At 38.4% G+C, this 144,179-nt stretch overlaps 2 protein-coding genes across 3 annotated transcripts; one reads left to right on the forward strand and one right to left on the reverse strand.

Moving 5' to 3' along the window:
- The first annotated feature begins 11,536 nt into the window (after nucleotides 1-11,536).
- On the forward strand, nucleotides 11,537-93,300 carry CAMK4 (calcium/calmodulin dependent protein kinase IV). Of its 2 annotated transcripts, XM_081316236.1 has the most exons (12): nucleotides 11,537-11,766; nucleotides 54,402-54,480; nucleotides 60,592-60,645; nucleotides 62,530-62,592; nucleotides 63,218-63,300; nucleotides 66,851-66,923; nucleotides 83,355-83,445; nucleotides 84,401-84,475; nucleotides 86,833-86,908; nucleotides 89,749-89,875; nucleotides 90,918-91,070; nucleotides 93,037-93,300. In XM_081316236.1, the coding sequence occupies exons 1-12, from the start codon at nucleotides 11,555-11,557 to the stop codon at nucleotides 93,229-93,231; spliced, it is 1,281 nt and encodes a 426-aa protein (XP_081172362.1). In that variant the 5' UTR covers nucleotides 11,537-11,554; the 3' UTR covers nucleotides 93,232-93,300. The 2 variants fall into 2 exon arrangements, with proteins under 2 accessions (XP_081172362.1, XP_081172363.1); XM_081316237.1 differs by lacking the exon at nucleotides 60,592-60,645.
- Nucleotides 93,301-105,808: 12,508 nt separating this feature from the next.
- On the reverse strand, nucleotides 105,809-119,012 carry STARD4 (StAR related lipid transfer domain containing 4). Its single transcript, XM_081317846.1, has 6 exons — nucleotides 118,855-119,012; nucleotides 115,142-115,258; nucleotides 114,430-114,479; nucleotides 112,803-112,929; nucleotides 111,379-111,493; nucleotides 105,809-110,087 (listed from the first exon to the last, which is right to left on the reverse strand). Exons 2-6 carry the CDS (start codon nucleotides 115,244-115,246, stop codon nucleotides 109,861-109,863), a joined length of 624 nt encoding a protein of 207 aa, XP_081173972.1. The 5' UTR covers nucleotides 115,247-115,258; nucleotides 118,855-119,012; the 3' UTR covers nucleotides 105,809-109,860.
- Nucleotides 119,013-144,179: the final 25,167 nt, after the last annotated feature.

The raw sequence follows: 144,179 nt of genomic DNA on the forward strand, positions 1-144,179 counted from the left end.
CAGTACATATTTGTAACTTTAAAGTGCTCGTTTATCACATTAACAATGGAAAGTATTTCTTCCACTCTTCAAGGTGCTGCCCTGAAGGAAAGAGCCTTGAGGGTGGCACCTGGAAGATAAGACTTCTGAATGGTCTTGTTTTGACTGTGACCTTACCTTGACAGGGAAGCAGACTTTGTTGAGGAAAAACTAGTACTGTCTATAGTTGCAGAGAAGCGCATATATTGGGTATATATTGGAATCTAAAATTTTGCGGGTGTTTTGAAGGGGGGCTATTTTCTCTCTCCACAAACTAATTAAGACTTAATCTGGGAACCCAGGCATGCTCTGCACACTGCAAAAGCATCTCCATACAGGATGGGATTCAGATAGATTTTTCAGATAGGATGTTATGATTCAGCTCACCAGGGGCCCCCAAATCCCCGATGCAGCTTATATTAACCAAGTGTATCTGCCAAGAAGTGTTTATTGTGGCACCATCCTATTTGCACAATCTTAGAAAAAGTGTCTCTTAAAATGAGTAAGGGGTAGTTCTTGTAAAAAAATTAGGCCAACAAAATGTACATATGTTCAATTCATTCCCTAAAGTGTTTTATAGGATAAGTGCAAACAAAATTACTCATATTTACTCCCTGGCACCCTAAACACAACACATCCCCACATATCCAAACAATTTGTAGAGTTTCCCTGGCTTCCAGCCTTACACTAACTCAAGGTTTGTGGGGAAAAGATTGGTCTTGACACCTTTTCAGAAACTTTGTAGGCTGCAAGAATAGCCTTCAGGGATGAGAGGAAGAGCAGCAACAAAGCTAGTGGCCAGGTAAAAGAAATCAGGCTAGGGTAGAAATAAAATGTGAGAAAATGCCTTAGACTTTCCATCCTAATTCTCACAAATATAAAGGGGGAGGGGGAGGAAGAGAATTCAGATTTACAAGATTGTTATTGTAACGATATAATAATGATACTAATATTGACAGCTTTGGTTTTCTAATCTGCTGAACCTCAAAGGACTGACAGAAGGCCAGGAGGGTGGGGATCTCAGGAGGATGTTCCACAGGGCGGAGGGAATTACCAAGATGAGGTGCTGTCTATTCAGCATTCAGATTCTTTCATCACATTTAAATCTTCACTAATCCTCTTGGTCTTTAAACACATATCTGATGGAAACCAGATATATCTGCCATGGTTATGCATAAATAGAAATATTTGAACCACATGCATATATAATTTTATATTTAAAAAGTTCTCTTCTGATCTTATGAGCAGTATGTATTCCTCAAATTCAGGCCGTTTTCCCCATGTTTTGCCAATAAGTCAACATATTCATGTCATTGCACTGAAGAAACTCATAAGACAGCTATATTGGTGACATAGTAGAACCATTTAAATAGGTATGAGATTCAAAATTCTAGCAGTGCATTACAGGCTCTGGTCTTAGAACTACAAATATACTGCAATACTGTTAAGCTACAGTAGCTTACATTAGCTATATATCCTAATTAGCTATGCTAGCTACATACAATAAAGAGTACCACTAGGAGGCCTAAACAGCCCCAGGTTCAGCCGAGCTTGAAAGGCCTCAGCTACCAAAACTGAAACTGATTACAAGTTTAGTATAATAAATGTCATCTTACTGTTTCTAGATGTATGGCAATTTTTCTTTTTAAATGCAGAAAAATGCATGTTGCAGAAATTTAAAAACAAAAATTAGAAATTGAAGATGAGAAACTCCCAAGATGGACAACTTTCTTGCTGGGCCACATTTTGAAGTGGAAATGGTAGGGAATCCTATTTGGAACAACAAAAGAGAAATTAGTTACACTGCATATGTTGTCATCCCTCTTGGAAACAGATTCAGAGGATGGGAGAACTTTGGATCATGTGGCTTTTAATTTTTCTCACCTTTCCATTCCTAAGACTTCCTTTTTGCTCTTTGTGAAATTGGGACAGAATTGTTGGACAGACAAGGATTAGGAGGATTTCTTCACTAAACGTCTGGTAGGTTTAAAGGGTAGACATTCTGCTCTAACCTTTGAGAGAGCGTGCCAGCTTTTGACAGCTCTACTAGGATTTTAGTCTTAGGGTATGACTAGCTTTAAAGTTTATAGTGTATTTCCAATTAGTTATTTTGTCACAAACTTATATCCTTGAACGCAAGACCATGAATCTTCATAACAGTATAGATTGATGGACATCTAACATTCCATAATAATAATAATAATAATAATAATAATAATAATAATAATAATAATAATAATAACTCCAGCTGCCTGCAATTATTGCAGGTTCGCATCCCACCAGGCTCAAGGTTGACTCAGCCTTCCATCCTTCCGAGGTAGGTAAAATGAGGACCCAGATTGTTGGGGGCAATAAGCTGACTTTGTAATAATGCTGCTTGGGGGGGGGGCGAAAGCCCTAATAAGCAGGCATATACATAGAATGAAGGCTATTGCTAAGCACATTTGATTTGTGCTTAGATTGTAAGCCGCCCTGAGTCTTCGGAGAAGGGCGGGATATAAATGGGATTAAAATAAAAAATAAATAAATAAATATAATAATAATAATAATAATAATAATAATAATAATAATAGCTGTATGAAAAAACATCATCTGAAATAGAATCGCTGCTCAACACTGTCCATATATATAGCCAAGATATTGCAATGGAGTTTGGCTTGAACAAATATGCCACACTTACTATCAAAAAAGGAAAAATAGTGAAAATTGAAAGAATCAAGATGCCCCATGAAAATAACATTAAGAGTCTGGATGAGGAAAATTACTACAAATACTTGGGTATCCTTCAAGCTGACAACATCAAGCACACTGAAGTCAAGAAAAAGATTAGAGGTGAATACATCAAGAGAAGTGAAGATCTTAAAGTCCAAACTCAATGGAGGAAATACCATGAAGGCAATCAACACCTGGGCAATTCCAGTCATTAGATAAACAGCTGGAATAGTGAACTGGACTCAAGCAGAACTAAAAGCAATGGATAGGAAGACCAGAAAAATAATGATAATGAATCATGCCCTTCATCCACGCAGTGACATTGACAGACTCTTATCTACCAAGGCAAATAGGTGGGCGTGGAATGCTGCAAGTACATCAGATGGTTGAAGAAGAAAAGATGGCTTTGGAAGAATATCTGAAGGACAATGATGAAGATGCACTGAAATTAGTATATCAGGAAGGCTTACTGACTACTGGTCAGACCAAACTGGCCTACAAGAAAGACCAAATGAAGAACAGAATAGAGGCATGGGAAGACAAAGCACTACATGGCCAGTACATTAAAAAAAATAGCTGGGAAAGCAGATAATAACAAGACCTGGCAATGGCTAAGAGCAGAAAAGTTGAAGAAAGAGACCAAGGGACTAATTCTGGCTGCACAAGACCAAGCCTTAAGGACAAATGCATACACAGTCAAAATTGAAAAGACAGGAACAGACAGTAAGTGCCGCCTATGCAAAGAAGCTGAAGAAACAGTGGACCACTGTGCAAGCTGCTGCAAGAAGATCGCACAGACTACAAGCAGCTGCATGACAAAGTAGCAACAATGGTGCATTGAAAGATCTGCAAGAAATATCATTTGCCTGTGAACAAGAACTGGTGGTTATCATAAAATAGAGAGAGTTATAGAAAATGATAAAGTTAAACTGCTCTGGGGGTTCAGAATTCAAACAACAAGCACCTGCAACATAACACCCCGGACTTAACAATTGTTGATAAGAAAAGACAAAAAACTCTGGAAAGTGGACATGGCAGTGCCTGGAGACAGCAGAATTAGACGAGAAAGAACTGGAGTAGATAACAAAATACAAAGAGAAATAGAAAAACTGTGGCAAAGAAGCAAGGGTAGTACCAATAGTAATAGGCACCTTGGATGCAATCCCAAAACAACTGGAGCACCACTTGAACACCATTGTCATTGACAAATTCGCCATTAGTCAATTGCCAAGGGCGGCCTTACTAGGAACTGCTTCCATCCTGCAATGATATCTGTAATACCATAAAACATCCAATCTGCCTATCCCAGGTCCTTGGTAAGGACTCGATAGGTAAAGAAAAATGTCAAATCCCGTCTGAACATCTGGCTGACTGTGAATGATGATGATGATGATGATGATGATGATGGAAAGGACCTTGGAGGTCATCTAGTCCAACTCCCTGCTCAGGCAGGAAACCCTATATCATTTCAGACAAATGGCTGTCTAGTCTCTTCTTAAAAACTTCCAGTGTTGGAGCATTCACAGCTTCTGGAGGCAGGTTGTTCCACTGATTGTTTTAACTGTCAGGAAATTTCTCCTTAGTTCTAGGTTGCTTCTCTCTTTGGTTAGTTTCCATCCATTGCTTCTTGTCTTGCCTTCAGGTGCTTTGGACAATAGTTTGACCTCCTCATCTTTGTGCCAACCCCTGAGATATTGGAACACTGCTATCATGTCACCCCTTGTCCTCTTCATTAAACAAGACATACCCAATTCCAGTAACCGTTCCTTATATGTTTTAGCCTCCAGTCCACCAATCACCTTTGTTAAGAAACATTTCTCTATAGCAAATCGAATTGGATGGTGGAACCAATTACCCAAAGTGGATTTATGGCATGGAGATTCCAGTGGCTAACTTCTCTTTCTTCTTTTTGTTTAATTTATTGAACTGTGGGACTTATCTTTTTGCTTTTTCTTAAACTTGTTACATAGATTTTGATCTTGACATTGTTTAAAGAAGGAAGTCTAGATTTAATTATGCTCCATAAAACAGAACACAAAGGAAGTCTTATCCTTTAGGTTAAATGAGGTCATTCTAAAATCCCTCCTCCATAGAAGAATTATGTTAATGGCTGACATCTCAAGACAAGACATTATGTTGATGGCTGACATCTCAAAGCATCTAAGATTTTTGATATTCAGCTGGAAAAGTCCGCTATGACTTCTGATATATCATAGGCTAAGAGTGGAACTTCTAAGGAACAGTCTTTTCTGTTTAAGACAAAATTGCCATCCATGTGTAACCTTATATGGCATGATCTTGGTAAATTATACTCTTGAGATGGAATCGAATCATGAAAAAATATGCTTAGAGTTTGGCTCTAGTTGGGGGGAGGGCATTGCAATTATCTATAAACATATCTGTACATTGCATGACAATGTACTGTAAATACTTGGACAGTAACATTAAATATGTGATGAAATGAAAACTATGCAATTTGCTAAGACACATCAAGAGTTAGATAAACTAAAAACAATAATTGGGTGTTCACATGAACCAAGATTGAGGGCAACTGGATCCACAATTGAAATACGTGCAAAGGACATAGATCTACATAATACATTTTTTTATTAAAATAAAATGATGACCTGTCTTCAGGAGATGCAGACAAAGTCCATGAGAGATGTAAGTGAAGAAACTTTTCATTACATTTCATTTTCATTACATTGTTACAATAAATCCACCTTTCCCAAAATTTCATTGTATCATTTTCATTATTCACTTATGTTCATTTTTGTACTTGTATTTTAGGGGAAGTGTGTACATTAAGATTAAAGGAAGGTGTGATGAGAAATCTTTAGAACTCGTTATAGATTATCTTCTAGATCAGAGTTTCTCAACCTCAGCAAATTTAATGTGTGGACCATCTCCCAGAATTGTCTGGGAATTCAAGTCCACGCATCTTAAAGTTGCTGAGATAAACACTCAATCCTTCTAAAAGGATCAAAACTAGGAAAATGCTACACTTCTAGAACTTCTCATTGCTCTGAGAAATTAATCCTTAAAAGTTGTTACGGCTTGTTGCATTTCAGAAGACATTCATATAAGAAAAAGTTAAGCAGAAGAAAAAAGCTCAAAATCTGGATATTTACTACAAGAACTTACCTAAATAAAAGATGGCTATAGGTTTGGGTAGGTCTACCATAGTTGCAAATATTTAGTTGGCTACTAGGTGGCAGTAAAGAGATAATAAAAAATTCTTACCATCTTGTGTCCATTTGTATATTTACATTCCATGTATGGTAAGTCTAGGCTGGAGAAAATAGTCATTGATGAAATGTCTTCAAGCCAACAATTTGAATAGCTTTTCTTATCTTGCCATCTCCTTTTCCTTTTACAAAATGATTTTCTGTTTGAAAATTTGAATCTGTTAATTGTATGAGAAGTTACATTGCTCACCCCGCCTATTTCTCTCATTTTTGTCTTATTTCATTGTCATGGAAACAGCAGGATAGACATCACAAAAAGGCAATTTCCTCATAAATGATTTATCACATTGTGTAGTATTCCTCAGTTACTATTATAGTAATTATTTATCTTCGTGGTTTGAAGACACTATAAGATGTGATAAATCGCTCATGAGGAAATGGTCCAAGTCCCTGTTTGCTTGCTTCCTACACACATAGCCATTCTTTCTTTTCTACTTTGAAAAGGCAACCCATAATTTGTGATTTGTTTTACAAAAAAAGATTTGGAAACCACAATTAGTGATTTCCAATCTGATTTTCTTACTAAGTTTTGTAACCCAATTCTTTGATGATAAATAAAAACAGTCTTCATAAAATAAAGAGTGATGGACAATAGAGTGATTGGTTTCATTTCTGTTGATTAGTTTGAGTGTCTCCTGAGTTGATTAAATAATAATAATAATAATAAACCTTTATTGTACAACATGTGTAAGTAAGAGGCGAACAATATTTTTTCTGCATTGGTAATTTCTTAAATTCTTTTGATGTGATTTAATGTGATTGAAATGTTTTTCTGCCTCATTTTAATTGCTTCTAATATATTCAGAACAAAGTATATTTTTATGGTTTTTGAACATTGTTAGTCATGAAAATTTATTACATTATTTCAGAATAAAAAAGACTATCACATAATTTTATATTATTTTCCTACTTTTAAGGATCTTTTTTCCACAGTGATTTATCCTCTATATAGACCCTTTCAACCTGTTTCCCTGTTTCAGAACTGAAGAAATATCAATGGCTCTAAATAGGAGAACTGTGGAAACTCTGAAAATGATTTGAAAGAAATGCTTTGGATATTATATAAACACAGTTCCTATCTATTATTTGCTAAATTGGCTCAGGGCTGTAGGCAATGCCCCAAGTGACATGAAGCAATTATTCCAAATCATTTTAAAAGTGTGAACACTCCCACTTAAGCCTATTCTATCTCATTGTTGCAATATGAGGAATACATAAACACACAACAAAAACATTGCAGCAAACAGGATTTATTACTAACTGGAGTGCCCCAACAGAACACTTCTGACATGTCATTCACTGAATCTATGAAACATTTGCATTTAACTGATATTTTCTCTGTAGTTTCTTTACTCAGGTTTCCCTAATGCAGGGGTAGGCAACCTTGGCTCTTTTATGATTTGTGGACTTCAATACCCAGAATTCCTGAACCAGCCATGCTGACTCAGGAATTCTGGGAGTTGAAGTCCACAAGTCATAAAAGAGCCAAGGTTGCCTACCCCTGCCCTAATGGAAAGAATACAACTTTTACACACACAAAAAACCAGTCTTCATCACTTTTGCCAATTGCAGTATGGCAACCATAAGTGAATTTTGCCTGTTCAGGAACAAGAATAGTTTTCTTGAATCACAGTCTAAGTTTATGTTCTGGGTTACAATTTGGATAAAAGCTTCAGATTTAAGAAACAATTAATTAAAAAATAGATTCAAAGTAATGTCAATCAAAAGTAGAATTTGTCTTAGCATAATAACAGAGAGTATAAATTCAAGCAAAAGAAGACACAATAAAATAAAGAATAAAACAATGCAACAAAATATAGTATTGCTATTAGTTCTAACTTGGCAATATCTGTTTAACCTTGACTGAATATGGAAACTAAGTACACTTGGGTCTGTTTAGTACTTCAAAAGGGTTCCTGAAGAAAAATCCAGCTTTTTAAAATGAAGCAATGCATCACTTTTATATTATAGCCCCACAAAAATCATAAATGGATGTATCCATGAAAACACCAGAAGACAAGCTGTGCTCAAAGAAATATTTACCTTTACTCAGAACTATTCAATTAAGTATAATACTTATATGTAATTGTTCCTAATTATTTCCCATCTGAACACTTTTTTAAAAAAAATTATATTAAAAGTAGAATTGTTATAACTAATTAAGATAGTTGGCAGTTAGTTATTTAATATTTCTCTTTCATGTCACAGGAAAGAGGTAATAATACATCACCTAGCAACAGGAAGACAAAAAAGTTCAACATCTAGCAGAAAGAAGCAGTAACTGGGACAACAAGGAAAGTCATGAAAAAATAAAGAGGTAATCTCCTGAGAAACAAACACCCCACTCTTGGGAAGGAATGGGAACATTATCGTAAATATAGCAAAATATAACAAACACTTTTAATGTATAGATACATGACCTTTCCTAGGTTTCCTCAAAATGAGGTTATTTAAATACAAGGCTGTAACCAAGTGCCTCCCTTTTTAAGATTATCTGCAGGAGTTTGATGATCCTAATACATGACTCGGAATAATTAGGAAATGGGAAACATGCCCTTTCCCTAGTTAATCTTTTGAACTTTAAAGAGTTAAAATCAGAGAGCTAGCAGACCAGGAGGAAGCAATAGTGACACCACATTGCCTACTGCTATTCTATTAAGAATGTAATTTGCCCAGAAGATATTTCCATCCTCGAATATTTTGTCCATTTTTTCCAACCCAAATATGTTGCCGGCAGTGAAATGGTGAGCTGTGTTAACAGCGTTCATTAATTGTGGGATAATGGGTCAGGCAGCAGAATCTCCCACCACTTTTGTTCCCAGGGTTTCTGGTCTCTCAGCAAAGCACAATGTTGTTGACATCTGTAATGGAAGCCACATTACATTGCACTCATTTCTAGCATTGCCATTATTGTGTTCATAATCTCAGTTTCAACAGAGCTCACCACCAGGAGTGCCTGACGCTGAACTAAAGGCAAATAACCCATAAGATTTGGCCTTCATTTAGAATAAGTCTGAGTTGCCCTGAATGTAACAAATTCAGGATTTTATCATGTTCTGATACAGTTCAGCTTTATCCCTAGTTCCAACAAAAGTTAGTGTCTGAGCTTTCTCTTAAATGAATAGGGAAATACCCTAATTTAAAATGTATTCCCTAAACAATATGTGGGACGTCCACTCATCAAAAAGTTTTATTTCATCCACAAACATTTGAATTGAGGTTAGTTTCCTGCCTACAGCAGGTATTAATGAATTTTATGAACTAATTCTATGATGGCTATTAGCTACTGATAATGTAAATTTTCAACTGGTTCAGCTTGTCTTGAAGCTTTATGTTGAATTGATACAGGCATTAATGTTTCTGTTATTATTTTGACTTCACTATTAACCCCTTTTGTGTTTGTGCATGTGCTCGAGTGAGAGATTATATCCAACCTCAGCAAAATATGAATGTATTTGATAACTATAATGCAAAATGGTCTTATGCCAAAATAATCTAATGGTCCTTGTGGAACATGAAGTCATTTTATTTATTTTATTTTATTTTACCTGGAATGTAGAGTGGATACTGCCAATTAATGTTTGTAAATAAGTTTCATTAGCATAAGCATAATAATTATGAAGCTCCATGCTAGGTTTACTGGATGCCGGACAAAAGGAAGACATGTGCTCTTGTTTGTACTTATATCCTCCATCAGAAGGCATAGCCTTAAAATCGAGCATTATCTGGCTTGTTGAATATCTGGGGGGGGCATTTCAACACGGGTCATCCAAAGTTGTACTGTGATTCTGTAAATTGTTTCTTTCCCTTTTCCATCAACAGACTTGACCATTTCAATTTACATTATTTAATTTATTACTTGATTCTAGAAATCAATTTAGTCCAACCCCTTCCAATCACTCTAGATCACATGACTCATTATATGTTTCTATGGCAAAATTTGAAAAGAATGTTGAAGTCAATTCTATTTTATGGCTACTTTCTAGTTTTCAAAAATAAAGATATGTTGGAAAAATATTGTGACTGAAAAACCAGTCTTTCTGATGCTGGAAAAAGTAATTTTATATACATGTAGGCCTAGGTAGGGTTTTTTTTGGGTTGTTTTTTTTTTGCAATTTTTGTCACAGATGCCAAGAAAGTTAATCAGCTAGTTAAGTCTTTCTTCCCACCTCCCATTTATTCTCCTTTCTAATTGCCCATGTTCTCCTTTGCCTATTCAGATATCTGCTAATCCTTCTTTAGACTGAATTTAAAATTTGATGTTTGATATCAAATTTGATAGTGGACAAGATATGCCTTTAGCACTTTTTAAACAGTGCTAAAACTCCAGTGCACATATTTCTGTCTACTGCTGGTTCAATAATTAGTTCTAGAATGCCAAGCATCCTGTTGCATTTCAAGCACGAAGCAAGATGTCCCACGCTAGAACTTAAACTATGCTTAGCAGTGCGTTATAGGGAAACCTCAGTCCATCAAGGAAAGCAAGGATGTTCTCAGATTGCTTTTATTGTTGAAACAAATAACAAGGGTTCGGGAATAGTAGCACAAATGGACCATAAAATTCAAGGACCATATAGGCAGGATTAGCCTGGTTTAGAAGAAGCTAGAAACAAACTGCTGGTCTTGGTCCTTTCTCCTCTTCTCTGGCAAGGAAAACAGGACGCATTAGGACCCAGCAAAAATAGAGGTAGCACAAATTGGGTTCCCTCTCCTGGTGCCCGTGTCTTACACGCGCGCACACGTACACACACACACCCTCGGAGAGGGAGGAAAAACCGGTGCTTTGCCAAGACGGAAGCCCCCTCTGAATCCTGCCACTGGATTTGGCATCTCACAAGTCCAACCCTTCGGCACACGTTTGTCCGCGAGCAAAACTCCCTCTTGCCTCGGGTAGCAGCTTGCCCTCGCCAGGTGATTTCTGGAGTCCTTTCCGCTCTCTCCGGGCTCGGTTGCGACCATTTCTGGCCTCGGAGGTAATTTCTCCGGGCCTTCCCTTAGGGGGGGGGAGACTCCTCAGCTCGCCCCCCCATCCCATCCCATCCCACACTGTACAGCAGCGTTTTCCAACCTTAGGAACTTGAAGATGCGTGGACTTCAACTCCCAGAATTCCCCAGCCAGCTGGGGAATTCTGGGAGTTGAAGTCCACGCATCTTCAAGTTCCTAAGGTTGGAAAACGCTGCTGTACAGCACCGTCTTTTGCGCGCAGGGCGCGTTTGGAAGAGACAAGGGAGCGCGTGCCCGGGCGCGCGCACGCGCATCCGACCGAGAGCGCGCCCTCCCTGCAGCCCGAGAGGTTTGCTCGCTGGCTGCTTCTGCCGCTGCGCCCCGGCTAGAAGTTTGGCTGTCAGCTCGGCTTCCTCAGGCAGCCCGCGAGAGTTTCCTTCCTCCCCCTCACCTCTCCCGCTTCCCTCGTCAGCTCGAAGAGAGCCGGAGGCGGGGGTGGCAGCGGAGAAGCCGCCGCCGCCGCCGCCGCCGCTAGCCGCTTTGTCCTCTCGTTTCCTCGCAGCTTCTGAACAGAGCCGGCGAGTCCCGGCGGACCCCAACGCCGCCGCCGCCGCCGAGCCTCCACCGCGGCATGCTCAAAGTCACCATGCCCTCCTCCTCCTCGTCTTCGTCGCCTCCTTCTGCCTCCGCCACCCCCAGCGCCGCTGGCACGCTCGCCTCTGCCCCTACCTCGGGCCGGCTGGGAGGTGCTGCCCCCGGCTCGGCTAGCCCGGATTTTTGGATCGACGGTTCCAACAGGGACACCCTGACGGATTATTACGACCTGGAGTCGGAGCTGGGACGGTAAGGAGGCGAGGGGGTTCCGTGGGGAGGCAAAACCCGGGATCGAGCAAGCTCCTGGGATGCAGGGTGAGAGTCTGGCTGCGGGTGCCGGGATCGTTGGGCTCGCTGGCGCTAGCCAGACTTGGGTCTGCTGAAGGCGGAGGGTGTTTTTTTTACGCAGAGCGGCTGCCTAGAGCCAGGGGTCTTCAAACTTGGCCCTTTTATGACTTGTGGACTTCAACTCCCAGAATTCCTCAGCCAGCAAAGCTGGCTGAGGAATTCTGGGAGTTGAAGTCCACAAGTCATAAAAGGGCCAAGTTTGAAGACCCCTGGCCTAGACAAAACGGTGCGGCTGAGCGACCCCCCGTGCAAAAGAGAGAGAGAGGGGGGGGCGGTGGTGCAGGGCGACTGCCCCTTTGGGGGCAATGCAGGTTGGGGCGCCCCCCCCCCGAGAAGAGTGCAGGGGAGCGCGGGCGGGGGAGCACCGGTCGAGGCAGAGAGAGAGAGAGAGCGAGAGAGCGCTGTTCCGCGATGCCTTCCACATTCCTAGACAGCAGCGGAAGCGGGGTGGCGCGAATTCTAGTTTGGCTTGGAGCAGCCGTCTCCAACCGGGCGCCCTCCGGATATTTATTTATTTTATTTATTTATTTATTTAGATTTATATACCGCCCTTTCCCGAAGGACTCAGGGCGGTTTACAGGGCATTTAAAAGAAAGTCAATACAAACGTTAAAACAAATTAAAAAGCATTAAATAGAACCCTGAGAAAATTAAAACCCAGTTAAAATTAAAATTAAAAAATTCTCAGCCTGGGCCAGAGAGCTCGAAGAGCCAGGTCTTCAGGTCCCGGCGGAATGAACGGAGGTTGGGGGCAGTCCTAAGCTCCGCAGGCAGCTGGTTCCACAGGGCAGGCGCACCCACTGAGAAGGCCCTACCCCTGGGTGTTACCCGCCGGCAATCTTTAACCGGGGGCACCCTGAGGAGACCCTCCCTGTGGGAGCGCACTGGACGAAGGGAACTTGATGCTGGCAGCAGGTGTTCCCTCAAATATCCCGGACCCTTGCCATTTAGGGCTTTATAGGTCATCACCAGCACCTATGCTGAGGCTAGAACTTCCAGGATTTCCCAAACGTAGCATAGCCAAAGGCAGTAATATGGAAGGGGGTGGGGTGTGGGGTGGGGAATATGCCATTTAAATCCGATTAAAGGTCATCGGACTGGAGAAGGTGGGGGTAAGAAGAAAAAAATGATGTGGGCGTGCAGCTGTTGTGGAGGGAAGAGGGTGCAGTTGTAGAGCAACTGAGCAGACCTTGGCTTGAAAGAGATTGCACGTTGACGGAAAGGCTGCAGAAAAGGCTGTAAGAATCTTTATAAGCATCACTGTCCAAAAGGGGGATGGTTCGCTGACATCTTGTTTGCATTTGCTGGCATCGGAGAACTTGCCTGATTTGCAGAGCAATTCAGACTCGGTTGAATATCCTGGGCTGGTTCCTTTACAGTCCTCTCCAGTGCTGCTGTTGGAGATCCTTCCTTCCATTCTCCCCCTAAAACAGCGTGGGAAGAAAGGAAAAGGAGCTGAAAATGGTTCAGTTATTCTTCCCCAGTGAATGTTGCCCCTTCCTTTACATGAGTGGGCGGTAGTACTGAAAGGTGCACCATCTGTACTTGTCTAATAGGAAATGCAAATCTGCATGCTGTTTTAAAAATACATGTATATTCAAATTAGGGTAATCGACAACATTTCATCCAGTTAAACTTATTGTTTTATAAGCCAGACAACACCGAAAACTGAACCTAAGTGCAAACATATTGTGGTTGTGCCAGTAGTTGTTAGGAAAAAGGAGATAACCACTTAACACAATAAAATGAAAGAATAATAGGCTGATGTCCCCACCGCTTCAGAGAAAGGAACAGCCTAGCACTCATTATCTGGGAAGAGGCTGAGCTTCCAGCCTCATCTTCTGAAATGTAAAGAACTGTTTTGCAAATACCATCTCAAGATCTTCATGACTTAGCAGTAACAGCTGTTGAATACTTATGGCTTGACAAAATATTTTCATGCATGTTAACAGAGTGATTTTGAACATTTTGTGCTTCTAAGGCTTTTCAGATCAAAGTTTAATCAGATAAAGATGTAAAGCTGGAAACCAGATGGCTTCATTCACACACTCATGTTCCTAATAAATAATATTATTTGTTTTAAATTAAAAGTTCAATAATGCTATTGTAAAAATGAGACATATTGAACTCTGTTCTCTTCAAATTTTAATTTTTCAAAGACTACATTTTCACTTAAGTGTGGAAAACCCACAAAAGCAATAATATTTGACTTAGCTGGAAGAAACAATGAAAGAGCCAGCCTTAAATAATAGTGCACTTTTAGTATGGTAACTTCATTCAGATTTGGGAATGAGTACATGTTTATGTGAATTTTTTATAAATAACAATTTAAAAAAGAGGAATTTCAGTCGGAGCATGATCGATCTATAATATATGCTACCAGGTGTGCAAAAATAATGAAGTGAGAATGGTGAAGACTCTGAATGAAAAATAAAGTATCATGTGATAACATGTTCTAAAAAAAACTTGGAGATCTATAATATCTGGTTGGTATTAAAATCTAAGACAAAATTATTTATACTGCTCAGAGTAGTTTTAGAAGACAAAATAAGAAAATATAGGGTTAAATGATAAGAAAGCAGGAAGGATGCACTAGCAGTAAGCACTGTTCAATAATGGAACAGCCTACTTGGGGGCTAGTGAATTCTTTTCAATTAAACAGACTGACTGCCCTTCAGATATCATGTCTCCACACAGTCTTTTCTTCTATACCCAACTTCTCAAACTTCATCATTTTTTCCTCCCAGCTTCTTTGTCATCTTATTTCTCTCTTTTGGACGTGCTCCACTTTTTCAATATCCTTCCTAAGATGTGGTGCCCAGAACTGAATGCAATAATCTAGTTATGGTCTGACCGTCTAGAATAGAGAGGAATGATTAATTATTTGGGTGATGACATTATACTTTTATGCAGTGCTTTTTTTGTAAAAGAAAAAGGTGCCGGAACTCACACATGTCATACAAGCCACCTTGCCTACCCTACAAGGTTCCATCCAAAAAAGGTGCCGGAACTCCGTTCTGAGCGTTCTATGAGAAAAAAAGCCCTGCTTTTATGCAGCCTAAGACTGCATTTTCTTCTTTTATAGCTTGTATTATACTGTTGGCTCAAGTTCAGCTTGTGATCCACCAAAGTACTCAGATCTTTTTCGCATCTCCTAATACCCATTATGGTCTTCCTATCCTTTATCCATGCCTTAAATGTTTCCTGTCCAGATGTAAGATGCTCCATTTGTCCCTATTGAAATTCATTTTTCTGGGTTTTACCAGCCTATTAAAATTCTCCTGAATATTGATATTGTCTTTCAGTTGTTTGATGCCCTCTCCTCTTTTGTGTCATCAGTAGGCTGAATAATCATATTTTAATCCATTCTGCTAGTCAGGAAAATATATTATATATATTTTGAACAGCACAGGAACTAAAACTGAATCTTATAGTACATATAGTGGTACTTCCTTTCAGCTTGATAAGGATCAACTTTAGATACTCTCAGAATATAATTGCTTAATTGACTCTATCCCATAAGTGGTAACAAGGCCTAGGCTATATTTTGCCATCTTCTTTCTAGCTAAAAAAAATGAAATGAACATGTGATATAGTTAGGCAAAAATAAATTCTATTGGTATTCATGATGCTGTAAAATTAGAAATAATTTAAGAAAAAGTAAACAATGGCTTAAATAATATATAACTAAATTAGATGCGTTTGGAAAAAATTAATTCTATTTGCATTTTAGTGATGGGAAAACTGAAAATAATTTAAATCAAGGAAACAATATTGTAAACAACAATAATCTAAATTGCTGTTGCAAACCACCCAGAGTCACTTAGGTGAGATGGGCAGTATAGACATTTCATAAATAGGTAAATAAATTGGTTATACTTTATATTTTTCTGGAGATTTAATAGCTGCTGAATGGGGCTGAAGCCTTCTTTTTCCATATTAATAAAGAACTGTTACTGGTGTGTTATGATTTTTAACTTTGAGGACAAGAATTGTTTCTAACTCACTGTTATAGTAGCATAGAAATATTTTAAACATTAAAACTTTTTGAAACATATTGAAAGTTGCAGAGCATCTCATTCCTTATCAAAGGATAAGGTTTGCGAACGATTACTTAGAAAATAGTTGGCCTGTTCTCCATTTAGCAATTTATCTGCTAATTTTGTGCGATATAGGTCAACATCGTAACAAAGTGTCTTCTATTTGGGTAAGAACTGTTCCAATACATTCATATTTCTAGACAAGAAACATTATGCTGATCTTACAATTTTCAAGTGAAATTAAAATTCGATGAATGAAATTAGTAAATTCCATAGTTTAATGTTTTACATGGTCTCACCATTTAATTGTGTATATTTATAGAATTATATTAATATTTAAAGAACCCTGAGTTCTGGGAATGGCAGTAAAGAAACAACAGCATGCCGCATACATATATATATATATATCTTATGCAGCTATTCTAGAATGACATTATTTCTTGGTTCATCTTTTTTGGCAAAATGTTATAATAATACTTTCCAATTGTTGCAAGTCTAACAGAAGTTTAATTTTGAGTTTATCCTCTAGTCCAGGGGTTCCCAACCCCTGGTCTGTGAACCGGCAGCGGTCTGCGGCCTGCCAGCAACCGGTCCACACAAACAAGCGAAGCCCCATCTGTGGGATCCAGGCAGCACACAAAACACCTCCGGTCCGTGGAAAAACGTCTCTCCAAGTAACCGGTCCCTGGTGCCCAAAAGGCTGGGGACCTCTGCTCTAGTCATTCATATAGCTTATTGAAGTATAGTTGTACGTAATAGTTCAGTCTTTTGCAGCATAGCTGGGAATCCTAGAATAATAGGCCCAGCAGTTTTGGAAGATTCAAGATTATGGATGGCAATACTAGAGTTTAATGCAAAAATAAAACCTACATTAAGTTCTTCTAAATTCCCTTTTATATAACATAGCCAAGACTCTTTTACTGTTAATTTTTCAAATGAAATTTATAAGGTGAGCATATTTTCAAGATTAAACTCTTCACCAGATAGAATCATCTCTCTGTACAATTTGCTACATAACTGAGAAAAGGTAGCACAATAATTCAAGCAAGAATCAGTAATACCCTTAAAAAACTGATACATCTCTATGGTTCACAAAATGTGGTCTGGGGATTCCTGGGGATCCTGAGGCCCTTTCAGAGGGTCTGCAAAGTAAAATAAATATTTTAGAATGGCTCAATTTTTAATTTCTAATATAGTAAATATTGATAGATTTAACCTACATAAACCAAAACTTTGAGGTTTTTAAAAAAATCATTTTTAAGAATGTAAAGGACCCTAAGACCAAAATATTTGAAATCACTGGTATACATGTATGAAGACAGATAGCATTTGGGAAGACATCTCCAAAATTTACACAAAAGAAATACTTCTTTTACCTCAGAAGAACAGAGTAGCAAGCCAATATCAAAATTTAAATATCGATTGTAGGGTCTTCTGTTCAGCAGAAGCTCAAAGATTATTTGTAGTTAGCTGATTTTTGTTATATTGCTTCAGTGTAGAGAAGGTGGATTAATTGTTCTAGAGCAGGGGTGTCAAACTTGCAATGTCACGTGATGTTTTGCAATGTATCTTGACTTTTTTTCCATTGCCGGCAATGGGGTGGGTGCCATTTTGTTATGATGCACCCGGCCTGTGGGCTGGCAGTTTGACACCCCTGTTCTAAGGTTTTTCTCTTTTACACATGTCAGGTGGTGTGTGTGAACCAATCCATGTATACCTATTTGACTTTCTATGTTTGTATGTATCAGATTATAACTGATGTGATGCTTGCAGCAGTTTTCTATTCTGGGCAAGAAGAGAGTGATCTACATTGTAAATGCCAAAAGCAAATCTGTGATATCGCTGCCTGATTACATTTGGGATCATAAAGGGTTCTAACTTTTCTTCAGATGGAAAGATCCATTTTATAGACTGGTGGATATGAATAGTTTGGTGAATTTTCAGATGTTATAGCTTGCAGTGCACTCTACCAATATGGTATAAATTCGTATTTTTTATTTTTTTTTATTTTTAATTCCATTTATATCCCGCCCTTCTCCGAAGACTCAGGGCGGCTTTACAAACTTAGCAATATAGTATAAATATTGAATTAGAGTTTTGTGTTTCTTCTTTCTAGTCATGATTCAAATACATCTAGAATTTTAGTATTTCATCTAGGAATACTAGAGCTCCTTTTTCCCGACTAGTGTCCATCCATTTGTTTTTATATTAATGGTTCTTAAATTGGTGAGTGGTGGATCCACTTGAAGATTGCCAAACAATAAGAGTTTCAGTTTTTGTATGTATGAGTAATGACATTTTTGAAGACCAGGAAAGGGGTAATTGGGTCAATTTAAGAACCTTTGTTCTGGAATATCCATGTGTTATAAATATCTGATTATTGTTGAAATCCTTCCTTTAGAGCAGGGCTCTTCAAAACTGTAGACTTCAATTTCCAGAATTCCTCACGCATACATTTTGTTTATTATTCCAAGAGATAAGTAAACTTTGGCAACATTTACACACTATTTCCTAACCTAATGCTTTAAATGGGTTGCGTGTCACTTCTGGAAGACACCAGTTTAGGAAAGGTTTTTATTAATCTTGCTTCCTCTCAACAGTGAATCTCTAGTAACTGTAGTGTTGTTTTGTTTTGCTTTTTGCAAATAGAGTGTGATGTTCTTCTGGCATCATAAGAATGTCTATTTGCTGAGTAGCTTGTTTCCATATGTCAGGAACTGAGCGGCTCAAGTGTATTGTATTGGTTATCTTTAATAGACTATTTTGACATTGGAAATAGTGATATAATTGACACATACATATAAAGCTATGAATAATAACTTTATTTGCTTTCCTGGAAGATGTTGAAAACAGAAATTGACTTAATTGCATTCAGGTTTATACTCACGTTTTCCCATTCTTTTTTATAGGACAATTCTTTTCTACATTAGCAATACATTTTGCTTAATGACAAGACTTCCCTATTTTTCTACATTCCTAATATATCAATATCACTAAGCTTAGTACAGCAATACTCAAACTATTTGTGAAAGCCATGTGTTGAAGAAATTCCTACAACTGATGCAGAAGAAAACTATTTAACTAGTTTATACAGTAGATGTTTCCTAGAGCTGAATTGAGTGATATTATGCATTGTGCTATTTTATTTAGTTCAGTCTGGAGACCAATTTTTATCTTCAATAACTTGGAGATAATGGGAACTGTTCAAATGATACATCTTTGCTCAAATTCATATACTACAATATTCACTTGAAACAGACTTAAATGAGTGCTTTTGAGGTGGGGAACTGTCTGTATGCAATGTTTTTCCCCCCTAAACAGCTACATTAATTTAACTCATGGTTATGTAATTTACAATTTACATTAAGATGAACTAAATTTAAGAGGCTAATTAACAGGTATGTGTTTTGTAAAATAAGAAGGCAATAGAAAACATTTGGTATCTTAGTTACACTCTGCAGATGGTCATAATAATCATGCAGTGATCTTTTGCCTATGTGTTAAAAAGCTTTAAAAGTATGAGGTACACTAAGATATCAATCTCCCTTCTTTGTGGAGAAAATCTTAGAAAGGAATGGTTTACTGTATATTTTCTAAAGTCAAAATTCTTCCAGTGCAAGCCCTCTACTTGGTGTTCAGAAAGCTTTTAGCTTAAACTCCTCCCCGCAAAGCACCTAATTACAGATATTCAAAATAATTAGCTATCAATGCCTCTTGGTAGATTAATCCATTTCTAGTGCCACTTAAGTTGTACTTGATTATGCTCCACTACACTTTTGCTACGTTCAGTCCTGTGTGTTGTAGTTTTTCTTTGGTCTGTTACTTTGCACCTGGCAACAACATGCGTGTCATAAAGCTATGCCATATTGTTTCACATTGGCTTACAAACTGGCAGATTCTAAGTCATAAGGAGTATTGGACAGATTCAAGTCTTGAATAGAATTACACAGGAAATATTTGGAGAAGGAAGAAATTGGCTTATTGTAGAACAATTTAAAAATAATGATCAAACAGCAGCTGAGCACGTTGTTTAATATCTACCCAGAGAGGTCAAGAAATAATAAAATTGGCAGAAGCATTACTCAAAGGTATGTTGAAGTTAAGATCTGGTATATTTTCTTGCAGTAAAAATAGATGGCTGTTCAGGAACTGGGGATGCTGGAGTGATTTGAAGAGGGTTCTAAAAGTTTGGAAAACGGGGAAAAATCGGGATGCAGAAGATTTAGCAAACTGTCATCATCTGGATACACATAGTAAAATAGTAAATATTTAACAGTGTAGCATACCAGTTGGTCATTTTCTGAGCTAGGATCTAAATGGTGGCCTGAGTACCAGACTAAAGATTGGGAAGCCTGATTGCACTGTTTAGGAAGGTTTTACTATTCAGGAAGGGGTAATCCTTTCTTCCCCAATAATGAACTCACCCAAAGAAATCTCCTCTTGTTACACTGAGATCCAGTCTCAAAGTTTAAAAGTGCCACTTTCAAAATGTTGTTTTGAAAGCTGAGCATTGAACCACACAGAACTAATTAAACCAAAGCTCTGATTAATCTTATAGATGTGGCCAAAAGGATTGGTGTCCCTCCACTTTTCCCCAAAGAATCTGAATTCATTGGGAATTAAGTTGAAACTGACATAAGTAAATAGCCGTGAAGATCCCACTTTTGAAAGATAACATAAAAGTCCCTATTTTTCTTTTAATGGAGATATGGCAGTGTCTGTATTTGTCATATTAGTAAACAGGGCAAATATCCAAGAAGACAGGCCCCTGCCTCCTCCTTTAAGATTGTTTGGTTGAGAAAATTTCAAGAACTATACTGTAGCTTGTCATTCAGATTTCTGCACAAAATTTAGAAAGCTGCTGGGCAATTGGATTCAGGTAATATGCTGTACTAATATCTGTCCTATACTTCTGTGGAAAGGTTTACTATTCCTTTGCTTATGCAGATCTAACAGAGATCACTAGATTAGGGGTATTTTTCTTTCTCTTCTTCAGATATAATCTTCAGATTTGCTATAATCCCCACATTTGCATCTAACTTTATTTTTGTTACTCAGATATCAATATAAATGGATAAAAATGATTTATATATTTTTTTATTTGTGTCCTTCGCATTTATATCACTCTTATTACTCACTAGAAAGTGGGGAGCTTCATCAGTCAACATTTGAAGAGAACTGGAGCCTTAATGGATACGTAGGAGTCAAGTTGACTATGATGTTTTTTCTGATTTTATTTGCCTTGTTGTTAAAGACAACTAAATGTCACTGGATACCTTCAGAGATATATTCATGATATCATATTGGAAATATTCAAATTTTAAAAACTGTTGTATGAAAGAGTTCTCTTTCTTTATGGAAGCTACTAATGTTGTTAGAAAGATATTTTCACAGAACTTATGGAAGTATCACTCAACCTAGAGCAGAGAACCTATAGCATTTTTTGAAAAGCACCATTTATTTGTTTGTTATTTATTTGTTTATTTGTTAATATTTGTACTGTATTTATCAGAAATGGTGAATCTCCAGCCTTTAGGCTTCCCAGATACTGCAAGCTTTTTCCCATATCTTGCCTCTTTTCACCATATCCCTGTCTCCAACTCTCATAATAATAGTATGTTAGATTTGGAAGGGACCTTGGAAGTCTTCTAGTCCAACCCCCTGCTCAAGCAGGAGAACCTATGTCATTCTGGACAAAAGGCTGTCCAGTCTCTTCTTAAAAACAAAAATGGAGCACCCACATCTTCCATTAGCAGCTATGGGGGAAAAAAGAGCTTCTCTTCTTCCCACACAGCATGTAGATTTTAAAAAGTCTGATTTTAATGTGTGCAGTTTAGGAACAGGCTTTACTGTTCAGGAAGGGTAACCTCTTTCTCCCCCATTAAGAACTCATCAAAAAAAAAATCTTCCACTGCTGCATTTAGACTTTTAAAAGGCCTAGTCGTAACACAAAGAATTCTTTGACAGGGCTTATTTTCTGGAGTATTGGGATTTCCTTCCAAATTGCCTGCATGGCCATGAACCTCTTCTGGGAGCAATGGAAGTTCTCTAAAAGCTAAATTGCTGTGAGGAGCAGGGAGTGAGTGAAACTGTGAATATGAATGTGTGTGAAGAAGAGATGGAGAAGAATGGATTTGTGTTAGATAAAGGAGAGTCTGATGTCTTTGGAACTGCTTGGCTGCAGTGAGGCAGTCCTTTCTATTTGGGACAAGACCTCTCCTCTTGTAACAGTGACACGTCCACCATGCATATCTTCCCCCCACGAATTCAGCCACAATTACTGTGAAGGGTCAAGGTTATATCAGGCTGAACGTGACTCTTGCTGACTTCATGGCCACGTCTGGGTCTCTGTAGTTTTCTTGGAAACAATAAGGGAAATATAGAATAGATTAATACATCCTTTAATCTAATGATATAGGAAATTCAGAAAGGAACTCCTATTATCTTGTACTGTTGCATTAATTGAGGGAATATTGATCAGAAAAGGGGAGGGAGGATTCTCTGGATTTGGTAATCTTATTTCACAACTATAACACAATAACACTGAATTCCATTGTGAGGTGAGATGAAGTGAGATCCTAATTTACCTAATTCCCCCTCTTCACAGGACCTGGTCAGATTTTGGTGCGGGGATGTGGGGGGCGTGTCTGTCTGGCAATTGCTGGTTGATTCTTTCTTTGCAAGATGCTCAGTTACATTTCTGCAGAATCAGAATCTGGGAAATAAACAGACAGCTTCCTTGCTACCCAAATCCCATCCTAACAAGAGAAGTGGGGAGAGACGATTCTTTTCCCACTAGATCTCCAGCTGTAGAAAGCAGCTCCATGCAACATTTCAGGGAAAGAATTGGCGCCTCCTCACTTTCTTGCAATTCCTCTAAGGTGTGGCAAGAGGGAGGCCTCTCTTTTCCAGCTATCAGTAGCTCTCTGATCAAATAAAACGCCATCGTGCTGTTGAGGTCCTGGCAAGCAAAGGGACAGCCTGGCTTGATATAATCCGACTCTCCTGCCACCAGAAAGAGAATTGTCCTGGGGAAGACCCCAGTCCAAGACTGCAATATCAATCATATTAATGAAGAATTCTAGATTGGTCATACAGCAAGATTTCTTTTGGGAGAAGAAGGGAAACACTTTTAATACTAGAATAGTGAAAGGTGAAAGCTGACTTCATAGTAGGCTTGTCCGAAGACAATTAGAATAGTTACTCTATTCCATACGAAATTCTTTGTACCACGATGAATGCAGTGAAGTTGCCACCTAAATTTTATCATTCACTGGGAGAATAGAAAGTTTACCTTCTGCCATCTTTTCAGGTATTTTCTAGTCATTGTGAAAACTGATCAAACAGTTCCCATGCAAATGTATTCATTGCTTGGCTGTTGATATTTTTTAGTAGAGAACAGTACTCTGGCCCATTACAACACAAAGTAATTCTAATACGAACGTAAATAGTTGAAATGATAGTTGTTCTGTATGCATACCGAAGTTGTATATTCCTAGAAAGCAGAGCATAATTAATAGCCTGGTATATCTGGACTAAGCTTGATCCTTTAAAAAACATGGTCTGTTGAACAAACCATAGTATTCACACATACTACTATAAATTATGTGTTATCAGAATGGTTGAGTTCAGATTTCACATTAACTCAAAACCAAATAAATCATATTATTAGCAGAATCTGAAAAAAAAAACATTATTAGCATAATGTGTGAACCCAGCCACTATGCATTGATTCCGTTCCTTGATGAAAATTTTAAGATTTCACGTTTTCTTTCAAGCCATATGGAGAATGGCAGGCTTAATACAGGTATTGTACAATTACCTGGAAAAATAATATAAGCTACACCTTCCTAATTAAACTAGAATTGCAGGCTTAGAATCTGTTTTATCATTTCAGTACTGTAATGTTACCAGATATGTTGCAAAAATCCAGATGCCCAATACTATGCAGGCAGCAGCAAAGACCCTAATTCTTTGCTGCCATATAGTAGTCCTCTCCTCATGGTGAAACCAAAGGGTTCTACTAAGGCAGGGGTCTTCAGACTTGGCCTTTTTATGACTTGTGGACTTCCAACTCCCAGAATTCCTCAGCCAGCGTGCCTGGGTGAGGAATTCTGGGAGTTGAAGTTCGCAAGTCATAAGAGGACCAAGTTTGAAGACCCCTGTACTAAGGTATCACTCTGGAGGCATGGCTAGAAGGATTCTAACTTTTTTTTCTGTAGAAAAAGTTGCTGTAGCGATCTTTCCCTCTTTTGACTCTGCCCTGCTCCATAGATGCAGATATCTGCAAGTTCCAACTGTCAGTTTCTTTCAAATCTTACTGCCTTTCTCCTTTATCTTGGGAATCTCAGGAGCAGCCAACAAATTAATGGCCTGCATCATACTCTTTGGGGATTCTTCAATGTGATTTTCCAATGACATGGAACATATAAATATTTTTATAAGGCAAACCTCTGGAGCTTTCCTAGCCAGCAGTCTGTATTAGTGAATTGGTTAAGGTTTTTTAAAATTGAAAACTAAGAGGTACCATTGGTGTTATTATTAGATTTTGTAATATTTGAAAAATGGTTGCTTTGTTCCAAATATATCTCACTGATTGCTTTATTTATGGACTTGATTATATGCCTATATGTGAACACTGAAGAATGCTAAACTAGGAAAATTAAGACACTAACACAAAGGTATAAAAGTTACAACAAGGCAAAATATAATTTAAATGTGAAAGTACTGTATTCAACATGTGTGTGCATATTCACGTGTATATGTTTTTGATATGTCTCTGGTTTACTATGCACAAATTATCCTCCCAAACCAGCCTGAATTATATGTGATAGCACATACATAAATACAAATATACATAGGTATTCTTCTGTCCAATTGTGTGCAATTCTCAGAGAATGCCTAGACAAGTCCCTGCAGTTTTCTTGGTAAGGTTTTTCAGAAGTGGTTTGCCATTACCTTCTTCCCAGGGCTGAGAGAAAGTGATTGGCCCAAGGTCACTCAATTGTCTTTGTAACTAGTGTGGCACTAGAAGTCATGGTTTCTAGTTTGATGCCTTAAGTCACAGGTCGGCAACCTGCGGCTCCGGAGCCGCATGCGGCTCTTTGAGCCGTCTCTTGCGGCTCCCAGCCGCCCGGTGCGCGCGCACCTCTTCCAACGGGCAGTGGTGCGCGCGCACCTCTCCAAATGGAGAGTGGCACCGCCCGTTTGGAGAGGTGCACGCGCACCTCCCCGAATGGGCGGAGGTGCGCGCGCACCTCCCCAAACCTTTGGAGAGGTGCGCGCGTACCTCCGCGCGAATGGGCAGCGGTGCCGCTCTTTCAGGAAGCTGCCGCGGCCCGTCTGTGAAGCTGCCGAAAGCGGCAGCTTAGCAGACGGGCCGCGGCAGCTTCCTCAAAGAGCGGCGCCCCTGCCCATTCCGAGAGGTGCGCGCGCACCTCTCCGAACGACCGGAGTTGCGCGTGCACCTCCCCAAACCTTTGGGGAGGTGCGCGCGTACCTCCGCGCGAAGGGGCAGCGGTGCCGCTCTTTGAGGAAGCTGCCGCGGCCCGTCTCTGAAGCTGCCGAAAGCGGCAGCTTAGCAGACGGGCCGCGGCAGCTTCCTCAAAGAGCGGCGCCCCTGCCCATTCCGAGAGGTGCGCGCGCACCTCTCCGAACGACTGGAGTTGCGCGCGCACCTCCCCAAACCTTTGGGGAGGTGCGCGCGTACCTCCGCGCGAAGGGGCAGCGGTGCCGCTCTTTGAGGAAGCTGCCGCGGCCCGTCTCTGAAGCTGCCGAAAGCGGCAGCTTAGCAGACGGGCCGCGGCAGCTTCCTCAAAGAGCGGCGCCGCTGCCCCTTCGCACGGAGGTACGCACGCACCTCCCCAAAGGTTTGGGGAGGTGCGCGCGCAACTCCGGTCGTTCGGAGAGGTGCGCGCGCACCTCTCGGAATGGGCAGGGGCGCCTCTCTTTTTGAGGAAGCTGAGACGGGCCGCGGCAGCTTCCTCAAAGAGCGGCACCGCTGCCCATTCGCGCGGAGGTACGCGCGCACCTCCGGTCGTTCGGAGAGGTGCGCGCGCACCTCTCGGAATGGGCAGGGGCGCCGCTCTTTGAGGAAGCTGCCACGGCCCGTCTGCAAAGCTGCCGAAAGCGGCAGCTTTGCAGACGGGCCGTCGCCGTCGGGCAACCGGGAACCGGTTCCATCTCATTTTTAAAAAAATGGCAGCTGCGTGCGTCCGCGCATGCGCAAAAAACCTTTTTGCGCATGCGCGTGCATGGACACACGCACGCGGCTCCCTCTTTTTTTAATTTGTGATGGAACCGGTTCCCAGTGGCTCTTTTTCTTTTTTAGGTTGCCGACCCCTGCCTTAAGTACTACACCAAATTTGCCCTCTAACCTGTTAGAAGAAGCATAAAAGTTACATTGAAAATCACGGGACTGAGTGCTTAAAGAGGTTTGTAGGGTGAAATAGAGAGATAGAATAAAAAAATGAATAAAAATGATTCTATCATTCTAGAGCTCACAGTACCCCTAGTCTCTAGCTTGATGCTTTACCCATTACACTAAACTGTCTCTGTATATTGGTAGCACATTTGTCTTTATATATATATTGGTTGTTGCTATAATGCTGCTACCTAAAAAATTGTACCTTATGTAACTATTTAATTTAACACTTAATATAGTATTAGGATATCTGTATGAGATCTTACCCGTTTTATTTTAGAAACTGAGTTCTGTTCAACTTGATCTTAGGATCCTATGTTAAAAATTCATCAGAATAAATGCTTAGTTATTGAGAAATATGTTAACAATTATTAATACTGTTAAAAGTAGGTGCTTCAGAAGATGTGGGGCATGTTCAAAAGACTTCTTTTCAACAAAATAGCTATGGGTTTTTTGTAGAGTTTCTGAAAGCCACAAAACTGATATACCTCAAAAAGATATGGCTGCTTTATCAATTTGAAAAGAGGTACACCACAAAATCCACCTCTTAACAATTTGCAAATTATTTTTCCCCATAGATTTTGAAACTTATTTTGCAATGACAGAAGAACCAAACAATTATATTTCTCTGCTAGATCCATTGGCTGAATTTTGCTGTACCATAGCCATGACACTATTCATTGATAAGAAATTAATCTAAAATGTACTTTTGGTATTGTGAAAGATGGAACTCTTGGAATCAAATATGACTAGTCTTACTAATTAATGACATGTGTTGCTCCCTTAGATGGTTTCAAATATTGAACCATACTTTGGATGAAATTGACTCTTATGTGTAATACTTGAGGACACTGACCCAATTTCCTCCCCAGACCTTACTTTTATAGTTGGACACCTGTTTCTCCACATATATGAAAACTGTGTCTATGTCTTTATCTAAAATTCAAAGAAGGAGGACCAGTATTATAGAGCTTTTTTACATTAACCAAAACCTAATATTTGGAAACCAGTTGAAAAAAATAGAAATATATTTTCATATTTTGGATACAGATTCATAAAATACTATATGTTTTCTGACAGTTTAATGTCATAAACACTAAAAAGCTCACAGCTTTTGAAGAACATATGCCAATTACTACATCACAAATTTAGGAACTGTTATGTACTGGGCTCTTGTGAAACACCACGTGGGTTGCTGGAGCAGCTAACGGCTCTCCAGCAACCCAGACTTTAAGTCTCCTGTGCAGCAGTTGGCTATCTCCAGGCGGCAATGGTTGATTCAAAACCTATTGGCTGCCGCCATGGGGCTAGACTATATATTGCGGCTAGTTTCAGACACTTCCCCAGTACGGTTCCAGCACGAAATAAAATATGAGTTATCCTGTACTCAGCTTCGCATCTTCATTCCTGCACCAAAGAACCCGCTATTTAACAGGAACGAGCTTCAAACATCTGCCAGATAATTTTAGAAATAACTGCAGAACTCTCAAACATGATTTAAAATAGTATGGAGAAAAGATTTAGAAGTAGAAATTAAGGAGAAAGGTAAGAATGAACAGAAAGAGGCCATTACAGTCTGTCAGTGCTTCCAGCTTTGAAATCTATATAAGCAAAAAATAAAAACAAATTCTTAGCTGTAGCCATAATTAAGTCTAAGGATTTTTTTACTTTTTTTTTAAATGAAATAATCCTGTTTTTACCTAAACTGGTAGAAATTGTTCCACAAATTTTATATCTTTGGTTTTTAAAAAGACTGCTTGGGAGAAGATGGAAGACCCAAAAAGAAAACAAGGAAAACAGATACTGAATAGCAGCAACATGCGCTTGAGCCATAAGAAGTGGATTAACAAAGCATAGAAATTCACATTATGCGCCTGGAGTGGAGCTAGCAGGGCTTTTTTTCTAATAGAATGCTCAGAACAGCGTTCTGGTACCTTTTTTTGCAAAAAAAAAAAAAAGCTCCCTCGATTGGCTTTCGAAAGCCTATTGCAGGCAATCTTGGCTCTTTTTTATGACTCGTGGACTTCAACTCCCAGAAATCCTGAGCCAGCCACGCTGAGGGGAAAGAGAGAGGTTTCCAAGCTGAGCCATGCTGGCTCAGGAATTCTGGGAGTTGAAGTCCTTGAGTCATAAAAGAGCCAAGGTTGCCTACCCTGCACTAGAGGAGGACATTAACATTATTTACAAGGTTACTTCTTTTGGAACTAAACTTTTAGAATCTAAAACAGCTAATTCAAAAAAGCCAACAGGAAAGAACCTCACATTTTTCATCTGCTTCTGTCTTTTGGAAGGTAAAATTAGATAACAAAATAATCTATTTCCTATGTTAACATCTCTGTAATGAAATCAATAAAGGTAACAGGAAAGAAATGAGAAACATTTTTCTCAATGTAATATGTCTAATTTAGCTGATGCTAGAAAAAAATAGTATCTTTTGTACACTCTTGAAAACTATTTTGAATCTATAACCATCTATTACAACTAAACCACTTTAAACAATTCTTAAGAATGAAATATTCTTAATTTGGACTTTACTTTTACTGTTTGGACTGTTGTGTGTTTTGAAAAATAGATTATTTAGAATCTAGTTATGTTGCACTTCAGTCTTTAAATAATTAACCTAGTATATACATAACAACGTAGGGACGCGGTAGCTCAGTGGGTTAGGACGCTGAGCTTGTCGATCAGAAGGTCGGCAGTTTGGCGGGTCGAATCCCGAGTGCCACGTAACAGAGTGAGCACCTGTTACTCGTCCCAGCTTCTGCCAACCTAGCAGTTCGAAAGCATGTAAAAATGCAAGTAGAAAAATAGGGACCACTACGGTGGGAAGGTAAGAGCGTTCTGTGCGCCTTTGGCATCTAATCATGCCGGCCACATGACCACGGAGACGTCCTCGGACAAGCGCTGGCTCTTCGGCTTTGAAACGGAGATGAGCACCGGCCCCTAGAGTCAGAAACGACTAGCACGCATGTGTGGGGGAACCTTTACCTTTACCTTATACATAACAATATATGATGTTTTCCATGGTGAGCTTAACATCAATAACAACATTTATTAAAAAGGCTAAAATAATTTCTGGTGGTATTATCTGTACATTAAAATTTTGTTTAGTCACAATCTTTCACTTTTCACATTCTGGACAAGCAGTGGTCATGTATCCTAGCAAAAGATGTTACATATATGCATAAGTGTAGTCAGTAGCATATGCCTTTTTAAAAATATCAAACATGCAAAGAAACAAAAATAAGTCCAAAATATCTGTATTACATCCAGAAATGCCCACTTTGCAACCAATATTTCTCATCCATAACTATGGCACCCTAAGGATACCTGCATACATGCAAATGCTTCTCTGGGATCAGTAACGCAGCAGGGATTGCTTTTTCCTTCCAGTAACAGATTGCTGGGAAATACCAAACATGGCCTTGAGAATTCCAATGTTTGTTACAAATTTTTCTGGATGTGGTTGGAAAGAGGCTGTTTGGTGCCAGAGACAACTGCCACAAGGAACACAGCTCTGGGTCGGGGTTCAGAGCAGCTCCGGGTGGGGGCTCAGCACGGGCCATGGCATGGCAACTGCGGGGAGGGGAATCCCCACGGTGGCTGTGGGGAGGGGAATGTGGCTCTGAGCCGCAGGGGCGGGGGTGCAAAGGATGGGCGGCAACACCGTAGCAAGACACCGGCATCGCTCCCAGTGACAGCACCTCTGAGTTCTGGCACCTTTTTTTTTTTTAGAAAAGAAGCACTGGGAGCTACTATTTCTGTTTGCCCTTTATAAAAATAGCTCACTTTATTAATCCAAGGGAGGGCTTTCATTAGTTTAGGAGTTTCATAGACACAAATCTTTTTACAAAGAGAGCCAGCTTTTTTGCTTCTTTTTTCTGAGATGAAAAAAATCATTTAGTGGAATTTCCTACTTAAGCCCAAAGATCTGAAGATACACAATAAGATTTACAAGTCAGTGTAAGATAAGGGTGTGCTGCAGAAAGCAGACCAGTTATTAAAAGTAATTGAGTGGAGGTGGTTTTTTGAGAAGGTGGGGGCACAGTAAAGGTTTAGAAAAGATTCACTGTGAAGTGTAGCACTGTTTACTTGTCATTCAAATCATCTTACCTCTGCTAAACTTAGAAACATGCCCATAAAATCTGTTGACAATGTTCCCACACCTTTCTTTTAATAAAGATGGCTAAATAAAGGGTCTGGCCTTCTAAAGCTTCTTATATTTGAGGTAATTTCTAAGATTTATGTATTTCATTGCCAATACATATTATAGAATCTTGCAATCAAAGCCATTTGGCACTATTTGAATTTTATGACAAGAAGGAAGGTCTGGAAGGGAAAGGATTCTCATTTCTCACTGGTCAAAAATCTTTCTCTGTGGCATTAAAAAGCTGTGATTTAGATGTGGCTGACCATCTGCTGAGGATGTTAATATCGTGCAGGTTTGGATTTCTGAAAATTGGAAAAAGAAAAAAAATACTCTTCCCTTTTAATACTTCACACATGATATTCACACCACACACACACACACACACACACACACACACACAGAGAGAGAGAGAGAGAGAGAGAGAGAGAGAGAGAGAGAGAGAGAGAGAGAGAGAGAGAGAGAGAGAGAGAGGTACACACCCATGCCCTGCATTTCACAGAATGACAAATAGTGGACCATTCTGTATCAAAATTGTATATAAGATATTAAGAACTCAAGCAATTCCCTATTTTACATTTTAACTTCCAACTGATTCCCATAATATTACCTGGCTCAGTTGCCCCAACATTAAGTACATACCCATTTACTTGAAGCTATTGGACATAGATTCTTGTCCGTTTTTTGGAGGAGCCTAGCTTTTGTTTTCTTTTAGTTTCTGCAAACTTGGACAGTCCTCTCAGTTTTACTGAAATCACAACTTTAGTTTTGGATCTCCCAGTTTTAATTTAAAATTGGTTCTATTTGTCTTGATACCACAGAATCAAACACAATGGTGGGCAACTACTCTGCTTCTCTTGAGACCCGTATCTTTTTCTGAAGACCCTACCATAGTATAAAATCTCTCCTACTTCATTTGCCTCTTGAAAAGTTTATATTTATAAATTTATATTTATCTTCTTTCAGTAGCAAGCAGAGATTCTTCTGATATCCATCTTGTCTCTCTCTTGAGAATAACACCAAAGAGAGTTTAATTAAGAGTTGTCTCCTGCTGCCTTTGGTGATCTGCAGAGTATGAGCTGAGCTTGGCAAACTCTGAGATGCAATCACATAATCACAAGGTGTTTGGAAAACTGGCTGTAAGTGCAAACAGGTTGCCAAATATCTAGATTGCAATCATGTGACTGAGGAGGGACTGTGACATTTCATGACAGCTGGGAGTGTTTTACAGGCCCTAAAGCACCCTTTCTGTCCTAATTTTTTTTTATCCCATTTATATCCCGCCCTTCTCCGAAGACTCAGGGCCGCTTACAATCTAAAGCACAAATCAATGTGCTTAGCAATAGCCTTCATTCTATGTATATGCCTGCTTATTAGGGCTTTTGCCCCCCCCCCAAGCGGCATTATTACAAAGTCAGCTTATTGCCCCCAACAATCTGGGTCCTCATTTTACCTACCTCGGAAGGATGGAAGGCTGAGTCAACCTTGAGCCTGGTGGGACTCGAACCTGCACTAATTGCAGGCAGCTGGTGTTACTTAAGGAGGCATTAGCCCACTGCTCCACCAAGGCTCTTTGAATTTGAATGATTGTTAAATGATAGGTCATAAATCAAGGACTACCTGTAATTAGAAGTACTAATACTCACTTGTGTGTAGCACTCACAAATGAGGCGCACAGAATCTTTATATGTAAAAGTTCCATAATATCTATTTTACAAAGTACATCAGAAGCATCAGATATGCATTGTGATGGAGTCACTGAAGCAGTAAGTGTGAGCTTAAATGGACTCCAGAAGATGGTAGAGGACAGCAAGGCCTGGAGGAACATTGTCCATAGGGTCGCAATGGGTCGGACACGACTTCGCAGCTAACAACAACAACAAATTATAATTTTAAATATTGTTACCCACCTACAATCACCACCGTATTATGAGTGTGGGATAACAGCCATTTCTGCAAAGCAGGAATGGCTGAAGTTGTCCTTTGTTTGCTGCCAGACTACTGCATCTTCAACTTCTGTTTTCTTCCTCTGTGTTTGGAGTAGTGCTTTCTGGCTTCTGGCAGCTCAAGCTTTGCTGTCTGGTTTTCCTGCCACATTTTCCTTTCTTCTGGGCAACCCTCTGCTGTTTTTGGCTGCTGCACATAGTGGCAGGAACGCCCCCTCAGCCCTGCAATAGTATTGGGGAGGGGGGGAATTCTTGCATTATACGGCACTTGGCTTCCTAATTTCTGTTGCAGTGACTGTTTCAAAAGGTCCAATAGCAAAATATGTGATGACATTGCCTCACCTTTTTTAATCATTGCGGAAAAGAGTTTTACTATTTTCTTTTTTCTAAGAGGGCTTTTAAAGTATTGAGCAGATAAAACAGACATGGACCTTATTGTGAACAAATTTATTGTTTTGTATTTACATAGTATCTCCAAGTCAGCTTATTTTCTCTTTCTGTTACGTGAGCAGCATCTAGCTAATCCAGGGGTGTTAAATTTGCAATGTCATGTGACATGTAACGTATTGTGAGTTTTTTTCCATGGCTGACAATGGGGTGGGCGTGGTTTCAGCATGATGCATGTTTGACACCCCTAAGCTAAACCACATGGCTAGTCCCCTTTCTTTCTGGCTTCTGACATCAGAGAGGTATGGAATGTAGTAAATTGATATGTATAATCAGTGCTTTTTTTGTAAAAGAAAAAGGTGCCGGAACTCACACGTCATACAACCCGCCTTGCCTACCCTACAAGGTTCCATCCAAAAAAGGTGCCGGAACTCCGTTCTGAGCATTCTGTGAGAAAAAAAGCCCTGTGTATAATGATATCTCTACAATTTGGAGATTAAACCTTATCTGAAATACTAATGTTTCTACTATGTAAGCAGGCCTTTCTTAAGCTAGCTATCTTATCTAGCTATCTATATACTACTAAAAGTCTTGTATTTGTGTCTTTGTAGCCAGAACATTGGGCAAAATAGTATATCACAGGGGAACAGTTCTTGAATCAAGATACCTAAAACGGGCTAATTTATAGAACGTTTCCAAAATCCAGGATCCATGGCTCCCATGGCCTTTGGCCACTTCATGAAATGTCAGTCATTTCTGACCACACTTCTGTTGTGCTGTTCAGGGGAAGATGGGAAGGGCATGTCTCTGTACTCTTTCCTGCTTCTCTCTGGCCCCTTTGCCCAATCAGCTGGTCGGAAGGCCGAATGGGTGATTGGCTGCTTTGGATCCAAGGCCAAAATTTGAAATCTTTTAACAGTGGTGGGCAGCAAGGGAACAACAGGGAAGTGACTCAAATGCTAACTGGAGAGGTAGGGCTGGTTAGTGGGACTAGCGATTGATGGGTGAGCAGTCTTTCTTCCTGGAGAGAGGAGCCCTTGGAGACCTATTAAGAAGAGCAGTGGTGCAGTTTTCCTCATTGTACATGGTAAATGCAGTGATTAACTCCTTTCAGTATTTACTCATTTGGATTAAATGGAAGTTGCGGTGAAACAGTGTTAACTTTAGGTTGAAACAGAAATTAACTCGGATAACAGGAGAACTGGGTTTTTTTTAAATAAATAAAGTGGATAGCTCACAGGAAGAAATATAATATTTTTTTAAAAAAAATCAGCTACAATTTGAACTCATGATTCCCTTACATGTCAGACAAAAGTTATACTCACTGTGCTACTGGAACGCTATTATAATAGTAACTGCAGCAGAGATTAGTGAATGAAACCCTTAAAAGGCAAGAAAGGAATTTGTATTTTAAATCTGGTTGCTCAGCCTTCATATATGTGCTTTTTTTCTCTCAAGAAGCATACAGTATATATTCAATAAAACCCATGTAGAGAAAGGAAAACGATTAGCAGTTGCTTTCTAGGGGGAGGGCGTAGCAGCAGAGACATTGTAGAGTGTAAGGTCAAAGTAACCAGTCCAGAGCAATAATTTGTGGATGAGACATTCCAACCCAAACAGAATTTTCTTGTTTTTTTTATAAATTTTATTAAACAAATTTTAAATAAAAAAACAAGAATATTATTACAAAGTACTGAAAAGTGCATCAAATAGAAAAACACCAAAACATCCTAGACACCAAAAAAACAAAAACAACAACATTAGACAGGACCGGGGAGTGTAATTGAAGATCATATCCTGTTATTTGAAATAACCAATTTTTTATATTGGTCCAGTAACACCTAACCTTTGGACAAGTCCACCATTGATGGTAGAAAGTGCCCCTGGCAGAATCACATTTCCAACATTTGTCATTTGCATTGGGAAACATTTTTGAAATTTGTGCGGGAGCTAAGTACCATCTATACAACATTTTGTACATATTTTCTTTAAATGCCGTTGCTAACGTTAATTTTATATTTTTCTTCCAAATTTGTTCCCACTCTTCTAATTCTATAGTGCGACCAATATTTCTCCCCCAGGCAATCATTACGTCATTTATTGTTCCCCCTTCCATCCCATGGAACAAAAGTAGATTATAGGTCTTAGATAAAAATTTAGCATCACTTCCCCATAAAATCTTGTCTAATTCTTGTGGGATTATATTGATTCCAAATTCCTGCTTATCCCTATTAAACCTTGAGCTCATTTGAGAATACGACCACCAATCCAACTCTATACCCCCAGAATGTAACTCCTCCCTGGATTTAAGATTGCCTCTCAGATCTATGAGATCTTTATACCTATAGTTTCTGTCTGGATTGTGTAACGTTGAATAAGTTACAGCTTCCAAAGGAGTAAACCAGCCAGGTATCTTTGTATAGATCCACCCTCTCACCATACGCCAAGAGTTTATCAATACATCCCTAATATAATGATTAGAGAAAACTTTATATTGACTATCCTTCCTTGGCCAGAGATAGGCATGCCATCCCTGCGTTAAGTTATATCCTTCAATAGTTAACACCCTCCTTCTAGATAACACAACCCAGTCCCTAATCCAAGCCAAGGCAGAGGCATGGTAATACAGCTCCCAATGTGAGAGCCCCAGTCCTCCCCTTGTTTTGTGCTCCTGCAGCGTTCTTCTTTTAATACGCGGCTTTCGATTATTCCATATGAATCTACCAACTATCTGTTCTAGTTTTTTTAAAAAAATTCTTATCTAGTTTTGCAGGAGCAGTTTGGAATAGGTATAACCACTTTGGCAAAATATGAGTCTTAATCACTGCGATTCGTCCTAGCATTGAGAGTTGAATGTTTTTCCAGCTGTCTAATTTCTTCTCCATCTCAGTCATCAATTTTTGATAATTTAATTCCTTTATAGATGGACACCTTGAAGATAGCCAAATACCTAAATATTTAACTTTTTTAACTATTTGGATCCCCATCACCTCTTGTAATTGCACCTTGGATTCAGTTCCAATATTCTTTACCAAAAATTTAGTTTTATCTCGATTAATCTTTAAACCTGCTACTTCTCCAAAGGCGCTAATTTCCTCCAATAATTTAGGGCCTGATTCCAATGGGTTTTCCAAAATAAAAACTAAGTCATCAGCAAAAGCTTGAAGCTTATATTGCTGATCATTTATTTTTAATCCTTTAATATTATTATTTTGCCTAATTATAATCAATAGTGGTTCTAAAGTCAGAATAAACAGTAGAGGTGAAAGGGGGCATCCCTGTCTCGTACCTTTTTGTATATCAATTTTCCCAGTCATTTCACCATTGAATAATACTCGGGCAGATTGTGTAGTGTAAATTGTTTGTATAGCTCTTACAAAATTTGGTCCAAATCCCATTTTAATCATCTGACATATTAAAAATTCCCAACTAACCATGTCGAATGCTTTCTGAGCGTCAAGAAACATCATTGCCAACTGTTTGCTAGGGTGCATCTCATAATATTCCAACGTATTCATCACTATTCTCAAATTATCTCTTATTTGCCGATTTGGAAGAAACCCATTCTGATCTGGATGTATAAATTCTCTTAAGAAAACTTTAAGCCTGCCTGCCAGAATTGAGGAGAAAATTTTATAATCTGCATTCAATAGCGAAATGGGTCTATAATTTTTAACCAAGGTACGATCTGAATCTTCCTTTGGGATCAAAGATATATAAGCCTCTGTCCATGACATATATTTTCCCTTCACTCAAAACCTCATTAAATAAATCTTTTAAATGGCCACTAAACATTTCCAACATCTCTTTATATAATTCCGCCGGGAGTCCATCCGTTCCCGGGGTTTTCCCATTCGATTGTTTCTTAATTGCCTCCTTTATTTCCCCTTCTGAGATCTCTGAATTCGAAATTTGTTTTACATTCTCAGGAACCTCCTGTAAATCCACCCTTTCTAAGTAACTTCCAATCCTTTCTTCTAAAATTGGATCTTTCTTATACAATGCAGTAAAAAATTCCTGAATCACCTTTTTCTTTTGATCATTTGATCCCACCATATTTCCCATCCCATCCTGTAACCATTCTATTTTTCTCACGATTGCTCGCTTCCTAAGCCTATAGGACAACCATTTTCCAGCCTTGTTGGCATGTTAAAAAAAAACACTGTTTATTCCTTTGAATTTTCTCTGCTAATTCATGTTGATCCAGGAGGGAAATCTCGTGTCGCATAATATCTTTTCTCTCCCTCGCTATTACTGAGGATGGGTCTTTCTGAAGAGCCTCCTCAGCCTCTGTCAACATTCCCATCAACTCCAATTTCTTAACTCTCTCTTTCTTCCACTTATATGCCGAATACTTAATTGCTATCCCTCGAATCACTGCTTTCGCAGTGTCCCATATAATTTGAATTGGTGTATCTTCCCTTCTGTTCTCCTTAAAAAAGTATCCCATTTCCTGGTTCAACAAGTTTTTGAATTGTTCTTCTTTTAAAAGAGCTGCTCTCATTGTCCATCTATACCTCTTCTTTTCTCCTTTCCAAACCAAAACTAACGGGCTGTGATCTGCCCAGTCATTAGTCGTAATCTCTATTTCCCTAACCATCTCTTTCAATTCATGGGATGCCCATATCATATCAATTCGGGTCCATGTTTGATGCCTGGGAGAGAAATAAGTATATTGCCTCTCTTCCCTGTGAAAATCTCACCATATATCACATATACCTAATTCCTCCCTCACTTGATCCCACACCTTAGGCAATGTTCTTTTTACCCCTTTAAGTAAACGTTGCCCCAGGGTATAGTCTTTATCAACATCTACTATTGCATTGAAGTCTCCTACGATGTATATATGCTCGTATTCTAACCCTGCTATTACTTTATATAAACCTTGAAAAAAGGCACACTGATTACAATTTGGTGCATACACATTTACCAATAAGATCTTCTGAGCCAATCGAAGTTCTACCATCACTACTCTACCTTCTGTATCTGAATACACCCAGTGGGCCTCAATATTTCGCCGGACGTAAATCACTACTCCCCTTTTCTTTTGTTCTGCCAGGGACACAAAAACTTCCCCCAATTTTGGACACGCTAGTACCTTCTGTTGACTTTTAATGATATGGACTTCCTGGATACAAATTATATCATATTTTAATTTACAAAGTTTGGACCAAGTTTTTTCCCTCTTAGTAGGAGCATTAAGACCGTTAATATTGACAGAAAAAAGGCGAACCTCTTCCTGAATGTCACTGCTTCGCTGTATTCTTTATTTTTTTTGCTAACCGTGTCTCCATTTGAGGGCCCGAGCCTCCCAATTCCCCAGCATCTTCCTTATCTATACTCTTCTTTTCTTTTAATCCTCCACTTCTCCCCTTGGAATCCAATTGAACTTCTTCCTGGCTTTTGCCTTCTAACTCCTCCTCACTCTCCTGATTGAACTGAGATTCAAAAAATACATGGGCATCCTGTAAGTTATCAATACGATATCTCTTGTCCTGCCACATAAAAGCCAATCCCTCTGGAATCAGCCATCGGTAGCGAATGTCAAATTTCCTAAACTGACTTGTTAGGAAATCATATTTTTTCCTCTGATCTCTCTCTTCTTGGTAGCTGCTTAAGAATAATTACTGATCTTCCTTTAAAGGATATAGTCTTCTCTCTTGCTTTCCTTAGGACCTGCTCCCGCACTGATGTTTTATTCAGTCAGACATGTATCTCTCTCGGGAGTTTGTTTCGACGTGCATAACTAGTGTAAACCCAAAATATGTCATCTATATCCCTCAACATCTCTTGTGGGTTCACCTCAAGCACTCCAGCCAAAATCTCTGTCACAATGGTTTCCAACTGCTCCTCTCGGTCCTCTTCAATGTTTTGTAAACGTAGGAAAAAGGCAGATTTATCTAATTCAAGGGCAATTATTTCATCCTCCAGGCGTTTATTAGCTATCACCAGCCGGTGTTCCATACTTTCCACTTTTACATCTGTCTTATCCATTCTCGTTTCTACCACCTGGATCCGTTCCTCTTGACTCACTACCATTGTCTGCATTTCCTGGAGCTTCGGATGTATACTCCTTATTTCTCCCTTTAAACCTTCCATCTGGTTACCCATCTCAGCCTTCATTTCCCTCTTTAACTCCTCAAATCCTATAGCTGTAGTCTCCTGATTTCTCAACATTAAGTCTTGAAGTGACTTAAACATATCCTGAACTCCCTGTATAGATAAAGTGTCTTTATTCCCTGTCACTGTCTCATCCAGAAATTTGCGAGCTGTCAGGGGTGTAGTTGACGGGGATTGTGTGGGCACAGGCACTATGGTCTTCTTCTTGGCAAAAGTTGTTATGGTCGCCATTTCTGTTATTCTTTGGTGCTCTTCCAAAATAGCCTACACTTACTCAATCTCCAAGACTCCTCCCCAAGCACCTCGTACTCTCAATATTATCCTAATCACCCAATTTCTTCTCTAAGTTTATTAAAGTAGGGGTTAAATATGTTGTTATTATATAAGGCATAAAAAGAAAAATATAGAGAGAATATAGTAAATAGGCCCTATCAATGGCAAAAAAGAAAGAAAATAAGTAATAATATGAATAAGCCAATATTCAAAAAAAAGGGGATGTAACCCAGTTCAGTATATTTAAATTCCTTATTCTTCAAGGAAGCGTGGCAGTCCAATTCAGTTCAGTTCAGTTCCTCTTCTCTTCTCTGCTGACAAATGTTACGATGTTAAACCTCCAAGAAAGAAGCAGAAAGAAAAAAACCGATGCCAGATCAAATAGAAAAGGGGGGTCTCCAGGCTGTTATGCATTAACGAATTAACAAATCACCATCCAGATCCCAGATATTTCAAAAGGAGAAAAAAAAACACTTATCAAAATTTAAAGAAAGAGTCTGTCCATCGAAGATGAACACCAAAGAAGTAACTGGAATCCTCAAATCAGCCTGTGAGTCTCTCTAAGGCGGCTATTGTTAAAAGCTTGTATTGTTGTCTGCCGCTTTAATCAATTAAGGCTGGATAATACTTCACGCTGCTCACCTCTCAAATGATCAACAAACGAAGGGGGGGATTCTCATTCTCTTGATATTCACTCTTAACTCTGCCTGGAACGTCAGTAGCTTCCTTCTAAATTGCTGAGTCACAGCTCCAGGGCAGCCATTCTTCAGGTGCCTTCTCTCAATACCGGCACCACGGGAGGATTTCTCACTGCTAAGCAGGGATTTTGCAAGTTCCCTGCAATAATCTTCGCCTGCTGATCCCCAGCTGGCGATGGCTATGTAGAGCCGCACAGTATCGGGAAAACAAGCTGCGATCCGAAGAGATATTCCAGGACCCGCTTGTCTGCTGTGACCTCAGCCCCGGAAGTCCCCAAACAGAATTTTCTTAAACCAGGGGTCAGCAACCTGAAACAGTGAAAGAGCCACTCGGAACCGGTTCCCTCACAAAAGGAAAAACTGGGAGCCGCAAAACGTGTGTGCGCATGTGAGTACATGCGCGCATGCGCAGAACAGGGTTTGACTGAAGAGTGGAGCCAAGGCGAGATATGCACCTACCCTGCATATTTGAATTGATTGGTTGAACTTTTTTAGTCCCACTTTTTTTTTTTTGGACTGTACATGGCAGAGGACTGGGAGCCACAGGAGACGGCTGAAAGAGCCGCATGCGGCTCCGGAGCCGCGGGTTGCAGACCTGTGTCTTAAACTCTTTTGATCCAGCTAGCATCAGCATGGGGTTTTAGCACTTTCCGCTCTGTACAAGCGGTGAGACGCTCCGACCCTCTGTACTTCCCCGGAGGACCCGGGAGCGAAGGTGTGCAGCCTCCTATGCTAAGGCTGGTCTACCTGAATGCCAGGTCCGTAGCTAACAAGGCACACCTTGTTCGTGACCTAGTGGAGAGCGAGCACGCGGACCTGGCTTGCATCACGGAAACCTGGCTGGGCCAAGAGGGTGGTGTCCCTCTGGTTGACCTCTGCCCGCCAGGTTTCCAGGTGCTGCACCAGCCTCGGACCCATGGGAGGGGCGGGGGAGTGGCAGTTATCATCAGGGAATCCCTTAGCCCGCGAGAGATCACCGTCCCTCAGATGGTCGGGTGTGAGTCTCTCCTACTGAGATACGGCCCGGGGGCGCAGTTGGGCCTGCTGCTGGCATACCTACCACCTAATCGTGCAGCGGCAGCCCTGCCCGAGCTACTCGATGTCCTCTCAGGGTTGGTGGTTGAATTCCCAAGACTCATGGTCTTGGGCGACTTTAACCTACCGTCCCTGGGAGGATCGTCCGATCTGGCTCGGGAGTTCATGGCTTCCATGGCGGCCATGGACCTGTCGCAAATAATTTCTGGACCGACTCATGAGAGAGGCCACACCCCAGACTTGGTGTTCTTGTCTGGACGGTGGCGCGATGATATCGGTGGGGGTGCCACGACTGTTATGCCCCTGTCATGGACCGATCATCACCTCGTGCGGCTAGACTTCCCCTTTGCCACCCCCCGCCGTGGGTGCGCGGTGCCAACCAGATGGTACCGCCCTAGGCGCCTAATGGACCCTGATAGGTTCCAGGCAGCGCTTGGGGACGCACATGCACTCCCTGCTCACAGCTCGGCGGATGCCTTAGTGGAAGCCTGGGAAAAGGCAGCCACGGAGGCTCTGGACCGAGTTGTACCCTTGCGGCCTCTGACCCGGCGCAGATCCCAGCGAGCCCCATGGTTCACCGCGGAGCTCCGGGAGATGAAGCGTCGGAGACGGGGCCTAGAGAGCCGTTGGAGATCCAGTCGATCCGAATCCGACCGATTGCGATTAAGAATCCTCACCAGGTCTTATCTCGCTGCGATAAGGGTGGCAAAATCCAACTACTTTTCCACCCTCATCGCGTCCGCAGATAATCGCCCGGCTGCCTTGTTCAGGGTGACTCACTCCCTACTGAACCAAGAGGTGAGGGAGGAACCCTTGCAGGGTCGAGCCGAGGAATTCGGTCAATATCTGCTGGATAAAATTGCTCGGATCCGAACCGGCCTGGACTCCAACTGGGCTGAGCTGGAAGAACAAGGCATGGACAGTCTTGTCGACGTCATCTGGGAGGAATTTGATCCTGTGACTCCTAAGGAAGTGGACAGGATTATGAGGAGGTTGAGCTCCTCCACATGCTTACTGGACCCGTGCCCTTCCTGGCTGGCATATGCAGCTCGAGAGGGGACACGAGGCTGGTTCCTGGCGGTCATCTCCGCTTCTCTGAGTGAGGGTCACTTCCCCACCGCCTTGAAGGAGGCGGTGGTGAGACCTCTCCTCAAGAAGCCCACCTTGGACCCATCCTCATTGAATAACTTTCGTCCAGTCTCCAATCTTCGCTTCCTTGCGAAGGTTGTTGAGAGCGTGGTGGCGCACCAACTCCCTCAGATCCTGGATGAAGCGGTTTATCTAGACCCGTACCAATCGGGCTTCAGGCCGGGCTACAGCACGGAGACAGCATTGGTCGCTCTGATAAATGATCTCTGGAGAGCCCGGGACAGGGGCCATTCCTCTGTCCTAGTCTTATTAGACCTCTCGGCGGCTTTCGATACCATCGACCATGGTATCTTGCTGCGACGCCTCAGGGGACTGGGAGTGGGAGGCACGGTTCTGCGTTGGTTCTCCTCCTTTCTCCAGGGTCGCTCGCAGTCGGTGTTGGCAGGGGGACAGAGGTCGACCCCGAGGCCTCTCGCCTGCGGAGTCCCTCAGGGGTCGGTCCTCTCGCCTCTCCTGTTCAACATCTACATGAAACCGCTGGGCGAGATCATTCGCAGCTTTGGAGTAGGGTACCATCAGTATGCTGATGACACCCAGCTTTTCATCTCAACTCCAAACAACATCAGTGATGCCCTCGACGTGATGTCCCGCTGCCTGAAAGCGGTCCGGGAATGGATGGGGAGGAACAGGCTTCAACTGAACCCGGACAAGACTGAATGGCTGTACGTCCCGGCAAGCCAGGATACTCAGAACATCCCATCCCTTAACATCGGGGACAAGTTACTACCCCCTGTTGATAGGGCCCGCAACCTGGGTGTCCTCCTTGACTCGCAGCTCTCCCTGGAAGATCACATAGGAGCTGTGACCAAGGGGGCCTTCTCCCGGGTTCGACTAGTTCGCCAATTACGGCCTTATCTGGACCTGGATGCCTTACGTACAGTCACCCATGCTCTTGTGACCTCTCGCCTAGACTACTGTAACGCTCTCTACATGGGGCTGCCCTTGAGATCCACTCGGAAGCTTCAACTGGTGCAAAGTGCAGCGGCACGGACACTCTTGGGAGCCTCCCGATACTCCCATATCACACCTCTCCTCCGTGCGCTGCACTGGCTTCCAGTTGCCTTCCGTGTGAAGTTCAAGGTGCTAACAATGACATACAAAGCCCTACATGGCATGGGTCCGGACTACCTACGGGAGCACCTTCTGCCAATGTCAGCACCCCACCGTCCTGTGCGCTCCCACAGAGAGGACCTCCTCAGGGTGCCACCGCTCAAGGAATGTCGGCTGGTGGCCCCCAGGGGGAGGGCATTCTCAGTGGGTGCGCCAGCCCTCTGGAACAGCTTACCAACCGAAATCCGGATGGCCCCCGACCTCCGCACCTTCTGGCGCGAATTAAAAACTTACCTGTTCCAGCAGTCCGGCCTGGCCTGATAGCTCTAATTGGGGTCCCAGTTTGTATTTTACTATTGTTTTTTTCACTATTGTTCACTCTGTATGCCTACCTATTCTGTACACCGCCCCGAGTCCCTCGGGAGAAGGGCGGTTTATAAAAACAAACAAACAAACAAATAAATAAATAAATAAATAAATAAATAAATATCACAGGGGAACAGTTCTTGAATCAAGATACCTAAAACGGGCTAATTTATAGAACGTTTCCAAAATCCAGGATCCATGGCTCCCATGGCCTTTGGCCACTTCATGAAATGTCAGTCATTTCTGACCACACTTCTGTTGTGCTGTTCAGGGGAAGATGGGAAGGGCATGTCTCTGTACTCTTTCCTGCTTCTCTCTGGCCCCTTTGCCCAATCAGCTGGTCGGAAGGCCGAATGGGTGATTGGCTGCTTTGGATCCAAGGCCAAAATTTGAAATCTTTTAACAGTGGTGGGCAGCAAGGGAACAACAGGGAAGTGACTCAAATGCTAACTGGAGAGGTAGGGCTGGTTAGTGGGACTAGCGATTGATGGGTGAGCAGTCTTTCTTCCTGGAGAGAGGAGCCCTTGGAGACCTATTAAGAAGAGCAGTGGTGCAGTTTTCCTCATTGTACATGGTAAATGCAGTTTAGTTTAGTTTAGTTTTATTAAATTTTTATACCGCCCTTCTCCCGAAGGACTCAGGGCGGTGAACAGGGCATATCTTAAAACTACAAAAGTACAAAAGTTAAAAAAGAATTAAATTAAATTAAATTAAATTAAACTCCTTTCAGTATTTACTCATTTGGATTAAATGGAAGTTGCAGTGAAACAGTGTTAACTTTAGGTTGAAACAGAAATTAACTGGGATAACAGGAGAACTGATTTTTTTAAATAAATAAAGTGGATAGCTCACAGGAAGAAATATTTTTTTAAAAAAAATCTTAAGAAAACTTTAAGCCTGCCTGCCAGAATTGAGGAGAAAATTTTATAATCTGCATTCAATAGCGAAATGGGTCTATAATTTTTAACCAAGGTACGATCTGAATCTTCCTTTGGGATCAAAGATATATAAGCCTCTGTCCATGACTGGGGTATTTTCCCTTCACTCAAAACCTCATTAAATAAATCTTTTAAATGGCCACTAAACATTTCCAACATCTCTTTATATAATTCCGCCGGGAGTCCATCCGTTCCCGGGGTTTTCCCATTCGATTGTTTCTTAATTGCCTCCTTTATTTCCCCTTCTGAGATCTCTGAATTCGAAATTTGTTTTACATTCTCAGGAACCTCCTGTAAATCCACCCTTTCTAAGTAAGTTCCAATCCTTTCTTCTAAAATTGGATCTTTCTTATACAATGCAGTAAAAAATTCCTGAATCACCTTTTTCTTTTGATCATTTGATCCCACCATATTTCCCATCCCATCCTGTAACCATTCTATTTTTCTCACGATTGCTCGCTTCCTAAGCCTATAGGACAACCATTTTCCAGCCTTGTTGGCATGTTAAAAAAAAACACTGTTTATTCCTTTGAATTTTCTCTGCTAATTCATGTTGATCCAGGAGGGAAATCTCGTGTCGCATAATATCTTTTCTCTCCCTCGCTATTACTGAGGATGGGTCTTTCTGAAGAGCCTCCTCAGCCTCTGTCAACATTCCCATCAACTCCAATTTCTTAACTCTCTCTTTCTTCCACTTATATGCCGAATACTTAATTGCTATCCCTCGAATCACTGCTTTCGCAGTGTCCCATATAATTTGAATTGGTGTATCTTCCCTTCTGTTCTCCTTAAAAAAGTATCCCATTTCCTGGTTCAACAAGTTTTTGAATTGTTCTTCTTTTAAAAGAGCTGCTCTCATTGTCCATCTATACCTCTTCTTTTCTCCTTTCCAAACCAAAACTAACGGGCTGTGATCTGCCCAGTCATTAGTCGTAATCTCTATTTCCCTAACCATCTCTTTCAATTCATGGGATGCCCATATCATATCAATTCGGGTCCATGTTTGATGCCTGGGAGAGAAATAAGTATATTGCCTCTCTTCCCTGTGAAAATCTCACCATATATCACATATACCTAATTCCTCCCTCACTTGATCCCACACCTTAGGCAATGTTCTTTTTACCCCTTTAAGTAAACGTTGCCCCAGGGTATAGTCTTTATCAACATCTACTATTGCATTGAAGTCTCCTACGATGTATATATGCTCGTATTCTAACCCTGCTATTACTTTATATAAACCTTGAAAAAAGGCACACTGATTACAATTTGGTGCATACACATTTACCAATAAGATCTTCTGAGCCAATCGAAGTTCTACCATCACTACTCTACCTTCTGTATCTGAATACACCCAGTGGGCCTCAATATTTCGCCGGACGTAAATCACTACTCCCCTTTTCTTTTGTTCTGCCAGGGACACAAAAACTTCCCCCAATTTTGGACACGCTAGTACCTTCTGTTGACTTTTAATGATATGGACTTCCTGGATACAAATTATATCATATTTTAATTTACAAAGTTTGGACCAAGTTTTTTCCCTCTTAGTAGGAGCATTAAGACCGTTAATATTGACAGAAAAAAGGCGAACCTCTTCCTGAATGTCACTGCTTCGCTGTATTCTTTATTTTTTTTGCTAACCGTGTCTCCATTTGAGGGCCCGAGCCTCCCAATTCCCCAGCATCTTCCTTATCTATACTCTTCTTTTCTTTTAATCCTCCACTTCTCCCCTTGGAATCCAATTGAACTTCTTCCTGGCTTTTGCCTTCTAACTCCTCCTCACTCTCCTGATTGAACTGAGATTCAAAAAATACATGGGCATCCTGTAAGTTATCAATACGATATCTCTTGTCCTGCCACATAAAAGCCAATCCCTCTGGAATCAGCCATCGGTAGCGAATGTCAAATTTCCTAAACTGACTTGTTAGGAAATCATATTTTTTCCTCTGATCTCTCTCTTCTTGGTAGCTGCTTAAGAATAATTACTGATCTTCCTTTAAAGGATATAGTCTTCTCTCTTGCTTTCCTTAGGACCTGCTCCCGCACTGATGTTTTATTCAGTCAGACATGTATCTCTCTCGGGAGTTTGTTTCGACGTGCATAACTAGTGTAAACCCAAAATATGTCATCTATATCCCTCAACATCTCTTGTGGGTTCACCTCAAGCACTCCAGCCAAAATCTCTGTCACAATGGTTTCCAACTGCTCCTCTCGGTCCTCTTCAATGTTTTGTAAACGTAGGAAAAAGGCAGATTTATCTAATTCAAGGGCAATTATTTCATCCTCCAGGCGTTTATTAGCTATCACCAGCCGGTGTTCCATACTTTCCACTTTTACATCTGTCTTATCCATTCTCGTTTCTACCACCTGGATCCGTTCCTCTTGACTCACTACCATTGTCTGCATTTCCTGGAGCTTCGGATGTATACTCCTTATTTCTCCCTTTAAACCTTCCATCTGGTTACCCATCTCAGCCTTCATTTCCCTCTTTAACTCCTCAAATCCTATAGCTGTAGTCTCCTGATTTCTCAACATTAAGTCTTGAAGTGACTTAAACATATCCTGAACTCCCTGTATAGATAAAGTGTCTTTATTCCCTGTCACTGTCTCATCCAGAAATTTGCGAGCTGTCAGGGGTGTAGTTGACGGGGATTGTGTGGGCACAGGCACTATGGTCTTCTTCTTGGCAAAAGTTGTTATGGTCGCCATTTCTGTTATTCTTTGGTGCTCTTCCAAAATAGCCTACACTTACTCAATCTCCAAGACTCCTCCCCAAGCACCTCGTACTCTCAATATTATCCTAATCACCCAATTTCTTCTCTAAGTTTATTAAAGTAGGGGTTAAATATGTTGTTATTATATAAGGCATAAAAAGAAAAATATAGAGAGAATATAGTAAATAGGCCCTATCAATGGCAAAAAAGAAAGAAAATAAGTAATAATATGAATAAGCCAATATTCAAAAAAAGGGGATGTAACCCAGTTCAGTATATTTAAATTCCTTATTCTTCAAGGAAGCGTGGCAGTCCAATTCAGTTCAGTTCAGTTCCTCTTCTCTTCTCTGCTGACAAATGTTACGATGTTAAACCTCCAAGAAAGAAGCAGAAAGAAAAAAACCGATGCCAGATCAAATAGAAAAGGGGGGTCTCCAGGCTGTTATGCATTAACGAATTAACAAATCACCATCCAGATCCCAGATATTTCAAAAGGAGAAAAAAAAACACTTATCAAAATTTAAAGAAAGAGTCTGTCCATCGAAGATGAACACCAAAGAAGTAACTGGAATCCTCAAATCAGCCTGTGAGTCTCTCTAAGGCGGCTATTGTTAAAAGCTTGTATTGTTGTCTGCCGCTTTAATCAATTAAGGCTGGATAATACTTCACGCTGCTCACCTCTCAAATGATCAACAAACGAAGGGGGGGATTCTCATTCTCTTGATATTCACTCTTAACTCTGCCTGGAACGTCAGTAGCTTCCTTCTAAATTGCTGAGTCACAGCTCCAGGGCAGCCATTCTTCAGGTGCCTTCTCTCAATACCGGCACCACGGGAGGATTTCTCACTGCTAAGCAGGGATTTTGCAAGTTCCCTGCAATAATCTTCGCCTGCTGATCCCCAGCTGGCGATGGCTATGTAGAGCCGCACAGTATCGGGAAAACAAGCTGCGATCCGAAGAGATATTCCAGGACCCGCTTGTCTGCTGTGACCTCAGCCCCGGAAGTCCCCAAACAGAATTTTCTTAAACCAGGGGTCAGCAACCTGAAACAGTGAAAGAGCCACTCGGAACCGGTTCCCTCACAAAAGGAAAAACTGGGAGCCGCAAAACGTGTGTGCGCATGTGAGTACATGCGCGCATGCGCAGAACAGGGTTTGACTGAAGAGTGGAGCCAAGGCGAGATATGCACCTACCCTGCATATTTGAATTGATTGGTTGAACTTTTTTAGTCCCACTTTTTTTTTTTTGGACTGTACATGGCAGAGGACTGGGAGCCACAGGAGACGGCTGAAAGAGCCGCATGCGGCTCCGGAGCCGCGGGTTGCAGACCTGTGTCTTAAACTCTTTTGATCCAGCTAGCATCAGCATGGGGTTTTAGCACTTTCGGGATGCAGTGAAGAAGAGCATTTATTTTATGATCAAAAGGAATTTGCTTGCACATTAAGTGTCTCTGCTGTATATGTAAAGTCAGTTGTTTGACTTAGGATCATAGATACAGATTCCTGCCACACACTGACAATACAGTTAAGCAGTTAAAACGGTAAAATGAGCAGCATGAATATTTGTGTTTTTTTATTTCAAAAATTCTGAAAATGGATATTTAGCACAGATCACATCAGTTGTGACTTGCTTTAGGTTAATATGTCACTTAATTTCTTTATAAGTGGGAAGGGAATGTAGGGAAATAAATGGCTGTAACCTTTCTATCAAAAATGGGTTAAAATTAGCATAGTTAGCCTTCTGGAGAGGATGAAGCCTGCCAGATTTTAGTTGCAGTGTCTGTTGCATATGCTACATTTGTTGTCTGGAGGCTCAGCTAATCTCAATGTACACATGTTGTACTTTGACAATAAAGGTTTTATTATTTATTATTATTATTATTATTATTATTATTATTATTATTATTATTATTATTATTATTAATTTATTTATTTTATTATTAAGAGATACTATGCTTTATTTTATTTGCTTTGAACTATGGTGCTGGAGAAGACTCCTGCGAGTCCCTTGGACTGCAAGGAGTTCAAACCGGTCAGTCCTAGAGGAGATCAACCCTGACTGCTCTTTAGAAGGCCAGATCCTGAAGCTAAAACTCAAATACTTTGGCCACCTAATGAGAAGGAAGGACTCACTGGAGAAGAGCCTCATGCTGGGAAAGATCGAGGGCAATAGAAGAAGGGGACGACAGAGAATGAGGTGGCTGGATGGAGTCACTGAAGCAGTAGGCGTGAGCCTAGATGGACTCCAGAAGATGGTAGAGGACAGGAAGGCCTGGAGGAACGTTGTCCATGGGGTCGCTATGGGTTGGACACGACTTCGCAGCTAACAACAACAACATGCTTTATTTGGTTGATTCATTTGGAGTTTCTATAAAAATGGCACCAATGGTACGGTCACTGTTACAAAATATCACTCAGATAAAAGCCATGGAGTTTGTACAAAGGAAATCCATAAATATTTGGAGGATAGATTATCTTCTGCACAATTTGCATTAAAATAACCTATTTATATAGAGAAATACTGTAACTAATGTGTAAGTATTTATTTAGGTATAGCTGTCCCCCCACCCCCCCACCCCCCACCAAACATTTCAGTTGTAAACAGGGCTTTTTTTCTCACAGAACGCTCAGAACGGAGTTCCGGCACCTTTTTTGGATGGAACCTTGTAGGGTAGGCAAGGCGGGTTGTATGACATGTGTGAGTTCCGGCACCTTTTTCTTTTACAAAAAAAGCACTGGTTGTAAATGAAAGTAAATTCATGATAACACTCTCTGGGTAAAAACAAAACCTGCCAATCATAAAGCTACGTTATTTTCCCCTTCCTTCTTCTACTTTCCCCTTTTCGGTATGAAGAGCTAGGAACAGAAAGGTAACCATTTTTGATTGTCAGTCTGACTTTTTTTGACCACTACCTGGCCTGATATCTTTTGAATTGGAAGACTTGGACAGTTGTCTGCTATACTCTGAGCCCCATTTGAGACTTGCTGCTTTCTCTTAAAGTAGCACATTGCTTGAAAGCAGTTTTGGACTAAGATTTTGTTAAAAATAAGCCTGGTAACAGACCATCTTCATTCAATACATATGAACATCTCCTGAAAAATAACAATCATATCTCTTTAATAGAATACTACTGAATTATTTTCAGGAGGTGTTCCAATGCATTAGATTGGATTAGCAATCTACTTTTGCTACTTTCATAATGGGACACAATTCTAACACTAGGAGTTTGTACAGTTTGTAAAAAGTCATAGTTATGGTTCTATGACTATTTTTATGGCAATCATAATGTAAATTACTGCGGTCATTAAGTGAATCAAGTGGTTGTTGAGGAAATCCAGCTTCCCTGATGGAGGTTTTCCAAAAACCAGCAAAACAGGTTGCAAATCGTGATCACATGACCACAGGATGCTACAACCAATTGTAAATAAGAACCAGTTGCCAAGTGCCCGAATTGCTGGTGCCTGATGGTTTTACTGGATGACTGATTAGGAGGAATTGGAAAACTGGATGGAGCATTTGTAGAGAACTTTTCTGTGCCTATGCAGTGGTTGAGTATGTGGTTCTTTAATAACTAAAAGATTATACTTGGTACACATATTTTATTTTGCTCTGTCCTTAGTAAGATACCCATGTAGAGTATGATGATCCTTCTTAATGTTATTTCAAAAACCTTGGTAAACAAATCCAAGTGGTTCTTGGGTTATAATAATAATTGGGATCAGAATTTCTTTCACTAAGCAGTGCGGCTGTAAAGTATGATGCCACATAACTGCTTTGTTTAGCAACAACTGTAGTCCCAGTTGTCACTGTAATCCCAGGTTGTTAAACAGGAAGAGGCAGGAGTCCCAGGCAGATAGGCCAGCAGATGTTGCAGGCAAGCACTAAAGAATGTGGGGAGGTAAAACGGTGGGAACTGGAATGATTTTCTACTTCTTGCCAGCTTTCGTATTGACTTTGCTTGTGGGAAGTTGTCAGGGAACACTGGAAATCACAATCATGCTACTTTCACTTGCTGCAATGTCATCACAACTGTAAGCAGGACACCCAACTATCTAGATTCCAATCATCCATCGGCCACCAACTTGAAGACTGGTCATAAGACCACCTGGTTCAGCACCTTTGTAACTTTGAACAGTTGCTAAGCGAGTGATCATAATTTGAGGACTACCAGTATTCTTTAACTCTCCATTTTGTCAGAACTAAGCAGATATAAAATAGACTTTTTCATGCTGGCTAGAGAATCCTGGGAGTTGGAGTCTGCGTATCTGAAAGTTGTCAAGGTTGGAAAACCCTGATTTAGATCTTCCAGGCTGAACTTCATTTAGCTTTGGGTTAGTTAAAATAGTAATTAGTGGGCCTCTTTTGGGGTACAAGGGGGAATCCTCTTGTCACTCTTTGAAAAACAAAATTGATGCTTTACCTAAAATCTAAAGTAAATTTATTATCTTTTTCAGCTGAGATCGTCAAAGAATAATAGTTATAATAATAGTTGAGAATAAATGTTATTAGCCTATTTGTTCAAAAGAATAGCATTGATGTAGGAGATTTTTATTGTACAAGATTAATAAAAGGAGTTGGTACATCTGTTTTTAAATAAGTGTGTCTGTTCAATTTAGGAACTAAAATGTCATTGGGAACAGAAGCTAAATATATACTCCATTTGACATAGCATCTTAGTCCCAGTGATAATATGTCAGGGTAGTAATTTGTACTTACAGTTAAGTGGACTTGAAAGATAGGCATCTGCATGAATTTGGCAGCACTGAAGAGGTTCAGAGCCTCTTGACCTTCCCCTCTACTGATATTCAGTTTAGCTATTTGGCGAAGCAAACCCAATAATTTGCTCATTAAAAAAATAGCCCAACAACAAAAAGAACATAATTATAACCAATAAGAGATCTGCGGACTGTCCAGTATATTTGCAGAGGGCTCAGTCAACAGTAACGGCAGTTGAAGTCCACACATTGTAAACTCAGGGAATTGGCAGGTTTTTAAGTCAGTGTTCTAAATGTTTGCATGTTACAGTGAGTTTCTAGGACAAGGTTATTTCTTTGTCTCTCTTTCTCTCTCTGCAGAACAAAATGGCTTTGTTAGAGAAGTTAAGATAGAACAGAAAAGTCTGTGAAAGAAAATTTGGCATTGGACCCAAAGGCTTTTCTATAAGAAGAGGAGGTTTCCACAGAGGAAGAGGAGAAGGGTCATTTAAAAAAAACTCTTCCTTGGAAAAGAAACAAATATTTCCTATCACTGAGAATGTGGCTCTAGAGATCTAGCATTTTTGTGCATTTCATAGAAACCATGTTTATTAAGAAATGTTCTGGCTTAATGTCTATGGAGATTCTCAGTCATCCAGATCATGGTGTTGTTTTTTTACAAAGGTGATTTTCAAAAGGCAACTGAACTTTCTTGTTTTTTTCCCCTTGAAAACATTTCACTTCTCATCCAAGAAGCTTCAGTTCTGAAGAAGCTTCTTGGATGAGAAACAAAATATTTTCAAGGCAGGAGCCCTTGCATAGCAGCTGTCAGCAACTACTTAAAACAGCAATGTCTGTTCCTGTTGTTGTGTGACTGCCCTCTGCAGTTGCAGCATAGTTGCAGAATAAGAACATATTTGGATTATGAAGTTGCTGACAGCTCCTCTGCACACACCAATATGCCCTCTGAAGCACTTTTCCCTTCAAGTTAAGAGCCCTAATATCTTAGCATAATTAGCTAGGTATATCCACATACAACCAACTTCACTGTTAGTGAACTGTTATTGGCACATTTTATATAATTAATATCCAATTCATATGTGGCAGAAAGCAATTAGACCCAGACTTTATGGGGTTATATATGTTACCATTTAGGCACAAACTAGTATTGAAATACAAGCAAGGATTTGTAAAACCATAGGACTAGTTCCATAGCTTAATTCTACCAACTTTGTCCTATCAGATTCCCATATATTACAGAGGAGATTATTCTTGAACCTGGGAACAATTATAAAATTAATTTCCAGTTTGGTGTGGTAAAGCACACTTCCCTAAATATTGAAGCTGTTTCAAATGTGATATTGTTAAAACTAAAAGGAGAATTTCTTAAACAAATATAAAGTGATAATTTAAAGAATAAATATACTTTAAAGAATAAATGACAACTTTTGAAGGAGTTTATTGTATATCTTTGTCCCGAAAAATACACAAAAAACTAGTTACACCTCTTCGAAGCTTTTTTCCAGAAAAGAAAGTTTTTACTGGAAGATAAGAATCCCTGAGTAACTCTTATAGTTGCAAAGTTTCCACCATTTATAAAACTTGCAGATTGTTGATAGCAAAACAGTGCAAGTGTGACCATACATTTTTCACCTTGTATGCCTTATTTTGAATGTTATTTTCTAGGTTGTATTTGGTAGGTTATATTTAGGAAATCTTATTTAATCTGGGTGGCTGACCTGGAAGAATAAAGAATTTGAATTTGTGTATCTTTGCTCCCATCTAGTGGTCGTCTGGATTTTAATAGCTCAAATTGGATAGGCTTAAAAATAAATTATATTGTTTTAATAAGACCAGAAAAGAAAGGAGGGAAACAAAAACAAAATAAAAACAGGCTAAAAATAAATGAATTGAATCTGTTGCTTTTCTATTTCTTTGCTGCACAATCTGCTTAAAAGAGTTAAACAAGAAAAATCTCCCTTAAAACCTCTTGAGAAAAGAATTATATCTGTCAAAGACTGCCTTGAGTAAGGAAGGATTAAGTGGCTAAGAATGGAGGGAAGAATAGTTATTATAGGATGATTCTCAATAGACATTTCTGACAATTTGTTGAATGGCCCAAGTGTTATTGACTCAATCATCTCTGCTGTGAGGTCTTATTGATCATATTGTTTCTTTGAGATTTAATGTATCTCACAACTTCTTTTAAAATATTTTAATATTTAAATATTTGTTGCATTAAATCTACTTTAATAATGGGATGTTTTTCTGTTTTTTTGAAAATAGGTAAATTTCTGATTAAGAAAAAAGTTGCATTCACAGTTGCCAAGTAAAAGTCTAACAAATATTTAACAAAATCACAGTTTTTGATTCATTATTTGAGTCAAACGTGAAAATCTGAACAACGCAGGGAAAAATTACAGAAGTATGATTTCTTTTTTCCATTCAAGACTCCAAATGTCAGATTTTGAAGCAAGCATTGTTTTGAGAGAAATCTGTGCTTTGTCTGACAAATATATTACCAACTTAATAATACATCTATCTTTGTCTTTTCATTCAGGGGTGCTACATCTACTGTCTACAGGTGCAGGCAGAAAGGAACTCAAAAGCCTTTTGCTGTCAAAATCTTGAAGAAAACTGTAAGTGTAGCTGTTCCTATTCATGAGTTATTTGTTGCTGAATTTTGCTTCTGAGCAGAGCTACATTAGAATACAAATGTATTAATTTCTCACAGTCTCACCAATGTAGACCCTTAAGCTTCTTTTAATCCAAAATAATAAGGCATATGGGACATTTTATGTTGAATTCAAAACAAACTATTACCCAATAGAACATCTGCCAAACTGTTTGAAATCCACTATAATTCAAAAGAACCAAATTGAGAATTTCAGAATGTTGTGCTGAAACTCCCTGTACAATATATATATTGTACAGGAATGTTGCCAGGATGATTAGGAATGCAAATATATATATATATATATATATATATATATATATATATATATATATATATATATATATATATATATATATATATATATATATATATATATATATATATTTGCATTCCTAATCATCCTGGCAACATTCCTGTCTTCTTTCAGTTTTCACTGCTGATGCCCTTTGTGCTTTTCCCCCAAACAACTGGAACAACTGTATTTTGATCTATGCACAATAGTCCTTGACTTACAGTCAATTGCTTAGTGACCATTCAAAGTTATGAGAGACCCCCAAGAGTACTTTATGACTTTGAAGTGCTAGCATCATCCCCTCCCACCTTTTAGCAATTGGCCCACATTTATTATTTATTTATTTATTAATTCGGTTTATATACCGCCCTACTCCCAAAGGACTCAGGGCGGTTTACAAGGCAAAATTTAAAAACAATACAATATAAAATTAAAATTAAATTAAATTAAGTCTGTTTGCAGTGCATCGTAGTCACATGACCATGATTTACAATGGTTTTGCTGGACACAGATATTTCTAACAAAAAGCAGTCCATAGCGAATAACAACATCCCTTAACAACCATGGCATTTGCTTAACAACTTCTGCAAAAAAGTCATAAAAATAGGTGACCTGCTTTATGACCATCAAAACTTATGGTTGTAATTGCCTGACTCAATTTTGATTGTAAGTCGAGGACTACCTGTATGAACAAACAGCTTTGTTCTAAAGTATGGGTCTTACTGTTATGTAAGGATGGTTCAACAGATCTATTCTAAAAAACAACCTTTAAGAAAGCCTTCCTTAAACTAACATTCTCTTGATGTTTTAAGATTCCACTTCCAGGAGTCACAGCCAACATAGGTGAACCTGTCCTGACGAGGTTTCTTGGAATTTCAGATAGGATTATGTTGTAACAGCATTTAATTGTGACTATATAGTACTCATTAAATGCCTATTAAATTTAAGATTACAATCTATGATATTTGTTGCCCATGGGACCTAATCTCCCATTAAGTAGAAGGTATGCATCAGGCTTCATTATGATTAAAATCCTCTATATGGCTTATAGCCAGGGCTTTTTTTGTCATAGAACGCTCAGAACGGAGTTCCAGCACCTTTTTTGGATGGAACCTTGTAGGGTAGGCAAGGAGGGTTGTATGACATGTGTGAGTTCCGGCACCTTTTTCTTTTACAAAAAAAGCACTGCTTATAGCAATTTATGACACCATTTTCCATTAGAAAAATTCAATTTTAGAGTGACAACCAAAATGAAATAAAACAGATCTAATTCAAAACTGCCATATATTGGTTGCAAAAATGGGCATGCAATATCTTCCAGTGAATAAAATTTATGCTACCAAAAATGATGCAGCATAATATTAAAATTAGAGTTTATAAAAATTGCAAATTTAAACATTTGTAACATGATATCTCTGAAAACTAAGGCAGATGTGATAATGACAAAATGTGAAAACTAAATTAAAGAGAGCTAACTTCTGTTATATTGAATATTGTCAGATACTGTCTCTTACTCTCCTTCCCTTTAGTTGGAATTTTTAGTAGAAGAAAGGAGAATGGAGCTTTGACAATCATAGGCTGAGAAGATCAGGGTATAAACCAATGTTTTGCAAACTTGTCAAATTTAAGATGCATGGGTTTAACTCCCAGAATTCCTAGCCAGTCATATTGGTTGGGAATTTTGCAATTTGAAGTCCATGGTTGAGAAGCACTGGTGTAAATGTGTTCCTCTCAATCTTGTATCATGAGATGAAACAAATCCTTTAAGATAATTTTATCTTCCCTGTCATTCACAATCTACAATTATAAATTGGTATCTGATATCAGTAAGCAATTGGATAAAGAAAAGCTAGTTGAAAATTAATTCAAACAAAACAGGTTTTGCTGGTAAACTGAAATGCAAATCTACGAATAGGGATGCAACCTGCACTAAATGGGGTTACAATCATCGTTTGTGTTTATTTCTATATTCAGCCAGGATTTATATATGTCAACACCCAAGATTTTTGCACATCTCAGACTGCAGAGTTGTACACATTTCTAGAAAATCCTGTTAAGCCAGGATGATACGTTCCTTAATATCTCCTTTGGATCATGGCAGTTATATTATTTGACAGCTTTTGGGAAACATTGAACAATTTCAACCTATCCAATGCTATTATTGAAATTTTTGCCTCAGGCCAGCTATAGTGAGATGTAACTCCTTCATTATAGTATCATCACTGACTGGATGACTTTCCTAGCACAGTGCCCTAAATCCCACACAATTTAGGATCAGGTTTTTGAAATAATATATTTATCTTTTCAATTTTGCACACACTTAATGTCCTTTAGAATAAGCCTTTCTTCCCTCCCTCCCTCCCTCCCTCCTTCCCTCCCTCCCTCCCTCCCTCCCTCCCAACTATTGTAGACATTTTTTGTTAAGAGATCTGGCGGGTTTAACCAGACTTCAGAATTTTCTGGAAAAAATTGCTAGGGTAACTCTCTCTTGTTTTCCATGGTCTGGTAAGCAGTCTCCCTCTGGCATGTAATTTGGCTAGCTGTTGAGTACATTGTAACTGAACGTGTATTCTATTTATTGATATGCTTTTAATGGTATTTTAAATGATTTAATTATTAATTTATTTTATTTTTCTTTAGCACCATATGCATAATTTATGGTGAAAAATAGAGTAATAATTTCAGTAAATAAACTAATAAATTTCATAAAAGTAAATTGTAAATATTGTATATGAGAAAATTGCTGCATTTGTTTCCCTATACTAGGCTCTAAAGAAGACATAGATGTTTTATTCCAAATTTTACATTAGCATTTTACAGCAATCCTTACTGTGAAATTTAGGATGCAATGTTATGTTATAGCCAAGGAACTAAAAGAAATTATGCAGTGATGGTACCTAGTCTGCTTGCTAATTAAAACAAATAAACAAAAAAAAAAACCCTCTGCATTTAAATTAGTTGAAAACCTATGTGTAGACACAGAAATCACATTGATACCTCCCCAAATCAGATCTTAGGTCTGTTTCTCTTGCTTGGTTTCTTATATATACATTATAAGTATTAGCTCAGGCCCCTTTCTTTGTTACTTATCTTTTATTGTTTTTAAAAATATAATTTGAGGTTTCATCATCTGTCCATACATCATTTTATACATGAAATAAGCAACTTTTTAAAGGTGCAAAAAGTGTTTCAAGGACATTTTTGAGGGTTTCTATAATAAAATAGTAATACTGAATAGATTCTTGCAATTACCTGTAACTAAGTTTAAAGTGGTAAATCCACATAAAACAAAATTTTATACCATGCAGCATAACAATGCCCTTCATTCTAAAAACCCAAACTCTTACTTAGTTCTTCTTACTTAGATCTGCATTCCAACTGATTCAGTGGGATTCATAATTAGAAAAGTGAAGTTAATAACACTACCTCTATTTGTGAGTGGAAGAAAGAAAAAAGGTAAAATTGGAGTAACATCTTGTTTCATACAGAGGGAGGACTGAATAGGAAGCAGAAAAGCTGGTCAACTTGGACCATCTTTTCTCAGCAAGTTTCTGGTGCTAAGATTACTAATCATGTTACAAAACAGTTTGTTTCCTCTGTTTTTTTCCACTAAAGCTCTGGAATTAATCTCATTGTTATGGAAAATCCAAATGACACTGTGGAACTTTTACTTGATTCTGTGTGTATGCATGTGCGCATATACACACTTTGTCTAGAGTTTTGAAAATCAATTTAATAAAAAATTAGAGAAACAAACCAAGCAATACGATGAGAAAAAACTATGGTTCATAAGTGCTATTGCTATAACTGAAAAAGTATCTTTTGTTTAGCAACAGAAATACTGCATCTTTGAATCTCCCCTAGCTGATGACATAATCTTAAGAAACCTCACTTGATTCTGAAAATCAGATTTGAGTCAGAGTTGGTTAATACCTGGATAGGAGATTATCAAGAAATACCTGGTCTGTAGACCAGCCTGGGAATTTGAAAAGAAAATCACAGAAGAAAATTAAGGCAATTTCCATATTTTTTTTTAAAGAAAACAGCATTCAGAGAAATTGAATTTGCCTGAAAGAGTAGCAATACCTCTTTGGTTTTAAAGCCTGCTACTGGCTTATTTCATATGTGAGCCATTTCTGTGCATGTAAAAGGTCCTATAAGGTGAGATGGGTGGTTCCATCACAGCTGGACAAATTAATCATCCTCCTTTCTCTCCTTCCATCCTTCCAATAGTCAGAGTTTCGCTGTTCCAAACCGAAGCTTGGGTTAATAAAGCAAGGAAAAGTCAGCTATACAAGTAATGTTTGATTTATGACGAATTCCCCAAAAGGTACTTAGGACCTAGATTGAAGTTCCAATGGCTACTCCCCATGGTCATGTGATTGCACTGTGGAGGCTTGGCAACCAATTTGCACTTGCAGCTGTTTGCAACATCCCGTAGTCACGTGAGCATAATCTATGACTTTTTCTGCTGGAAATCAGCATTTACTTCTGATTTTCAGCAAAAAAAAAAATACCCATAGCGAGCGATGTGCACTCACAGTACATTTAAAAACCACAGTATTTGTCTAACAACCACCACATTCACTTTACAACCTCCATATCCACTTAACAGCAGCATAAAAAAGGTTGTAAAACAAGGTGTTTATGTGATAACCCACTTAATGATTGGCATGACTTACACCCAGACTAAATTATGATAGTAAGTCAAGGACTACTTGTATATACAATATAATAATTGCCTGGACTAATATAATAAGCAATAACTGAATCTAGTTTCTATTACCACTACAGTAAAGCAGAGCTTAGTAGTAATAGCATGAGTGATTATTATTTTGTTCAGAACTGAAATTGTGACTTTAAGTCCTAGTCCCTCTATTAATGAAAGGATTGTTAATACAAGATTTCATTTAAACTCCTGAGATGTTTAATAGTAGTGCCATACTTTTGCCATTTCTAAATTATAATTTCTCCTAAAACCTGAAGTTAAAGAAATGTTGAATTCAGCCTTAAGAAGCAGAAGTATGAAATGCCATTAAAAACCCAAAAACGTAAACATTTCACTTGGTAGTCAGAATGATGAAAAGCTCACTATTAAAAGCCAATTAATTCACAAGTGCATTAAGAATAAAATGGGAAATTAAATATATCTATATCTAAATATAGGGACGCAGTGGCTCAGTGGGTTAGGACGCTGAGCTTGTCGATCGGAAGGTCGGCAGTTTGGCGGGTCGAATCCCGAGTGCCGCGTAACAGAGTGAGCGCCTGTTACTCGTCCCAGCTTCTGCCAACCTAGCAGTTCGAAAGCACGTAAAAAATGCAAGTAGAAAAATAGGGACCACTACGGTGGGAAGGTAACAGCGTTCCGTGCGCCTTTGGCGTCTAGTCATGCCGGCCACATGACCACGGAGATGTCCTCGGACAAGCGCTGGCTCTTCGGCTTTGAAACGGAGATGAGCACCGGCCCCTAGAGTCGGAAACGACTAGCACGCATGTGCGGGGGAACCTTTACCTTTACCTTTATATCTAAATATAGATATTTTAATGGAAAGATGGAAAATAGATGAGAATTAGGAAAGCTTGCTTTAATAAATGTTTAATCAGGATATAATAAAACTTACCAAAGAATCATCTTAACCAAACGATGTATAACACATTCTTTTCACTGATAGCACCAGCAAAATAAGTGCCAATGTGTTCATTAGGCCAAGGTAAAAAGGAGTCCAAAAGCCATTTTCCATTATAGCACTTTGATAATGTGTAAAAAAAATGTTGTTTCAGGAGTTGCCTGCTGAAGAGCTCTGTGCAACTCTAAAGAAGTTATTTGAAGAACAGGTATTGCCTTGTTTATATCTATCATATATAATTTGGGGTAGCTATATATTTTACAATTGGAGAAGCATTGTGGCTTTATACAAGAATTGTGAAATATATTTCTCTGATTTAATATACTGATATAAGTGTAGGAATTTTGATCAATGTTTAGAGCAAATTTTGCAATCACTTTTCTTCTTATCAGTAGATGACAGAACACTCCATTCATTGCAATAAAAGATTTGCCTATGCAAGAACTTAATGCCTATATTCAGGAACACAAAGCTGCAAATCAGCTGTGCTAAAAACAGTCCTGAGCTACACCCCATTCAAGTTTTTGTTAATAAGTTACAGGTTTTGTTACTTGTTTAACTGTTATAAAGAGAACATTCACCCTCCATCTGAAATAATGGACTGTTGATTGTAATTGTGAACCATTCTTTCAGCTACGGTACAAATGCCATGGTCTTTATTTATGTAAACTCTCTGAATGGTAATGTTGCAGCAGTAGTTGGTTAGTAGATTGCAACAGGGGTTACTTGAGTTAATAATCCCAGGGCATGTTTATAGTCCATTTGTCTATGTGATTTTTTTAACAAACGTCAAGGTCTATATGATTTTTTTTAACAAACGTCAAAACTTTAACACATTTCAGTACAGCAGTAATAAGCAGATAATTATGAGCATGACTACTGTATGTAAATACAAACACGTTTATAATTTACTTGTACTCTATTTGGTGGTGATGTGTATACAGCAGAGATTATCTAAGGGAATTTGAGCTTTCTGAACAGAAACAGGCCCTGCTGTGTTTGCAAAGTATGTTGAAGGGATATGTGATTAATATTTACCAAAGTCTATGATATTGTACAGGCACAAGAGTCATTTTAAGTAAAAAGACAATCCCCAAAATGTCTGAAGTTTTAAATAATAGTTTTAAATAATCCGTTTGCCCTTTAAGCATTTATTCCTGTTCTCTTGCTTCAGTCAGTTTATTTGGATTTTGATAGCACAGAAAAGGTCTTACCTTTTCAGAAATGGCAGCCTCTTTTTCCAAAGTTCAAGTAAGTAATATATAAAATGCAGTCTTTGCTTTGCAAAGAGGCTGGCAATCCTGTGTGACATATTAATGATACCAACTACAAATCTAGCTTCCATTCACTAATCTGTACCAAAAAGAAAATCTTGATTTGTGTATACTTTGCTTTTCTCTGTTTCATGGTAAACATTGGTTTTCTTGTATACTCCCCAAATTGCCCAAAATAACTGATAAAGACTTTCTTCATTTCAGATTTAAAACCCACTTCTTGCCCCTCCCTGATTACTCCTACTATTACTTTTATTTTCATGGATTCATTGTCCATACATAGGCTTTAATGATGCAAACGAAAGTGCTTCTAACATTTTCACCATAAGTAAAGTATTAAGATTTATTTGAAAATTATCATGGATTCAATTCTGCGAATTCACAAAAGGATGCTTGATATTGTCTTGTAAACTATTCAGAGAAAGAATATTTTATCAAAATAGTTTTTCTCAAAGTTTATATGCTAACATCAATTTGGGCACTATGTGGATAAACAGTTTTTACATCAATCCTAAATGATAAATAGCATGCCTAACTTTTTTTTGTTTCTTGTATTTTAAAATTTCACTCTACTTTGAAATCTAGTGACAAATTTCAATAACATTTATCAACATTTTCCCAGATATTCCAGAGGCAGATTTACAATTTATTTATTTATTTTACTTAATTATTTTTTTACTTTTACTGTGATTGGTTCCTAAAAATATTGACCAAGAAATTTTCACTAAAACTATTAAATATGTCTAGAATGGTTACAGCAGTCAAATCATTGAAACAATTACTTCCAAAATCTTTTTTTTTCTTTTCCTTTTAACCAGGTAGATAAGAAGATTGTCCGAACAGAAATAGGTGTTCTTCTGCGACTTTCACATCCAAATATTGTAAGTTTGCAAGCCCAGATTTAAAAATGTTACCCTGCATCTTAATTTCCTACTGTGGACATATTTTCCTGTCTTGCTGCACATAAGAGGACCAAAAGAACTCTACATTCTCAAAAGTTTTTAATCTGACCATATTTACTTGTTTATTAGTCTGTTCTGGGAAGCATCAGAGTTCTTGTCCACTTAAAATTATTTCTAGTAGTCTTTCAAGATATTTCAAACACTCTGAAGAATCACTTAAGAAAATAATTTTTAGTGCATGCTTTTTTTTAAATTATGCTTTCCACTGAACCACAAATTGTGAAGTTTTTAATTAGAAAGAGAGGAGGAGAAAAATTGGGGGAAAAATAAAAATTGGAATATAATCAAACTATCAGATACTATGTAAGGTACATCTATTTATATTGTAACCTTATTGTAAATCAGGGGTCTTCAAACTTGGCCAATTTATGATTTGTAGACTTCAACTCCCAGAATTCCTCAGCCAGCATGCCTGGCTGATGAATTTTGGGAGTTGAAGTCCACAAGTCTTAAATTGGCCAAGTTTGAAGACCCCTGTTGTAAATTATATACATACAGGGAAGAAGGGGAAATAGACAATTGCTTACTTTGTTGCTTTTCTCAGATAAAATTGAAGGAGATATTTGAAACCCCCACAGAAATCAGCCTTGTCCTAGAACTGGTAACAGGAGGAGAGCTGTTCGACAGGTATGTGGGGGCTTGTGCATATTGTTGTTATATGTATTGCCCAAATATTATATAATAGAGATTCATTTGGGTTTAATTTTTTGAGAACACAGAGGCTGAAAATGCATTATTTTCTCTGTGACATGTGCTACAGTAGCTGGAATTACATTTTAACAGATCTGAAAATGCTGGTCTTCAGGTCAGTTCCAACTAGCTGGCCAGCCTCTCCATCTTTCCGCCTTTCATAATCCAGTTTAAAACATACTGGTGATACATTTGTGCTGTTTTGACTACTTTCAAATCTAAATGACAGGATACTATGAGCACAGCCAGTTTGTGTGTATGTTTGGCTTGCAAAAAGCCACTTGCTAATTAGCTTTTTCCCATTTAGCAACATTTTAGAAATGACTCTCAACCAATCAGTGCTTGTTTGCCAGTTAATCATCACATAGCTTAGCTCTTCATAGCCAGGGTTCAACACAACATTCTTTTTTAACTTTTCCAGGTGCTTCTGTGCTCACCATGGTAGCAGACCTCCATGCCCTACCAAACCCATAAGGCTGGCATGCCAGTAATTCTGCATGTGGCTGTTTTTTAGTGATTCTAAAATGCCAGCCTGAGAAGGGGAGGGCAGGGAAAGCCAAGAATTAGCTTACTAAGTCCATCTGATAGCTACTTAATTGTTTAGGTGCTTGTAGACTTAATTTTGACTCTACTTACTTGACTTATACATTTTCATTGCCTTTTTCTGTTCTTCTGTTTGTTGTTATTAATTGTGTGTGTGTGTATGTATGTATGTATGTACAGTATGTATATTAAAATCCTTTTAGTTCAGGTAGTCCTTGACTTAGCAACTGTTCAAAGTTATCACAGAATTCCCCAGGGCTACATACAACCTGAATTTGAAGTTCCAATGGCTTCCCTACCATGCATGGTCACATGATAACATTTGGGGCACTTGGCAACCAGCCTGCATTTACAGCCATTTGCAATGTCCCACAGTCCCACAATTACAATTTATGATGTTTTTTCTGCTGGAAACTGATGTTCAGTTCTGGTTTCCAGCAAAAACACCCATTGTGGACAAAGGATTCTCTTAATGATTGCAGTGTTAACTGCTGCAATAAAGGTCGTAATTGGATGTGGTCACATGGTAACCCACTAAACGGCCAGCTCAACTTATGACAATAATTAGAGGTTCAATCATGGCCATAAGTCAAGGATTACTTGTAGGTAAGGTTGGAAATCTAAATCAAGAAAGTTAACATGAATGTCTCCATGAGGTCACTAGGAGCTGAGCTGTTTGCTAGACATTGGTATTTGAACATAGATCTTTTTAATATTTATATCTTATTGTTTTACTAATCTAGGTGAAATGTTAATGTAACTAGTCCATGTAAGATATGCCATTTGCTAAACAATAATAAATAGTTACAATTCTGCATTCTTCTAAGAAAGTAGAGCCTTGTTGGCTGACTGCCATTCTCTAAATGATGACTGATAATTAAATACTAAACATTTCACAAATTATTGAAAAGACATGAACCTCGTCCCTCTGTGTCAAGGATGATTCTCAGTCATCCAGGTCATGGTTGTCCCAAAAGTGCTTTTTCAGGAGGCAACTGGACTTTCTTGTTTTTTCTTTGAAGATGTTTCGCTTCTCATCCAAGAAGCCTCTTCAGCTCTGACTGGATGGTGAGGAATGGAAAGATTTATATTCCTTTCAGACAGCTCGGCCCTCTATATAAGTCAAGTCTCCATGTTGGCTGGGGTATTACAGAGTTGAAGTCCATATATTTGAAAGTTTCCAAGGTTGAGAAACACTGCATTAGAAAAAAAAACAATTAAATTATACCACGTATCTCATATGTTCAACTATTGTGCCTTCCTAGACCCAGGGCTTTTTTTCTCATAGAACGCTCAGAACGGAGTTCCGGCACCTTTTTTGAATGGAACCTTGTAGTGTAGGCAAGGCAGGTTGTATGACATGTGTGAGTTCCGGCACCTTTTTCTTTTACAAAAAAAGCACTGCCTAGACCTATCTGATTTCATTTGTTGACCTGGCCATTAATATTTCTTAAATTGAAAGTTGGCTTCCTTGTACTGAACAATTTATCACATAAAAAAGTTCTAAGCAAAACTTGATTAATCCCTTATTTCTTGGGTATCAATAAGATAAGAAAATGAATACACGGGGAAAGATTTTGGTGACTCCCAAGATGCTTAAATGCTTCTAAAATTGCCAGCTTTCTTTTATTTTGTGTCAAATTTGGAAGCACTTTATAGTAATTGTTGAAGATTGTTATGTTATTTTAATGATAATATGATCACTAGAAATGTGCATGCTTCAAAAATTTGAAAAAAGTAGTTTTGGACCAAGTATAACGTTCAACTCTCTGCTACAGTATGGTATTCATCATTTTTCAAACTTCAGTTGAAAGCTGAAAAACATGCTGTTTTATTTAATCACTTAAGTTATGCCATTCTTAAAGAAGCCACATCTGCTGTAAGCCTGAAAAAAGTTGAACTTTTTAAATAAATAAATGCTGTTCTTGTGAGGAGTCCAAAGTACTAGTAATTGATTTATCACATTTTAATTTACATGGTAGTCTCAAAACAGGCAAATTCCTTGTAAGGTTTAACAAGGAAGTGCTATTACTAAATCACAGCTAACAGCTAGTTAATTTCTTCACTCTTCAAACCATTTACTTTGAAATAGACCCATTGATTTCAGTGTGGCTGCCCCAGAGTAGAAGGTATGAGGACAATTCTTTCAACCAACATCCTGTTCAGTGGAACGTAAACAATAAACATGCTTGGTTCTATGTTGCAAGTTTAACATGCTTGGTTCTATATTGTAAGTTTAACTGCTGCAGTACATACTCAAGCTGAAAAGCATTTTATGCAGTGACTTAGAAACTCTGACTTGCTTTTTGTGAATATAGAATATAACTTAAAAGGCTTGCGATTAAAAACCTGGTTGATTCCATCCATTCTGCCACTTCTACCAGTATGGGTTGTTGTCAGGTAAATTGTTAAATCAGGCTTAAGTTTGTCTGGAGAATTAGTCATATTGCTTTCAGCTTCCTCTAACCATCCTAGTCATATCTCTAGCCCCACTGCACCATATTGCCTCTTTCAAGGTTTCTGACAAGAGGCTGCTTTGTATGGGAAAACCACAATGCCCTTCTTTACTTTAATGGCAATTCTGTGAGTCTGATTCCACAAAATAACAATACATAAGAGTAGCTACATTAAATTTTCTAAATTATGGGTGTCATTCTCTAGACTAGACATCTTATTTTTATAGATGCTTTAAAGCATATTTTTAATATAAATTTATTTTGTTTTCAGAGTTTTTAGATTGATTTCTTGAAGCATCTTCCAAGATGCACAATGGTGCTTATGGGCCAGAGTAAAGTTGTTTTTAGTGAAGAGCATTATCCACCAAGACATGGTAGATTATATTGTTGCTTGATTATTCTGTGATTTATTTCAATAATGTTTGCCTAGAATTGTGGCTGTTCTAGAAATCCCTGAGTTTGAATGGCATATTTTTGTTTCTTTATAGAATTGTGGAAAAAGGATATTACAGCGAGCGAGATGCTGCTGATGCAGTGAAACAAATTCTGGAGGCAGTTGCTGTAAGTTTTACTAGCTTTACAGCCTCAGATTAATATTTCATTAATTGGAAAATAACGTTTTGATCAGTATAGACCACTAAATGAAAGAAAAACTTCTTGATAACAGTCCAAATTCCTATATATTTATCAATCTCAATCAGTGATCAAAAGAACATGGGAGGAGGAAGACCATGAAAAAGCATACTTATTCTACACTTCTTTCACCTCCATACTAACGTTTCTCCTCATAAAGACAAACATCTAAAATATAGAATCAATTCTTGACATAGAATGACTTTTCTTAAGCTGGGAATCTTCCAATGCTCAGAATCCCAGCAGTTGAATGATGCCTGGTTTCTGGAAGGCTGCCCTAGAGGTTCTCTGTGTTGAGGTAGCCCAGGAATGTTCCTGACAGCACCATCTAACTTCTCTGGCTACACTATCTTTAGTTAAAATAAATGCATGCAAAATAAAAGCCCTGTGGAAAATGCAAAGTACTAAAATACATGTACTACCTGCACCAGAACCTGGAAGATAATGGTAACCATGGCGTCATGTGTGTCAAAAGAAAGGCCAACCCATAACCACCCATGATGCTGCATTTTTGGGAAGTGAGGTCATGAGTGACAGAGCAGGCTCTCACAGTCTAGGAATGAGCACAATTGGTACACAATACATAGTGTAGTGGCCCTCCTTGCTATACCTGCCACCTGCTCTTTGATATCCTATCCATCATTACTAGTGCCATTTTTTGTTACTGTGGTAATAAGTGATCTTCCATTTACAGTTGCACATGGTATTGTAGACGTAGTTGTATTTCATTTCAGTTATTCTCATAAAGCAGCCTGTGACCTTTGAAAGATGCCTAATTCATCACACTTTCCAGCTTCTGGTTTTCCAGGTTCAGGAACAGGCGAGACAGGAAACAAAATATACAATTAGAATCTTCTCTCACATCAAAGCTTGATATTAATAAAGACAATAAGGGAGCAGATTAGAAGAGGCTTGGAGTCTACGAACTTATTTGGTCCCTAGAATTAACAACATAGCATCCATGTAGCCATAATGACTTAAGGAAAATGAAGGAGAAATGGGAAGAGAGGGCTGAAGCAAAATGCCAGTATGACTTTAGGATCGTTTTAATAAGATTATTTTTGTTTCAGTTCTCAATACAGTATTTGGATTATTTTATAAATGCATAATATTTGCATCATTTGTGAATTGTAATTGATCAGTGTCATTCCATTTACAGTGTGATTAAAGAATACTCTCTCATTGTTTTCCCCTGCCTTTTGTAGTCTCTGCTCCATTGAGAAACATTACAGGGATTGAAGAAGTGAGGAAAATTGCTAAAAGATTCTTCTATGTTTATACCAATAGAAAAATCCATTAGATCAAATATTCCAACAGACGGGGCAATATAAATGGAACCTAGCTCAATTAATTTTATAGAAAGTAATTCACTGAACTGCACAATATATGCCTATTTTAAACTTATATAAATATTTAGAATAAATGGAATAGTTATCCTGCCATGGAATGTCTCCAACATAAGTTTTATTCTTGATTATTTTTGTCCACTGGTTTTGACTTTCCAAATATAACAAAGATTCTAACACTCTGTCAGAAATTAGTAATTCCATTATTCCTACACTGGCATTGCCAGCAGTGAAAGTTGCTGGGATATTTCATTCAGTGACATTTGAAGGGCCATATGTTCCTCAAGTGTGTGTTCTTTGTAATGGGGATTTAATTATTGTAATTTCAGTCATAGGTAACATCCTGTTCAAACTGAGGCAGTCAGTATGCTGCTAGTCTAATCTGCTTTTTTGAAATCCAGTTTTAGTAGTTATCCATTGGGAATTTAATTTACTTCAGATAAATGAACAGTCTCTTGACAAATGTATTGCTTATATAGCCACCATTCTTGAATGGACCAGGATTTTATGTTTACTACAGGTATGCAAGGCTGAATCTCCTGATCCATTTACTCTGCATCCTGCTTCTAATGGTACTATGCCAGCTCCACTGTGATCTATTGTCACATATGAGCAGGCATCAATAAATTAATAAATTAATTTCCTTTGCATCCCTGCAAATATTATAGCTTCCTTAAGAAGTCTTTCACCCATGAAAGTGAAGAATTGTAGTTCTGAAGGTCTTCCAGTTTGATACACTTGATTTTGTAAAATCTATAAAAAAGAAAGCTTTTATATTTTCACAATGAGCTATTCAGTTCAAATCTAATATTAATGACTATACATTTTACAATTTTTCTTGTATTTTACTTCTTTTATTTGTACTTTGAGTGATTTAGAGCTATTGTATCTAGACTGAATTAAAGCTTGCTAACCACATAGAAATTCTGATTTTTAAAAATGCTAATGCTGTTACTATAGTAAGTTTTACATGCAATTCAACATCACATCATTAGCTTTATAAATTTCCAAGCTTGTGTAATAATACAAAAAAAATAAAAAATTGACAAAGAATTACAACAATTCATATATGGGTATATGTAAATCATCAGTGGAATCTAACAGCTCCATTCTACTTGAGAATTGATATTAACAAAACTGCCATATTATACTAAAATATATGGTTAAATTTCTGGCATTGAATTTCATTAGCTTAGCATTCAGACAAACAGACATCATTAGACACATAGAGAGATAAACCATATTTTCACATCATTCAAAAGAATAAGAAGAAGGAAACTAAAAGGACACTTCCTCTTTATCAGCCAATAGCCCAATTAGCCAGGATTAACATCAGACAAATAATCAGGCAGAAAACAATACTCTAATTTATTTATTAATTAAATTTATAAATCACCCATCACATTGATAACATGAGTCTGGGCAGCTTATATGAGAACCAAAATCAAGGGGATGGATGGGGGTGAGATCTTACCGTGTCAACCACCCACAACAAAGAGTGTATCCATTGGTGGCTTCAAGCTAGCAAACCAAATTGTAAGGTGGGGGCAGGTGTCATCTCACATGGCAAAATGTTCCACACAGTGGGGGCCACAATAGAAAAGGCTCTTCTCAACTTTGCCAGCTAAAATTCCTTTACAGACAGGGCCCACAGCAAGCCCCTTCTCTGGAATGAGCAGGGTAGTCTAATCTCATTGGGGTAAAATGGCTCCTCAGATACCTTGAACCCAAGCCTTAAAGGGCTTTAAAAGTGATGACCAACACCTTGAACTGGACCTGGAAACAAACTGATAACCAATGCACCTCAGCAACAGTGATATTCTGTGTACCACGGTACAGGCCTCCAGAATTGTCTTTGCCGCTGCATTCTGTACCAACTACGGCTTCTGAATACTCTTTAAGGATAGCCCCATATAGAGTATATTGCAGTAATTCTCTGTTGCAGTGGGATATATGTGTGTCTCTGTTCTCTCTGTCTAAGATTACAGGTAATCTTACAAATACAATTTACTTACAAATACAATTGGGACCAGAACGTCTATCGCTAAGTGAGGTGGTCATTAAATGAATCACACCTGATGTTATGACCTTTTTTGCTGCAGTCAATAAACAAATCTCCACGATTGTTAAGTGAATTCTGAGTAGTTGAGCAAATCCAGCTTTTCCCATTGGCTTTGCTTGTTGGAAACCATTCAAAAAGGTAACAAATGAAGATCATGTGACCCTGGGTTGCTGCAACCACTATAAATACATGCCAGTTGCCAAGTGCCTGAACTTTGAACATGTGGCTGCAGAGAAGCTGCAGTAGTTGTAAGTGTGAGGGCTGTTTATAAGTCACTTTTTTCAACGACGTTGTATAACTTCAAATGATTGCTAAACAAGTGGTCATAAATTGAGGACTACCTTACAAGGTAATTAGACTGATATTATTTATTCTTGAATTAACAAAATCATAAGCAATTCAGATTCAAAAACCATATTGCTTTTAATCAGTCTGATTTGAATTATAGCATATTCTCTATATACTTTATGGTGAATCCTTAACATGATTTACTGTGAAATCATTTCTCGCCATTAGCGGTCCTCAACTTGCTACTGTATTTTACTCAAATTCTTCTTCATTAAAATAAAATATCAGCATTAAAATATCATTTTTATCTTTGGTTCCCCGAAGACTAGATTCTGCCTCTAGGCTGCTTTTACTATAATTTATTATGTTCTTAAGGATTCCCTAATGCAGCCCTTTATGCAAATTTAAAATTATGCTTTTGTTAATGGATGCTACTTTAAAGTATAATAACTAAAATCATATTTAAATAGAGAGATTTGTGTGTTGGAAAATTAGATTCCTCCACCGTTCCATTTACAAGAGTGTTAAAAAATGTTTGTATTAATTATGAGCCCTCCTTTATACTTTTATTGTTTTCTCTTTTGATGCTGCAATTTTGTAGTCCTTGACTTATGACCATTCATTTAGCGATCATTCAAAGTTATGAATGGCACTGAAAATATGATTTATGGCTAGTTCTCACACTTATGACCATCACAGCATCTCCATGTCATGTGATCCACATTCAGGTGCTTTGCAGTTGGCATGTATTTACAACAGTTGCAGTATCCTGGGGTACGTGATCACCACTTGCAACCTTCCCAGTCATCTTCCGATAAGTAAAGTCAACGGGGAAAGCTGGATTCGCTTAACCACTGCAGTAAAAAAGATCATGAAATTGATGCAACTCACTTAACAACTAAGTAATGGAAGTGCAGTCCCAATTGTGGTCATAAGTTGAGGACAACCCATGCTAAAAACAAAACAATGGTAAAAGTATTGGGTGACCCAGGAGGGTGACTCAGATTTAAGCCTCTATTTTATAATGGAGTTCATTGAGTGACTTTGGGTCAATTTATTTTTTTTAGCCTAACTAACCTCACAAGCCTGAGGCCACAGATTTAAAATTAAAAGAAGCTCCTGTCTAAGCCTATCAGAGAAAAAGTTGGAGATAAAGACAATAAATAAATACTCTTTTAGAATATACTTCTTTGATAACCATATGGAGCAAGAGTGGAACATAAATATTTTAATTAAATACATGCTTTTCAGTGTAGCAAAAGAAACTCATCCAGTTTTACTACACTTCATCCCTTTTTAAAAACAGTTTCACTAGATTCGTGCATTTGCTATATTATAAAATGGAAAAGATGCTTTGTGAACTGATTTTTTAAAAAACCTTACCTTGTTAACAAATAATAGTAAATTATTAACCTTGTATGCCACCTGGCTCTCAGCCATTCTGGGTGGCTAAAAGACTGGTAAATCTGATAATTACATCTATTTTATTTAAAAATCGTGTAAATTTCACTTGTTCATTTGAATATGCTGTTAAAACCAGATTATCTATTTATTACAAGCACTGTTGTGCTGCTTCACACTGTTGAAAAGATATAACGCAAGAAAACAGCAGGAAGTAATAGAAATGATTATATTTCTCATCTCTGAGAACTGAGCCCCAAACCATAATGTTGTATTAGGAAGCATTAAAAGAAAAGGTGAAATAATCATAGAAAGCATTATCTAAAATAGTGTCCTGTGAAGTGAAGAGAAAAGGGAAAGCTTTGTATCTGTGGAGCTAAAGAAGTGACAGATAGTAATTTCCTCTGGGCACATCAGACATGATTCATGAAAGGAATTCATTTGCCCAGAAGAAATGCAGATGCATGTCAGTGGCAAAAAGTAGAGGTTATAGCTATAGATCAGACATGCCAAACACAAGGCCCGGGGGCCAGATCCGGCCCACGAAGTGGTTTCATGTGGCCCGCGAAGCCATCCTGGAAACAGTGAGGGAACGGCCCCCACTGCCTTGGCCCTGGCCCAGAGACCCTCAGATCTCTCCCACTGCTGCCCAGGCCCCCATAGGCACCCTTGATGCCAACGATGTAGAGCTGGCCACGCCCACCCAGTAGGCCATACGCACTCTAGCCACACCCACCCAGTAGGCCACGCCCACCCTGGCCATACCCACCCGGCCCCCTGAGGGCAACCGCAATGCTGATGCGGCCCTCAATGAAATTGAGTTTGACACCCCTGCTATAGATAAGAGAAAGACATGGAGTGGGACCACTGGTTATTAGAAGAAAAAGTGCAAAGTCAAGAACAGTGTTATGCTGTGGATTAGAATGAGGGCAAAGGAGGAAAATTTTCAGCAGTAGGAAAAGAAATCAATCTGGAAAAACATAACTACCGGGTATATATACTGAAAGAGACGTAAAAAGAAAAAAAGAGTATATGAATAGAAGTAGTGCTTGACGTGGGTGGACTGGCACATTCCCACTTATTTTCAGGAAATCATCATTCATTTTAGCCATCCCACTTCTTTCTTGTTCTACTTTGAAATTCAAGAATTTCAGCTCTATTCTTGGTCACCCCAACCAAAACCAGATACCTGGTTAAATTGGCACTGGAGAAAAAAATGGTGTCACAGGTGGACAATACATCTTGTCAGCCTGTCAGGTCTCAACTGTTGCTAATAGGAGAGAGAATAATGAGACAATTCCTGGAACAGAGGCAATGTGGATCCGAGTAGAGCAAAGAAGCACCAGATTAGAGAGAAATGAAGGAGGAATGAGAAAGAAAAGACAGGATGGAATATAAGTGAGTTTCTGTACAGAGAGAAAAAAGAAGGAAGGAAGGAGAGAAGAGCAGAAAAAGAAGGAACTAGTGGAAAGAAGGAAAGTGAAGAACAAAAAAGCTTGGTGAGAAAAGAAAGTTGCACAATGTCACCAAAGGAATATCATTCTAAAATGAAAATAGGAAAGACTTCATTCCTCTATGGGGGAGGCTTGGAAACATCTTTCAACCATAGTCCTCCAGGATCTAATTGAATCCTGCCAGAGGCTTTTGGCTGAACTCTAGGAGAGTCCTCATCAAAGAATGAAGCTAGCACTGGGACTTCCGGTGGCGGTGCGGCGCCGGAGACAGCCGTTTCGGGCTGCCCGCTGCTCAGCTGAGTTGTTTTCACCCGAAACAGCGCCGATCAGCTGTTCGGGTGGATTTGAAGCCCCCTCCTCGGGAGAAGAGGAGGGGGTGAGGCCCCAGGTAGGGGTTGAGTTCTCCGGGGCCGCCTGAGCTCAAAGCTTGGGCGGCTGAAGGATTGAACTCCCCCGTAGCCTGGGTTGCTCCCAGCTGTCCAGCGTCTCTGCTCCGGGATTTTTGGAGCAGAGCCAGGCGTTTGCGACCACCCCTGCCAGAAGGAAAGACCTTGAAATAAAAGGAGCAGGCAGAGCGGTACAGGAGGTTAAGGTGAAGAGGACTTTTATTTTTACTCTCTAGCTTAATGGACTTTATAAACTTAAAGTGAAAGTGCGCAACAAGTGAAAGTGAAAAGATGGCGGCTAAACCTCCCTCAAAAACTCTTCAGAGTGCGGGAACTTCCCCGGTGCAACAGACATCGTTGCAAGCTTTGCTTCCTCCTGCTGCACTGACATCGAAGGATTTAGAAGATGCTTTGGAAAAACAATCCCAGGTAATATCAGAAATGCTGGGTGACAAGTTGGCAAAGGTGGAGGAGAAATTGGAGAAATTGGAGGAGAGGATAGAAGAGAGGTTTAGTGCGATGAGGGTAGACATTTTGTCTACAGTGCAAAGCGTGGCTGAATGTGTGCAAAGTTTGGACGAAAAAGTGGAGGATCTGAGTCAAAAGAATGCTATATTAGAAGTAAAGGTACTGGAGAATGAAGATTTAAGGGATAGAATGGACGGAGAATTGAGTCTTGTCCAGTATCACCAGATGCAGTATGCTATTAGAATCAGGGGCTTAAAAGAGAATCCTAAAGAAGACCTAAAGCAGCTGATTTCTGAGGCTTTGGAAGAAGTATTGGGTCAGCCAGCATCTGAAATAAAGGGATGCATGGATAAAGTCTTTCGTGTAAACTCATGGATTGCTAGACAGAGAAAGCTACCTAGAGATGTGGTGGTTTATTTTACAAAGAGAGAAACCAGAGATGAAGTTATTCAAGCCGCTTATGATACTAAAGTTGTGATTGCTGACCAAGAAGTTTTGGTTTTAAAAGAAATTCCTCCAAAGATTTTAAGGAGAAGGAAGGATTTTGCATTTCTTGTGCAAGAACTTAAGCAACGTGAAATAAAGTTTAGATGGGAGATTCCTGTTGGATTGGTGGTGATGTATGAAGGTAAAAGATACCGTCTGGTTACTGTGACACAGGCACGTGACTTCTACAATAATGTTTTAAAAGCAACCCCACTATCACTTCTGGAAGCTGCAAAGGGATTTGGAGAAGGGAAATCCCAAGAGGCTGAAGGTGGACAGAAAGAGGAGAATGGTGCTGGAGGGGATCAAATTATAGCCTCGTTGGCTGTTGCTGGAGAGCAGAGGGTGACACGTGCCGCTTTAAAACGAGCAAAACAAATAATAGAGCAAGACCAACAGAAGTTTATGGAACTTTCAAAGCGTACTTACAGTGAAGCAGTGGGAGGAGCGCGGCCCAAAGAAGACAGAGGGGCTATTAAAGATGTGCTCCAACAGCTTCGGGATGCCACGCATGGCGACTAAATTTCTAACCTGGAATGTTAATGGACTAAATTCACCACAGAAGAGAAAGAAAGTTTTTCAATATTTAAAACAATTCAAGATTGATGTTATATGTTTGCAAGAAACGCATATTAGGGCTATGGACCAAAAGTATTTATCGAACTCAAGATTGGGCACGCAATTTGTTGCATCTGCGATGAATAAGAAAAATGGAGTGGTTGTTTATGTTAAAAGCGCTTTATCAGCGGAATTAATTGAAGCAGATAAGCATGGAAGATATGTTATGATAGATTTGCTGCTTGAAGGCAAAAAAACGCTTTTAGTTGGACTGTATGCTCCTAATCAACAGCAAGCTGATTTTTTTTAGTTCACTTCATACAAAGCTTACTCAATTGGATTACAAATCGTTTATTTTTATGGGGGATTGGAATGGTGTTTTGGATGTACAGATGGATAAGGCTGGTTCTTTTAAGCGCTCTCCGAGTCATGCCAGATTGCCTAAATCTTTTTTTGAAATGAAGGATGATCTGGAACTGCGAGATATTTGGCGTGACACTCACCTGCATGAAAAGGATTATACTTTTTTTTCTGATAGACATCAATCTTTTTCCAGGATTGATTTTATTTTGCTGACTAATGATTTTTTTTCTAGGATTAAGAAGGTAAAGATCTGCGCAAGAGCTATTTCTGACCATAGTCCAGTTTGGTTAGAGATCAATAAGGACAATAGAGATAGGCGCTCGTGGCGCGTAAATGAGAACTTGTTTAGAAATCAGAGAAATGTGGAAGAATGTAAACAGCGGATGAAGGACTTTTTTGAAATTAATATGAATAAGGATACTTCTATGGATATGGTTTGGGATGCTAGCAAGGCCTATATGAGAGGGGTGTTGATATATATGAATAACAAACACAGACGTACTTTGGAAGCCAGAAGGAAAGAATTGGAGAACGAAATTAGGGAAAAAGAAAAGGCCTTGATCTTGAACCCATTGGATGTGAAGGCTAAGGAGGTTATTAAGCTATTAAGAGGACAATTTGACAAATTAATGGCTGACCAAGTGGCAACCAATTTGCGGTTTGCTAGGCATAATACTTTTTGCAATGCTAATAAGCCAGGTAGATGGCTAGCTTATAGACTTAGGAAAAAGCAAAGGGCTTCTAATATAGACAAAATTGAACATAAGGGAAAGGTGGTGTTTCAACAGGATCTCATTAAGGAAGCCTTTCTGGACTTTTATTCTAAGTTATATGCTAAGGAGAAGATTAATGAAAAGGATATTGATGTATATTTGGAGAATGCTAGCATCCCGGTTTTTACGCAGGCACAAAAAGAGGAGATTAACCAATTAATAACAGAAGAAGAAATTCTTACAGCAATTAAGGAATTGAAGTTGGATAAAGCACCAGGTACGGATGGTTTGACTGCGGTTTATTACAGAAATTTACAAATGGAGTTGATAAAGCCATTAAAGGAACTGTTTCAGATAATTCAGAGAGGGGGAAAGGTGCCTCCGTCTTGGAGAACTGCTTTTATTTCTTTGATTCCGAAGGAAGATCAAGATGTTACTCAAGTAAAAAATTATAGACCGATATCACTTTTAAATACAGATTATAAGATATTTGCTAAGGTGTTGGCTAATAGACTGATGAGGGTTCTGCAACAGGTGATTCATGGGGATCAAACTGGGTTTATCAGTGGTAGGCAAATGAAAAATAATGTGAGGCATATAGTTGATGTGTTAGAGTTTTTGGAAAGGAATAACCAGATCCCTGCGGCGCTAATTTTTCTAGATGCGGAAAAAGCTTTTGATCAATTGAATTGGCAATTTTTGATGAAAGTTTTAGATAAAATGAATTTTGGTGATAAATTTTTGCAACCAATTAGGGCATTATATCAAAAACAAACTGCCCGAATAATAGTTAACAATAGCTTGACTGAAGCTTGTAATATTGAGAAGGGCACAAGGCAAGGGTGTCCGTTATCGCCTTTGTTATTTGTGTTAACATTGGAGATATTATTGGTAAAAATACGGAGTTCGGAAAGAATTAAGGGGATACAAATTAGAGATCAGGATTATAGATTGAGAGCGTTCGCAGATGATCTGGTTGTTACAGTGACCCAGCCAGAGAACTCTGTTGTGGACCTGATGGAGATAATAATGCAATATGGGAAGGTTTCTGGATTTAAAGTTAATGTACAAAAAACTAAAATTCTGCCCAAAAATATGACAGTATCGCAAAAGGCCCTTTTAGAAGGACTAACTGGATTTGAGATTGTTAAAAGGGTCAAATATTTGGGGGTGTTTTTGTCACCCTCTAATACAAAGTTATATAAAAATAACTATGAAAGATTGTGGGGAAAAATCCAAAAAGAAATGGAGAGCTGGGAAAAATTGCAATTGTCTTTGTTGGGGCGAATCGCAGCAGTGAAAATGAATGTCCTGCCTAAATTTTTATTCTTATTTCAAATGATACCGGTTCTTAAGAAAGATTCTAATCTGGAGGAATGGCAGCGAGGTATGAATAAATTTGTTTGGGCAGGGAAAAAGCCACGAGTTAAACTTAAGATTATGCAGGATACTCGTGAAAGAGGTGGTCTTAAAATGCCCAATCTTAAATTATATTATGAAGCTGCTGCGTTAGCAGGAATAAGTGATTGGATTAATTTGACACAAGAGAGATTATTAAATCTTGAGGGCCATGACTTGTTGTTTGGCTGGCATGCATATTTGTTGTATGATAAAAAGGTAGATAATGTGTTTAAAGCGCATATTTTAAGACAAGCATTGTTGAGAGTTTGGAAGAAGTACAGACATAAGTTAGGTTGTAAGATACCATTGTGGGCAATCCCAAAACACGCAATAGAAAATATAAATGTTGGTTTCAAACATGATGTGACTACGTATAAGGAGATTCTAAGTTTGGAAAGAAATGTTTGGTGTCTGAAACCGTATAGTCTCTTGCGAGATGAGAAGATTGTTCAAACTTGGTTCCAATATATTCAGCTACGGGCCAGGTGGAAAGAAGATCAGAAAACTGGTTTTACAATGACTGATGAAAATCTGATAAAGCAAATTAGAAAGCAGGGTCCAGCACATATCAAACGGATATATCTTGCATTGATAGAAATTGACTCAGAAACAGAACTTGTTAAAGATTGTATGATAAAATGGGCCCAAAACATTCAAGAAGTTATTACAATGGACACGTGGGAAAAGATCTGGGTGAGGAACGTAAAATTTACACAAGCTCAAAACTTAAGAGAGAACTTTTATAAAATGTTTTATAGTTGGCATCTAGATCCTAAAAAGCTTGCAAGTATGTATCCGAATTATCAGCCCAAGTGCTGGAGGTGTGGCGATGAAGATGCAACATATTTTCACATATGGTGGACTTGTAAAAAGGTTAAGGCCTTTTGGATAAAAATTTGGTGGAACATGCAGAAGATCTTCAAGCAAAGGATAAAGTTTTGCCCGCAATTTTTTTTGTTAGGTATAATTACAGATGCTGCGGTTGTGGACACTAAGTTGATGTTGAATTTAACTACGGCAGCAAGACTCTTAATAGGTCAATATTGGAAGAAGGAGGAACTGCCGACTATAGAAGAATGGACTTTAAAGGTTTCTGACCTGGCAGAGATGGCAAAGATTTCGGCTTATTTGAAAGATCACTCGCAAGAACGTTACATTATGGAGTGGAGAAAATGGATTGAGTATATCCAGAACAAATATGGGACTAAAAAGTTTCATGTAGCATTTGAATAAGTCTTCCTTTCTTTTCTTTTTTCTTTTTTTATATTTAGTAGTAATAGTGTTTGTAGTTATCCTATATGAGCTAGAGAGTGATAGATTTTAGAGTTTATGGTTGTTAGCATTTGGATGTTTATGAGTGTTTTTTTTTCTTTTTTATACCCTGTACTTAGCTCTGGGAAGTCGGGGGGGGGGAGGGGGGGTAGGGAGGGATGGGTATGGGAGGGGGAGGGGGGACTGTTAAAGATAAAATGTATGTTAAAACTTTTTACTAAAAAAAAAAGAATGAAGCTAGCACTGATGATGTTATCTAGTTTGGGTAATGAAACATCTGCAAGAAATAAGCAAGCTCAGAGAGCACCAAGGACCCCTCAATGAAGCTCTTTCCTAAAAATCTGTTAACTCAATTGTTATGAGGGAAGAACTAGAGCCAGGGTATTCAACCTTGGCAAATTTAAGACTAGTGGATTTCTCTCAGAATGGCTGGTTGGAGATTTCTAGGAGTTGAAGTCTTAAAGATGCCAAGTTTGGACACCCCTTGTTGTGTAGTGGGTTTTGGAGAGCAGGAAGGACGCCGAGACGATGAGTACAGCATTATTAGATGGAAGTGACTGTACTGGGGAATAGGGGTTACCTGCAGTCTTATATATACCTGGCCAGTACCTGGCCAGGTACACAACCAACCAATCAGTTTGAACCTCTGTTTCCCGCCGAAACTCATTCCCGCCAAAACAGTTACAGTTCAACGCCTCCTGGTGGTGGCTGCTATGCAAGTGCTTAAGATGTTCCATTAAGCCTAAGACATAACACCCCTGAACTAGAGTAAAGTTCCCTGGGAGGGAAGAGAAAACAATTTTGGCAATGCAGTAGGAATCATAGGAGCTTACCTGATTTTTGGTCCCCTGAGAATACAAGCAGCTGAAGATTCAGAAACTGAGATCAGGCTAATTGTCTCTTGAATAATGGCAGATGGCATGATGTGGAAATGCTGGAGGCTTGAATAGAAAAAATGTCATTTAAATGAAACAATGCACTCTATGTCTGCTCTCACTCTGTATATTTCCTGTTACATCCCAGTTGCTCAGTTTATCTCCTCACTGAAATTCTTCTAATCTGATCCTCTGGATTCCCTGGGCTATTGAATTTTTGGATGGTTGTAGCTGCTGGCTCTTCGGCTTTGAAACGGAGATGAGCACCGGCCCCTAGAGTCGGAAACGACTAGCACACATGTGCGGGGGAACCTTTACCTTTACCTTTACCTTTTAGTTTAGACCAGGGGTAGGCAACCTCAGCTCTTTTATGACTCATGGACTTCAACATAGCTGGCTCAGGAATTCTGGGAGTTGAAGTCCATGAGTCATAAAAGAGCCGAGGTTGCCTACCCCTGGCTTAGACCGTTCCTTGATATTCATCTGCCCTATGTGAATCTCATACTGGGTCACTTGCAGCAGAATAAACCAAACTTCATCCAATAAAGATTAGAAATATTAAGGAAGACAAGATTTAAACCACTGGATGTGCATCTGCACATGAAAACAATCCTTGTATTCATAAGAAGTAAAAGTTCTCTCCTACATTTATTGGACAGAGAAGTGTAACTGAATCACAGACTCAAAAGGACTGAGTTATGAGTGCATTTCTGAAATTAAAAAAAAGGACTGAGTGATGAATAATGTACATTTCTTTTTTTTTTAATTCCATTTATATTCCGCCCTTCTCCGAAGACTCAGGGCGGCTTACAAGCTTAGCAGTAGCTAAGTTAAACAACACAATTTGACAGGATTAGGAGGTCTTAGACACAAAGTTGGAAGCGTCCAGTAACTGCAGCGGTGCAGCTAGTATTGGGCACATCTTGATATATCTGTATAACATCCCTATTTTGCGAGCTGCAGTTGTAGCTGCTCTCAACGATGCTTTTATCACTCCAAAAACCCTTCTAGCCCTGAGCCTGGTTCTTTGTGGGACTGTCTGTAGCCATTTATTTTTGCTCAACCAATAAGATATAACAGCATAGGAGTTGTTCAGGTCCTGTCTTTTAAGCAGTGTCATTGCTGGGACCCAGGAAATGGGCTTTCTTTCTTGCTGTGCCTGCTCTGGGGAATGGTATTTCATAATTTGTTTAATGCTTTATTATATTTGATGGTTGTTCATTTTTATTGGGTTAAAGTTGTTCAAATTGTATGCCACCCTGAGTTATTTGTCAAGAGCCTGCCATATTAAAAAACAAACAAATATATAGCCAGAAGAAGCAAATGCTACTTGATACGAACTTGCAAGTTCTTTCAATTTCACAGACAAATGACAGAGGTCAAACTAATTACAAATTGATCAAGACATTTGGTTAGAAATAGTGAATAGTGCTAGAAAAAAATAAGCACCTGTGCAAGGCATCTCCAAGTATACAATGCAATGTCTTCAATATACATTCTGGGTGTTTGTCATTAAGCCTGATCATAATAATTGCTTCATGCTCTTTATTAGAAAATGGATATATACATATCTTTAAAATTTATAATTAAATAACTGATTTTCCTCCTTCATGGATTACTGCCTTGTCATGGCGAAGGGGCTTGCGTAATTCAATGAAGCTATGAGCATATCATCTTGCCTGATCCCATGTCCAAGTAAAATCCAGGTTCAGAAAACTAACATCTTCTCTATTTCAAGTGGAAGTCATAGCTACTTAAAGTTCTAACCTTGTACTATTTTGCACTGATAAAAAAGGAATTTAATATTGCTCTTCAATTTGCTAGCATTTGACTATTTCCTTCCATTCATTCATTCAGAGATCATAGAGAGCCAGTTTGATTTAGTGGTTAAGACACCAGGCTAGAACGCAGGGAATTGTGAGTTCTAGTCCTGCCTTAGCTGTGAAAGCCAGCTGTGTGAGTTTGGGCCAATCACTCTTTCTCTCAGGCGGGGGGGGGGGGGAGGCAATCTTGGCTCTTTTATGACTCATGGACTTCAACTCCCAGAATTCCTCAGTCAGCTATGCTGATTGAGGAATTTTGGGAGTTGAAGTCCATGAGTCATAAAAGAGCCGAGGTTGCCTACCCCTGTCTCAGGCTAACCAACCTTACAGGAATGTTATTGTGGGGAAAATAAAAGGAGGGAGGTGTGTTGGATATGTTCACCATCTTGAGTTATTTGTAAAAATAACAAAGGTTAAGGATGCAAATAAATAAATAAATAAAAATGGAGCATTTGCTAATAGCATGCTTTTTCCATAAAATATTTCATTTTTTTTCATGTAAGCAGATTTTTTATTTATATCTTAATCATAAATATTGATTATGTAACCAGGATAATGCTGATTAATTTCAAGTAATACATTCAAGTTGATTCCTTCCTTAGGGAAATTTTGATTATTTTGATCTCTCATATGGAGGCTTTCTTTTCTTTATACTTTAAAATATATCATATAGAGAACATAACAATTCGAATGAGGCACTTCCTGATTAGCTCTGTATCTGGGTGGTTAGCTTTATACCTGGATGATCCCATCTTGCTATTGCCCCTGGACAGCACACCCTATTAATTTCTAGCTCTGCAGTAGCACAGAGGGCATTGTTGCAAATATGTTTTTACAGTGGAAACCTGAGGCTTACAGACGGCCAGTTTCCGATTGTATAGCACCCTGCATTAAAACCAAATGACTGATTAAACATATCACACCAAACCACGATTTACTTAATCATGTTATGATGAATTAACTATAATGGAGTGGTACTTCATTTGTATTGACCACTCAGTTTAAAGTTCAACCCACATTTATTCACATTTTGACTGCAACTCACTGTTTTACCACACACAAAGATACATACACAAAGTACACCATTTGCACTGCATTCAACCTTGTCCACAAAAAGTTGGATCAAACAGTAACCAATTTAATCCACTTTTTTCTCAGGCCCCCTTGGGAAGGCCACAAACAAAATTTATTTACAGTTGCATCTTGATACTCATGGACTATAAACCACTGTGGTTAATGGTGATTGTTAGACTTTTTTCATTTTCTAGATGAGGTTGCAAGTTGTTTTTGATATTACAAATTACACTTTTTTAAATTTTCAGTGCATGAAATTTATCTTATTTCTTAGATTTACATTCCACTTTTCTCCAGAAGTCAAATCCATATACATAATAATACACAGTATTATGAAAATTTATTAATTGTATGAAATAACATTGCATACCCTCACTTATTCCTTCTAGTATTTACATGCCAATGGAATTGTTCACCGGGATTTGAAACCAGAAAATTTATTGTATGCAACTCCAGCTCCAGATGCACCTTTAAAAATAGGTAATTGATAATTGGTAACTTTTAGTAGCATCCTTAGCAAGTTGGTACTACTGTGAGACCTCAGAATCAGCAAACGTTAACAGACATAACCAAAGCAAAGTTTAGGGTGTACAGTAAAATAAGCTATAAACCATGACAATAGCAGATAAGTTGCACAAAACAAATTTCTAGAATAAAAAGAAGCAGGTAGAGGCAATACATGAGTTAGAAACAAAGTCACTTGGTTCATATTGCAGTCTTGTACAATTCCCGAAGAATGAAGCAAGTTAAAAATAACTATGTCTGATGAAGGACAAAGCTGCTGTTAGCCAATCAACCACTGCTTGTTCCTAATTAGGCACAGGAAGATGATATATATAAGCAGCTTGACAAAGAACTTGTTTGTATCTCAATTTTATCTTCTCCTCTAAGAGAACACTTTGTGATCACAGATCAATAAAACTTTAAAACTTCCTTCAGTTTTAGGTTTCTTGCATTTAACAAGGGAAAAGTTACTTGCTGTATTGATTTCATGTTGAAAGAATTAATTAATTAATTTCTTCTCTGTCATATTTTCATTCTGTCCCCTTTGTGCAGACAGCATTCCAGACCCAAAGTCTGATTCACAGACTACTGCATGCAACCATGATTCTTTGAAATTTGAAAATAATTATTCTTATCTCCTCTAAATTTACATTTTTTCATACAATAATAGTTTGTGTGCTTCAGACGCCTCTTTTCCCCTATATTTCAGTGCATCCTGTTTTACAGCTAGACAGTGGAACATTATTCAGTGATGATGATGTGTGTTTAAAAGACATGCAGTTGGGAAGAAAAAGGGCAACCATACAACCTGTTTTTGGTACTTTGCCACATTGAGTTGAAGGGCTTCCTACCTGATTTAGAACATTGATTTGCTATGTCTAATTCAACAATTATTTCATAAGAAATATAATTTTCTGATTTTGTTTAACAGCTGATTTTGGACTTTCCAAGATAGTTGCAGATCATGTTACCATGAAAACAGTATGTGGAACTCCAGGATATTGTGGTATGTTTCTGAATTTATCTTATTTTAGATCTGTTTTATTTGTATTCTGTTGTTTTCACTTCCTATAATTTCTAAATTTAGCAATTATCACACTAAAAACAAAAAACCCTCAGTTCATATTAAAATATATAGGTCTATATTGTATTCAAGGGCTCAGTGGGTTAGGATGCTGAGCTTGTCGATCAGAAGGTCGGCAGTTTGGCAGGTCAAATCCCGAGTACCGTGTAGCAGAGTGAGCACCTGTTACTCATCCCAGCTTCTGCCAACCTAGCAGTTCAAAAGCACGTAAAAATGCAAGTAGAAAAATAGGGACCACTACGGTGGGAAGGTAACAGCGTTCCGTGCGCCTTTGGTGTCTAGTCATGCCGGCCACATGACCACGGAGACGTCCTCGGACAAGCGCTGGCTCTTCGGCTTTGAAACGGAGATGAGCACCGGCCTCTAGAGTTGGAAACGACTAGCATGCATGTGCGGGGGAACCTTTACCTTTACCTTATATTGTATTCACTTATTCAAAGTATCATTTATATACTGAAGTCATATACTAACTATAACTCTATATGGTTAGCTATAGTATGCATGTCCCAAAGCTGCATTTTTGCTTAGAGAGACCATCCAGATGGAAGCATGAAGTTTCTGGTTAAATGTAACAGTTTGTAATACAATCAAATCTCAATTTCACAGACTTCGGTTTAGTGGATCATAGATGCAACGTTTAGATTTTTAGATCAGACTTCACCCCTTGAAATGGTCTGGATAATTGTTGTATTTTATTCCATTTGCATTGTAATACTCACATTTTCTATATTTTGCATAAATTTCTACCATATGCACAACATTCGCATGTTCATGTAAATAACAAATAAGGTGAATATAGTTTCTTGGTGTTAGAAAGAAATCTTACCAGGTCCATTTCCAAGTCAGGAATAAAGAACGCAAGAAGTCGCTTCGATCAAAGTTTATTGCAAGGGCCTAATACACAAAAATACCATGGAGGCAGCCATGGTTAGGTATTTCTCAAATGCCCCTTACATCGGAAAATGTTACCTTTTTTCATTGAAGATGTGCAAAAGAACACCTAGTAGGAATTCTAAGAAAATGCACTTAGCCAGCTGAGAACAGGCCCTTTTTGCAGTCAGGCACACTGCTGAATTGTGGGTTCTGATTATTTAGCCTTTGTCAATTAAAAATAGTAATCTCTTTGGGGCAGGGACCTTTTTTCTTAGTTGATCAAAGAGATTAAGTTTCAGACTAGGAACAATGTTCACCCAATTATAGTTTCATTGGCATTTTCTATTGCGTTTTGATCTTTGTCTAGAGCAGGGGTAGGCAACCTTGGCTCTTTTATGACTCATGGACTTCTGGGAGTTGAAGTCCATGAGTCATAAAAGAGCCGAGGTTGCCTACCCGTGCTCTAGAGTCTATTCTAATTTGTGATTTTGAAACCTTATCTTTGATTTCAGCAGGAAGACTCTAAAGTAGGAGGACTTTGACTGCCTTTTCACACTGGCTATCTGACAACACAGACATTCCTAAAAGATATACAGCTTCTCAGTCACACTGCAGGTTTAGAATCACCTTCTCCAGATCTTGTTTATCATGTCAAGATAGATTTTTCTCCAACTCGCTTTCTCTGGGAGATAAAATTCCTTTTAAAATGTCTTATTCTATGGAAGCTGGAAAACAAATGGAGTACTGTATACCATCTCCACAAACAATCCCTGATATACAGCTGGAATCTTCAGGAATCTGTAAAAACATCTAAATAAATTAAGAAGCTAAAGAACATCCATCAATTGATTTAAGGGGGAAAATATGTCTTCTGAATGAAGCTTGTTTCCCCCCCTCGTAATATTTAAATAATTGCAGTATTCATTAAAAGCATAATACAAAGAAGATACAGATAAAAGTTTCTTGAAAAGAAAATCTCTTAAGCAAATCTATTTTGAATATATTAGGAAAATCCCACGTGAAGATCAGAAATAGGTTGCTAAATAAAAAAAAATATGCCCATATTATGCAGAATCAAATTGACTAACATTCTCAAAAGTATTTGCTGGTAACTTATAATTAATTTTTGTTGTTTTAATTTTAGAACTGTTGTGTCAAAGTATCATTCCAAAACTCTATTTTTTGCAGCCTAGTTGCTAAGCACATTTGAAAGCTTTTAGTTAGTACTAAACATTACTTTCAGAAATATTTTACTTTTGCTTTCTTAAGTTCTATTTTATTGAGTTCTATTTATAAATGTTGTCATTTTGAATTTGTAGAATTATGCTTTTTTTTCTTCATGAGTTTAGACCATATATTTGATGGCTGTTATCTAGTTTTACTGACAAGGTTTTTATCATCTGCAGCACCAGAAATTCTGCGAGGGTGTGCTTATGGATCAGAAGTGGACATGTGGTCCATAGGAATAATCACCTATATCCTGTAAGTTTAGAAGACATAAGTATGGAACAGGTGGTTATTTCATTATTTTCTAATAATCAGCATTCATTAACTGTGTCAATAAGAACTAAATCAATAATTTTCTTTGCTCTGTTTTTAATGATTTGAAGGATGAAGGTCCAGGAATTATTCAAAAGCAAAAATTAGGTTTTAAAATATGGTTTGGTTTTAATTTGCTAAATTACAAGTCTTGGGGCATTGTTTTCCTTTATCTTTATGGTAGCTTGTAGTTTCATTTGAGACTACACTCTCTACACTGAGATTCATGAATGACTTTGGATTTAAATTTAGGCTACAATCTAGGTATGCTATCTCTGCTTCTCAAGAACTCTTCATAAAGCAAGATATTTCCCCTCATCACCACTCTCCCAAAATGGATATAAGAGACATGAAAATTCAAAGTAAATTGATGTTTACCTAGAGTGTAAAAAAAAAATCCAAGATGGAGAATGTGGACTGAGTGCAGAGCCATTGTTAGATGATGTGGATATGAAATTGTACTTAATATCCCATCACCATGCTTTGAAAACATAAAGGACACACATACCAATCTTTCTCTTTCTAAAAACTTCCTTCTTCTACACCTTGCTTCTTCCTTTCAAAATGGCCATTGGTAAATCAATTTTAGAATGAACTGAGAAGAAGAAGGCTACCATCATTGCTCAGTTGAGCTTTAGATGTAGAATAAGAACTCTTCTGGTGTTGAGCATAAGTCTAAGTCAGGGGTCTTCAAACTTGGCCCTTTTATGACTTGTGGACTGGCTTAGGAATTCTGGGAGTTGAAGTCCACAAGTCATAAAAGGGCCAAGTTTGAAGACCCCTGGTCTAAGTAGAGGAGTGTTTTATAGTAATTAAGCATTTTTTCATGACCCTTCCCATGCAGGAGAGTCTTCTGAAGCATTGAGACTTGCAGCTGATTACCAAGCAAGAAAAAGGTCTTTGCAAGAAGTTCTAAGATGAAATATTTTTCCTTTTTTTCTGGAAGGTTTTCCTGGCCTAATATTTTGTCAATGTTTTGTAACTTTATTTGTATTTTATATTGTTATTTTACATTCACAAATACAGACCTCCTTTTTCTCTGTCATATGTATGAATGAATGTATGTGTGTACGTACGTACCTATGCATATGGCAAAGAAAGAATAAGTAATATCAAATTCTGAAAACATCAGGAATAAAAATTGCCATTTAAATTAATGTACAGGAAACCAGCAAATACATACTATTAACTATTAATGTATTTACCTATTTATTAAATGATAGGCTGGTGCTTGCAGATTTTCAACTGACAACATAACTATAGAATTTTTAATCTAAATTCTCTTGAAATATAATTTACTATTCCAATATATTTTTGTAAATATTGATATAAAAGCAAGTGTCTTCCACATGTGTGCATGTAATTGCTTTCCTAGATGAAGACCTTGCATTAATTATTATTATTTTATAAACATAGACAAAGACCAAATTAAATTCTTGTTAAATTGCATTCTTTATTTTCAGGTCATTTTTCAAACCCATCAACATAATTTTGAAGCTTGCTTCTGTCTATTAAGGCGTTACCTCTCCCACTCAAATTTGTGTCATGTATATTTAATAAGCATTCCTTCCACTTTTTGTCCAAGTGATTAATAAAAATATTGAAGAATACAAAGCCCTGAATATACCCTACTCAATACTTCCTTTTGCTGAAAAATCATTACCAAGCCCTCTCTGAGTTCAGTTTTTAAACTAGTTATGCACCTACTTAATAATAATACCATTCAACTCACATCATGGAAAACTTTGTCAAACATTTTGCTGAAATCAAGATGTATTCTGTCTGTAGCATTTCCAAATTTTGCTATGAAAATATCCCAATAAAAATGAAATAAAGTAACCAGTGCAAGTGTTATTCTTGACAAATCCATGCTGACTTCTAATTAATATTTCATTGTTTTCAAGCTTTTTTGCAAACTAATTTGTGATCTTCTCTAGAACATTCAAAAGTAACTAGACTAGCTAGTTTATAGTTTCCTTCCTTCCTTCCTCCCAAAGGAACAGCATTTGCCTTATTTCAGTCATCAATATTTCAAATGTTTTTCATGAGCAACTTATTTAGCCAAGATAATTGAAACTTTTTCGGATTAAAGAAATCTGATGTTTATATGATAAATGATTATTTATCATGTTTATATAATAAGTTTACTCTGAATCAGCAGCTCATTTTCTTTTTTTAGGAACTTGCACCAGTCTCAGTTCAGCTGTCCTGAAACTATCTAAACTATCTGTGTATTATTGCTCAATTATCTTTCCTTGTTCCTATCTTCTGTATGTTGCCTTTCATTTAACAACAATGGCTGTTTTTACTGCTCTCCATATTTTTCCACAATAAGAAAAATAGTTGCAGATATGCTCCTAATATCTTCTTTTTTAGGAAACTACCCATCTTAAGATAATTTTCTCATTAGTTTTTTTCTGCTCCAGAGTCATTATGCTAATGTTAATAACTTCTGCTTTCTTGAAATCTATGTTCAACTTCAGTTTTTCTTAAAATCATGAATTTTACCTTTGTGTAAAGCCCAGTATGAGATTTAGAAATACATATGTACTATATTATAGAAATCATTAACTTCTACAATCACTGACTGTTCATATTGAAGAAATTTATTAACATTTCTGTATCACAATATATTATTTTTAATTTCCAAGGTAATGCACAGTACTTCAATATTTGCATATTTATTTTCTGGGCATAAATACAGTTTGTAGCAAAGAAGCTAAGGTTGACCTATATCATTCTATCTCACCAAATGTATACATTTCTTTCTCATTTGCATGCAGACTTTGTGGCTTTGAACCATTCTATGATGAAAGAGGAGATCAGTATATGTTCAAGAGGATTTTGAACTGTGAATATGATTTTGTTTCTCCCTGGTGGGATGATGTATCTCTGAATGCCAAGGATTTGGTAAGTTCAGTAAATTTTTACAGGTTTTGAGTGGTGAAGTCACCTGCTTTCAATTCCTTTTAATATTGGTGTAATTGAACATACTCCACATCCAGACTGTCAAACTGCCGGTCTGCGGCCTGGTTGCATCATGCAGAGGCTGCACCCACCCTAGCTCCGGCAATGCAAAAAAAAAGTTGTGATATGTCGCAACACGTCACATGACGCAGCGAGTTTGACACCTGTGCTCTACATAGTAAGGGAAGGAGGCATAAACCACTGCATAACTAAGAAAAGCTTGTAACCATTCTAGTAAATAACAGAGGGAAAAAATTCTTCTCTGCCTCTTGGCTTCTCAGAAGGGCTTTTATTCACATACAGAATTTACAGAATGTTACAGGGAAAAGATTTTGTAACGCTTGCTTTCAACACTCCTGTATTTTCCCACTATTTTTTCTGCCATTAATTAACGAGGAAAAGGTGGACAAATGGCCAAAGAGCTGTCTAGTTATATAATTTTGCTTCTATTGCTTGCCCCTGTAGGATTTTAAAAGAAGCCTTGAAAGAGGACAAAGGAACAAGCATCTCTGTCCTGATTTCTTCATTATGCTTGAATTTCAGAACATGCACCGATAGCTTGGGTATCATGAATATCTGTATTGCAAAATGCCATCCATTATTATGATTATAAATTAGCAGCCATAATTCATAAAGAAATATAAAGGGTAGATATATAATATCTACAGTGAAAAACAGGAATTAATATATGGTTTTAGTTTTTCACCACTGACAACTTTGAGGTTTTAAAATAAAATAATGTTTTGATTTATGAAATCATCCCAATTACCTCTGGTAGGGAAGGAAATTGAAAGTTTAAATTCTGCTTCAGCTTTGCCAGTTTATTGCAGCTAGAACTAATAGCTCGGTCATTTGTCAGAAAGATATTGATGCATAAGATCTGCTGAATACATCATTCCTTAGATTAGGGCCTATGGAAACAATAAAATAAATATTCAAGGAATTGAATGATTTTTGTTAACTTTATGTTTTTCATATTATGCAGGTTAGGAAGCTAATTGTGCTTGACCCCAAAAAACGCCTTACTACTTTCCAAGCTTTACAGCATCCTTGGGTCACAGGAAAGGCAGCCAATTTTATTCATATGGATACAGCTCAAAAGAAACTCCAAGAATTCAATGCTCGACGTAAACTGAAGGTATATATTGAGGGGGGTGTTAAATAGTTTTTTTTTAAATGGCAAGCACTAAACATTTTTAGTTTTGTAAGCATGTCATAATTTTGACTGCAATATATGTATGCATATTCCGGAAACTGAAACTGCTCGATTACATTGAGATGAACCTGACATTCAACATACCTGGATAAAAGATTCTGGCTGCAGAAGGCTTCTAAGCTATTAGGACATCCCTTTCACAGAAAATATGTTCTACAAGTTTAGGAAATATTACAGAATGAAGGAAGGAAGGTGTTATAAAGAGAGGGGAATCTTTGATATATGTACATCTATTTTCATCAGAAGACCGTTTTGCTCTGTTCAGGAAATACTCCCACTGACCAAATGTAATGCTGTATCTAGTTAATTGTTTAAACTAAAAGTAAATGTGAACCCTGTAGAAAGAAAATCACAGCTGCTGCCAGTATGTTCACATGAAATTTATTCATGTTTAAATGCCAAATGTGCCATAGCTAATAGCTTGCATATATTCACTGATTTTGTGTGCTGACAATCCTGATTTCTAATTCTTTAAGTACAATGTTTAAATTCATGCCATATAATAGCAATAGCACTTAGACATATATACCGCTTCATAGTGCTTTACAGCCCTCTCTAAGAGGTTTACAGAGAAAGCATATTGCCCCAACAATCTGATTCCTCATTTTACCAACCTGGGAAAGATGAACGGCAGAGTCAACTTTGAGCCAGTGAGAATCAAACTGTTGGCAGTTGGCAGAATTAGCCTGTAATACTGCATTCTAACCACTGCACCACCATAACTGCTTATAGCTATCATAAATCACAAAATATATTTGTCAACTCTACAAATGGCATGGCTGCAGCCATTTTCCCTATTCATTTTCGGTTGCCACATAGAATGGAGGGAGGACGGTTTGCTAATCTAAACTTTTATCCCATGGGAGCCAAGATCATTGGCTGCTCCCAAGACTGCAGGCTGGGCATTGCATAAAAAGCCCGACAAGAAGATGTATGAGGGAACGTAGTTGCTTGCATAGCCTTAAGGGTGGGATTTTTTAACTTTGTAGTGGGGAAATGTTATATGTGTCTCCAGACTTGGTTTCACTTTTGACGTGCCGATACTTTGTAACTAATAATCTTGTTCTTTGAGGAATTTCCAAGCCTCGGAGTTCTGCTTTATTCGTCTCTGTGTACTCCAGCCAGCCACTCACACGGCCCAATTCCGAATAGGCCGCAGCCTGATAGTGGGCCGCAGTGGGGATTGGGGACCCCTGGTTTACAATATGCTTATACTGTAAACCACTCAGAGAATGCTGTAAAGTGCTATGGGGTGGTATGTAAATCTAAATGCTATTGCTATTGCTATATCAGAAGCACATACAAGGATGAAGAATTCTGCCTTATCCCATCAGGATTATTTTATTATGATGTCATTGCAAAACTAGGCATGCACTGCATTGGTTGAGTTTTTGGCATAACCTTTTGGTTTGCTAATTTTTTTCACTTTTCTGGCTCTATATTTTAGTCTTGTTTATATCAGTTTGCTTAGTGGAAACAACATGCAAGAAAATGCATACATTCTCTTAGTGCATTTTAAATAACTTTACTCAAATATGCATGTGCATATCTGCATATACTATTCCGTTATATATACATTTTGTGCTTTGTATTTTCTTAAGATTTTTAAACAGCAACATTACAGAATTATTCTATATATGAGTACAGCAAATCTGAATAAAATTAATTTGTTAAACCACATCAGTTAATAAAGTTTGACCATAACTTATTTAGAATGTAAACCTAGACTTTATCACATACTATGTGCGAGAAAATCTATGATTTAGCTTCATTAAGCTAAATCATATTTGTTTGATATATGTGAATGAACTACCTTACATTCAGTGCAACCAAGCTATATCATACATGTCAAAAAATAAGATTTCTCTTTTTTCTTAAAAAAAACCAGGCTGCAGTGAAAGCTGTTGTTGCATCAACTCGACTTGGAAGTGCAAGCTGCCACAGCACCCATGAGAGCAATAAGCTCAGTGAAAACCAGCTTGTAAGCTCAGAAGATGATACAGAAGAAAAAGAGACAGCAATAAGCCACATAACTCAGGAAACGGACATTCAGGAACAAGGATCTGAAGGAGGAGACCCATAAACCTTGCAGCGTCTTCTTTTAGCAAAGACCTCCCATTTCATGCACCAGCCAAATTATCATTCAACAAGAATGAATTATGGATGACTTTGCTTTCAGGTGTAAAGTTCCAACTGTAGCCGGTGACCTGAACTTTAATGCATGTGATTGCTTCTAAAAAGCAGTAAAGTCTTTTATTGGCATGCCGTGGATAAAGTGATGTTTACAGTAATGCCAATAGGTGAAGTGGAGAATAGGAAGTACGAGCACATCTTATGAGCAACATGTATAAGTAATGTAGAATGTTTATAAGATAACATATAAAATGCAGGATGGTTATTGCTTACACAAGAAAGGCATTCTCTAGCATCATGACATTTTTCCAATATGTTTCCTTTCAAATTTGTAATTATCCAGTAGTCTCATAGGCACAAGGATCCACCAAGTGTTTTTTTAAAAGCTTATGAGTTTTATTTATCAATGATATCTTAAAATTATTTATGATTGAAAACTTGGGAGATTTATATGCAAAAACATTCTGTTCATTCCTTTGAAAAATTGAGAGATGATTGGGTTGACTAAAAGATCTTGATGCTGATGTTAAGGATGCCTTACCTCTGTTGATAACCATTTCTATATAGTCTTAATTTATAGCTCTCATTTGGCATTTCAGAATTAAATAGTCCCTTGGCAGAACCAAATATCTGTAAGGATTGCAGAAAATCCAAGGTGAAGAAAAAATGCTGCAGAAAACGTAGAATCAGTCATCACTATGAAATTGTGCCCTTGTTTATAGAAAATTGGGAATACTGATCTGAAACTATAGAATTATACTGCAGGAAGGATATATGGTATCCAGGAGAGTACCCAACATAACTGTAGAAATACTTACACGGTAGGTGATACAGGAACTTTCTGCAGTCGGAGAATGGGTGGTCCCATGCGTCTTGTCAGTATACAATCTTTACCAAATATAGTTTATGTGAGTTGAACTATCAGCAGAATGGCTTTTTAACGACAAACTTTTGTTTATAATTCTAACATCTGAATTCCTTTATGTATACAAAAAATTTACAAAGAGGCGATAGTTACCCTAACAGCCCAGCTCTAGATAGTTCTACTCAGAAATAAGCCCTAAAGTTTGATAGTATATGTTTTGTGATAACGGAATATAGTTTTAAAATTTCAACCTCTCAGAAATTAATTAAGTGTATAATTAGTCTCATTTGCTTTTTAGTACACACACAATAACAGAATATGTTCAATAATTTTTTCTTTCCTTAATTATGCTTTCAGCAGCATTGTCCATCAGTGGCACTACAATTATTATTAAACCAAGAGGATGTTCAGAAGCAAAGGGAATTCGTTATTTTAATGTTTTATTATATTAAAATGAAGGGTAAATGAACATTTTTTGTGTGAGGCTAAGTATGATAGAATCATGGTTTAGTACAAAATAGCGTATGTTTGTTTCTGCAGTAAATATTATATATGCTTTTCTAAAATATATGTTATTCTGAATGCATGAATGAACATGAGAAATATTTGTTTTACACAAGGAATAATTGGAGCAAGCACAAGAAATCATTGCAAAATTTTATTCTTGTAGCTTTATACCTACCTGTATTGGCAACTACATTTCTTGCCTGGAGTAAATAATTTAGACAGCAAACTAATAACAACTATAATAAATCTCCAGCAATATATAAAGCACTTTTTATATATGAAATACATACACATACACACAAAAACACACACGCTTTGGATGAAACTGCATTCTCTAAGCTTAAATAATCCCATCTTTCACATAGGCCTGTGGAAATTATGTAGATATTCAAACCATCAGATCATAGTTTATAGGTATGGTTAAATGCATGCCCCATTGAAATGAATCAAGAATTTTGTAGTTTTCAACCTGGCTTGCATTGATGGTTTAGATAGCATGAATCTAAGGTTATTCCTTTTATTGATTTTGCTATATGAATGTATCTTATGTGTTTTAGTCCTAGCAATTGTGGAAACACAGGGTATAAATGGTGATTTATTTGTTTTTATAAGATTATGCTGCACATTTTCCACTGAGGTTCTTCTATAAAATTAGTATTTTATGAAATCTGTAATACACGTAGACCTCATTTAGCAATTATTCATAGCTACAACAGTGAGGAAAAGGTAAGTTTATGACCAGTTCTTGAATTTACAATCTTCATATAGCTGGAAAGCAGAGGAAAGCTGAAGTAAGATTATAAACTCAATCTCAGTTTCATTTAGCACCTACTTCGCTTAACTACTGAGTTGCCAGTTCCAATTGTGGTCACTAAATAATTACATTACATTACATCTAAGTTAGATGCTACTGAAACAAGTTCAACTCCAGTACACTTTTTAGTAAAAACTCAGTAGTCTCCTTGAGTCCATCATCAACTTTTTGTTACCTTATTTTCTTCATCCTGATCAAATACCATATTTTTCTAACCCTTTTCCCTCTTGTATCACATGGTCAAAACATAGTATGTGAATTTTTGTTTGCTGTTCATGTCTTAAGGGAACAGTCAGCCTTTATTTGGAACAGGAATGATCGATGTTTTAGTAACATTCCCAAAATTTTAAACTCAAAGGACTATACCTCAGTTTTTCTATGTATTCAATCTTCAGAGTTATACAATGCCACTGAAAACACCAGTATTTTAACTATTCTGTTTAATTTTTCATTTCTTCCTATAATTTCTTTCTTCCTAGGAATAATCCTCCTTTTTACTTTTCCAGCACATTGTCCATTTTTATCTAGAGTAGTGTTTCTTAAACTATTTTCCCCCTCAAAGTACCCCTTCCCATTTTAAAAAAATTATGGAGGATCCAAAAGAGTTTTTGTTTGTATGGGTTATCATTATTTACTCTATTAAAAATTAAAGTTGAACTTTTGTTACCACAATCACTTTTCAAGATTGTTTGATGGGATTTTAATATTGGATTATTTTTCAACATAGCCTGATAAATATTTTGCAAACCTGAGAGGGTCTTGAGGTACCCTAGGAGTCCTAGGATCACCCTTTAAGAAACACTAATCTAGAGTAATATTCAAGAAAACAAAACCATCAAGCCTTCACTTCTTCATTGTCATACTGGTAGATGTTATTTTGGTTGTCTTAATATTTGATATTAATTTGTATTTTTAATTTTTAATTTTCCATTTTAGCATGCACAATAATTATATTTCTTTATCTTTGGCTGATAAAGTGGTGTCGTAAGAATTTCTCAAAGCATTAGTATTTTAATTTCCAGTGCTTATTCCAATCTTAAAATCCTGGAATATGCAATTCTTAAAACACATTGGTTGTATAAATTAAATGCAAGAGAGAATATATATCCTTTTGTCACTCATTTTCCTGTTCCAAATCACTCTGTTTAACCAAATGTAATTCTTAAAAGAAGCTTCTTGATCATACGTACAATTTCTCAGAAAAATAATCAGGTATTCTGGCACACCATTAGCCTTAACACCTTCTACATTCTGCATGATTTACATAGTGAAAAGCTTTCCTCAATGAAGCAAGGATAAATTTCTTCTGTTTTTTACTCTTCATTATCCAGTTTATATAAGCTGTTTGTTCTCCTGTCCCGTCTTTCCACAAACTTGCTTTAGTCATCTGGCATTTCTGTCTCCCTGTACAGCTTTATTCTTTAGCTGATACAGGTATATAAGTCTCCAAGCCAATATAGGTAATCCCCGAGTTACGAACATTCCTTTAGCGAATGTTTGAAGTTATGCAATAAGTGCCCCCTAATGTTTACAAACAAGTCCCAAAATTACGAATGTTGCAGCACCACAGCAGTAATTTACCCTTACAAATGACTGCAGAAGCACTGCAACAATCACCTTGACTATTCCCTCCCCCCACACACACCAGGTCTTCATAGGCACTAGGCTTGTGAAGATCTAGAGAGTCTTCGTTTCTTGGCCTGTTTCACTGCTTCAGTCCTTCAGTGCGTTTGCAGAGAATGGACGGCTAAACTACCGCAAGATCATGCAAGATCAGTAGCGTGAGATCTCATGCTACTTATCTTGTGTGATCTCATAGTACTTTAGGTCTTTGTTCTCTGCAAATGGAGGGTTGGATGAGATCTACGGCAAAAGACTTTGCAAATGGAGGGAAATATCGAAGCCTTCCCTCCATTTGCAAAACCTTTTGTCATCTTTGCAAAAACCCTTTGCCGATTAAAAGTGGAGCCCCAGATTGACATGTGTGTCGCTCCCGGCCTCCATTTTCATCAGCAAAGGCCTTGAGGAAAAGCCTTTACCAACGAAAATGGAGCCCCAGATTGATGCGGGGGTTGCTCCTAGCCTCTGTTTCTATTGGCAAAGGCCTTTCCTCAAGGACATTTTGCATGGCGACTGGAAGCCTGAAGTCACACAATATCACACCCCCTCAGGAGCTTCCAATCTCGGCACCGAAAGTGTTTGCAAGTTGGATGATTTGAGGCAGTGTTTTCACTGACCCAAAGCCTCCTGTCAGCTTGCAAACATTTTGAACCGAGAGTGAAAGGTTCTGGGTGCTGTGATCTTGTGTGGCAAAGACTGGAGAGGAGACAGCTCCTTAGATCTTTGCAAGGTAAGTGACCCGGCGTGGCAGGATGGGGGGAAGAAATTGTGGGGAACATGAGGTATCTCAGTGGGTTGGGGGAGGGCTTGGGTGGTCTAAAGAAAGTGGCCTGTTCCATCACTAGGCCCCTCATGGACTTCCCCACCCTGTGAAACCTCATGTGCACTTAACAAACCACACATTCGATTAGCGAATCTGTGGGTGAAAGCAGGGAGTGACCACGTTCAAGATACATCATTCACTGGTATGAATCCTAGAGTTACAAATGGAATGGGCAGGCTACATTCGTAACTCGAGGACTGCCTGTAGTCTTGCTCCACATTTACTGAACCAGACTCTTAGCACATTATCTGTTTCATGACCTGCATACTTCAATTTCAAGTAGAATTCTTGAATATATTCCCACTAGAAGTGATTCTGTCATTCTATATTCCTGCCCTAAAGAGTTTCAGTAGTTTTTCCATCTTTCTTTTAACCACACATGCCTCCATTTTCTATCTTCTGTGACCGCCTTAGTTGAAAATTTTCTTAGAATTTCTTTGATCTTATAAAAAGGACCTCATATTTTTCTTTTATCTCGATTTCTGGGCATTTCTGAGTAGTATTCTCATTTTTTTAATTGTCTCATTCTTTTTCATTTAACTTTGTTATCCTATGTTTAATTATTGTATATCCTCCTTGCTGACCAAGATCTTAATTCTGTATCTTTTTTGACTATTCATTGCTTGTTCTGCTTGAATCTTCTTTGAAATGCTGACTGCTTTTCCTGCTTTGGATTTCTTACTATCTCTTATTTCTGCCCATTGCGCCTCAGGTTCTCTTCTTCATGAGTTAACTATTTGTTAGTTTGTTGCATTTTTACATTCTGGCTGCTCAGATGGTTTCTGAGACTTATCTTGCTAGCATACCTACTTGTGAGACAATGCCAATTACGTTAAGGTACAAACCGCAGATCAAGCGACTGAATGCTTTCCTTCACTTTCATTAAATGGTTTATTAAAATATACAATTATAATGTATTAAACCTAATATATACAACTAATCTACTTATTTGCCTAATAATATAAGTGATATATAGCTCTAAGTGAAAAGGAACAATATTTAATAAACTAATAAGTTTCCTTTCCCCCATGTTATTTAACTGTCCACTTTTTCCAATAATACTATTGCCAGAGTTTTTTTTTTATTTAACCCTCACATTTAAGAACTAGGATTCTGCTCCTTTTACTTAGGGCTTCATGTCCCTTACGCTTAGCCCTGTATTATCCTCCAACCCCAACCCCTATACTTTGGTAGGTGCTGCTAAAATTTGAAGTAGCTTTGTAATTGTTCTGTTTTACTGAATTGCTTCTTTGGCTCTATCTGTTCATAAGACGCAGAAAACAATTACTTGTTGCTGGCTGGCTATAGCTGGTCTGCATCTTTGAAAGGCTTCTGAGGCTATAAGGCGCTGCTACTCCTTTCTCAACTGTACTAGGTCTCTTTGCTCACTCCAATTGTTTTAGTCTCACCACCTCAACACACAACTGGCTCCTTTAACTCTCTAACACTCTTGCCTTTTTCTCTTCCACTGACAGCCATACCCTGTGCCTTCAGTGATCCTCTTTTATCTCCATGCAATACAGGAGTGGTCCTTACTCCCTTAAAGTCCCAGGGGCACAATCCATAAAAAAGGAAAACTCAGGTCAACAGCTTTAGGTTTTTCCTGCCACACTCCTTCTCCCTTTAACTGAGGATCTCTTTACCTATTCAGCCTGTTATCTTTGTTAGCTGTTTGACAGAGGCTTGGGGTTCTCATTCCGTAGCACAGGGGTCTTCAATCTTGGCCCTTTTATGACTTGTGGACTTCAACTTCCAGAATTCCTCAGTGAGGCACGAAAGTTCCTCCTCCTCCTCCTCCTCCTTCTCCTCCTCCTCCTTCTCCTCCTCCTAGTCCAGGGGTCAGCAACCTGAAACAGTGAAAGAGCCACTCGGAACCGGTTCCCTCACAAAAGGGAGCCGCAAAAAACTGTGTGCGCATGCGCGTACATGCGCGCATGTGCAGAACAGGGTTTGACTGAAGAGTGGAGCCAAGGCGAGATATGCACCTACCCTGCATATTTGAATTGATTGGTTGAACTTTTTTAGTCCCACTTTTTTTTTTTGGACTGCACATGGCAGAGGACTGGGAGCCGCAGGGGACGGCTGAAAGAGCCGCATGTGGCTCCGGAGCCCCGGGTTGCAGACCTGTGTCCTAGTCCTTCATTGTGTTGAGGCCTCTTTTTCGATGGTGCTATATGTCTGTTGTTCTGGTGCCAGTTTCTCAATCAAGTCTATGACAGGGTGATCTCCATTATATAGTTCTGTACTAGGGCTGCTCCCCATTCTATTTGCATCAATGAACTCTGTAAAGCAGGGGTGTCAAACTGCCGGTCCGCAGGCTGGATGCGTCACACCAAAATCGTGCCCACCCCATTGCTGGCAATGGGGAAAAAGTCACAATAAGTCACGACACATCACGTCGCGAGTTTGACACCCAGGCTGTAAAGGGTCAATCAAAATTTACTCTGTGTAGAGCAGGCTTGCTGCACAATGCACTTTTCAAATTCTTAAAATCTTGTCCACATTTAGGAATCCAATAGATTTTATTGGGTTTTGTCTTCCATATAAGGTCTATAAAGGCTTGAGCCCAGTTGTGAAATGGGGAATAAATAACTGTAATAACTTATCAAACCTAAAAATGACTTGACTTCCTTTTTGGTTTGCGGTGAATCTATTTCTCTAAAGTTGCTAACTTTTATATATTTTATTTTCTCATTTCCTACTGTGTATCCTAAATATTAACTATATAAACCCCAAATGATATTTAGTCACATCTTCTTTAAGCATGTTATAACTTTATAAAACTATTTTAAGTGTTCCTCCCAGATTTTGCTAGATATGACTATGTCATTAAATACACTCCACATTACCTCGTATTGTAAATATTTTATTCATTACATTTTGGAAAATTGTGGGTAGCCCATGCAACCCAAAAGGTATTTTTGTAGGAGACAGCAAGTACCATTTTTATAGATTCCTTTTGTAATGGAATCTGTCAATAACCCTTCATCAGGTCAAGTTTTGAGAAATATCTAGCATTGCCCAATTGGTCTGTTAATTCATCTATACATGGTAGAGGGTAACTATCAAATTTATCATTGTATATTTCTTGTTTTAGACATTTTCTGCCTAAATTTGCTAAATATGCCCCAAATTCTCTAACTTCATGGAGGTATGATCAAAACCTCATTTGGTAACCTCATATCTAAACAATAGAGCTTCTTTAATTCTATTGAGATCAGTAACCTCTTAAAGTCTTTCCAATGGGATATTAAACTACCTAGTCCTAATTTGGCCACTTATAACTTGCTGCAACACATTCAAACGTTATAAATAAGGATTCATTATCCTCTTCTTGGTTATTTAGGAATCTTTAAATACTTAGGTTCCTCATAAGGAAAGAGAGGAGAATGACTGGAGGAATTTGTGTTCCTTCCAGAAGGACAATTAACTCCTAAATTCCTCTCTTCTGGTCTCTCTACCCAGCTTTTTCTTGACCGATCTCATTGGTCAGTCTGCTTTCAAATTCTCTTCAAACTCTCCCTCCAGTTCTAAATAGGTGAATTTTTTCCTCCTCGTCCTTTCTGAGTAATTATCTTCTTTCTTCCGCCTAAGTATTTCCCCCATAATTTGCATCCTTGCATATCTGGGGGAAGACTGTTCACTCTGAGCTTCTACAAGTGGGGTGGATCTGTTTTGTCCCTTATTCCTTTTCCTCTTCCATATTTAACTGTATCTATAGCGAATACATCTATCATATCCGGGAGTGCTATGGTGTCTCTAGGTTTAAATTCCCTCTAGGTCTTTTGTTTCTTTTAGTACTCTGCTCTGGTGGTGGGCTGTTGTTTTTTTCACCCAATATTGGACCATCCCATGGCAACTACCAATTATGAAAGGCTTCATATTTCTTTAACACTTTTTAATTTAATTTTCTAAGATTGCACACATAAATTATGATCTGTTCATATCCTAACTATCCTCATTTATTTATTTATTATTTAAATTTATATACCGCCCTATTCCCGTAGGACTCAGGGCAGTTTACAGGGAAAATTAAAATACATAGTATACAAAATTAAAATCAATTAAAACTATTGATTAAATTACAGTCCCTGAAGTTAAACTAAAACCCAATTAAATTAAATTAAATTAAAACCCCTCAGTCTGGGCCAAACAGCTCGAAGAACCAGGTTTTGAAGTCCCGGCAAAATGAGCGAAGGTCGGGGGCAGTCCTAAATTCTGTGGGAAGTTGGTTCCATAGGGCCGGTGCACCCACAGAGAACGCCCTTCCCCTGGGAATAACCCGCCGGCATTCCTTAACTGGCGGTACCCTGAGAAGGCCCTCCCTGTGGGAGTGCACAGGACGATGGGAAGTTGATGCCGGCAGCAGGTGTTCCCTTAGATAATCCGGACCCAAGCCATTTAGGGCTTTATGGGTTATTACCAGCACCTTGAATCTCACCCGGAGGGCAACCGGAAGCCAATGCAGCTCACGGAGGTGTTACACAGGAGTATCAGGAAACTCCCATAACAACTTGCGCGGCTGCATTCTGCACCAGCCATTAAAAGTATCTTGGCTGACTTAATTTACACTTTTTAATTTTTTATTTCTTATATGCCAGTTTCATTCATTTCATTCTGATACTGTCCATCTGGTGACATCAGTTTATAAAGATTCTGTTCATGTTGCTTGAAGGAGCTATTGATATTTACTGGTTACCCATTAATGCCAATAAATATATATTGCTTTCCTTGCTTATCTTTCTCACATTCCATGTTCTGATTACATATGTCTTGTAAAGCAAGAAATTCATTTTTTCATAATGATAATATCAATGACATTCTTTGCAGCTTTGGTCCAGCCATATCAATGTTCTAGATCTAGTTATGGAAGTTCTGTTCAGTAACTAGAGAAGGCTTTTCCACACTGGGATTAAGATAGGGCCTCACACCTGCTTCCAAACATATTAATATGGTTCAGCAAAGTCATAGGGCTTTCTTGGCTAAAGTGCAGAACTGGTTTGCCATCAAATTTTTGGTCATCACATTGATGGAGCTGACAGGATTGTCTTAATTATTGTTCTAGTGAGGAGACAGAGTCAAAAATAATTTATTTTCTGTCTCTTGTGAGGAAACCACTAGTAATACATTGTGAGGATGCTGCAAAAGAATGAGTGTCATGGTTCTGATGTTAGTAGCATTGACAATAAGAGGATATGTAGACATAATCAACAGAAAACTTTGTTAGTGGCTCATCTGAGCTTTGTTGCAGCTCAGTCCAGGATGCAAAAAGCCTAGGAAAAGATATTCATAACTTCCAGAGACTCCACCGTAATGAATGTAATGTTAAGAGGGCTGAAGCTTCCTATCACTGTTTCCAAAATATGGTGCTGTACCCCGCCCCATTCCTGCATTAAAACTCCTTATATAAATCAGTGAGATTCTTGATTTTTTAATGATCCCTTGTAAGAGGCTTGACACTTTCCTTTTGACTTCTCAGGAATAGGAGGATTTTTTTTGTGCCTGTTTTTACAGCTGAAAATGGAAGGAAAGAAGGAAGAGAGGGAGGGATTAGAGCTTCAAAAGAGTGGCAAATACAAGAAGGCTGGACCATTGAGTGGGAGTATACTGTCACTTTTTAAACCTTATTTTGCTTCTAAAATATTACATCACTAAGGAGATCAATAGGGGACTTAGTGGCACCTGGGTGGGGTGATCACTACATGCTCTAGAATGCAATACAGGAAGCAGCAGATAAAACCTACCCCATCCTATCTGAACCAGCAGAGGATCTAGGAAAATCTCTTGAATCCATAGAAAATATAGTGGAGCACTGGTTTTAACAAAGCAATATAGCGCTGTACACAGCAATGAACTGTGTGGTAGATTTTCTGCATGGAGACTGCTCTCACCAATGAGCAGAATATACAATGCTGAATAGAGTTGCCACACCAATGTTTCAGTCTTTTTGTGCCTGCCAACGTTATGAGATGCAATAGCGGTTTAGTCATAAATAAGACTCATCATGAGTCTGAAGACAAATCAAGAAAACCTAAAAAAAAGAAAAGCGGGGGGGGGGGGTATTGGCAGCTATGGAAGCCACTTAGAGTTAAGAGGCTCCTTAACACTAACAGCCTCTGTCACTGCCCAAGCACAGGTAGCCTTGAATAGATCAAATTTCCTTTTGAAGGTTACTATTAAATAGCTTGGCATGTCCAGCTGTTTCTTGCCATGGCTGAGGAGTCCTTTGCTTCCCTATGTTTTAATGCTGTCTCTTCAGATGTCAGTGTTTCTGAGCTCTGGGTGGAAATGCTCCTGGTTTGTATAAGAGTAATTGCTAGGTTCATAGTAGAAACCATAGAGTTGGTTGCTGAGTCAATATCTTTGTTGCATCGCAGAAATAAATGGCCTGTTGTTGAATTGCCACCATCTGGTCTTGCTCATTGTTTATGGAATATACTTGAGACTTGACCATAACACAAGGTGAACAGAATTGATGCATCTCTTGAACAAGTATTCACTGAAAAAATAAGCAACAGAGACAAGTGTTATGGTGCCTTGCTTCCTTTCTTCAGAGCCAGTTCCAACTGTTTGGAGGAGAAGGTCACTCCCTCGTCTTTTCCTCTGTCAGGTGCCACATAGGGCTAGACTCTCTCTCCCTTCCTATTGAACATCTGCATGAAACTGCTACCTGCTAGATAAGAACATGTGTTGGTTTAGGGTTTGGTATTGATATACTGATGATGCTTGTTGTTTCTTACATTATTAGGTGTTTTGTGAACTGCTCAGTGTCATTAGGAGTTGAACAGCATCAAATTTAAATAAATAATAATAAACCAAATAAATATAACAAGTACATCTCACACAAATCTGAGAAGAGATCTGCAGACTGCCTCTTCCTAGGACATGAATATGGAACAGCTCATTTCCTTATTCAAGGAGCTAATCACAAACCTTATCCAACATACATCTTTTCTGAGAGTCCAAAACAAAAACTCTAAAGACAAAGCTATCTGTTTCCCTCCTGCTCCCTCTCCCCACATGTACTTATGCGGGACAGGCTGTCCAAACTAAAAATATTACCAATATTGTTGAGAAAGATAATGATTCTCATCTACTGCTACAGATGTTACAACAAGAAGACTGACACCTCAACCAACCTAGGTAAAGGTAAAAGTTCCCCCGCACATGTGTGCTAGTCGTTTCCGACTCTAGGGGCCTGTGCTCATCTCAGTTTCAAAGCCGAAGAGCCAGTGCTTGTCTGAGGACGTCTCCGTGGTCATGTGGCCGGCATGACTAGACGCCAAAGGCACACGGAACGCTATTACCTTCCCACCGGAGTGGTCCCTATTATTCTACTTGCATTTTTACGTCTTTCGAACTGCTAGGTTGGCAGAAGCTGGGACGAGTAACAGGCGCTCACTCTGCTATGCAGCACTTGGGATTGGACCTGCCAAACTGCCGACCTTCTGATCGACAAGCTCAGCGTCCTAACCCACTGAGCCACCGCGTCCCTTGGTCAACCAACCTAGTATGTGCCAAATAGTAAACATTCTGCTATATCTGGAAAAACAGATTCTCTGGCAAATGTATGAGGAAGACAGGTTTGGGGAGATCTTGGGAGTTCCAAAAAGAAACAAGGGGGAATTTTCTATTTTTTGTCAATTTCCAAGGATTCATCAAGCTATGAACTCTAAAGAAACCCCATGTAGTATAAAAATGTGCCTGAAATAACAAAGAATTTTTCAAGCTATAAATAATATATTACAAATAGGTGGTACAAGCTTATTTTCTGAGGGAGCATGCCCATCCATTTCACCATTCCTAAAACAATAGAATTCTTTATAGAATAGAATAGAATTCTTTATTGGCCAAGTGTGATTGGACACACAAGGAATTTATCTCCAGTGCATAAACTCTCAGTGTACATACAAGCAACAAGTGATAAATTATTATTATAATCATAAAAAATATTCATCATAAATCATAAGATACAACACTCAGTGATGGTCATGGGATACTAAATAAACAAATAATATAAATCATACTAGGATACTAAATAAAACAATATAAATTGTAAAATATATCTTTATAGTCATAAGAAGATAGGTAATAGGAAAGATGAGAAGGATAATAGTAATACAGCCCTACTAGGTAGTTTGACAATTTTCTGGGAATTAGTTGTTGAGTTCTGGCATGGGGGAAAATACTGTCCCTATGTCTAGTTGTTTTGGTGTGCAATGCCCTATAGCCGTGGTGGCGAACCACACAGAGCCCTCTCTGTGGGCACACGCGCCATCACCCCAGTCCTAGGCCTTCAGCTGGGTTTTATAAAACCTTTTCGCTTTAGGTCTCCACCACCATGTGGAAAAAAAAGTTTCAATCAATTAATCAATTTCAACTTCTCGCAGGAAAAAAAAGATCTCTCAAAGTTGGAATTGATTGAACTTTTTAGTCCCAGTCTGCCATTACCAAAGCAACCACGCCCACCCAATGGGCCACGCCCACCCGGCACCCGACGATACATAAGTGGGTTTGGGGTTGCAGTTTGGGCACTTGGTCTCTAAAAGGTTCACCATCACTGGTATATATGATTAAATAAACCAATCAATTTGTTCAGTTTTAAGAAACACACAAATCATTTTTGATCTAAGCACTTTAATACATAAATATAAATCATCTCTAATACAGAATAGCAATGCATCACAATTTGCATTTGTTCTTACACTATAAACATCCTTCTTACGTCTATTTTTTTTCTTAACCTTAAATGGAATTCTCACTTGAGCCAGCAAAGTGATTTCCAAACATCTATTTAAACTGATCAAAATTTCAGATCAATAGTATACCAGTTAGGGTTATATTCTGCCAGATTGTGTTATCTGAATGCTTTCTAAGCAGAGAACAAAAGAGGAAGCATGAAGAAGCACTATTTCTTAAAAACTTGTAATTTTATTTCTGAAAAAATGCTGAATGAAGCCTGGACACCATCCAGTTTAATGACCTTCCTAAATCATACTGAATAGTAATGGATTTTACAAGCTGAATCTGGAGAGCCATCAACTCACAGGAACTTTAGCGGCTTGTTTACATTCATCTCATTGTTTTTCTCCCAATGACAAATGGCTTTACCCCTTAAGAGAAAAAAGAAAAGGTGCAGTAATAGGATGCTTTCAAAGCGCTGGTTCTTCATGCCACCAATCAAAAGACAGATTGTGCAGGTAATACATCATTCCCTTGGCTAAAACAAAAGTAGTGGAAAAGCATGGGAGAATTGAAACATCTGCATACTCCTCCCTTCCTCATAAAATAGAAGCTTCTTGAAACCAAATTCCCAGGTCTAGATTATTAAAAAGTATATAAAATATATAAGCATATAGAGTATCAACTTTGTATTCAGTCCTTTACTAAAGGAGTCATAAAATATTTTGCTACAATTTTCTACCAGAATCTGCACATTCTGACACTACTGAGGGTTGAGCAGTTTCTTTGCAATCAATCTCCTAAGCTAGAAGTAACTAACAGTTGAAAGTAAGACAAACAAACCTTATCATTATCAACAGACAGAAAAAGCAATGCTAGCACCATTAAACTAGAAATCTGTTAACAGATTTTATTTCTATTATAGAGGTACTGGAGCAAATACTAGGCTCTACAGTATGCACATTTTTAAAAAAGCTTCTTCTAGTTAAATCTAATAATCTGCGTTTTGGCTTGAGTATTACACAGACACAGTGGCCTGCATGCATTTAATAAGTTAATTTTGCCATCTATTCACAATTCATTTAGATTAATTTTTAGATTTAACCTGAAAGCAATCAATTATGTATGTAACTTCAGGTAATGTTATCATTTTTAATACCGCCATTCTATTTACAACACTTTCTGTGCCTAGATAGCATTTATTAGGTATTTGCTTTGCTATCAAGTACTGAAATATATAATGGCCTTTTCTTGACAACAAAATATTATATGCCAACTACCACACAACAAACAAGCAAGGTGAATTATCTATTTAAATAACAGTTGAAGCAAGTTCATGGGGATGGGTTATTAATGTTCTGATTTACACAACACAATATGTGAATATAGCCCTTATGTTCAGCTGTTCATAATAATGCAGAAGCAGATTTTTTTACACAAATTCACAGCTGTGTGAGAAAATCTAGCACTACTTCATGCTGCTGATGTAATTTTCCCAATGCTGTACATGTAAAACAATATTATAGAAGTGCTGCAGGTGTGGTGACTATAAATTGCAGTGCTTTGAGCTGCCCTTAATAAGGAATTTATGATTCAGAGTTAGTATGAATATTACGAGTACCTTTTGGATTGTGCCAATTAGCATCCCTGATATTTTCTCATACTTGCAAGGCAAAATTAGGAAATGGAATTAATGTTAATGAAAAAATATATCACATAATAAATACTCTTTCAGGCTGAGGTCTCCTATGGAGTTTCCAAACTCTGCATTAAGTTCATCTCCCAAAAACCATGCTTCTGTTCTTTGAATTGGAATAAGCAACTGTAGTGAAACATTATTGGCTTGATGTGTGATCACACCTGCAGCAGCAACATAGGTAACTGATGAATTAAATCTGGATCATTTGGAAGCCCTTTATAGATCAGGATATTTTATTCTATTCATGACTGAACAAGTAGAAGCTGAGGTAAAGCATTTATAGCAAGTTTAATCTCTCAGCTATGAGCTCATTCTTTACTATCCCCTATTTACATCCTCAGATGGTGCTAGAGTAACACAAACCAAGTATATTACTCTATTTTCTCTTATTGAAAACATTGCTATCTCCCTTGCTACTATAAAGTTATGTACCACAAAAATGGATACTCTTAATATGGCCTTAGTCTTCTTATAATGTATAATTTGACTACACAGTGTGTGTTTCATATTCCTATCATCCATATAGCTTTCCACCGAAATGACATTAAACAAAGAAGATGATTTAAAATGTCAGGCTTTAAATCATAGAAATCATGTACAATTTTCAAATAAGCATCTTAAATGGTTAATTTTTAAAATAACTTAAAACTTGAAAGTACAACATGCCACATTTTTGAAAGAGATGATAAAAGTCCTCAAAAATCCTTCAAGTCACTCAGCTTTTGCAGCACAGTACCAGATTTCATTACTTGCATCACAATTCAGTTATAGTGCCCCACAAGGCAATGATTGGGAACACAATTTCTGTTCTCGTTGTATTATAAGTAGATATACACATCTGGCACCCAGATGATCTATGATGCATAACAATAGCTTTTCTAAAACAAATGTGCAACTATATGTATTGCAGTATTCCCAATCTGGCAAGAAGAGCTCCAAAACATACCAATTCTGCTGCGCTGAAATGTATGCCATTGCACATTGTTCAGATAACTCTAAGTACGTGAACTTAACCTAAAACCTTACTTGTGAAACTGCAGACTTCTTAAGTCCATAAAAACAGATCTCTCTGCATTCAGAATAATGGCAGCAGTATATTCATATTCCTATCACCTTCAGTGCACCGAGGGGGACTAGGCTTTGAGCCATGGAGGTTCAAGTGAGAGCCTTGGAACAGAAGGACCCTAAAGTATGTTTAAAACTCCAAGAATAGCAGAAGCTTTGCAGCAGAGATGTGTAGAAGGCAATAGGAAAGAAGTTCCCCAACACAAATTACACTGGCTTTTGATTTCCTAACATGCTGTTAGGAAATATAATCCTTGAAATTAATACCCTGATAAAACACTTTCCACAACTATAAAAAGTTCTTGTTCAAGAGAATAAAGTAATTAATACAACTCAAGTCTTAAAATTAGATGTGCTTTTTTCAAACATAAACATGGATATTACTTTAGAACAATAATCTAAACTGAAATCTCTTGAGAGTCTTATTTCAAAATAAATATATTGATCTGTGAAAATAAAACTACTTTATGTAATATGGAAAACCACAGGTCTTCATGGCACTAATTATGCCTTCAGAGCTTTCCTGAGATCAGAATAAAAATTGATCAGTGTACCAGCCATAGCTGTGTCTACTACTGATTGTGGGAGCATCCCACGCAGGTCCGTCTGGATAAAGCCAACCAAAAGACTATGTCTTGGATTGTCCGTGAGTGGAAAGCAGAACCAGCCACAAGGATGGTTAAACCCTCGAACAAAACTTGGCCTTACTTCACCGTAATCCAGGCTAATACCTATTTTAACAAAAACATAACAGCAATTACATGAGGATCTAGAGGAACACATTTTTAAAATGGCTTTTTAACTGAATTAACAAAATTTTGGAAAAATACATAAGCAGACAAAATAAGCATAAAATAAAGGGACATGAAAAAATTATCTTAGGCACATGTGCACTCACATAATTATAATTTCAGAGACATGCAACTATTTTATATATCAAAGTATTCAGTATTTCTGTTCCAAATTATTTTGTGACAGATGAGAGTAAAATTTTAAAGAAAGTGACTATCCAAACCCCAGACCTCAACCATCACCTTACTCACCAGGAGAGTCTTTATTCAGCCAGATAAAATAAAGAAATCAGCATGTGGAGAAGCCTAAGCCTAAAGTTATTGACAGCATTGTGCTGATTATTTCCTGATACTGTAAGTATTTCATTTTATTTTCTCTTGATTAGCATAATCAAGAATAAAATAGTTTTTTTTAAATGTCAAGCTACCCCTGCTTTGTGAGGTTTGACATAAAGTGGTTGCTTTCCCCGCCCAGTGAATTAACCACTATAATACTCAAGGATTTTCTCCATATTTCTACACATCGTCACAAATGTACTAAATTTATCTTTCAGACAGAAGAAAACAGGTTTAACTGACCAGTTTTTTTTAATCCCATTTATATCCCGCCCTTCTCCGAAGACTCAGGGCGGCTTACAATCTAAGCAAAAAATCAATGTGCTTAGCAATAGCCTTCATTCTATGTATATGCCTGCTTATTAGGGCTTTCGCCCCGCCCCCCAAGCAGCATTATTACAAAGTCAGCTTATTACCCCCAACAATCTGGGTCCTCATTTTACCTACCTCAGAAGGATGGAAGGCTGAGTCAACCTTGAGCCTGGTGGGATGTGAACCTGCACTAATTGCAGGCAGCTGGTGTTACTTAAGGAGGCATTAGCCCACTACTCCACCAAGGCTCTTTTTGACATCAATAATTATTTTTACACAAGTAATATGCATTCTAAAAAGCACAGTAACATCAACTGCAATTTCAGATAAAAAATCTATAAATCTGAAAGGAATCATGTATATATGGAATATGTCTAGCCCCAACTGTATGCAAATAGATCTTGACCTTGGAACAATTGTTTAATCCTGTTCATTTGAAGAAGTCCTAATCCAAGACATCACTCTTTAAAATAAGATGCTCTATACTTAAACAACCCAAAGCAAAATTATGGGGATTTCAACAATTTTAGATTATTCTTACAAAGCTGGATTAGAAGATAAAAGATTATCAATGAGAATTTACCACATGACAGCAGTCCATCTTCACAATTGGTTGTGTAGGAGAAATCAATGAACTCTCTTGGTGCAATGATATTCAATATTTGACCAGCTGTAGTATAACGCATTACACAGCAATTCTGCAAAGTGATCATAAAATGGCAGTTTATGGGTGATTCATTTTTATTAAGCATTTTTGCAGCCTTATTAAAAGTCCTAAAGATTGTGGTAGGGTTGATGTACTGCACTAGCATGTAATGGGTTTCCTGGCTTAGGGTACTGGATGAGCCAAACTAATTGCAATTTATTCAAATCAAAGCTAAGCAAACATTTGTTCAGCATAATACCTGAATCCAGCCTGTATGTGCATACAATCTGTTTTTGAAAATGCTACACATATACAGATGACCCTTGGTTAATGATCACTTATCCAGCAACTGTTTGAACTTATAACAGGGCTGAACAAATGGTCCTTACAATTGGTCCTTGAAGTTCTGGCTGTTGAAGCACCCCAGCAGTCATGTGATCACAATCTGGGTGCTCGACAACTAGCCTAGATTTCCAACTGTTGCACATGATCATGCAACCTTCAAAACCTTCCCTGCCAGCTTCCCATAAGCCAAGTCACTGGGGAAGCTGGCAGGAAATCAGAAGTCACGATCATGTGAGATTCTCACTTAATAACCTATGGTGATTCGCTTAACTGGGGACTACCATCATTAATTGGTACAGTCATGTGACATTGCACTTTATGACTGCATCACTTAATGATGGAAATTCTACTCCCAATTACTGTCACTAAGCAAGAACTACCTGTATTACTATTGTTCCAAGGCAGAGGTCCCCAACCTTTTGGGCACCAAGGACCGGTTTTGTGGAAAGTTTTTTCCGTGGACCAGAGGGGGGCGTAGTTTTGTGTACTGCCTGCATCCTGCAGATGGGGCTTTGCTTGTTTGTGCGGCCCAGTTGCTGGCATGCCATGACCTGGTACCAGTCCACAGACCAGGGGTTGCGGACCCCTGTTCTAAGGCCAAGAAAATCTTTTCAGAATCATGAAAATTATATTCAGCCAGCATTAAGTACTGTACAGGAAAAAATACTTTGGGAGAAAAGGCTATACCTGCCCTTTCCTTGGTAGAGATCTAAATTAGAGTGCTCTGCAACTATGACTTTTGAAACAATTAATATCATGCCTTCTTCATTTCTTCAGATGTGCTCCAAGAAAGTACTTTAAACAGGGATGGGCAGATTTCAGATGTGTCAGCTAGCTCTACTGAGGTCAGCTCAGGAATAAGTAAGAATTTCACTTATGGCATATACACAAATTAATTTCTTACTGGTTGTTAAATATAATGTATCTTACATTTGCTAATCAGAACCCTGACAGCTATGATCTATAAATGAAAATCCTAAACGTGCTAAGTACATGAAATATGGCCTGTACATTACCTCTTCATACTTTTCAACAATGTCCATTGTGGTCATCAGACTATCCCAGCTGATCCGATAAGGTCCAGGACGTATGTGATCTATTATTCTATTGGTAACATCTTCCACAATACCTTGTGTTTTATAGCTAAAGACCAGATTTAATAGAAGAGGGTTTAAAACTGTTAAAGTTTATAATAGGATATTTGTGTAAGTCTTTAAAAGTAGTTGAAAAACCAATAAATCTCTGTAATAAGTGTCTAACTCTTCAAAGTGTTGATACATAAATCCCATTTGAAAGGGCGGAGTTACACTTAACAAATTACTGGTTCCTAAGGATTGGATTAAGGGACGCGGTGGCTCAGTGGGTTAGGATGCTGAGCTTGTCGATCAGAAGATTGGCAGTTTGGCGGGTCGAATCCCGAGTGCCGCGTAGCAGAGTGAGCGCCTGTTACTCATCCCAGCTTCTGCCCACCTAGCAGTTCGAAAGCATGTAAAAATGCAAGTAGAAAAATAGGGACCACTACGGTGGGAAGGTAACAGCGTTCCGTGCGCCTTTGGCGTCTAGTCATGCCGGCCACATGACCACGGAGACGTCCTCGGACAAGCGCTGGCTCTTCGGCTTTGAAACGGAGATGAGCACCGGCCCCTAGAGTCGGCAACGACTAGCAAGCATGTGCGGGGGAACCTTTACCTTTACCTTTAAGGATTGGATTATAATACTGTGTCTTGTATTGCACTTACCAGTAAAACCAATCTGGAGGTGTTTTTACCCTTCAGTTGAACAAAAATAATAAAGTTTACGTACTTCAAACATGGCTAATTGATGAGTTTGAGGTTAGGATCCAATGTTGTAGTTATGATACCTAAGTGGATAATAGTAAGGAGCTATGGAGATAATCTTAAAGAAAGCATCCAAAAGGCAGACCTCAAGTAAAGGAAGCCTTTGTTAAGCCCCAAGAGACAGAAAAGTCTTAGAAAAACACTGGGACAGCTAGCTTCCCCTGAATAAGAGGGAGGGAAAAGAAAACACAGGCTGATTTGCAAGATTCTGTTAAAGTAAAGGTAAAGGTAAAGGTTCCCCCGCACATGCATGCTAGTCGTTTCCGACTCTAGGGGCCGGTGCTCATCTCCGTTTCAAAGCCGAAGAGCCAGCGCTTGTCCGAGGACGTCTCCGTGGTCATGTGGCTGGCACGACTAGACGCCAAAGGCGCACGGAACGCTGTTACCTTCCCACCGTAGTGGTCCCTATTTTTCTACTTGCATTTTTACGTGCTTTCGAACTGCTAGGTTGGCAGAAGCTGGGACGAGTAACAGGCGCTCACTCTGCTACACGGCACTCGGGATTCGACCCGCCAAACTGCCGACCTTCTGATCGACAAGCTCAGCGTCCTAACCCACTGAGCCACTGCGTCCCTTAAGATTCTGTTACTACACCCTATTTCAGTGTACTTCTCATCTTCCCAAGGAGACAGTTTTGTCATGTGGTATACATTACAATTCTGATAATAATGTACTGGTAGCCCAATTTCTATTTTTGTCCTAATATGGCAAGATCTCATTATTTATTTTGATTAAGACAGCACTCACACACACATGCACATGTAGTTTAATCTTGTACAAATGTTTTAAGTAAAGTTCAACTTACAGATACCCGCTGAATTCTTCTGACGGCTTACGCCAAACAGTAATATCTTTCTGCAGAAAAAGAAATGAAGGATTGCACTATTGATACATTATTAAAACATTCAGTCGCTCATATCTAAGAATGTGGAATATAATTAAGTTGTTTAAAAAGTGTATCTAAGAATGTAGAATATAATTAAGATGTTTAAAAAGTGTATTTCAGACTGTAGAGACCTTAGAAGGAATTTTTCACATACAGGCACACCTTAAAAACTTCCTGGATACAGAAACATTATTATAAAAAATAACAGAGAATACATATAATTACTATTCTGCATATCCATCTTCATTCATTGATATCCATGCACTACCTATAAATTGTTATATTTATACACATTAGTTAAGTGTGCATTCATGAAATAATATCTTTAAACTGATCCAACTTAAAAACTATGTACATTTTATACATTTTAAGACCACTGTAGACAGGGAACGTTAGTAGCACTTACATGAAAACAATATAACCTATACGTTATCACTATCAGATAGTAGCAACACATCTTCTCCAACGATTTAGTTGGTAGTTTCTAGTTTTTGGGAAACTAAGACTCACCATATTGTGTACTATTTTTCTAAAACTAGCACACCAAATATGTCAACCAACACAATTTGATATAATATGTATGTGTACACTGGTGTCTTACCAAAATAAGAAAACCTGCTCAATAACTTACTGTTTTCCTAGCAACTCTCCATTCATTGTCCTCAATGTTATGGTATTGAATCATTGTATTTTTTAGCCTTGTAGCCAAAGAATCTATATCAGAGATATCTGTCATTCTTTTTGTAACCTACAAGGGGAAAAACAAATTTTAAAATAAAATGACCTAAGATTGATTTTTTTTTCTGTTTGGCATTAACATTAAGATAAATCAATTTGTCTCCAAACAGCAAAAAAATGTGATTATCCCAAGATTTAAACCAAACAGAGGTTAAAAAAAAAAAAAGGTAAAGGTTCCCCCGCACATGCGTGCTAGTCGTTTCCAACTCTAGGGGCCAGTGCTCATCTCCATTTCAAAGCCGAAGAGCCAGCGCTTGTCCGAGGACGTCTCCGTGGTCATGTGGCTGGCATGACTAGACGCCAAAGGCGCACAGAATGCTGTTACTTTCCCACGGTAGTGGTCCCTATTTTTCTACTTGCATTTTTACATGCTTTCGAACTGCTAGGTTGGCAGAAGCTGGGACGAGTAACAGGTGCTCACTCTGTTATGTGGCACTCGGGATTCGACCCGCCAAACTGCCGACCTTCTGATCGACAAGCTCAGCGTCCTAACCCACTGAGCCACCGCGTCCCTTTAAACAGAGGTACTTCATAATAAAATGATATGGGATGGCTAATGCAGAAATGGAAACTAGAATAGGCCCTCTCTCCCTTCTACAAACAAGAGAGGAAAGATTATCCACAAAGAAAACAATACTCAATCAAATAGTTCTAGAGGTGACCTTTATAATCTCAGTTTACAGACCAACCAGGTTACCTTGCAAATCTATGACAACAGATGGAATAGAGGAAGTTGGAGGGATAGAAAAGCTGTTAGGCAGTCTCTGAGCCAGCTGCTCCGCTGCGCAATTGATTTGTTACATGCAGAGTGGCTACCCTCAAGAAGGCATTGCATGCGGATTTTGCTATCCTTCAAGCAAAATATTTCTTTCCAGTGGCTGCTTAAGGATGAGCAGGCAGAGATCACGGTGCAGGTGGCCAGATTCTGTGCAGCAGAATTGGGGATTCACCAGAAACTGAAATAATCATTGCAGATCTTTTTAATAATCTTTTGTAATTGATTTCATTACGTCAGTACCCTTCCTTTAAATATTATTCTTGGTTTACTACATAAATTGTTACGACATATATGATTCCTATTTTATACCTATTAATGTTTTAGATTTATATCCACCCATGGAACTGCATTAACATAGTAACAGAACGTCAAAGAGTTATAATATGATTTACTTTTCTAGTTGTTCATATATTATTATATTGATCTGTTCTATTTTTGTTTTTTTTAACTTTTCTGGTCATTGACTGAATAAATATTGATTGATTGATACTGGCTACCAAGTGCCCCGCAATTGTGTGATGGCCTTTTGCAATCTTCTCTGATGGCTTCCCCAGAACGTTGGTGAGGAAACCAACAGGGAAGTTTGCAAACTGCTGCTGCCGCTTGCCAAGAAGACTCCCTTATCTCTCTAGGGGCTGACTGAAAGAGCTGCCTGCCAAGGGAAGCTGAACTGGAATGGTTGTCAGAAAGTCAGAAAGTTACTTAAGCAAACTTGCCCCACTGAAAGTGCCACTATTTTCAAAGAGTTATCTGTCAGGCATAGAAAAGAAGGCCTAAGAGACACATTACGACTGTTAAGCACATTTATTTTTGTAACTCCTTGTTGCGTTAATAATCTGGATGCTTAGTATTATACAGATATTCCCTAGACTATTTTTTCCCAAGTACATATAGTAATAGTTTCAATACAAGTGACCACTTACATTTAGATATAATTGCAAGACAGAAATTTCCCTCATTCCCTAATTTTGATATCATGTATGCTGATATCAAACCTAGCATGTGATTCCTGTTGGTGCTTGCATTTACGGTAAGTCTTGAAAGCAAAATAAATATCCAACTCATTTCTATCTTTAAAGCAGACAATCAAATGCAAGTCCAAAATCAAACTAAATTCTGCCATTTAAACATTCTGGGTTCAGTCTGCACTGAAATAAGACACTTTGTTCAGTATCATATCAAAAACCTTTACTTTGATTATACCCAGTAGCAACAACCAAAGAAAAACATATATTAGTGTGTAGAATTTGCACATTCATAAACATCTTACAGCTTACCTGGTTTTTATTTTTATTTTTAAATAGTCACAGAAATCTGACACTAAACTATACAAAGGATAAAAATTAATTATTCTTATCCTTCGTATAGTTGAATGTTAGATTTCTGTAACTATTTAAAAATAAAAATCAGATAAGCTATTTTTAGTATTTTTCTTACCTTCAAATCATTATTACTAGGATTTTCTAAGCCAATTATTGTACAATTAAAGCAGAAAATATTACTTCATATGTAATAAAGGGCTAACAATACTTCGATGAATTATGTATTTATTTAATATTTATTGATTTTGCCTTCCAATCAACTCTTGGTGACTGCCTGAACAAGTCCCTGCACATTATTTCTTGGGACAATGTCAGAAGTGGCTTTGAAGGTGTTATTGCCTCCTTCCTAGGCTGAGAGAGAATGGCTGTCCCAAAATCACCCAGCTGGTTTTATGCCTAAGGTGGAAATAGAACTCAAGGTCTCCTGGATTCTACCCGATGCCCTAACAACTACCCCATATTGGCTTTCCATCTTTCAGGATATAGAAAATGTAAGTTAACCGGTAACTTTTTATTTATTTAACTTAAAATATTTTCATAAATTCTCAAAATGTCATAGGCTGTAAGCCCTGTGCCTGTTGTGCCTAATGGATAATATATGGGGGTAGAGTGCCTTCTCATGTGTGACTCCCAGACTATGGAATATGCTCCTAGGTGGGTTGTTTTTAGCCCCCACTCTTTTTGCCTTTGCAAAACAGCAGAAGTATACTTATTTAACAACGTTGAAAATGTTAGCACAGGTCGTTAAATTATACATTTTAGTTTTTGTTTTGTATGTTGTATTTTTGTTGTTCATTTATAGACCATTCATTTTAATAAAAAATCAGGATACAAGTCAAAAGCTAAGTTCTCTTTCAAATAATTCCATTAAATTAAAACTCTTCCCACATTCCGAACTCTTTCAGACCTAATCACTGACACCCAACCAGGAGGCGGGGGGGGGGGGGGGAGAATCAGGAATCTGGTAACACATAGGCATCACTAACCTGTCTCACTCCCCACCCCCAGTGATCTCAATTTAAATTGTATAACAGTTTAGTCCTTTTCTGCACTTCATAAAATGAGATGGACAGCTTGTGTTTTTTTGCCTGCTTGAGCAGGGGGTTGGCCTAGAAGACCTCCCAAGGTCCCTTCCGACTCTGTTTTTCTGTTCTGTTATTCTATAAATGTGGTGGTCAGAAAAAGGGCTATCAGCTTCCACCTGTAACCTAACAAGTCTCTCCCCTTCCAATGGGGAAAGGGGATATCACCGTTTTGCCTTCACTGTGGTCCAATGCCCCCTGGCTTTAAAGCCCAATTGTCCTGAAATTTGCACGGGTTAAAAACGGCAATGGTCAAGCAGGTACCCTACCCATCGGCGCAATCATGCGGCCCGACGTGTATCTAAACGCGGTGAGAAAGGCTCCGCAGGTGATGTAACGCTCACGCGTCGAAATCTCCCGAGGAGACTGAAGTCAAGCAAAGAGCATCTTTCTCTGATGTTTTCTGCAATCTCCTCCAACTTACCGGGGCGAAGCAGGGAAGGTTAACTTGTCAAAGCCTCGACTCTTAACGAGGAGGGGGTCTTCCCCAAGGCAGCGAATGGGATCCTTCCGGTCACGAGCGGCTCCCCGAAACTAAGACGCTTCCCTCGCCTAGTTTCTGATCTGCTCACCCGGTCGAGCGGCTCATTCACGTAGCCAATCAGAACCCAGCTGGCACTTCCCTCGCAACCAATAGCAGACAGTCCATCTTCCTGCCCACTCTTTTGTTTTGATTCTACTTGCATTTTGGTACAGGCGGCCTGCGTTCATTGGCTGTTGATTGAGAGACGGCAGAATCGCGCGTGGTAACCGGCCAATAACAAGGAATGAGAGAGGGCGGGGGGAAAAACAGCTGTAAACGGTTAGGTTGCTGTTCAGGAAAGAGATTCCTTTGCTGTTTGGCTAAGATGAGGCAGATGTTTTGGTGTCACTTTAGTGTCAAGAGTTGTGTGGTGACTAAATCAGAACACACACACACACGCATACACAGACGTGTGTGTGTGTGTGTGTGTGTGTGTGTGTGGACCCAGGTCATGAAAAATTAAAACTAAGTTATTAACTTTGGAAAGTTAAGAAAAAGAGTTGAAGTTGCCCCAGTATTGGGGGACAAACATGGGCAGAAGTTAGTGAAGTTCCAACTCCCACCATCCTTATTGGCCATTATCCCTGCCTTTGAGGGATACTCTCATATGATCTGACCAACCCATTATTTGCTGACTGATTTCCAATGTTTCTGTATTTTGGAAGTGTTGTCACTTAGAGTAAGTTTGGTGTAGGGCTTAAGACATCAAGTCATGAGTTCTAGTCTCACCTTAGCCATAAAGCCAGCTGGGTGACCTTGGGCCATTCACTGCCTCAGCCCTAGAAAGAAGGCAATGGCAAACCACATCTGAAAAACCTTGCCAAGAAAACTGTGGGAACTTGTCCAGGCAATCTCTAAGAATCAAACATGATGAACAGAAGGGGGAAAAATGTAGAGGAAGGAAGAAAAGCAATTCATACCACTGCCTGTTCAGACCCCATCAAACTATTTGCTCACACTCACTGCTAGTATGGGTAATATATTTAGTTAACCTTCCACAACATCATCTCGAGTTTAGAACAATGTGCTGCAGCAGCCAAAAAAAAAGCGCCAATGCAATTCTAGGCTGCATTAACAGATCATGTTAAGTGTTAGTATCACTTTATAAGGCCTTGGTAAGATCACACTTGGAATACTGCATCCAGTTTTGGTCACCATAATATAAAAAATATGTTAAGACTCTGGAAAGAATGTAGGCAAGAACAACAAAGATAATTAAGGGGCTGGAGGATAAAACATGAAGAATGGTTGGAGGAAATGGATACGTCCAGTCTAGTGAAAAGAAGATCTAGGGGTGATATGATAGCAGTATTCCAATATGTGAGGGGCTGACACAAAGAAGAGGGGGTTAACTTATTTTCCAAAGCACCACAAGGCTTATTTCATTTAAGACACATGTACAGAATTATTAACCCCCACAGTCCTGCTATGTTGCTTCATCGTGGCTGTGATGGAAGGTGTTCCTGGGAAAGTTGAGCACAGAATGTCAGGAGTTTATGCCAGGAATATATATATTCTGAGGGTCATCAAAGAAGGGAGGATCATCCCAGCTGCCCATTCAAAGCAAGCAGGCACCTGTATTGGGCAACAGTAATATAATAATAAACCTTTATTGTCAAAGTACAACATGTGTACATTGAGATTAGCTGAGCCTCCCCCTGTGCTCTCTCCCCCCAACACACAGTGAACCAACTACACCACACACCGGCCTCCCAAGTCAATTCTGCATAAGTTCACAGAGATTATATCCCATTTAAAAGCCTAACAGCCCACGGATAAAAGCTATTTTTCAGCCTGTTGGTATGGCTGGCTATACTCCTATATCTCCTACTGGATGGTAGGAGAGTAAAGAGATACCATCCAGGGTGTGAGTCATCCCTGAGAATCTTCCTCACTCTTCCAAGGCAACGAGCCCTGGCGATGTCATCCAGTGGTGTCAGGGGACAGCCCACAATGTCTTGTGCTGTGCTCACTACCCTCTGTAATACTTTCCTGTCCGCGGCTGTCAGACCAGCATACCAAACCACAATACCATACGAGAGGACGCTCTCTATAGTAGACCAGTAAAAGAGGGTCATTAGCTGTTGTTCTACCCTGTTCTTCCGCAAGACCCTAAGAAAATGAAGCCTCTATTGGGCCTTTCTAGCCACCTGGGTTGTGTTAACTTTCCAGGTCAGATCTTCACAGAGGTAGACTCCCAGAAATTTAAAGGAGGGAACTCTCTCCACACAGTCCTCCCCAATGTAAAGTGGGGCAGGTTCCTCCTTTTTTCTCCGGAGGTCTAACACCATCTCTTTCATCTTGCCAATGTTTAGGTGCAAGTTGTTACTACACCATATGGATAGTTTTTGTACCTCCGCCCTATATGCTGTCTCATCCCCACCTGTAATAAGACCCACCACAGTTGTATCATCTGCGAACTTGATTATCACAGTGGATGGGTCAGATGATACACAATCATATGTGTATAAAGAGTACAGGTAGGGGCTAAGCACACAGCCCTGTGGCGTGCCGGTGCAAAGCTTCAGGGGGGTGGACAAAGCAGACCCGACCCTCACTGTTTGTAACAGGCAGGCAGATAATTAAGGTAAAGATTACTGTAGTGACAATGGCAAGGGCAACATTTCACACTGTAGGAAAAGCCAGTGGTAAACCATTTCTATATTCACATGGATAGAAAATATAAAATGAAAGACAGTATAGTGTGGGTAGTGGCTCTCAGGTGAGACATGTTACTGAAGAAAAGCTGTGGATCTTTAGATTACTAATTGTGTTTACAAGATGGCTATATTAAAGTGTTAGGGACATGTTGATGTTATACCATGCAGGAAAAGAAAATCTACAGCTGCAAAGAAAAAAAATACATAGGGAACATGGAACATAAGAAATATGAACAAGGAAAAGGTCAGCACAGCAAAGGTGAAATAAATTGATGATACATTGACATCTTAGGCATCAGTGAATTTAGATGGTCTGAATAAATGAATGTCATACTTTATTAGTCAGGAAACAAAAAAGAAAGTGTTGCTTTTATATCAGGATGGATATAGCAAGAGCAGTGCTTGGCTATAAAGGACCAACTATTATCAATTATAATTTATGGAGAAGCCTTTAATGTGACAGTTATCCACATTTATCCTCCATCCACTAATGCAAAAGAAGAGGAGGTTGATGAGCTTACAGTCACATTCAATTTGAAACTGACAGAACATAAAAGTATAATATACTGCTTTGATTAGAGACTGCAATGCTAAAGCTGAAATATAAGGTGGAAAATATACAGTAGTTGGTCTTGCAGTCTAGGAAACTGAAATGAAGCAGAACAATTTACTAATTTCTGTCCAATTATTTCTTCATTGTTAATACAAACTTCCAACAACAAAATAGTGTCTGCATACATGGGCATCACCAATGGCATTCAGAGAAAGCAGATTGGTTGTATTATTATTATAAGAAGGTGAAAGAGCTCAGTTATAAGAAGGATGTGGACCAGGGCCTGACTGTAGAATCAATCAGGACCTCTTCATTTGCAAGTTTCAAGTTAAACTGAAGTAGAAGAAGCAAGCCTTCAACCAATTTCCTCAATAGGACCTTGAGCATATACCCACCCTTCCCAGGAACATCAGGAATCAAACCAGAGAAACTGTGGAATAAAATCAGATAAGATGTTCACGATGAATGTGAAAAGAAACTGCCAAAGACCAGCAAATAAAAGAAAGCAAACTGTCAGAACAAACAGTGGAAATTGACAGAAAAAAATGAAAAAGCAAAGCCAAGAACTGCAAATATTTCAGAAAGGAACTTTAAAAGACTTGTTCAGAGATCTGTTGGAAGAGACAAAAAGCACTTCTAAGGGAAAAGAAAGCTACTTACTAGAACTGATTTATACTATTAAGATGTTTAACAGAACAAACCGGTGTAAAATAAGAATGTATTGAAATGAACAATGTATCTATTTTGGACAGGATAGTTGCTATATATTGAAATGGGGAAATGTGGGCTACCCGAAAACTAAGTTTTCATTTATATATTATAGGCTATTTTGCAATTAGGTAAAACTCAAAAACAGGACATAGATATGTATAAGTGAAAATACTTTCAAAATTGTTTTAATTGATTGTATTACAACTAGAAATGTATTAATTTGATTAATTTGACTATGTTATTATAACTAAGGGAATTGGAGAGGGAATTTTTGTTGATATAATTTGAGCTATTTACAAATGATTTTGTTACTTGATATTGTTTACTTTTAACTAGCCAATCACCGTATTGCTTCATAAAGATCTGGATATAAAATTAAAAAATTAATAAAACTTGTATTTAAAAAAAAGAATAATGCAAGCAGTGATTGCGAAGAAAAAGGAGTGAAAGAGTACAGATGTTTTTGAATTTGGTGTTGGAGAACCAACACCAAATCTCTGAGAATACCATATGGATAGTCAAGAAAACAAATCACTAAACAAATCAGCCCAGAGTTCTCATTAGAGGCATAAATAACCAGGCTCAAATTATTCTAGTTCAGATACATTATGGAAAGACCTATTTTTCTAGGAAATCTGTAATGTTGGGAAAGGTGGAAGGAAAGACAAGAGGATGATCAGCAGCATGGTACTTAATTACAGCCACAATGTGTATACCACTAGTGGACAGATGATTCTAGAGAAAATCTATGTGCTCACTAAGAATCAACACCAAATTGATGGCACATCATTAATCATTTACAGAATTATGATTCAGAGATATTACAGTACTGTGTGTTTTGGTTATACTGTATTGCATCTCTTTCAGCTGCGTTAATAAGAGCTACTTATACAAACAAACACCTGCTTCTAGCTAAATTTACTTGGAAGCAAGTTGTAATGGATTTGGAAAGTTTCAATTCAAAATTACACAGCATTTAAGCTCAGGGCAGCTTACAATCAGCTCCTCTGATTTTATCCCCACAATAACCTTCTGTATAAGCTGGGTTGAAATGCATCATCTGGCTGAGAATTACCAAGAGAGTTTCCATTGCTGAAGATGAACTTAAGGTGGAGTCTCACCTATTTTAACCCTTTCACTACTACATAATTTCTTTTTTTAAAAAGTGTGATATATTTCATCATAGTGGGGAAAAAATAGTACCCAATTGATGTCAGTCTGCTGTCCCAGTGCTACCAATTGAAGTGCTATATTCATATGTAAAATAGCTGTCTTTAGAGCAGAAAGATATTTCAAGCCAAAAATCACTAATGAATTTCCTCCAGCAACACAAGTCGCCTTTCTCTTTCAGTTGGAAAGATCTACCTGTTTAGAAGTACTTTGGCCAAATTATTGCTGACTTTCCTTAATAGCTAGCTTATGCACACTCAGATCTAGCAGTCTAGTTAGTTGAATGTAATATAGTGACTGAGAAACCTTCTTTTGAAGGAGCGTTTATTAAAACACTGCCTGAGGAGGATTGCAATTGTGAGCATCCTACTACTTGCCAAAGCAAGCCTTATTAATTTCTGGTCCTCATTCCTGAATGCCATGCATTAAGAGTCAGACTGATAGTTAAACACAACATTATTATTTCTGCTTTGTGAATAATTTTTGTTTGAACTCTTTGTAAATAAATCTGGTTGGGATTTTTCCAGCCTGGTGACTATAAAAAGGGGTTGTCCCTGGCAATCAAACAGGGCCGGTCATAGGCTGGAACAGAACAGAACATTTGGGATCTGCTTCCAGGCAGGAAATGTCTAATTTATACATATATACACCCTAGACTATGGATCAACCATAACAAGCAATGTCAGCCAGTGTGTCCAACAATAAATCCCCTGGCATTCATTGGATTCTTCTACCATTTTGCTTTTAAAGGTTCTTTTACTTAAGAATATACCGGTAAGTGAGAAGCCGGTGTGTTGCAACGTCAGCTTGAAGAATACATTTTATTTCCAATAAAGTTTCTGAACCTCCTATAGATTCCAGAGCCCTGTCACAAATGAAAATAGAAAACTGCAGTCTAGTTCTTTGTTTGGAAAAGTGCTGGAGGAGTGGGAAGAATGGGAAACAGAGTGAGTAAAGAGCATCCTAAAAGGCTTGAGGAGATGATGGGGAGCAACCTCATTGGTCTTCTTCTGTAGAGAGATGTTTTGTCATTGGCTGTGGAGCCTTTTTGTGAGCATGTTTATTAAATGCTCTCAAAATTCCAAATGTGACCATCAGCCAGACCTCAGACACAGATTCTCCATTTTAGGGCTGAGCAAGCTTTGAAAATTATTCAGAAGTGCTTCAGACATTATAGAAGCACATGTCTCTTTGCTGTCATTAAAAATATCCATTGTTTTACTCAAGGTGACATCCTAACATTTTAAATTGTGTCTGAAAACAAAATAGCAACTAGAAAAATCAAGTACAAAGGTTATGTTTTGATTATACCTGATGGTTGATCAATACAGAATGGAATAAAAATCTTCCATTCAGAATCTAATTTAGCCTGGTATGATTTGATGGCTCAATGTGACTCAGATGGGTAGCCATATAAGTTTCATATAGAGCAAACAATTCACTATGTCAACTGACTAGGTTTAGTAAAGACAGGATATTAAATAATAACCTGATAAAGTTGATTCTTTGTACAGTACTAGTTTAAAGCATTAAGATTCAATGGTTTAGAATCATAATACTGTATAAGCAGGCTGGTTAACATTTTTCTCAAAGTTGTACTGAAACTATAAATGAAACTTGTTATAAACCATTGGAGGTACATTTCGATTACACAAGGTAGTTAATAAATAAGTGGGTCGGTAACAGCTTTTCCGGTGTTTCAGAATACTTTTGGCAAAAATGAAATTAATAAATTATGTAATAATTATTGTAGATTATTTTTACAGGCATTAAATGAGGAGACTTTAGATGAAAGTATTTCTTCCTGACTTCTATCACTCAACTGCTGTCTTGTCCCCATGTGGTTAAGTAAGGTTGTTCAGGAAGCCAACGTCCCATGAAACTAATAGAGATTTACTCTTCTCCAAGATCAGCTCCTTATTTAAGACTCTTTCTGCTGCTTTTTTTCCTATGTCTGTTTCATGTTGCTACATATTTATGCTATTCTTTTTCACTTAATAATTTGTTAAATTTTGTTGCCTGTATTTGTGGGGGATGGGGTTTGTACAAAATGATGAGATACAATATTTATAAGGCCAAAAAATATTATGACTGAAATTTGAGGAAACACTCCCAAGCTTCCATTAATTAAAGATCCTATTATTGTGAGAGCTATAAACAGAATATTTTTGGCTTTTTACAGTTTTCTTCATTCTGAATAAACAAATTGTTTTTTACAGAATTTCCCATTCACGTGGATGTCGGGGGAATATCCCTTATCAAAGATTAAGCATGTATGTAGCACTTTTTTTAATCCCATTTATATCCCACCCTTCTCTGAAGACTCAGGGCGGCTTACAATCTAAAGCACAAATCAATGTGCTTAGCAATATGTTATGTTTTAGAATACTAAAAATGAGCCCATGTAAAAAAAAATCATACATGTACCTTCAGGTCAGTCTTGACTCCTGGTGACTGCCTCAACTAGATCACGCAGTTTTCCTGGCAGTATTTTTATTTACCTTCTTCCCAGCATTGAGAGAAAGCGACAGGCCCAAGCTGGGACAAGAACTCCCAGGTGCTGGCCTGGGACTCCTTAATCACTACACTATCAAGACAGGTGCATTTATTATTTTTCCAAAAGGGAGGGGATATATTTTCTTATGTGAAAATTGATTAAAATTAATTGTATAGCTTTTAGAATAGCAGAGACCAGCAATTAATAAGATTTCACTCTCTGAAATTAAGGTGGAAACAATGTTAAAAACGTCTAACAGTCTCTCTGTCTGGTTCTTTCTAAAGCTGCAGAACCCTGATAGCAAAAAGCCCTAGTTATGTCTGAATTGACAGAAGAAGGTAGTAACTTTGGGAAAGGTTGTTTTCTCTACTCCTCCATTTTGGGATTTGCAAGGAGCAAAATGTCTTTGGAGATTCTCAGTCATCCAGGTCATGGTTCTCAGATTCTGACATTTAGCTATGCACTTTGGTATGAACACCCTTCAAATGGCGTGCGAGTATGAACGGATTTCCAGAAAACATTGCAGACTACAGGAACCATTTGCACTTCAATTTGAGATGTATACTCATCCCCAACAGCCGACACCTGTCTTCAACAATGAAGGGACACAGGGCAGAAAACATCCTGCAGCCAAGAGACTCCACACATATTTGCACTACTCAGGTGACCCTGAGGACACAGGTAAACCTCCAAATAGCCTCAAGGACTCTGTAAAAGAATGCAAATGACCAACTATCTGCAAGGAATATAAATCCTTCCGTTCCCCACCATCCAGTCAGAGCTAAAGAAGCTTCTTAGATGAGAAGTGAAACGTCTTCAAAGAAAAACAAGAAAGTCCAGGTGCCTCCTGAAAAAGCACCTTTGGGACAAGGAGCAAAATGGTTGACCTATTTATTTAACAAAGACAGTGGTCAGAAAGCAAAGAAAAATGGTTAAAAATACATCAAAGCCTAATCCTAGCATTGGTTCTACCTACTTTTGTGTCTTCCAATCCAATTGTTCTCTTTCTTTAAAAGAGAAAAAAGGGGGGAAAAGGCTGCAGTGTTTTCTTTTTACCAGTAGAGGGAGCAAGAACACCATATAAGAATTTCAATAGTCTTCTGCCCCCTACTGACAAAGGTAAGGACTGCAGCAAATGTTTTGGGGGGATTTTTGCTGCTGTTTTATTAAAGTACCTAGAAAAATAATAAAATACCTTACACAAGTGTTGCTAATAGTAGACATCATACTGATTAGACTCATTCAGGTGAAATGAGAAATGAAAGTGAGTGGAAAAGATGAAGCCTAGCAGTCTGCAGAAGAGTTCTTAAATCAATACTTCTTCAGGTCAAACAGCACTTTCTAGAAGCTGAATGTGAAGAGTGTTGTAGAAGCTGTGTGAAGAGTGGCAGTCATAGATAGGGTACATGTAGTTTGGCAGTCTGTTCCTTGAAACACGATCAGCTTATTTTATATGTGTGTGTGTGTGTGTGTGTGTGTGTGTGTGTGTGTGTAAATTATTCAAATTGCTAATAAAGAATTAGGGAGGCTGATATGGCCATTTCGAACTTATCTTGTTCTCATCAGTCAGTCATACCCTTTATCTGAGATTCGAACCTGGGCTAATTATATATTAGGCAGTTGTTTTAACCTCTAGGCCACAGGCTCTTTCTCTCTTTATTAGCTAGGAAGCAAGGGAGATATATGTGTTAAGTATTTATCAAGTCTTTTTGAATACCTTGCTAGTTAAATGTTCTTTCCTGTTTGAGCCTATCCCAAGGCTATCCGCAGGCTATAGTCACAACTTACGACAGTTCATTATTTGTGTAAATTAGCCCTTTAATTTTTTGTTAGCAATTCAAAAAATTTACATACACACACACACACACACACACAAACACACACACACACACACACACATATATATATATACAGGGCTTTTTTTCTCATAGAATGCTCAGAACGGCATTCTGGCACCTTTATTTGCAAAAAAAAAAAGTTCCCTGTATTGACTTTAGGAGTAGGCAATCTTGGCTCTTTTTAATGACTCGTGGACTTCAACTCCCAGAAATCCTGAGCCATCCACGCTGAAGGGAAAGAGAGAGGTTTCCAAACTGAGCCATGCTGGTTCAGGAATTCTGGGAGTTGAAGTCCTTGAGTCATAAAAGAGCCAAGGTTGCCTACCCTGCACTAGAGGAGGGCATTAAAATTATTTACAAGGTTACTTCTTTTGGAACTAAACTTTTAGAATGTAAAACAGCTAATTCAAAAAAGCCAACAGGAAAGAACCTCAAATTTTTCATCTGCTTCTGTCTTTTGGAAGGTAAAATTAGATAACAAAATAATCTATTTCCTATGTTAACATCTCTGCAATGAAATCAATAAAGGTAACAGGAAAGAAATGAGAAACATTTTTCTCAATGTAATACCGGTATGTCTAATTTAGCTGATGCTAGAAAAAAATAGTATCTTTTGTACACTCTTGAAAACTATTTTGAATCTATAACCATCTATTACAACTAAACCACTTTAAATTAAACAATTCTTAAGAATGAAATATTCTTAATTTGGACTTTACTTTTACTGTTTGGACTGTTGTGTGTTTTGAAAAATAGATTATTTAGAATCTAGTTATGTTGCACTTCAGTCTTTAAATAATTAACCTAGTATATACATAACAATATATGATGTTTTCCATGGTGAGCTTAACATCAATAACAACATTTTTGAAAAAGGCTAAAATAATTTCTGGTGGTATTATCTGTTCATTAAAATTTTGTTTAGTCACAATCTTTCATTTTTCACATTCTGGACAAGCAGTGGTCATGTATCCTAGCAAAAGATGTTACATATGTGCATAAGTGTAGTCAGTAGCATTGCCGGCAATGGCAAAACCATCCCGATACATTGCACGACGTCACATGATGTCGTAAGTTTGACATGTCTGTTTTATATGATTGTGCAACAAAACCTAATTCTCAAGAGGATATTATACTCTTGAACTGCATGCCTAGCATTTGGAATTTGGCAACTGGACAATGTAAATAGGTTCTCTGTGCCATTACCCTGGCTAAAAGACTGATACTGCAGCATTGGATTGCACTTACTACCTATGAGCGGATTGCTTATAGACATAGACAGCCTATGGTCAAGTATAATAAAATATGGGACTCATTAATATAGAATTTGTTGTTGTTAGCTGCGAAGTCGTGTCCGACCCATCACGACTCTATGGACAACGTTCCTCCAGGCCTTCCTGTCCTCTACCATCTTCTGGAGTCCATTTAAGCTCACGCCTACTGCTTCAGTGACTCCATCCAGCCACCTCATTCTCTGTCGTCCCCTTCTTCTATTGCCCTCAATCTTTCCCAGCATTAGGCTCTTCTCCCGTGAGTCCTTCCTTCTCATTAGGTGGCCAAAGTATTTGAGTTTCAACTTCAAGATCTGGCCTTCTAAAGAGCAGTCAGGGTTGATCTCCTCTAGGACTGACCGGTTTGATCGCCTTGCATAATATAGAATATAGTACATTAAAAACAATTTTATAAATGTACTATAAATATATAAGCACTTGGATACTATTTGCTTTAGATATGTACACATAGAATTATAATTATTTATATTAACATATTTTTGTCATTTCTTTGCTTTTTTGTTAGAGCACTTTTTACTTGTCCTTTTTTCCCTTCTTTTTGACAATGCATGCATCAATACTGCTATCCCTTTTATGTTTTGCTCTTTATTTCTTGTTATTGAAAAGCAATTAAATAAATAAACCTCTGTTGGAAACATGGTATTTGCTCTGCAGGACAGTATCTTTCTGACCTTAACAAAGAAGCCTAAATCTTTGGCTTCCTCACATGCTAACAATGCCAAATTGGACAATTTCCTATATTAGTGTTGCTTTTTGGAAAGTATTGAACTATTTCTTGGAAAAATGGTCAGAGGGCAGATAGTGTTTATTCTAGGTTTTACAGTATTTCTTGCTACATAAGAAATAAAAAAATAGGTAATAACCTTAAGCCCAAGTCAAATAAAACTGAAATAACAGAGATAATTTCACCATTATATGTAAGAAATGTTTTCTAAATAATATACACACATAAGAGATGTATCATTATTTATTATTACTTATGCTGTAAGGACATAAGAGAAAATAGAAACTACTTGAAAAGTTACTGGTTGGTTTTGGTTATACTGTTAAGAGGCCAGGGTTAAACTTTCTCATTCTGTGATCTTTCATGGAACAGGTTGCATCTATTTTATAACAATCATCTTCTGTTATACCTTACCCAACCAGTTAACTGTGTAAGCAGAAACATTAGCTTCCCAATCTGGAATATATTCATTTAATTTAGAATTCTATGGATGCTAGATTAATTACATTCAATTAAACAGCAGCTTTCAGAAACCAGGTGCAAAAGGAAAATGTATTTTTAGCTATTTTCACACCGAGTTTCAGTTACTCATGCCACTCATGCATTCATTTTTTGTTTGCATGCAAGCTCTAATGAGTTGCAGAGTCAAATAAATAATTTTAATCTCTGAATTCTTTTCTCTCTTTCTGTACTGATGAAAAAAGATAAATGTTTTTCTTCTTTCATTTACATAAGGATATAAATCTGTTTTGATTTTTATTTAATACAGTATTTTCACTTTTACTTTTATTATTGTTTTAGTTACTTTGATCATTTGGGAGGAGAAAGGTGGAATAAAAAATATATAAATATATACAGATTGTATCCATGTAACTTTTTAAAATAATTTGAATGGCTTTGGAAATATGTAATTTTCAGTAATTATGAATGGTATAGAACCTAAAGCATCATTCTGCAGTCTCATATTTTTAACAATACAAACTTTTTAGGTTTTTTTATGGGAAATAAATTTGATTAGATTTAATAAGCCTAGTATCAGCAATGCATATGTAGGATTCTGGTTCAAATCACATTTGTCAATCCAGACAGACTGAAAGAAACATGTACTTCTTAATCCAAATTCTTGGTTTTTCAAGCTCCAAACTGTGTCTCTAATGCCACCTTGAGACTAGAGACTACAGACAAGTCTTGTGAAAGTAGAGGCTAGTAGTAGTAGACCATACTCAACTACTGGCTCAGACTATTGCTTTTCCCCTTTGACCTTCCCCACTAACTATGAGGGATGATTTTCAGTCCATGTGGAAAAAGTGACAACTAAAATCTCATTCTTGGGCTTCTCTCCTGATCTTCTACTCAGCATGGGATATGACCAGGCCAAAACATGTGTGTTGTAGACATAGTGTGCCAATTAGATCTAGCTATGCCTCCAATTTATTGCCAATAAATCCAGCCGGTTCTCTACCTTCCCTATGGCATACTTAACTAATCTTGAAGTACCTAACCATCATAAAGCCTTTATTTTGCACAGTCTCATGCCATTTCCTCTGCTGTCCTTGAAAGCCAAAACAGGATAATCCATACCAAAAGAGACAGTGCCCCTGTGACTGTGGACATGATGAAACTATAGAACACCTGCACTAGACTCCAAGGTTCCCTTCCAACTCTGTTATTCAGTTATATCTACTTTTCCAGTGCCTATACAAAGACATTCGTACTAACCTCATCTCACCAGTATTGCAGAAATACCCAGGACACAAAGGGAAATTTTATACCTCCCTACTGCTTTCAGATACCAACCCTGCCACAACATACAGTGTTGCTTGGTTCTGAGCAGCTGCACTTAAAATTCATCAGAAGACCAATTTTAATGAACACTTAGTTTGTCATTTTAGAGTCACAATATTATGAGTTAGTTTGCCATGTTCCCTTATGTCCATTTATTCCTTATGCTAGTCTTTTACTATAATAAAGGTTTCGTTTGATTTAGCATGATCATATTGAATTTATCTTGATAAAATTCAATTGATAATATTGAATTTATCTTAAAGGAAGGATTAAAGGAGAAATTATAATGTCTAAATTTCCCATTTTGCCAACTAATGATGGCATTTTCTCTAACTAGAAACCAAACTAGAAAACAACCTAATAATCTCTTCCTCCCCAATAAATGCATATATATAACATCATTATGTGTGCATATATTTATGTTTGTAAATATATCTGCCAGAACCCACACACCAAAAGTTGAAGATATAAAAGTTATTTTTTTTATTACTATTAAATATTAATTGAATTATTGAGTAAAACTAATTCTCCATAAAATAAGATATTGTATTTATAAACATTGTAATTATGTGCACCTTCTGCCAATGTCAACACCCCACCGTCCTGTGCGCTCCCACAGAGAGGGCCTCCTCAGGGTGCCACCGCTCAAGGAATGTCGGCTGGTGGCCCCCAGGGGGAGGGCATTCTCAGTGGGTGCGCCAGCCCTCTGGAACTGCTTGCCAACCGAAATCCGGATGGCCCCCGACCTCCGCACCTTCCGGCGCGACTTAAAAACCTACCTGTTCCAGCAGTCCGGCCTGGCCTGATAGCTCTAATTGGGGTCCCAGTTTGTTTTTACTATTGTTTTTCACTATTGTTCAATCTGTATACCTACCTTACTCTGTACACCGCCCCGAGTCCCTCGGGAGAAGGGCGGTTTATAAAAACAAATAAATAAATAAATAAATAAATAAATAAATATGCCACAGTTTTTTCACACAAGTCTCTCTCAAACAAGAAAGCACACGTGCATATATTTCCCTCTTTCCTTCCAGAAGAACAGAAGAAAATGGGAAGGGAAGGGAAGTAACAGCCTTTTAAGGTAATCCAGACAAGAAATCACAACCGTGAGTACTATTGATTAAATGTAAGCCATCAATCTACATAGTGGACATAGACTCTCAGAGCCAAGCAGAAGTTGGCTGATGTTTTTTTAAAAGAGAAGGGGGCAATTCTGTTTTGTCTTTATGGCACCTTTCTTGCAGGAGTGCAACATCTCTTCCTTGCTCTAAGCCAAGTAAGCAGAGCCCACCCCCCCACCCCAAAAGCCCCATGAGTCTGGACTGGGAGATCAGGAAATACAGAGCAAGGTAAGAACTATTTTTTTTCGCTTTTTGGCAAAGGTTGTTGAGAGTGTGGTAGTGCATCAGCTCCCTCTGTTCCTGGAGGAAACCAATTATCTTGACCCGTACCAATCGGGCTTCAGGCCCGGGTACAGCACGGAGACGGCATTGGTCGTGCTGGTGAATGATCTCTGGCGGGCTCGGCAGGGGTTGTTCCTCTGTCCTAGTCCTATTAGACCTCTCAGCGGCTTTTGATACCATCGACCATGGTATCTTACTGCGACATCTCAGGGGACTGGGAGTGGGGGGCACTGTTCTACAGTGGTTCTCCTCCTACCTCCTGGGCCGTTCGTAGTCGGTGTTGACGGGAGGGCAGAGATCCGCCCCGAGGCCTCTCATTTGTGGAGTTCCTCAGGGGTCAGTCCTCTCTCCCCTCCTGTTCAACATCTATATGAAGCTGCTGGGTGAGATCATTCGTGGTTTCGGGGTGGGGTATCATCAGTACGCTGATGATACCCAGCTTTTTCTTTCCACTCCGAACCAACCCAGTGATGCCCTCGTCGTGATGTCCCGTTGCCTGGAGGCGGTTCGGGTTTGGATGGGGAGAAATAGGCTTCGACACAATCCTGCCAAGACTGAGTGGCTGTGCATCCCGGCATCTCGGGTCAACCATTTTTGTCCATCGTTAACAATGGGGGGTGAGGTGTTATCCCCCTCTGATAGGGCTTGTAACTTGGGCGTCCTCCTGGATTCACAGCTCAGTTTGGAAGAACATATAGGAGCCGTGACCAGGGGGGCTTTTGCCCAGGTTCGCCTGGTGCGCCAGTTGCAACCCTATTTGGACCGAGATGCCCTACGCACAGTCACTCATGCGCTTGTGACCTCCAGGTTAGACTACTGCAACGCTCTCTACATGGGGCTGCCCTTGAGGACCACTCGGAGGCTTCAGCTGGTGCAGAATACAGCCGCGCGAGTAATAATGGGAGTTTCCCGATACTGTCATGTAACACCTCTTCTCCGCGAGCTGCATTGGCTTCCAGTTCCCCTCCGGGTGAGATTCAAGGTGCTGGTGATGACCTATAAAGCCCTAAATGGCATGGGTCCAGATTATCTCAGGGAGCACCTGCTGCCAGCATCAGCCTCCCATTGTCCTGTGCGCTCCCACAGGGAGGGCCTCCTTAGGGTTCTGCCGGTTAAAGAATGCTGGTGGGTGATTCCAAGGGGGAGAGCATTCTCTGTGGGTGCGCCTGCCCTATGGAATGAACTGCCGGTGGAACTTTGGACTGCCCCGGACCTTCGCTCATTTCGCCGGGACCTGAAAACTTGGTTATTTGATCTTTCTGGCCTGGACTGAGGGGTTTTTAATTTAACTTTAAATTTTAAATTTTAATTTGTTTTAATTGTGGACTAGTCTTAATTTAATTCTATTTTAATTGTATTTATTTGTATTGTTTTAATTCGCCCTGTAAACCACCCTGAGTCCTTCGGGAATAGGGCAGTATATAAAATCAATTAATTAAATAAATAAATAAATAAAATATTTGAAGCTACTGTAGATGTCAGCTAATTTTTTTAAAAAAGTGATGGGAAATCTGAGTTTTAATGTCTTTGTTATCCTTGATTCTTTTTTGTTTTTTCTGTGTTTGTAGTGTGCATGTATGTGTGTGTGTGTTTGTGTATATGTAATGTATATTCAGTTCTTTGTCTTATTTATTTGTGTCAATTATATAATTGTTTTTTTCCCTTTTTCCTTTTGGCTTTCAATTCCCATTTAGTTCCATAATCTTGATAACATAATAACTTTCTTTTTAAAATAATTGAATCAGCCTACTCATTCTGAAGGATTTCAGGTTTAGAGCTTGCATCTACCTGCTTGAATTATAATATAGAAAAGGAAGGAAGTGGAGACACGAGGTTTTCTGCTCCTAAATAAACTCATGTAGAAATGGAGTTTCTCTGGAAGAAAGAGCATGGCAGCAGCATTTAGTAAGATGTTTTAGCTCAGGAATTGTGAGAAGAGGTACGAAGATAGTGGGTCGAAGTAGACCTTGAAACCAAAGGGCCCTCTCAACCACATTCCTACAAGACAGTGTTTCTCAATCTCAGCAACAACATAAGATGAATGGATTTCAGCTCCCAGAATTCTCCAGCCAACATGTTTAGCAACATCCACATCTTTAAAGTTGTCAAGATTGAGAAGCTCTTATACTGTATGAGTATATATACAAACCCACCCTGTTATCAAAGCCCTACTTAGGCATTACATAAAAGTTTAAAATTCAGATGGTAAGTAGCAACTTTCAAATGATACTACCACTCAGAGTCATCCCCCCACTTTTCAGCAGTCATGTCTGAAATCATGTTTACTTCCTGCCCATTCAACTTCAGAACTTCAGAAATTTCTCAGGGAATATAAGATGACTCACCACCAATTCATGCAGACAAATGTGGGGAGAAAAATTCTCATCTCCCTATTACATTATGTAATATGCTGAATTACAAATATAATCCCTCTCTATTAACTGAGTTTCACAGTTCATTCTTCTGACTGAAACTCCAAATACAGTTATTGCAATATTCAATAGGCGCAGCTGCAATCTACATATGAACTGGGTTGAAGATACAATTAATCCTCGACTTACAACAGTTCGTTTAGTCACCGTTCAAAGTTACAACAGCACTGAAAAAGTGACTTATGTGCATTTTTCACACGTACGACCATTGCAACATCTCTGTGGTCACATGATTTACATTCGGATGCTTGACAACTGACTCATATTTATGACAGTTGCAGTGTCCTGGGCTCATGTGATCACCGTTTGCAAACTACTGACCAGCAAAGTCAATGAAGAAGGCAGATTCACTTAACAACTGTGCTACTAATTTAACAACTGCAATAATTTAATTAACAAATGTGGCAAGAAAAGCCATAAAATGGGGCAAAACTCACTTAACAAATTTTTCATTTAACAACATAATTCTGGGTACAACTGTGGTCGTACGTGGAGAACTACCTGTATTGTGCAGAATATTATAGCTGCACCATCGCTGCTATGTGTTACTTGCACAGTCATTGTTTTATTTTTATTAAAAATTTCCATCCAGATAGGATGATCATAGTGGCTTACAACAAACACAAATTCAGGTTGTTCTCCAGCTGGGACCAGAATTTCCATCAGTAAGTGAAGTGATTGTTAGGTGAGTTGTGTCTGATTTTACAACCTTTTTTTGCTATGTTGTTAAGCAAATCCAGCTTCCCCCATTGACTCTGCTTGTCAGAAGCCAGCTGGTAATGTCATAAATGGTGATCATGTGATCCCTGGAGGCTGTAACCAATGTAAATACATACCAATTGCCAAGCACACAAATTTGGATCGTGTGACCGTGGAGACACTGCAATGGTTGTAAATGTAGAGAACAGTTATAAGCAGGGCTTTTTTTCTCATAGAATGCTCAGAATGGCGTTCTGGCACCTTTTTTTTACACACACAAAAAAAGCTTTTGCACAAGCTTTTTTTACACACACAAAAAAAGCTTTTGCACAAGCTGAGCGCACCAAAAGACCCGGCCGGCAAACGTACATAGGCAAGTTGTCTGCAGCGAAGGAACTTTGCACCCCTCTTAACTAGGTAAGTAAGAGGAAAAGGAGTGGGAGGTGCATAACAGCCGCTGAATATGGTCTGCAACTCATGTCCTAATCTGGACATCCCCAGCAGCAGCAACAAAAGATGCGGGAGGGGGGAGGGGAGAAAGAGAAGTTCCTCTCCTGACCTATCCTCCTGTGAAACAGAAAAGTGGCACGGGCGCAGCCACGGCACCCTGGCAACTCTCAAAAGAGCAGCGTGGATTGAAAGAGCCATCCCCCAAACCACCCTGCCTTAATTTACTGCTCCCCAGTCCCAAAACCAAACTCCCTGCTTCGCACAACACCCGTCCTTCAAAGTCTGGCTATTTCCCTTTCCGAGACAGCCCCGCTCAATGCGTAATTGCGCAAAGAAAGCAAAAACTTTGCTGTGGGGGAGGGGGGGAATACCAATGCTATTGTTGCATGCACTTCCTTCCATCCCTTTATCTCCCTACATCTTGTAGGGAGAAGAGGGTGCCTGCCAAAGATTCCTAGCAGCTCAAATCGGACATCGCGCCCTGGCCAACTCACTCCTAGTCAATGGGAAACTACCGGCCAGCAGCCCTCCGGTTTCTCTTTGCCACCACCGAGGTCCACCCGTCTTGCAGCCAGAGGGATTCTGCAGCGCCCCATTTCGAACTTTGCAAAGCTCAATCTCCCTCCTTTCTTTCGTGTGGCCCCTATCTCCCAGCAGAGGGGGGGGAATGCATGGTGGTGCTTTCCAAAATGGCCAATTTGAAAGAAGGGTTAACTTGGACTCACATCAACAGAACGGCTTAAAAGCATGGGGCTCCTTGGGGGGAAGGGATGTGGCCACTGCATGGTTTCCTTTTGATACTAGAATCTCCTCATTTATGAGAACTAGAAACTTGTATCTTCCATTGTGAATTTAATTATGTTCCTTGGCCCTTAACTGAGGAATTTGCCCCTTCACACGAGGTTGGAATGTGAATGGCCTGAAATCCTGTAGCATAATGGACGGTAAACCTGGTTTTCTTCAACTTATGACTGGTCACTTAGTGACCATTCAATACAACCCAATTCCAACAGCTGCACACACCCCTGCAGTCACATGATCACATTTCAGCAACTTGGCAACTGGCTCACCTTTACAGCCACTTGCCGCATTTTGCAGTCAAGTAACTGCGATTCACAACATTTTTTTTTGCTAATTTCTGCCTTTTTCACTTGGTTTAGGAATATATTGATTTGCTTAATGACCGTGACATTCACTTAATAACTACAGCATTCACTTAACAACTGTGGTGTTTACTTAATGGCAACTGCAAAAAAACCCAGCAATATTTCAAACAAGGATTTGCCTATTTTCAAAAATAATCTACAGTACTCAGTTCCAGAATACAGTAATAATACAATAAAACTACTACAGTACAAGCTTCCCCCTTTCGTACTGGTGTTGTGATGTAAGGGCTGGAATTTGTATCATATTTTAATACATCCCGCTTCCCAGTGATTGTGCAGCTAAGGCTGAGTGACAAAAATCCAGATAATCAGTAAATATATAATATTTAATTATATAAATAAATATATAAATAAAAAATATATAAATAAAAGATTAACAAGATAAAAGTTCCAGCACCTTTTTTTTTTTTAGAAAAAAAGCACTGGTTATAAGTCACTTTTTTCAGCATTGCCATAACTTCAAATGGATGCTAAATGACTGATTGTAAATTGAGGATTTTGTTGTTGTTAGCTGTGAAGTCGTGTCCGACCCATCGCGACCCTATGGACAACGTTCCTCCAGGAACGTTGAGGATTGAGGATTACCTGTATACAAATAGAAACTAGTGATCTAAAAAACAGCTTCCAAATTAAAATAAATCCTGAAAAATAGATCCAAAAGATCTCACAGTTTCTTAATCACCAGGACTGCAAGATATGGCAAGACTGCAAGATAACAGTCCTTCTATGCACCAGCTAAAGAAGTTAATACAAAGCCAAAAGGCCCTGGAAAATCGGGTTGGGGATTCTGGTCCTGGTTCTGGGAAGCGACCGTACTTTCTGATACTGCCATAAATCTCTGGAGCATCTGGACACAGACAAACAAGGCAGGTGGACAGATAGTTAAGCCTATGCCTCAAGTCTGCTTGGGCAGGATAGTCTGCTCCACCCCTGCCTCTTGAAAGATTTAGATATTAAAAAGGTCAAAAGAAGAGGATTTTTACTACATCATCTGTGAATTTATTTGAGCTGTCACAGTAATAGATCAAACTTTGAATAACTTAATATCAAAGACTTACAGCATCTGCAAAAAAAAAATAAAGATTGAAAATTGAATGTCTTGGTCTTCTATGTGCACGTATGACTTTCTCCTCAAAGATTTATTTATTTGTATCGCATCTTTAAAAACAAAAAAGAAAGAAATACAGATGCACAATGTATGAGGGATGCTAGGCCACTTAGCTAGAATTATTCTGTTGCTTCTTCCCATCTGATTTGACTAGAGCATAGGCTTGGACATAAGCAGAAATAAATCATTTATTTATATTTCCTTCCCTCCTCGTTGTCCTATTATTATTAAATGAATAGCCTGTCTTGCTCTAGTAACTTTTCATATGTTTCTGCCCTCATTTTTTCTCACAAATATCCTGAGAATTAGTTTAAATTGGGTTAGGACCATGCTGCCTTTGGACAGCTATATGTCTGAGGTCTTTCTTTGGTGCTATCACACTTCTTTCATCTTATTTTATAATCATCATCATCATCATCATCATTATCATCTAATGTATTTCAGAAAAAAAGACTGGCCCTGTAGCTTCAGTTTTGTTTTACAGAATGACACTGGACATCAAAAGGGCTTAAAGGCATTCTCAGAAAGCAAGCAATAAAGGGGGCTGTTATTCTTTTCCCTTCACTGTATTATGAGAGACTTTGCTGGCAATGTACTGTCTCTCTTTAAAAGATTTCACAAGTTTATATAGCCTTTCAAAAGGCAGTAAAGCCTGCTTGATGTGACATAACATTGGGCAGTGGTGGGGGGAAGGCTGGAGGCTTAGAAAGACACTTCTACCGTGTAGAATGATGTATGAACCATTTTGATTTCCTTGTAAAAAGATTCCTTCCAAACTGCTGGATTCGCAATATTTTTAAGGGATAGGTCAACATAAATGATCCTTTACTTTGCTGACTAAAATCTCACATACTAGCAGGGTTGCAGAGTGTGCAATAATTTCCTGATGTGGTTAAATTAACATTCCAGAACCCAATGGATTTTTATTTTATTTTTTTGCTGCCCCTGCATTAACCTGCAGTTTAGGTAACTGCCTTTGACAAAGAAGAGCAATACTCAGGCCAAGAGACTGACCATGCTCTGAAACTAACTCCCTTAAGACAATATCTCCCAGTTATGTTTAAATATCAACAATAGGATGTGTCTTAAGCCTTGGCTTAGTCATCTGTGCTGCCCTTATTTATTTTACAACTTGGCTCTACAATGTTTAGAGGATCCAGGTGGTTTTGAATAGGGAAATTAAGACTGTGCAGGAAAGGCACATGGCTCCTGCTACCAGCAGACTCCAACAGAGTAAGCAGACTTAACAAATGGAGCTAGTGAGTCACAGGCAAAAGGTCTCTCTTTAAGCAAACAGGAAGAGGGGAACTGAGAAGGAGCCAACATGACTCAGAGGGAAATGAAATTCAACTGAGTGAAATACTGCTGTGAGAACTCGCTAGCAGACTTTGCTACATAACACTTGATCTCTGGGTTTCAACAGGGACTGCATCACAGCTAACTTATACCAAAGGTTTATACTTAAGTCAGCTGCATTTTATGACTTTTGTAGTTCAGTTGCTCTAACTAAACTGGGGCTCACGCTTGGAATTCTTTAATCTAAATGCCATAAATAGTCATAAATCTCAGCAAGTAGACGGTTGAAAAAAATGAGAGATGTCTTTCACACACTGCACAAACAATATTCCAGTCTAAACATCCACCAAATACTATTAAGCAACTCTCATGTAACTCCTTTGCGCATTGCTAACACCAGAATTCGAAGAATATACAGTATATCTTGGAGAAATGCCACATCTCCCGTATATCTTTGCACGGAGAAGTTTCTAGTTTTATGCACTCAGTGTTTTACATTTCACTTAGATTTTTCATAATATTGAAGTTAGGGCAGTGTTTTTCAACCACTGTTCCGCGGCACACTAGTGTGCCGCAAGATGTTGCCTGGTGTGCCGTGGGAAAAATTGAAAAGTAATTATAAAATACTTTCTTTGTGTTTATTTGATTCCTATTCAAGAGAATTACTTTATATATAGTCAATATAGGCACAGAGTTAAATTTTTTAACATTTTCTAATGGTGGAGTGCCTCGTGATTTTTTTCATGAAACAAGTGTGCCTTTGCCCAAAAAAGGTTGAAAAACACTGAGTTAGGGGACCAGGATGCCATTCAAAATCTTTAATTTCCTTTTCTGTAAGTATTCTGCAGTATTTCATAGTGTACTGGAGATATTTTCAAATAAGTGGCTTGTTGAAATATCCAATTCCTTTTCAATTAAAATTCTTTGACTGTGATTTTTAGAATCTGCTGATATTCTTTCCCCACCCAGTTTCCTAAATATTGAACGCCAGCCCAAATCCTAATAGACCCACTCTTTCAGGTGCTTCACACTTTTTATTCCAGATATATATATGTGTGTGTGTGTGTAAACATTAACTATACAACAGTGCATGGTTGTAACTTTTCTTCTTCTTAGTATTTTCACACAAAATATGATTTTAACTGAACAGTTCAATTTTAATTTAATCAGTCCAAAGCACTTTGTTCCAAAATGTTTTAGGTGCATCAAGATTTTATTCTGCATGCTTTTAGAGATGAATGACTTTTGTAATGAGGTCAGAGTTGTCAGAGACTTTCTTCAAACAACCACTCCAGTGCCGGCTAAACTCTTCCACTGGTTGTTTGTGGTGGTTTGCGGGTTGTGTTTGCAAATCTGTCCAATTGGAAGCTATTTCTAGCAGAATTTTCTGGGACTTCCAGATTTTGCCTTGACTTCAATAGTTTGATGAAATTTCCATTTCTTAATAACATTTTTTCAAAATTGAAATTGCATAGTGAAATAATTTTCACTATTATTAAAAATAAAGAACCATGTTCGCTACTTCCATTTTTTAAAAAAAACAATGACTTTTATTTTGAGATAATAAGCACACTGAGAGAAGTACATGGCTAGGACTCATATTCCTAGTTATTAGAGTTTTTTCCCAGCTTCTTTTGTTACCTCTTGCGCATACACACACACACACACACACACACACACACACATATACACACAAGACCTCTGGTTCAGCATTTGATGTGGTCTAGAGGGGGCTTGAATCCATCCACATATGGAAGCATTGCTGTGCTTGCTAACAATACATTTTCTAAAAGATAAGTTTAAGAACAGCTTTTGAGATTGCAAATAATACATTTAACTATTGAGCTGTCAAGAAACATGGTATAATCACAAAAGTTTTATTCATTATATAGGATAATCTTACTTACTGGAGAGTTCTGATGCTATTTGCAGGCTAGGCAACCTGGTGCTTTCCAGATGTCTTAAATTATATTGTTATAAACACCAGCTAATCTAGCAAATATACAGAAATTTGGCAGCTATATTCTAAACATTATCAAGAAGGCATCAGGTTGTCAATCTCTAACACAAAGCATATTTTAATTCATTTTTTTCTAAGAAAGGTTTGTATCTCTCATATAGAATATACATATACAAGATCAAGATCATGTGAAGTGTGAATACCACTTTACAATGCCTTGGTAAGGCCACACTTGGAATACTGCATCCAGTTTTGGTCACCACGATGTAAAAAAGATGTTGAGACTCTAGAAAAAGTACCGAGAAGAGCAACAAAGATGATTAGGGGACTGGAGGCTAAAACATATAATGAACGGTGGCTGGAATTGGGTATGTCTAGTTTAATGAAGAAAAGGATGAGGGAGGACATGATAGCAGTGTTCCAATATCTCAGGGGCTGCCACAAAGAGGGAGTCAAACTATTCTCCAAAGCACCTGAAGGCAAGACAAGAAGCAATGGATGGAAACTAACCACAGAAGCAACCTAGAACTAAGGAGAAACTTCCTGACAGTTAGAACAATTAATCAGTGGAACAACCTGCCTCCAGAAGCTGTGAATGCTCCAACACTGGAAGTTTTTAAGAAGAGACTGGACAGCCATTTGTATAGGGTTTCCTGTCTGAGCAGGAGATTGAACTAGATGACCTCCAAGGTTCCTTCCAACTTGGTTATGATTATGATTATTATATTCTATGAATATAGTTTCTTGATGAATTACTGAATAAATCCAGGCAAATATTTATTTTAAATCATGAGGAAAAAATTCTAGAACTCCACCATCACTAATTCACACAGATTTCTCTTATGAAACTGTGGCAATCATTCAAAACGTAATTCTAACATATATTTTGTTGTGATGTTTATTAAGTGCTTTATGGATAAAATCACTTCCACTGACACTGTACATTTTGTTTTAGATTCATTACAAATATTAAATGTTTTTAGATTTTTCCATCAATGGCTGAGTTTTAGTTTTTACCTACAATTCTACATCACTGTATAGTATATACTTTTTTTTCTTATTGACACAGTACATATGTGCTTACATGGTGGACATTTATGCACTAGATAGCAAAAGCATTCACACTGACGTCAAGAGTTACAATGGCTAAGTTATGTGATAAAAAACGGTATCCATTGTACCATTGGTTAAAAAAAACAATACATTTGATTAAAAAGTCCTCTGGATTTATCCAGTGCCTCCATTTAACAGAACTTTCATCTACAGAGGAGAAACTTTCTTAGTGAACAAAGAGGTAGCTGAGTTTCTCAAAGAAAAAATTGCCCTTTCACATTCTCCCTTAACAACTGCTTCTTTAGCACCTTTCCTCTTGTCTTCTTAAAAGAGCACCTTCATTTTTCAGGATAGTAGCACCTGAGAGAATGCAGCTATAGGTGTGTCCACTAGATGGACCTTAAGGCCTTGGATATTTCTTGACTGAGA

This window comes from Vipera berus (genome assembly GCF_964194415.1).
Source record: "Vipera berus genome assembly, chromosome: 2".
Classification (NCBI taxonomy): domain Eukaryota; kingdom Metazoa; phylum Chordata; class Lepidosauria; order Squamata; family Viperidae; genus Vipera; species Vipera berus.

What these genes read in the sequence shown, in the direction of transcription:
- STARD4 (XM_081317846.1), bottom strand. Translation starts at nt 115,246, where the DNA reads ATGACAGATATCTCTGATATAGATTCTTTGGCTACAAGGCTAAAAAAT. An exon ending in GGAGAGTTGCTAGGAAAACA is followed by an intron (nt 114,480 to 115,141) that starts GTAAGTTATTGA and finishes CTTTTTCTGCAG; the next exon opens with AAAGATATTACTGTTTGGCG. An exon ending in GAAGAATTCAGCGGGTATCT is followed by an intron (nt 112,930 to 114,429) that starts GTAAGTTGAACT and finishes TCTGGTCTTTAG; the next exon opens with CTATAAAACACAAGGTATTG.
- CAMK4 (XM_081316236.1), top strand. Translation starts at nt 11,555, where the DNA reads ATGCTCAAAGTCACCATGCCCTCCTCCTCCTCGTCTTCGTCGCCTCCT. An exon ending in AGATGCACCTTTAAAAATAG is followed by an intron (nt 83,446 to 84,400) that starts GTAATTGATAAT and finishes TTTGTTTAACAG; the next exon opens with CTGATTTTGGACTTTCCAAG. An exon ending in GGAATAATCACCTATATCCT is followed by an intron (nt 86,909 to 89,748) that starts GTAAGTTTAGAA and finishes ATTTGCATGCAG; the next exon opens with ACTTTGTGGCTTTGAACCAT.